At 31.1% G+C, this 144,179-nt stretch overlaps 16 protein-coding genes across 16 annotated transcripts; 9 read left to right on the top strand and 7 right to left on the bottom strand.

Annotated features, from left to right (window-relative positions):
* Nucleotides 1–6,050: 6,050 nt before the first annotated feature.
* LOC128200581 (uncharacterized) lies at nucleotides 6,051–10,167 on the bottom strand. Its single transcript, XM_052894441.1, has 6 exons — nucleotides 10,164–10,167; nucleotides 9,474–9,650; nucleotides 8,549–8,559; nucleotides 6,975–8,318; nucleotides 6,420–6,717; nucleotides 6,051–6,130 (listed from the first exon to the last, which is right to left on the bottom strand). Exons 1-6 carry the CDS (start codon nucleotides 10,165–10,167, stop codon nucleotides 6,051–6,053), a joined length of 1,914 nt encoding a protein of 637 aa, XP_052750401.1.
* A 21,437-nt stretch (nucleotides 10,168–31,604) lies between these two features.
* On the top strand, nucleotides 31,605–38,416 carry LOC113511882 (cuticle protein 19-like). The gene is made up of 4 exons (XM_026895607.3): nucleotides 31,605–31,721; nucleotides 34,943–35,065; nucleotides 37,428–37,524; nucleotides 37,964–38,416. The coding sequence occupies exons 1-4, from the start codon at nucleotides 31,707–31,709 to the stop codon at nucleotides 38,116–38,118; spliced, it is 390 nt and encodes a 129-aa protein (XP_026751408.1). The 5' UTR covers nucleotides 31,605–31,706; the 3' UTR covers nucleotides 38,119–38,416.
* A 4,467-nt stretch (nucleotides 38,417–42,883) lies between these two features.
* LOC113511881 (uncharacterized) lies at nucleotides 42,884–52,281 on the top strand. Its single transcript, XM_031913524.2, has 4 exons — nucleotides 42,884–43,054; nucleotides 44,137–44,223; nucleotides 50,391–50,487; nucleotides 51,030–52,281. The coding sequence occupies exons 1-4, from the start codon at nucleotides 43,031–43,033 to the stop codon at nucleotides 52,019–52,021; spliced, it is 1,200 nt and encodes a 399-aa protein (XP_031769384.2). The 5' UTR covers nucleotides 42,884–43,030; the 3' UTR covers nucleotides 52,022–52,281.
* Nucleotides 52,282–57,806: 5,525 nt separating this feature from the next.
* Nucleotides 57,807–61,974, top strand: LOC113511585 (cuticle protein 19-like). The gene is made up of 5 exons (XM_026895227.3): nucleotides 57,807–57,919; nucleotides 58,779–58,950; nucleotides 59,380–59,453; nucleotides 60,404–60,570; nucleotides 61,400–61,974. The coding sequence occupies exons 1-5, from the start codon at nucleotides 57,908–57,910 to the stop codon at nucleotides 61,500–61,502; spliced, it is 528 nt and encodes a 175-aa protein (XP_026751028.1). The 5' UTR covers nucleotides 57,807–57,907; the 3' UTR covers nucleotides 61,503–61,974.
* Nucleotides 61,975–62,599: 625 nt separating this feature from the next.
* LOC113511880 (cuticle protein 8-like) lies at nucleotides 62,600–65,930 on the top strand. Its single transcript, XM_026895605.3, has 4 exons — nucleotides 62,600–62,638; nucleotides 62,813–63,094; nucleotides 63,813–63,979; nucleotides 65,797–65,930. The coding sequence occupies exons 1-4, from the start codon at nucleotides 62,627–62,629 to the stop codon at nucleotides 65,858–65,860; spliced, it is 525 nt and encodes a 174-aa protein (XP_026751406.1). The 5' UTR covers nucleotides 62,600–62,626; the 3' UTR covers nucleotides 65,861–65,930.
* Nucleotides 65,931–67,536: 1,606 nt separating this feature from the next.
* Nucleotides 67,537–69,158, bottom strand: LOC116413588 (putative mediator of RNA polymerase II transcription subunit 12). Its single transcript, XM_031913610.2, has 4 exons — nucleotides 69,059–69,158; nucleotides 68,497–68,982; nucleotides 67,938–68,104; nucleotides 67,537–67,745 (listed from the first exon to the last, which is right to left on the bottom strand). The coding sequence occupies exons 1-4, from the start codon at nucleotides 69,116–69,118 to the stop codon at nucleotides 67,673–67,675; spliced, it is 786 nt and encodes a 261-aa protein (XP_031769470.2). The 5' UTR covers nucleotides 69,119–69,158; the 3' UTR covers nucleotides 67,537–67,672.
* A 192-nt stretch (nucleotides 69,159–69,350) lies between these two features.
* On the top strand, nucleotides 69,351–92,311 carry LOC113511879 (histidine-rich glycoprotein-like). Its single transcript, XM_052894440.1, has 9 exons — nucleotides 69,351–69,385; nucleotides 83,464–83,646; nucleotides 84,216–84,382; nucleotides 84,813–84,855; nucleotides 87,086–87,123; nucleotides 89,730–89,790; nucleotides 90,683–90,868; nucleotides 91,632–91,798; nucleotides 92,168–92,311. The coding sequence occupies exons 1-9, from the start codon at nucleotides 69,356–69,358 to the stop codon at nucleotides 92,232–92,234; spliced, it is 942 nt and encodes a 313-aa protein (XP_052750400.1). The 5' UTR covers nucleotides 69,351–69,355; the 3' UTR covers nucleotides 92,235–92,311.
* On the bottom strand, nucleotides 75,192–79,314 carry LOC116413587 (uncharacterized). Its single transcript, XM_052894418.1, has 4 exons — nucleotides 79,130–79,314; nucleotides 77,940–78,590; nucleotides 77,286–77,452; nucleotides 75,192–75,294 (listed from the first exon to the last, which is right to left on the bottom strand). The coding sequence occupies exons 1-4, from the start codon at nucleotides 79,139–79,141 to the stop codon at nucleotides 75,225–75,227; spliced, it is 900 nt and encodes a 299-aa protein (XP_052750378.1). The 5' UTR covers nucleotides 79,142–79,314; the 3' UTR covers nucleotides 75,192–75,224.
* A 4,908-nt stretch (nucleotides 92,312–97,219) lies between the features above and the next one.
* On the top strand, nucleotides 97,220–107,770 carry LOC113511584 (histidine-rich glycoprotein-like). The gene is made up of 7 exons (XM_026895226.3): nucleotides 97,220–97,448; nucleotides 97,966–98,142; nucleotides 98,550–98,716; nucleotides 98,996–99,032; nucleotides 106,190–106,366; nucleotides 106,971–107,137; nucleotides 107,662–107,770. The coding sequence occupies exons 1-7, from the start codon at nucleotides 97,437–97,439 to the stop codon at nucleotides 107,720–107,722; spliced, it is 798 nt and encodes a 265-aa protein (XP_026751027.1). The 5' UTR covers nucleotides 97,220–97,436; the 3' UTR covers nucleotides 107,723–107,770.
* A 4,306-nt stretch (nucleotides 107,771–112,076) lies between these two features.
* LOC113511590 (histidine-rich glycoprotein-like) lies at nucleotides 112,077–114,625 on the top strand. Its single transcript, XM_052894439.1, has 4 exons — nucleotides 112,077–112,122; nucleotides 112,435–112,550; nucleotides 113,610–113,776; nucleotides 114,556–114,625. The coding sequence occupies exons 1-4, from the start codon at nucleotides 112,077–112,079 to the stop codon at nucleotides 114,623–114,625; spliced, it is 399 nt and encodes a 132-aa protein (XP_052750399.1).
* A 641-nt stretch (nucleotides 114,626–115,266) lies between these two features.
* LOC113511878 (cuticle protein 8-like) lies at nucleotides 115,267–117,085 on the bottom strand. The gene is made up of 4 exons (XM_026895603.3): nucleotides 117,042–117,085; nucleotides 116,304–116,525; nucleotides 116,011–116,177; nucleotides 115,267–115,420 (listed from the first exon to the last, which is right to left on the bottom strand). Exons 1-4 carry the CDS (start codon nucleotides 117,051–117,053, stop codon nucleotides 115,354–115,356), a joined length of 468 nt encoding a protein of 155 aa, XP_026751404.2. The 5' UTR covers nucleotides 117,054–117,085; the 3' UTR covers nucleotides 115,267–115,353.
* Nucleotides 117,086–120,228: 3,143 nt separating this feature from the next.
* Nucleotides 120,229–126,937, bottom strand: LOC113511586 (histidine-rich glycoprotein-like). Its single transcript, XM_026895228.3, has 8 exons — nucleotides 126,875–126,937; nucleotides 126,162–126,392; nucleotides 125,695–125,861; nucleotides 124,771–124,832; nucleotides 121,936–121,976; nucleotides 121,109–121,336; nucleotides 120,828–120,994; nucleotides 120,229–120,317 (listed from the first exon to the last, which is right to left on the bottom strand). The coding sequence occupies exons 1-8, from the start codon at nucleotides 126,884–126,886 to the stop codon at nucleotides 120,248–120,250; spliced, it is 978 nt and encodes a 325-aa protein (XP_026751029.2). The 5' UTR covers nucleotides 126,887–126,937; the 3' UTR covers nucleotides 120,229–120,247.
* Nucleotides 126,938–129,087: 2,150 nt separating this feature from the next.
* Nucleotides 129,088–130,716, top strand: LOC113511588 (cuticle protein 8-like). Its single transcript, XM_026895229.3, has 4 exons — nucleotides 129,088–129,142; nucleotides 129,645–129,869; nucleotides 130,196–130,362; nucleotides 130,568–130,716. The coding sequence occupies exons 1-4, from the start codon at nucleotides 129,131–129,133 to the stop codon at nucleotides 130,635–130,637; spliced, it is 474 nt and encodes a 157-aa protein (XP_026751030.2). The 5' UTR covers nucleotides 129,088–129,130; the 3' UTR covers nucleotides 130,638–130,716.
* A 3,056-nt stretch (nucleotides 130,717–133,772) lies between these two features.
* Nucleotides 133,773–135,236, bottom strand: LOC113511876 (cuticle protein 8-like). Its single transcript, XM_031913526.2, has 4 exons — nucleotides 135,161–135,236; nucleotides 134,506–134,730; nucleotides 134,018–134,184; nucleotides 133,773–133,911 (listed from the first exon to the last, which is right to left on the bottom strand). The coding sequence occupies exons 1-4, from the start codon at nucleotides 135,167–135,169 to the stop codon at nucleotides 133,845–133,847; spliced, it is 468 nt and encodes a 155-aa protein (XP_031769386.2). The 5' UTR covers nucleotides 135,170–135,236; the 3' UTR covers nucleotides 133,773–133,844.
* A 1,312-nt stretch (nucleotides 135,237–136,548) lies between these two features.
* LOC128200578 (cuticle protein 19-like) lies at nucleotides 136,549–137,998 on the top strand. The gene is made up of 4 exons (XM_052894424.1): nucleotides 136,549–136,589; nucleotides 137,061–137,198; nucleotides 137,287–137,453; nucleotides 137,892–137,998. Exons 1-4 carry the CDS (start codon nucleotides 136,578–136,580, stop codon nucleotides 137,950–137,952), a joined length of 378 nt encoding a protein of 125 aa, XP_052750384.1. The 5' UTR covers nucleotides 136,549–136,577; the 3' UTR covers nucleotides 137,953–137,998.
* A 2,665-nt stretch (nucleotides 137,999–140,663) lies between these two features.
* Nucleotides 140,664–141,904, bottom strand: LOC113511873 (cuticle protein 7-like). The gene is made up of 4 exons (XM_026895599.3): nucleotides 141,854–141,904; nucleotides 141,630–141,767; nucleotides 141,386–141,552; nucleotides 140,664–140,795 (listed from the first exon to the last, which is right to left on the bottom strand). The coding sequence occupies exons 1-4, from the start codon at nucleotides 141,863–141,865 to the stop codon at nucleotides 140,741–140,743; spliced, it is 372 nt and encodes a 123-aa protein (XP_026751400.1). The 5' UTR covers nucleotides 141,866–141,904; the 3' UTR covers nucleotides 140,664–140,740.
* Nucleotides 141,905–144,179: the final 2,275 nt, after the last annotated feature.

Here is a 144,179-nt window from a genome sequence, read left to right as displayed (position 1 = left end):
GGAGTTACTGGTGATTTTTCATTAATTATTATTTAATTTGCCATTTTTTTTGGAGCCTTTACCAATTATGTGGGTCGAGCTATTGTTACTTTTGCAGTATTATTTATATATAAGATTCCGGCATAGAACGGGTCACCTCTTCTTTTTCCGTAGGGATCGTAATAGGCGACTAAGGGATTTTAATAGTTGAGAGATGAGATCCAAAACTAATGGTTGTCAATCCGCCTACCAAATATCTCCTAATGTACAAACAAGCAACCCCGCTTGCCATGCGTGGCAACTACTGGCAATACCCCATCTCCCTCTTATGGGGGAGGCCTATATGATAATTATAATATTATGAAATTTTTTTTTTAAATATAGATGCTATAAATGTTGCCAGTACTTGCGTCAGATACAATCATTCCTAATTAAAAATAAACATAAAATAATTATTGCATGTATAAAAAGCTACACTTAAATCACGATTCTTAATTGGCATTTAACCGTAAAAACTTATATAAATGTTTACTAATTAACATAACACCGTAGAGTCTTCAAATGTAGAACTAACAAACATATTTAAAATTAAAAATATTAACCATTTAAAGGGTGAATTAACATATTTATTACTTAATAGAAATTAGGTCGCTTACATCAGTGTTATGGTATAATTTGATAATAAAATAGATTGATAGCAAGCGATTTGCATGTGACCAACCGTGGCGTCAAAAAATGAAGGTGATCTGTTAGAACAAATTTATTGTTTAATAGGATTTCGTAAAAGGCTTACGCACGATTGCTAATTGGCAACTGTCCTATTTAATCTGTTACCAGTATGTCAGATATAAATGTGAGTATTTTATAGTGAAATCTGGAGTTCTTGAGAGCTCTATTCAGCAAAGTAATACTTGAACCCAGCACTAGAATACCTAAAAAAAAAGAAAAAATAACAACTATTCAAAAGAACTCGTAAATATATAGAAATACTAGCTGACTCGGCAAACGTTGTTTTACCATATATGTACATTATTTCTAGAATTATACATGAAAACTTATCGTACTACAATTATTATATTCGATTGTCATTTTGCAACCCTATTGCAGCATATAAAAATCGCAATTAAAAAACAGGAGTTGATCGTAAAACGGTGAAAATTTGAGGTTGTATGTATTTTTCAATGCTAAAGCATAATAAAATAAAAATGGAAAAGTTTGTCAAAAATATAAAAAAAAATTTTTTGGGGAGGGTCACCCTTATCATTGAGGGGTATGAAAAATAGATGTTGGCCGATTCTCAGACCTACCCAATATGCACACAAAATTTCATAAAAATCGGTAAAGCCGTTTCGGAGGAGTTTGGTAACAAACACCGTGACACGAGAATTTTATATATAAGACTAGTTATATATAAGATTGTTCCAATTCACCAGATAGTTTATGAAAAAAACTAACTCTCTGGTGATGGAAAATAGTTAACAAAACTAATCCAAGTAATGAATCAGTGTGCTCGCCTACTGGCATGTTATACTCTAATACGCCACCGTAAGCATATTTTTTTTTATAATTATGTGTAAATATATATTTTTTAATTACAAACATATGTATTTAGAGATTGCAATTCTAATTAGCAATGTGGTTCTCGTATAGAATGGCCCGCCCCTTCCTTTCCCGTAGGTGTCGTAAAAAGTGACGAATGGAATTTAATGATCGAGAGATGGGCAGCAGCGGTCCTCTTAAAACATCTCCAAAGCCTAAATGCGGTTGCCAGCCCGTTTGCCAAACGTGGCAACTACTGACAAACTTAATGGCTGATTTCATGATCATGATGACGATGAATTTTTGTGATTCTTACTAGGCGGGGTTTAATTTTACTGAAGTGGCATTGCTTTAGCTGAGCCGATTTATTTGTTTCTTTTTTGTACTCAGTAATCGCTACCTTACATACCATATTTATCTTTTTTCAAGACCATAATTAAATAATAATAAATTTACTGGTGACAAATGAAAACATTTTACACTATGTAACACTATGAAGTAAAATTACCGTAAATGTCAGTACACGAGCAGAATTATTATTCCATTTACTTCAATTAACCGTCATTAGGGTGTGACTTGCCTTCTTTATACAGTTGAAATGTTTATGCAGAAGGTTGTGTTATGTGGACGTCTTTGCCCGCGGCTACTGGAGGTTTAATCTCTTAGGTACGTCTATAAATCTTACGGTATTAGCCGACAGTCCGTAACTAATGTGAAAAATGTGTCGTTTTCTCAAACGACATGAAAAGAAGAACGAAGCTAATACTGTATTCCGTCCATTGAATAATAAATAAGATGAATATCTGTGACTACCTACAGAATATAAATCCATGTTCACACTGATTGTTAATACGAAAAGATACAATTATGTTGTCAACGAGAAATGAAGCACGCAAAAAAATTATACAGTATCCATGATCATGTTCATGTCATGCAACGACCTGGCCACTTTCCATTATTATGGGTTGACAGCTTTTTTACTGGTAGCACCTATATAAAAAAATTACCACTTCAAAAACTGGTATGTATACACTTCCTCAGATTTCATTCTCAAAATGTTTGTTTCACACGCAACTAATTTCGAAACATTATATCTGACTGTACTCAGGTGCAATCATAAGAAATATAAAATTGTAGGCAGATACTTCAGCAAATTGTAATATACAAACTAATGGAGAGAAAATACGAAAGAATGTAGGATACATTCTAAAAACTTTTACAATTCCTTGAGAATAAAATGCTAAACAGAAATAACATAAATTAATTAAATAATATTAATAGTACAATAAAGTGTAAAATAAATAAAATAATTGCAGATTATAATATTTTTATTAGATACCAATAAATTTTGTGTTAGAAATATTAAGAATTAATTTGTATTAATAAAATTTCATGTAAATTAACATTATAATAGTCAATATGCAAATTTTATTTATCCGTATAAATAATTTAGTATTTATAAAATTCGTATTGAATTCTCAAAATATCAGGTAAAATTTGAATATATATTGATTTTATAATTAATATAATTACATAAATTTGTAAATACTTAATAGTGGTTGGCAACCACAATTATGTTTTGAAAATGTGTTAAGAGGGACGCTATTGCCGATCTTTCGCTCTTTCTTTAGTTCCTTCCTTAGTCGTCTCTTACTACACCCACGGGAAAGAAAGGTGTGGCCTATTCCATTCCGGGACTACATGGCATTTCTTATCATTTAACTCCTATACTATTTATAATATGTAATGCAATATAATTCACATTTTAATAAACAAAAAATTCACATTTTTAAATTATGCAGTAATAAAACTTACGTGTTGACCAAGTGAATGAGTAAATGTAATTTTTATGTAACTGTTTATAATTATAAAATCTTACAAAAATCTACCACATATATTGCCCAATAGAATTGGGATGTCGGAATAAAATATAGGCATTAGCATTACTTAAATTAAGAGACAATTGAGAGTCTAATATATCTAAACACTCCTATACTCTGATATCCTTCCGATTGACGGTAATGTTATGGTTTTATAATAAAGAAAATTAAAGTATTTCCGTCTCTTAATTAGTATTAAGATAAAAAGTAAAAAATATACATATGACTATAATCCCTAATGGATTAATTAGAGGTCATTTGTCAAATGTTACTGTAATGAAAGTAACATTAGATATGATCATATTTTGCTGAGTATATTAGAATTTAATATGGCAAGGGCAAGCCCACCGCCAATACCGTCGCTCGGATTATTGTTTCTTATTTATCCTATTTTAGTGTAATACATTAATTATAATTTTATATATTTCATATTTTATAAATTCTGACAGTATTTTAATACTTATAATTTTCGGATATTTTAGAACTAGTTTTATCATAGTAATATTAAAATGAGTAATAATTCTTTTCTCTTAAGAAAAAAAAAATATTTTCCCTGTGTGCTTGGGACAGTATTTTAATTTGGGCATATTTTTTCAAAGTCTATAATATATTTTTTTTATACTACTTAGAATGGCAAACAAGATGACGGCCCACTTGATGGAAAATGGTAACCGTCGCCTATAGACATGAGAGGTATCATGGACATAACAGAGTATACTGTTTCGCCCATGATACCCCCCATGCGTTGCCATTCCTGAGGACTCAGGTGTTATTCCTCTGTACCCAGTAAATTCACGCCATATCCCACCCTTCAAACCGAAACACTGCCATGCAAACACAACTGCTTCACGGTTGAAAAACGAATGGGACGGAGGTACCCAAGCAATCGACTTTTGTACAAAGTCTGCCTCTCCCTATACAAACGTAGTCCGTTGTATTGCACGAATCCTTAAAACATGATTATTAATTTCCATAAGACAAAACATATGCACATATAAACATAATGCACGTCAGTTGTTTAAAAATATTCAAGAATTAAAACAAATCGTTATTACTAAAGAGATTTTTTTTTATTTGACCAGATTTTTAGTGGATCCCTAGAACGTGCAAATCAGTTATACTTACTAATATATAATTAGTGCCAATCAAAGGAGATGTAAACAGGATTGTAACTAAAATAGCAACCGAACTAATTATCTTCGGTTGATTTTATAGCGAAATAATTATTAAAGCGAACACTTCATGTTTCATTGAGACATTAAGTAAATTATATATTACTGAAAGCTAAGATACTGTGATATTAAGTAGTAGGTATTTAAAATAACTGGCCTTTTAATTATTTGTAGAAACTTTATTAAACGAAAACATATTAATTGTCATCTACAAAAATTACTATACCCTAGAAATAAGGTTCCTGTAATAATAAATAAATCTAGTTGCAAAGTAAAAAATATTAAAGTAATAAAAATACCGTCAGCTTATTTCTTGGTTCATCATCTTTCTCGTAAACACTTTATTATTCGTTTATCGTGAATTTGAGAAAATTTTTCTTAGTACATGAATCCTAACATTGTACACGTGAAAATGAGTTTGTTTCTTTATTTGTTACTTTATAACATCTTAACTATGAAATTTAGTATACACGTATTATATGGGATGGATAAGGATACGAGTATACCCCTTTATTTATTTATTCTTTATTGCACAATAAAATTTTGTACAAATGGCGAGCTTAATGCCATATGGCATTCTCTACCAGCTAACCATTGGGTAAAAACAGAAAGCGTATGAAGGGCAGATGTGGTGAAAAATATGTGACAATTATAGTAACACATTAAGGCAATACACAATATAAATATAATACACACATAAGAAATGCACATATAATACATAAACATTACTTTTATATAAACTAATACATATGAAATATATACATATATATATATATATATATATATATATATATATATATATATATATATATATATATATATATATATATATATATATATATATATATATATATATACATAAATTAAAACAACGATAAGCATTATGAGATATAATAACTATTGAGTGACCTGTAACTAGCGCTGGTTTTGTTGACTCAACAAATAATTAAAAAGTCTTCTTTTAAAAATATCTTTACTTGATGCTCTGCGTAGATCTACAGGGATTTTATTCCAAAGGCTGATAGCGGTGACAGTAAAAGAATTGGACATAAATCCGGAATGATGTGACGGGGTGATGAGGAGGAGATTATGAGATGACCGAAGATTAAGGGTATGGGAGTCTTTGAGATACTGAAATCTATCTTTCAAATAAGTAGGAGAGGAAGGATCATTGAGGATAGAGAACAGTGTGCAAAGTATACGTAAGTCTTTGCGGTTACGAATGGTCAACCATTTGAGTTGTGAGCGGAAATTAGAAACGTGGTCATACTTACGCAGCCCGAAGATAAAGCGAATGCAGTTGTTAAGCAAACGATCAAGTTTGTTCAACTGTTCTTGCGAGAGGTTAGTAAGACACACGTCGGCATAGTCGAAATGCGGAAATATTAGGGATTGGACAAGGAGTAATTTAGTGGACGGAGGAAGAAAAAATTTAAAACGATAAAGAGCACGTAAAATGCTTGTAATTTTACGACACATTTCAGCCATTTGGAAATGCCATTTCAGTGATGGGTCGATTAACAGACCCAGGCTTTGACTTTGGCACTGAATGGGATGACGCTGTTCTCAAAACGCAGAATCAAGTGAGACAAGTTTAATTTGGATAGAAGTTTAGAGCTACCAATAATAATTGCCTGGCATTTAATTGGATTAACTGAAATGCCAAAACGATAGGACCAGTGCGAAATATTTTCCAGATCGGTATTTAGTTTATCTACAGCTTCAAAGATGTTATGTGGATCAGCTTGAGCATAAAGCTGTAAATCGTCTGCATAAAGGTGGTAAAAGCATCTAAGGTGGGAAATAATCAAATTAATAAACAAAGAAAATAAAAGTGGGGAAAGAATACCGCCTTGCGGAACACCAGTTTCTAGTTCACACCAGTCAGAAAGAGTCTGCCCAGAACGTATGGCTTGTTGGCGTCCGCGAAGATACGAAGAGAACCAGCTCAGTACTAACGGAGAAAAATTAAGACGGCAGAGTAACGTTAACAATAAGTCATGGTCGACACAGTTAAAGGCGTTGGAGAAGTCAATTAAAACTAAAATAGTAACGCGTGTGTTCTCCATACCATCACGAAGGTCTTCCGTTACTTTTAATAAAGCTGTCGTAGTACTGTGTCCGGGACGGAAACCAGATTGAAGGGGCTAAGAAAGTTACATTTTGAAATATAGGTGAATAATTGTTTTTGAATTATATTCTCGAGAACTTTCGAGAGAAATGGCAATATGGAAATAGGTCTAAAATGACTAGAAAGAGTAGGATTAGCGTTTTTAGCAAGGGGAATAACAAATGCTTTTAGCCACAATTTTGGAAAACAGCCAGTAGACAGAGAAGAATTGACAATGTGGATCAGAATTGGGAGAATAATATCTAATAAAAGAAGGACCATCATTCTACTCACATCGTCATATCCTGTTGCATTTGATTTGATGGATAAAACAGCTTTTCGTACATCGTCATCAGTTACTAAAGAAAAAGTAAAAGAATCCGTGGTAAATGAAGGCATGGATTTAATTTCCTGTAAAGTGGAGGCTTTAACGGCATTATCAAGAGGAGGTATAGAAGAAAAGTACTTATTAAGGTTATTAGGGGAAATATTTGAATTGAAAATAGCTGGGGCTTTCCCAAAGCCCAGAGAGTTCAGGAATTTCCATACATTTGCCGAAGAAGAATTTAAAACATTTTTATGAATATAACGGCGTTTCGCTGCTCTTACCACCTGATTGCAACGATTTCTAGCTCGTTTGAAAAGTTGAAAGGTGATTGTACTTCTTGCTTTTTTATAATTTTTAAAAGCCCGATCACGCTTCGTCATTGCCTTGCGAACATCGTCTGTAATCCACGGTGCAGGAGGTCGACGCAACTTTACAGTACGGATTGGTGCGTGTTTGTCGAATAAGCTTAGAATCTGCGCATTAAAAAGAACAATTTTATCGTCAATGTTGCAAGAGTCTAACAATGGCTTCCAGTCAATAAGTGCAGCGTCTCGACATAATAAGTCGACATCTATTCTGTTAAAATTACGTACGCGCGCGATTGTCGGCTTGGGTTTTAGAGGTTTGATTGGTTTGATTTTGTAAGATAGAAGCAGTAGGTCGTGACGTGAAAATGCAGGTGCAGAGAATTGGTCGTATTCAATAACATGGTCGATTAAGGAAGTGCAAATAATATCTAACCAGGAGTCGTCAGTATCAGGGTTATAGTGAGTAGGTTTTAATGGTAAAATTGATATATCTGCAAAGTCTAAAATAGATCTAAGTTTGCGTGTTGACGTTGTGTCCTTTAGTAGATTGGTGTTAAAGTCACCCATGATGATAATATGATTATAAGAGCTATTTATAAAATCTATAGCAGTATCAAGATCTCCGAAGTAATCTGTTGAAGGTGGGCAGTAAACTACGCCTATAGCGACTTTTGTGCCCTTAAAATCAATTTCTATAAATAAAAACTCTGCAGTGCTTCTATAATCCGAAGGAGATGACAAAACAACTTTATAAGGTAAGGTGCTACGCAAGTAAATTGCAACTCCTCCTCCACTCTTACTCGTACGATCATTCCTGATCAAGACATAACCTGGAATAGAATATGTTATAGAAGATAATGCAGGTTTCAACCATGATTCAGAACTAAGTAAGGCATGAATATTAGGTTCAGAGAACGCGTCAATTAGGTCAGTATAATGCGCCGGAATACTTTGACAGTTTATATGACATACGTTAAAGAATTTAGAATCTTTTAATCTATTCTGCAGCAAACATCTGATATTATTGTCATTATAAATAGACGAGTTGGAAGATAAAAGTGATGAATTATTACATGTTGAGTGGAGTGACTCTTCGTTCGTTATCATTGAGTTATTCAATAGTTAAAATATGTAATTAATAAATTATAAAATATATAAAATAAATTAATATGAATTGTAAATAAAATTAATATATAAATATTTAACAATACGCTTCTGCAAGGTTTATTTACCTGCCGGCACACTGTAACAATATTAACAGAAACATATAAAAAATTAAAACAATTTGAACAACAAAAACAAACATGTAAAATGGAATGCACTTATATAAGTAACTTCTTTTTACAGATAGATAATAAAGTGTTCAATATCTGTGGTTTAGCTGGCTGTTAAATCTGGCAGACGTCAAATTACAAAATGAATGTAAACAGATAACGAAAAGCTAATTTTAAGAGGGTATTTTATTCATTCATTCATTCATTCAATTATTTATTGCTATTACATGTTGTAACAAAATTGGTCTTAATTTACTAAAAGTAGCAAACATGAACCCTGAAAGGGCACAGCAATCACATTAATAAATCTTATATAAACTACATAATTAAATTTTTACATTATATATATGTATCGTCGATTAGTATAAAAAATAAAAAAAAATAAATAAATAAATAAATAAAAAAAAAAAAAAAAAAAAAAAAAAAACAAAAAATCATCATTAAATTAAAACAAACAGGCACAAACACAACTAACTTTTTTCCTTGAAAAATTCCTGTAGCGCATAATAACTCTTTGCGATTAAATATTTTTTTAGAGCTATTTTAAACTTTTTAGAATCATCCTCACCTTTTAAGTTAATTGGTATTTTATTGTAAATTTTTATTGACATTGCGAAAGGGCCAGAATGGAATAACTGTAGCTTCGAGAATGGTCTTGCTAATCTACATTGCGGTCGCAATGCCTGAGGGCGGGTATATTGTGGAAATAGGTGCATATTACATTTAACAAAATGACACGCTTCTAATATGTACATTGACGGTAAAGTCAAAATTTTATATTTAATAAAGTATGGTTTGCAAGTTTCCCTGTTATCTATGTTAGCAATTATTCTGAGACATCGTTTTTGCAATTTAAAAAGATCAATCACGTTTGTACTATTACCCCACATCAATATGCCGTACTGGAGCAAAGAGTGGGCATATGCATAATAGGCGCACATGGCTGTCTTGGTATCAGAAGATATCTTTAGTTGGTGTAGTGCATAAGTGAATCTAGACAGCTTGGTAGCCACACTCTGCACATGCGCTTTCCAATTAATATTCGAATCTACATTTACACCTAATAGTGAATATTTCTCTACGCAATCTATTTTAATATTATTGAAAGAGTAGTTAATTTGCAGCGGGTTCTTTTGGAATGGACTGAAAACCATTAATTTAGTTTTATTAAAATTTACTTTTACATTATGTGAGTGTAACCAGCTCACTATTTTTAACATACTACCATCCAGTGTACTTTGTAGGTTTAGGTTATTTTTACAGGAGACAACAACAGAAACGTCATCTGCAAACAATGTGCAGGGGCTGTCCATCACTTCAGGCAAATCATTTATGAATATTAAAAATAATATACATCCGAGGACGCTTCCTTGAGGTATTGAATTTATTAATTTTGAATGTTGAGATCTTACTGTTTTTATTTTTCCAGTTTGATTATTTACATGGTCTATTTGTACATATTGGGATCGATTTGTGAGATAAGAGGTAAACCATTTATAAGCGGGACCTCTTACTCCTATGTTGTATAATTTTTTCAATAACGTTTTGTATTGGACGCAGTCATAAGCCTTACTCATATCGAGCAAAATGCCTACGGCATATTCTTTGTTGTTTATGATATTAATTATTTCGTTAATATACTTGAAGACTGCTAATGAAGTTGACCGATTTTTCCTAAAACCATACTGATGCTCGCTGAAGATATTGTATTTTTCGCAAAATGAATATAGACGGTCACACATTGCAGTTTCAAATATTTTTGAAAACGTTGGTAACAAAGAAATGGGACGATAATTATTTATATCTAATTTTTCACCTTTTTTATAAATTGGTTTGATTAGGGAGATTTTCAGAGGGTCTGGGACTATACCTTCTGTAAATGACTGGTTAATAAGTAAGGTTAAAATAGGCGTCAATTCTTCAGCACATTTTTTAATTAAGACAGGTGGAAACTCATCGTAGCCATAGCTACGATTATTTTGATAAAAGATTTACAAGTGCTAAGTGGGTATTGTAAATTTTACATTATGATATGAAATGTTATTACTAAAAATACGAAAATTGACAAAAATCTAACAATTTGATTATCGAATTCACCTTGAAACACACAAGTGGAGACACATACACATTATATGCAAGTCATTTCTTGGTTATTCTTGCGGTCCGCTGCTTGGGAGCCGCGGTGGTAGATCGGCCGACTGCGGCCACAACTTCAGAAACTGGCGTCGTTGGTGCATCGGCTGCTTTGTACTTGGCAGTCAGGTTTTCCAACTCTTCAATTGTGAAGATTTTGACACGTGATCCGTCTGGGAGCTTCACACTTATAACTCCATCTAACGTCCAAACCCTACGAATTCCGAAATATTTTCGTGCCTCGAGGAACAATGACTGCCGCATTCGTGTCAGATATTCAGATACCAAATAAGGACTGCCCTTAAAAAGAGTTTTCTTTGTCCATATAGTCTGGCGAAGGGACGGGTCTCTAAATTTTATCAGGATCGGACGAGGTCGTCCAGGAGTAGCTGAACCAAGACGATGACACATTTCGAATTTGTCATTTTTTTTTTTTTTTACAACACAGGGGGCAAACGAGCATGCGGCTCACCTGATGGTAAGTGACTACCGCCGCCCATGATCACCCACAACACCAGCGGCATTGTAGGTGTGCTGCCGGCCTTTTAAAAAGGAATATACTCTTTTCTTGAAGGTTATGTTGTCGTATCGGTTCGGAAATACTGCTGCTGGAAGTTGATTCCAAAGAATGGTTGTGCGTGGAAGAAAGTGCCTTGAAAAACGCACGGTGGAAGACCGCCACTCGTCCAGATGATTGGGATGAAACTTTAGTTTGTGGCGGGTTGTACGGTGGTGAAAATCAGCAGCAGGTATCAATCCGAACAATTCCTCAGAACACTCCCCATGATAAATTCGGTAGAAGATGCACAGAGACGCAACATCTCTGCGCAGTTTCAATGGGTCAAGTCGGACAGTAAGGCGTTGACTATCGATAATTCGAGCCGCCCGACTTTGAATGCGGTCTAACGGAAGGAGTTGGTACTGTGGCGCTCCTGCCCACAGGTGAGAACAGTATTCCATATGCGGCCTGACTTGGGCTTTATATAATTTCAGGCGGTGTTCTGGCATGAAATATCGTCTCACCCTATTGAGCACTCCTAACTTTTTAGAAGCTATCTTAGCCTTCTCCTCTAGATGACCGCAAAACTGGACGTCGCAAGATATATCAACGCCCAGAATTCCTAGACTTGACTTTTTATCAAGGGAAGTGCCCTGAAAGTGAGGAGATACGACAAACGGCGTCTTTTTTGCGGTAAACGCGCAGACTTGTGTCTTTTTGGGGTTAAATTGGACAAGATTTTGTTCACCCCAGATCGAAACTTGATGGAGTGAAGTTTCGATTTCAGACACAAGTCTATTCCGGCACTCATCGGTATGTGCCCGCGAGATCTTTGCATGACCGGTATATAATGTATCTCCTGTACTGTCGTCCGCATAGCAATGAATATTACTTATCTGTAACATATCATTGATATGCAGAAGAAACAGAGTCGGAGATAGTACACAGCCTTGCGGGACACCAGCATTCAAAGGTTTTAAATCAGAGCATGCTCCGTCGACTACGACCTTAATGCAACGTTCCTTGAGAAAACTGGCGACCCAAATGCACAGTCTCGCAGGCAACCCAAATGAAGGTAGCTTTGAAAGCAGCGCTCTATGCCACACCCGATCAAAGGCCTTCGCAATATCCAGACTAACTGCTAAGGCCTCTCCCTTACTCTCGATTGCCACTGCCCATCGGTGTGTTAAGTAAGCTAAAAGATCACCGGCCGAACGTCCCTGTCGAAAGCCGTACTGGCGATCACAGATCAGCCGGTGCTCTTCTAGGTACCGGAGCAGTTGACGGTTAATGATGGATTCCATAACCTTCGAGAATAAGGAAGTGATAGCTATGGGCCTATAGTTAGCTGGATCTGAGCGATCTCCCTTTTTAGGGATCGGATGCACCAGAGCAGTCTTCCAAAACTTTGGGACTATGCCCGATGAGTAGCTAAGCCGAAAAAGACGCGTAAGAACCGGAGCCAACTCTGGTGCGCACGTCCTAAGCACAATTGGAGGAATACCATCAGGCCCACTCGACTTATGGATTTCGAGGGAGAAAAGTGCTCTACGCACTGAGCTATGCGTGAATTTAATGTCAGGCATAGAGCTCCTACAACACGTGATGGTCGGTGGTGGTTTCTCCCCGTCATCCAATGTCGAGTTTGACGCAAAGATGGATCCAAGAAGATCGGCCTTTTCTTTAGCGTTCTGGGCCAACGAGTCATCCTCCCTGCGCAAAGGTGGAAAAGATGACTTACAGAAATTCCCTTGTGCAGCTTTGGCAAGAGACCAGAAAGCTCGAGTCCCAGAGGGCAAACTAGCCAATCTCTTGCCAATTCTACTAATATGCTCTGACTTCGCTGTGGCTATAACTCTTTTGAAGGACCTAGAGGCAGAGTTATACTTCTTTTTAAGAGCACTGGTGTTAGGATCTCGCGACGCCACACCTTTAGCCCAGGTTAGGAAGCACTCCTGTTTCAGACGAGATGCTGTTCTACAGGAGGCTCCATACCAGGGCTGGGATTTCCCGCCGACGGGCACCACAGAGTTAGGAATAAATAATTCCATTCCCTGAAGCACCACATCAGCAATGGAATCGGCAATGGCGTCGGGATCATCCAGTGTGAAGCAAACCCGCCCCCATGGGTAAGATGCGAAAAAAATCCGCATCTCATCCCAATCTGCCAACCTGTAGTGCCAAATGCGACGTCTACCCGTAGAACGAGGTGGAGTCGGACTCGTAAGAGGCACTTTGCTCCGCACCAAACAGTGATCCGACGATCCAAGCGGGGCTTCGACGGAGATCACATAGTTGTCTGGGTGGGTGGTCAGCAGAAGGTCCAGCAGTGAAGGTGAATGGTCCAACACATCAGGGATTCGCGTAGGCGAGGAAACAAGCTGTGTCAGACCATAAGCCAAAGCAAAGTCATGAACAGATCTTCCCGCATAGTCGGTTGTACGCGAACCAAGCCATTCGGCATGGTGGGCATTAAAGTCGCCAACAATCACGACTTCAGCGGAAAGAATCTGCTCAAGCAGGGAATCTGTAGCCATTTGGACGTGCTCAATTAGTTGGTCGGTTTCAGTGTTACCGCTGTGGGACCTGTATAGGCACGCATAGATGCGGGGATGGTCATTGCAATCTACGCGCAGCCATAGAATGGACAGGTCCGTACCTTCAAGAGTCCCAAGGCGTCGACAGCAGATATCCTCTCTGACATACGCACATACACCGGCACGCGAAACAAAACAATGTTCAAGCTTATACCCCGGGTAGGTCAGGTATGATGTTTCGTTAGGAGGGGATATCTGTGTCTCCGTGAGGAAGAGCAATGCCGGCCGCGCCGTTTCTAGGTGGTGGTGGACAGCGTTCAGGTTTGAATGAATTCCCCTAATATTACAGAGGCTCACATTGAGCAAAGGGGATGCCGCAGAAGTCTTGCTCTGTTTGCCCTTGGTCCCATAGAGCGGAATTTTGCCCCCCCCAGAATACGCAGGGCAGCCCGAGCGTGGTTGCTCGAGGGAGGATTCTCCAGCAACATGGCTGCTGGTACCTCCCTGGGGTACGTTATTTTTTTTAAATTCCACTGCCATGGTATTGAAAGATGGGGGGACGGAGTTGGGGGAGGATTTTAGGATAAGGAAGGGGATGGGTATAGGATGGGCCTCCGGACTCCCTCACTCACCATACGGAATGTGGTCGCACTAAAAGTGCAGCCACTTAGTGTCGGTATTCTGTGAGGGTGTGGTACTTCCCCGGTCGAGCCGGCCCATTCATGCTGCAATACCATATGGTATTACAGCGTGGCTCTACCACCTATGTCATATGTACAGTCCTGGACCCCTAAATGCTTTGTAATAACTGAGACTGTCACCTCACGAACGTCCTCATCAGCTCTCTCAGTGATTCCCCCCAGCAGTAAGAAATTCTTCCGATGACGGCTTTCTATTGCATCCATACCGACCACAAGATGATTTATCTGCTGCCGCAACAGAGTAAATGTGGAGAGAGTTTGATCACGGAAATACTGGAACTCACTACACAGTTGCTTCAAACTCATTTCTCCTGATGGCGAGGCTTTCAGTAGTGCCTCGAAGGCATTGATGCGCTCATTAAAGTTCTTCTCTATAGCAGCTTGTGCCTTGAGTACTTCCAAGATGGTTGCCATTGTATATGTGAATCAATAAAATAGAAAAGTAGTAATGGCTTCGACAGGTATTTAAATTATAAATATTATTTCATGGGTATGTATATACTAACTATTCACCGTGTATACTATATATTGTGAAGATTTACTATTTTTAAATAATTAAAATTGTAGAGCAACACAAACTCAGCTGTTACTTTTTTAACCGCCTACCCGCGAAAAAGTCCTTTAAGTCCTGGTAAGTAAACATATCCCAGTCACGTGGAGGAAGTCGCTAATTAAAAGCTACATAATAATAATTAAAAGTACATAATAAAAGGACATATATTAAAAAAAAAATCTGACAAATTCTAATAGAATTAGCTATGCATTCATACATCAGTCAATTATGACATTTTATATTAGTATTTAAATAGGTATAATATGAAAAATATATTTTTAACATTCCATTGGCACATCTCTTGTTAATTTCATACCGCCCGCTGTTTTTAATTGCATAATATATTTTAAGAGTTACAATTTAATTAACATAATAGCTTAGCGAATATAATGTGGATAAATTAATCTGTCTTCTAATCAACTACATCTAAAGCTTATTATAAATATGAATGTTTGTAATGTAGACTTTGTACAAAAGTCAAGTCAAAAGTACCTCTGTCGCAGTTTCATGACTGTGTTTCGGTTTAAAAGGATATGGCAGTTAAATTATAGGGCAAAGAGGTATAATACCTTAGTTCTCAAGAGAGAGTAACGCATGAGGGGAACTATGGGGTTCACAGTATACTCTGTGTTGTCCATGGTGCTGTTCATGTTTATAGGCAACGGTTAAAATTTTTGATCTGATAGTCTGCTTGTTTTGTATTCTATCTTATATCTTTATTTATAATAAATATTTATTACTACTCTAAATATTATAAAAACCATCTTTCATTACACTATTTATATGGCAGTTCAAATAAGATTACGAATCGCTTCATAGAGAGCTTGATAATCACCATCAATCATCTATAAGAATATTATAGTTCGAGAGCGCATTAAAACAGTAACTAGACAAAAAGACAGACAGAAAAAATTTTTAAAGGTCCATCTAATAATAATCTTTTAGACGTTTCTTATTAGATGGACCGTTGAATATGCAACCCTTAAATAAGGACAATTACAAATCACCAAATTGAATGTAGTATTGAAATTTCGTGTCAAATAATAACTTATTATAAATGTTTATTATAATTATTAGGTATTTGAGTAATGTATTTTATTACTTAAAGTTTTTGCTAAAATGCAGTCTTGATTATATTATTATGTACTTGCTTGATGATAACTGCTGAAAATATACCTCCCTCTTGGGGGGGTTTTGACAGTAGTTGCCACGCTTGGCAGGCTTTTGGTGATGTTTAAAGAAAAACGCTGCTGCTTATCCCTAGACCATTAAGCTTTTTAGTCGCCTCTTACGACACGTGTGGGAAAGGAAGGGTTGACTTATTCTAGACCAGAACCAAACGGCCGGTTTACTTCGTATGTACTTGCTCACTATACATGTAAATTACTCAAAATTTAAAGTGAAAAACAAATAGATTATTATTAAAAATTATATTATTTATTGCCTTTATTTTACCTATATAGTTACAATTTGTATTTCATTAAGTACAGTTTAAATATTAGATTATTAGAGATTAGTTTTTACGAGGCTCAAATACTCGTATAGTGATTCATCAGAAAAAAGTAACCTGTATCATCACTACACATATTTTATGGCATGAAATTGGATCATTAAAACGCCAGTCTGTAAACAAACAAAGTTACCTTCACATTTATAATATTAGTAAGGACAATGATGTTTCGTAACATTTAGCCGTAGCAAAGGGTTGAGTAAATTGAAACCATTCCTATATTAATTTATCGACAGTTCATACCTTCATTATTTACTGCAGACTGATTACTTTATATGATAAACTTAGTTTCTTCACACAGAAATCTAATAAATAATATTTCATTTATTATTTTAGTGATGCTAATATCAAGGTGGAAAACTTATAAACCTAGTTTCTTCACACGCCAGACTAATAAATAATATTTCGCTTATTATTTAGCAATGCTAAAATCTAGATGGAAAACTATATAGCCAGCTTCTCTAGACAGTTACGTTAACCTATTTTGCAATATCACAAATTAGATTCAATATTGCTGTGCTATTGATATTATTTCTTCTGAGATTAATAGCATTGAGGACTGCCATATACATTTATATATCGCTTTCGAATAGATTTTGTGTATGGTTTATAAGATAAGGAAATCAACGCGATCATCATTATATCAACCTTTAACTGTCCACTGCTGAACATAAGCCTTCTTGAGGAGGTTTTGCCAGTAGTTGCCACGCTTAGTAAGCGGTTTGGCAACCGCAGTCAGGATTTTATATATGTTTTAAGAGGAACGCTGCTGCCCATTCCTCGCCCTCCCTTAGCCGGCTCTTACAACACCCACGGGAAAGAAAGGGTTCGCCTATTCTATGCTGGAACCATACAACCAGCGCCGATTAACGCGATACTTTAGGTGGACTATGATAATTTCCATAGTTTATGATTTTTGTCCGTGTGGTTCTGATATAGAAAGGGCTACCCCTTTTTTCCCATGGATGTAGTAAGAGGCGAAGGGGATTGAAGATAATGATCAAGGAATGAACAGTAGCGTCCCTCTTAAAACATCACCAAAGGCTAATTGTGTTTGCCAACCCATCTCCATGGCAAATACTGACAAAATCCCCCTTTATGGGGTGAACTATATTTATCAATGGACAGTTAACGGCTGATAATGATAATTTAACTGAATTATCTCGACGTTTCGACCACTCCTCCGGTTGAAGTCACGAATACCAATGCCATATCTACATTTCCAAGATAGAAGCATTTTTTTCTATCCAGTCATTATCATAAGTGAAAAAAGAAGTTTATAAAGTAAATTATGCTTCGTAGAAAAAAAAATACAATTTAGATCAGGACAAAATTGATATTAAATAATACTCTCTTCATATTAGGCACTTCTAATTCTTCTATTATTATTTTAAAAAGGATAATACATCAACGGATGGATAACGAGATATTTCATCGTGAAGAGAATATCAGGTACTATCTACGAGTATGTTTTTAAATTTAGAATACGGTCAACGAACAAATTATGCTTCTCAAAGAAAAACTGCGTTTTTATTGGTATTAACATTAATATGGAACCAAACAAGTGTAAACTCTATCGAATGCAAACAAAATTCAAAATCTGTTTATAATTGCAGATGATAATTAATTATATAAGATATCATAAAATTACAGATGATTTGAAAACTTTATTCTTTGTAGGTCGCTTAAAAATGAAAACTTGTTTTCTCGAAATACTTATATTTGATGTCTAATTAGCTTGACGTATTTGAATAAATGTTTTTAGTATTCGTATGTACACTAGGACCTATAACGACAATTCTATTACCTATTAATATCATAAATGCGAAAAGTTTATCTTTGACACAAAGACTACTAAACAGGTTTGAATGAAATTTGGTTCATGAGTAGATTATATATCTATCTTAGCGCATAGGATACGTTAAATATTGATTCACGCGAATAAAAAGCATACACTCGTAGAATACTTTACGTTTTGTTTCATACGGATGAAGCCCCGGACTAAAGCTAGTTCTATACTAGATAGATATGACCACCGTAGACTATGAAAAATTTACAACATTCAATACATGGATTTATACAGGTTCATTTGTTAATTGTGTGTATTTTTATTTAACGGTACTTGTCTATGGGAATTGGTTTAGGTGCACTTGCTTATCCAATCGCCCAGTCTTGTACTTACAGACAGACATACCAACCCTTACAAATTGTAGGTACTATACCTACATATGTTTACAAAATAAATGTTAGTATTAAATAAAATGTTGATAATTATAATTAATGATAATAGTGTGTTTCCATTAAACAACATTTTTCTCTGTGAATGAGGAAATATGTTTTGCAGAAATAAATATATTGAGTACTGTAAATATTTTTAAGCCTCCTTTTAGTTCCCATAAATGCAAATTGAACGATACTGGGTGTGAGTGGCCTTGATGCAATGTGTTTTGAACATTGCATCATGTTCCTGTTTTTTTTAGGGAATGCCTTTTTCTAGACTTATGAAAGAATGCATTTATATGACACATTAAATAATAATTTACTGCGGCGACCTCAAATAATATGAAATATTATTGAAATATGGAAATCATTTTTGTAAATGAAATAAAATTCAATACTATTAAAAAAATACAGCATAAAAGTAACACCTCAATTATTATTATTGTTATTTAACTGCTTATTTATGGGATCCTATTTAATAAGAAAAAATATTTTAATAAATAAATTATTCTATTTTCACAAAATTAGAATGAAACTGTCCTGAAAGATTGTACTTTTTATAAAAAAGAATCATTGAAATTAATTTATAGTTGTCAAAAATATCGCATACTGTAAATATTTTTTTTTTATACAACTTAGAATGGCAAACAAACTGACGGCCCACCTGATGTAAAGTAGTAACCGTCGCCTATAGACATGAGCAGTACCATGGACATAACAGAGTATAATGTTTCGCCCATGATACCCCCCATGCGTTGCCATTCCTAAGGACTCAGGTATTATTCCTCTGTACCCAGTAAATTCACGCCATATCCCACCCTTCAAACCGAAACACATCCATGCAAATACAACTGCTTCACGGTTGAAACACGAATGGAACAGAGGTACCCAAGCAATCGACTTTTGTATATCGACATGTAAATACAGTAAATTAAGAAACTATTTGTTTTTGGAGTGCCTCGAAAATCACCAGAAAACCATAATGAGAGTCGAGCATGATATTGATTGATATTTGATTACTCACCATTAACATTAACACTGAAACAAATAAATAAATGTTAAGTAAAATAAACATAATATATCTAATCTAATATGACAATTAAAAGTTCAATTCTTCTTTTTCTTCAAAAAATATAGATAGAAAATAAAATTAACATGTTATAAAATTACCTCTGATGATCACATAAACCATTTTCTGATGAAAAAACCAATACTTTCGGGAATCAGCGTGCATGTGTAAAACGAGTTATGTAGGTGAATAAATCAAAAGATGTAATGCCTTAGGCAAAGTGTTCTTTCTAGACTATCCTCTAAGGAAATCAATGTCAAAATAAACAGATACTCATATGTAGGGTCAATTCGTTTATAATCTTTTTATTATATATATAAATATCCACAAAGGTTATCCTTCGTTCAAGGTTACTATTGACATAATGTATTCATCTAGTGATGTTACCTCATTTCTTTGCAAACTAGGTTAGTATTAAGTATTCAAATGAGAGTCCATTGACATTGCTATACTTGTACATTAGGGATTTACGTAATAATGTAAACATTAGATGTTAGTTTGTAGTTACATTATAGACCGGACATACTTGTACAATACGAGTATTACTGACTTTTAAACAAGAATGGCGTATGAAGGTCTTCTTTATTCCAAATTTGTAAATCGTTCATGACACTCCTGGTGTTACAGCCGTACTTATACTACAATTATCGTTTATCATCAAACAGGCTACAAGTATGCTGTTACTTTTTTGAATTAAAAAAAAATATTTAAATATTTGGGTTTTTGAATTTTCACAAGAGGTAGAAAAGACTACACAAAGAATTGATTCTTTTAGTGGTTTTCTTATTTAATTTCAGATTTCAATTTCATAATCATAATCACGTGCTTATTGCTATAATGCTCGTTTTGTCACTGCGTAATAATTGATTTCGCAGACCGATTTCTTGCTAACCGTTTTTTAATAGATATTCGAACAAAATATACATATAAAACAAATATCATGTGATCTCGCGGTTTGTATGAAAAGTTTTACAATTTATTTTGAAATTTCTAACAACATAGTAACAGACTGATGCGATTGTACAGTGTATAATAATATTATACATGCATACATATATAAAAAGTAATGTAATTAAAACACAGTTATCACTGGGTTGAAACAAATACACTAGCTGTGTCCTGCGGCGTTCCTCGCGTGCATCAATATATAATATAACCTAGGTATGTATTAACTTAGCCAATTTCATTCAAATCTATTTAGCCATCTATGTATTGTGAAGTATTATTAAAATTGAAATTACCAAATATCATATTGCATATAATATTTGGTAACTTTTTTCGTATGAGACAAAACAATGGATAGAGCTAAAGATGTGCGATAGTTTGCTCTATCACCACAAAGTAAAAAATATTTTATGTACTAATAATGCTATAATTAGAGCATCTGTTATTTGCATATATTATCTATACTTGCATATATATCTACATTATTTTATATCTCGTTTCGTTACAGATCATTGTAAAAAATAAACCCACCCTTTTTATTAATATCTAATGATACCGCTGAACATTTTTTTACAAATAAATAATATATAAAATAACTACGCAAATGTACAGAAGTATACATACAGTTTAGGTACTTGTATATTTACTTGGCTGCTTTCTACGATTCAAGATGCCAAACAACTTTATACAAGGATCATACTCGAAACATAACAATAAAATAATATCTAGGCATTTAAAATTTATGAAAAGAGTCGACAACGCGTACGTGACACCCCTAGTACTGTAAGCGTCTATAGGCTACAATAACCGTTTACCATCAGACTGGCTGTATGCTTGTTTGCCACCTTTGTGGTATAAAATCACACAGTTATATTCTGAACCTCATAAAAAACTCAGATCACACGGTTAGTTTTACACTAACTAGGTATATAACATACCTGTTAGTATAAAGAATACTATATGTATGTACTCATATTAATCATGAATAGGATCGTCTGTGGTGTGACAAATTTAATTAAACCTTAACAGATTAACAAATATCGTAACATCTAGGTCCTTAACAGTGAAAATACGTATTATGAACATCCTCATTCCTCATGTCCAGTTATACTAATATTTTTATACGCTATTGGCATCTGTTGGCGAGATTTCGAACTATTTTAAAATTCGCCCTTGCTTGTGTTCGCGCAGAAGCATAATGTAAGCTGATGGTCACATTTTGATTTCATTGTTATTACACGAAAGCTGTAACAGATGGCGCTATCGACTAATCTGAATACGTTTTTACATTAATTCTAAAATAGGTGCCTTAAATTTAGTACACTGCATATTTTATAATATGTAACAAGAAATTACTAAATTACACAATTGTTTATCCTCACGTAAAACTGGAATCATAAAGTTGCTGTGATAGTTCTTTTTAAACTCGCAAACGCGAGTTTAAGAAAAAACCTTTTATACATATTTATATTTATTTTTTAAATTTAACGCAACATGATTACAAGTAATGTCCACAAAAACAAAATTAGATATGCAGGTACTGTTTACCTTTAATTGCGTAGCAATAAGTTCTGAAAATGAATTGAATTATATCTATCTAATTCCCGCCAAGCTTTGCCCTCCTTACATATATTTCTTGTTTCCTTTACTTTTATAACTCGTCATATATATGCACGGTTCCAGAGACGCTTCACTCCTTTCTAAGATAATAAAAATAATAACACTATTTGTAAAAAATATATAAAGAGTTTAAAATAGGAGCAATAGAAGCCATAAGATAATTTTTTAAAAATTTATCGTTTTATCTATCTGTATGATTGTTCCGGAATCACGCGAGTATTACTGCACTAAATTGTATGCAATTTTCATAATTGTGTTTCTGAGGGTCTAACTTAAATGTTTGGTATATATTTTATCTTATTACGTCATCTAGAAGTGATTATATCATCAGTTTTCCTATTTCTGAAATCCACGTATACGGGAAGAAAATCTAATTTTCATATATCTATTTAGCTAATTGTAACATACCTATTTTATGCACCTATACACGAACACGTGTTCATTTATAAAGTAATTAAAACATTTGCTGTGCCATTGAGCTGAATAGCTTTTGTTCACATAAGCTGAATGTACATTATGTCCATGACTTCGTATTAGTTTTCAATTATCAAGAAGCAAGGTTACTTTTTGGTCCACTTGCCGTGTGAATATTATACTGGTAGTTAAGTTTTGCGCCCTACTTTCAATTGCAATGCTAATTACATAGTCATATTCAAATCATTCTGAGAGTATTGTTATACGTCTAACATTTATTAGAACCTACTTTATTAGATAACCGATAAATAAAATTACTTAAATAAACATAGTCTACTATTCTTCCAGCTTTATATAGAAATATAGTTGAGATCTTAAAGTATTTTTTGGAATTTTTATTCATTTTTAGGTTTCGATTTTGTTTTTCGAATCAAATTGTTCAGTTTTTTAGATACCTGCTATCACTGAAATTTACGATGATACGACATGTCTATAGATAACCAATTAGGCACGTATAAATTGAACAATATCATGGAAATTGCGTTGTCATTTCAGAGAACTGCGGGTCTACCATGAAATGAAATTCCGAAATTTCGGACTTAATTTCGTGTTTTTGTTTATACCAAAATCGGATCAATAAATGGAGTTTAACATTTCGTTCGTCATACATCATATCAAAAAAGTCCAAAGGAACAATATTTTAACATTTTTAATATTTCCAAACGGCATGTATTATGTAATTTTAACATCAAATTTGTGTTTCGTTTGGCTCCGAAATTTCGGAAAACATTTCATGGTAGGCCCTCTGAGCTCTTAACCTCCAGACTGTATAACATCTAATAACCATATCTAACCCTTCAAACCGAAACGATCATACAGCCATAGCCATAGTCCCTTAATGGCTGAGACATAATTATTGCATCGTCAATATCAGTAAGTACTATTACTTCATCTGTTATAGTACTTTACAAATCAGGCAGCAATCAATCACCTTGTTTACTGTACAAGTTTTTTTATTGACACAACCGAATGAAAACATAAAATTCGTAACACTACCCAATTGTTATATTAAAACGTATTTACTGTACCTTCTAATAAACATTACATAATGAGTTATCGGAAATAAATGAAAGAGTTTTTACAGACATGATGCAAAATGCGTCGTAAGTCATGGTACGAGAGTTGGCTAACCTTCAGTCTACGTGTTAGCTATTTTTCACGTTTCCTTGGCCGAATATCACGTCTAGATGTAATCTATACTTTTTTAATGGAATCTTGAATTTCACAATCGTTGTATTGATAATACTGTGGTTAATGAGGGGTAACGGTTTTATAGTACTATGAGACAATAACTTTGTGTGAAATTACTATTTACTAAAGGAGGACTTTGTAGAAAGTCGTCTGCTTTGCTACCTCTGTCCCATCCGTGTTTCTGCTGCGAAGTAGTTATTGTTGTGGCTATGCAAGCCATGTTTCAGTTTGAAAGGTGGTATATCGCAACAGAATTACAAGATACAGAAACATAACACTTTAGTCCTCAGAAATGGCAACGCATAAAGAGTATCATAGGCGATAGAGTATACTCTGTTATGTCCATAGTACTGTTCATATCTATAGGCAACGATTACTACTTTCCATCAGGTAGGCCGTTAGCCTGTTTGTTATTCTAAGTTGCATAAAAAATATATTTTCTTACCCAAAAAAGAGGCTTGTTTTTCGAATGTATAACGTGTGGCTTTTAGGCTATCCGTTGTACCATTTATGGTTGCATGTATCATATACTTAAATAAATAAAATATTATTGATTCGTCTTTTAGAACTGCAACTTACTACATAATGACATTATGAAATAAGTATATCGGTCAAAAACTTGTTCAAACTATTTTACTTTAGAAAAACAGTCTACTTTTTTCACTACAAATATTTTGTCACGTCCGCTTGTTTTTTACAAAAATATTTTTATTCCTAGTAACTTTTTGTTAACCTATGTATTCAACAAGTGACAATATATTTTTTCCTATTTTGGTTTCGTATATTTTTTAACAAACTGTAATCTTAATATGATCTTCTGATTCATCGACAAGACTATCAGCTAAAATAACGAAATGAAACGAGTTGAAACTTGAGTTGAAAATCTAACGAGTTGGAATTCGATGGGGCTGCATTTTTTTGTTGCAAAGTTCCTATAGTCTATTAATTACATGCTAACCTTCAACTTAATCGGATATAATAAACGCTTGAAACTGTTTAGAAATTTTGAAACAAATTTCAATAAGCAAACCTACATATGTATACGTAACAAAAAATAAATGCCCATAAAAATAAATGTCCCTGTTCAACAACTGTCATAATTATACACTTATTACTTATAGTATACTAACAATTATCAGTCTACTAAATAAACTAGTGCCTTAAGCGACTATTCCATCGTATTCAAACGATCGATTGCGGCGATGATAATCGATGGATCGATTAGTAATTGCAGGAGCTTTGTTCTTACCATCGGCTACATTAATGAGAGGTTTGGGCGATTGAAACGCGGCGTTACAGTAACGATTGCCTTGTCCTGGATACTCCTGATTCCGCAACCGGAATGTCTATGATTTTAGTTCGTTGTTTAGTAACTAATTAAGTTGATACTTATCATTAAATATTGATGTGTTCTAATATTACTGCTATTACATCCTTATCGTCATCTTCCTACCCTTATCCCAATTATTATTTGGGGTCGGCGTAATATGGTTTTATCTATATTACAAAAGGATTTAGCTTATAGTTTTACAACCGGCCGCCTGCCTGACGTCAATTTTTATTATGTATTTTATTATGTAACGGCTGTCAAATATATTACGTCGATCCCAAATAGTAATTGGGATAAGAGTAGGAAGATGATGATGATCAGCCATAAATTGCCCACAGCTGAACATAGGCCTTCCTCATAAGAAGAGTTTTGCGAGTACTTGCTATGCTTGGCAAGCGGATTGGCAGCCGCAATTAAGCTTTGGTGTTGTTTTAAAAGGGACGCTGCTGATTATCCTACGACTATTAAGATCCCTTAGTCACCTTTTATGACACTTACAGGAAAGGAAAGGGTAGCTCATTCTATGTCGGGAGCACACAGCGAATTAGAATATATTATTACTCTTTGTCATGTTGACAACCGAAAATTATGATTTTTTTATTCAATGTAGAATGGTAAACAAGCTGACTGCCCACCTGATGCAAAGTGATAACCCCTGTAGACATGAACAGTAGTACCATGGACATAAGACATAGAGATTTAGAATGGCTAAGAAAATTTACCATATCACAAAAGTCGTCTACATCTCTTATATTTGCAGCTGATTAGTGAAAACTGTGTCTCCACAATACTGTGTGAACAAACTATTTATTTAAGTAAAACAAACAAGCTACGAGTATATGTAGTTTCGCTTCTTTAAATTAATTAATATTTAATCATAGATATAAACAATTAATTTACAGTTAGAGATATCAGTATTGTACTTATAACTACATACCCAAATAGTCTGTGGGTACCATATTAAGTATTAGCTGAGTTGCTCTAAATATTTGTACAATTTTAACGAGTCGTAAATTTTATAGTGTTCCATAAAGCGTTCCTTGGAAACTAAGGTTGTGAGTGGAATAAAGAAATATTTATTTTACTAAAGAAACTTGAATTTTAAAAAAGTTTTCATGAAAAGTCATTAAAATATCACTACATATTATAAAAAAAAATCCCCACAGTTGATCTCGGAACTGAACGAATGTCATTGAAATCATGTGGTTTTAATTTATTAACAGAATGATTTCCGAGGAAAATATGAGTATAATATAATATATAAATAATAGTAATATAGTATAATGTATAATATAATATATTATATCGTTAATATTTTGTGTAAATTTGTTGAAATATGAAGATTATTGTGGAAGATGTCGACAAAAAAATGAAGCCGTTTGGGCTTTTTCATCGAAAAAGCTGCTTTATCTATTTAAGATATAACAAAATAATGTATGATGGGTTTATTTCTCTTTAGATCTATAGCACAACAAAAAATGGCATATGTGTTTCTTTTAAAGATAGCTTAACATACCCATCTAATTCATACATGATGCACCAAGCTGATACAAAAAATATATGTTCAACTATCCATGGGAAGCCGGAGCGTATCGTCAGTAGTAAAATAAGTCTTAGTTCTATAGAAGTTTGCTTGTATATCTTTTACATTTTAAATAAAAAAAAATTATTTATTTATTTATACTTTATTTTACACACTGATAATACATAAAAATATGACAGAAGTTAGTAAATATTCAAAGGCGAGCTCAATTCTAAAAGAGTTCTCTTCCAGCAAATTCAAAGTAGAATGGTATTAATAGGGAGGAGAGATTGTTAGTAATATGGACTACTATTACCAGCAACATACCCTGTCAGGTCGATCTCCACGTGGTCCCTCCTGGAAACCATCGTGCTGATTTCCAGGTGTATTCATCACGATGGCCTAACAGACCTGCCCTTTCAAACTCACCTATCATCCCTCTCTGGTGCCCCGCCAGTGTATACCGTTAGCACAGGCGAGGTTACTATTCCATTATCATCCATTAAAAAAAGAATGGTATTAATTAGTGTCCGATCGAAACAGGTTTTACAGCCGAAACCGAAACCGAAACTGAACTTTCGGCCTTGGTCTTAGTTTCGGCCGAAACTGAAACTTACTGAAACATATTTCAAATTTATCTTCTATACTGAAAAATCTAGTGTATTTTTTTACATAATTATTTACACAAACACACAGATAGTTAAAGGGTAATAATAAACACTAATTAAAGTATGTAACAAATATGTCATATATATTTATATGTAAAAACATGTTAAAATTATGACTTACTCTTGGAAGTAAACTTAAAAAAACAAATTTCAGTTAGACACATACACACCAAACAAACACACACACAAAGTTTCGGCGCGGCTGAAAGTTATGGCTAATTTGTGGTCGAAGCCGAAACTAAGGCCGAAAGTAGAATTTCTGGCTGAAACTAGCCGAAACCGAAACCGAAAGTTCAGTCGGACAGTAGTGTTAATATAATACCTAAATAGTGTTTAATTATACATCATCAATTATCGGTATGCTTTGCGTGTTTTAGTTATGTTATAGTGTTTGTAATAAATCATTATATGGAGTTCAATGAAAAATTTAATGAAGACAATGTAACACATATGAATGACAGCACTATTGTCTGATTTATACATTCAACTAACTCAGTATCCGGGATACAACAATGTAAAAGTTTAGCTGCACATGTTCCTATTCGAGCTCGTATTAATTGAATTTGTTATTTATAGCGCAATGAAAGTGTTTTTGATATTACACCGTTTCTGTTACAGTGTTACTTAAATTATAATTCTAATGTTTATTAGTGTTAATTAAAGTATAAAATTTCATTAAGAGCGTTCATAAATTTAGCTTAACAAAGTATGATAACATAGCATTCAATTGTCTTTTTTCTAAAAACAATTTAATAATTATGAATATTTCTAATTAATTATTTATAAAATTTGTCTTTGCTTATCTACGGATAAGCAAGCTGAAGTGGCAATGGGCTGGCCACATAGTTCGAACAACCGACAGTCGATGGAGAAGAAAGGTTCTTGAGTGGCCACAAGCCAACACAGTGTAGGACGATCCCTCCACTAGATTGAGTGACGACCTCAAATGCATTGCAGTGGATGCAGATGTCTCAGGGCCGTTCTTTATGGCAAAAGCAATCACTTTCTGGTAATATTTATATACAGGAGAAAAGAAGGAAAGCGATATTTAACGCAAGAAATGTATCCAATAAAAAATCGCTCATGTTAATAAAATATATACTAATAATTATTATACATATCACCCATTTTTCAGTACAACATGATTTTTACGATCTCTTGGAGTCTTAGTATTAAAACTCTAATCTATTATACGATAATATTCTCAATTTTTGCTTATTGTATTAATTTGAAAACAAATCTATTTCTTGCTTGTTGCAGTTTAGTGGTTCATCCAATTATGTCTGAGTATAATATACTACTGAGTATTAAATCTTGATGTATCTTCGTCTCTTAAATTTTAGTGATTTAACATCTCAATCAATTGTCATAAATTTTTTTACACCCATAGTAAATAATTCCAAATGGAATTATTTATGAAAAGAAAAGACATTGACTACTTTTTATTCCGGTCAATCAATGTGTCCCGGTTATACGGGCGAAGTTGCAGGCATAGCTAGTTATATATAATTTGCAACTGCACAATATTATAACGATCGCTATGTGGCTTATTTTCCACTCGTAGGCCTACTCAAATTAGTATGGTGTTCTTACGTCAAAAGCAATTTAGTTACGTTTCAGTATGACATCATATGTAGACATATTATAAAAAGTAATAAGACGAAACACTATAATCATTCTTATTAGTTCAACGGTGCACAATAAGTGCATTGTTGAATATAGGGCACCTTTATAGCCTGCATTCATTTACTGACGAAGCAAGCATCAATATTTTGTTGATTTTTAATATTCTTTTCCTAATTCAAAAATGCCTTTGATGATGAGTTTTCTGCAGAACATGGTTTCATAATAATTATATCAATATGAAAGTTTTTTGTTGTATAACAAAATCCTAAATATAAATCGATCGAATTGAATAAGTGAACAAACATCTTCATAATGATAGTAAGGTTATAATAGCACAATAGATTATCAAATATCTGTTTTGTTTCGCATTAATACATATACAAATATATTTATATAAACGAAAATAAAATGTCTATGAGAAATAAAGCAGTTAAAAGTAGCCAGTTCGATTATATATTTTTTTCTGTACAAAGATATGCAAAAATATACAAAAATAGTAACAGATATACAAAAATATACGATTAAATTTTAACAAAAATATGATATAAGTACTAAATAGCTAGTTAATAATATTAAGTATATTAAAGAAAAAAAACAATACAATTCTCGTCCTTTTTATTTTACGCCTATAAAAATAATAATTAATACATATCATGTCTTAGTGCCATATGAAAGATTAGTTTTTTTTTATATAACCATAAACTTACGAATGTAATTAACCTTGTGTAGTTGAAGGTTATTCAAAATAGTATTGAATGAAATAAGTGGCTAAACTTAACGACCTAAACTGGTGCAATGATCAATGACTTTTGTAAGTCATCAACTTTCAGTTAAATTAAAAAAAAACTGACGATATCGCAAGTCGTATATTATCTGCAACTGATTTCAAAAATGGAAGTTCTCAATTCGGTTGTATTCTTTATATTTGTTACCTCATAAGTTCATTAATTATAAATCGAATCGGATCTTTTTGTCTGAAAGAATATATACTCTTTAGTCCCATAGAAATTTTATTAAAATCGGTTCAGTAGTTATGTTTTTAAATCAAAATAACTGTTTTTGCCACAATCGAAGTTGATGTTTTTTTGTGGAACATAAATTGTGTCAAAACGAATCTTATTTTGACACAATATTTAGACCAATTACTAAATACAATAGTGAAGCACATCTATATTTGAAATATAGTTTTGTATCCATAAGTTCGATCCATGGACAGATCATAAGGAAAACTACAGATTTTTAATAAGTTTAATTTATTTTTTAGAAAATTGTATACAGGCTGCTAGAATTTTAGCCAGAGGACACTGAAACTCACTGTATCATGTACCATAATTGTAGTATAAAAATAGAAAACTGATACAAATTTTAAATTACTTTTTTTTATATGGTTATGTATATACAAAGTGTCATTAATATCATGAGTCTACCAAGTGAAAACATGTTTAGTTCACACGATACGAAAAAACTGGTAACTAACTGATAATTCTCTGAAACCTAAGCGTTAATTAAATTAGTTTAGCGTAACACATTTCTTTCATTTCATAGCGTAAAGTAAATAATGTTTTATATATATTTGTTAAGTAGGATTTATTATTAAGTAAAATATTTGAATTAATAATAAATTGAACATTTCTACGCCCATTTTGATGAATTTCTGTGCAATACTCTGTACAATATATAAGGTTTACACTATAATATCGTAAAAAATATCAGTTGACTAGTAATACTTCTCATTTTTAAAGTTATTAATTAATTCCCGATTACAAAGACTCCATTGTTACAATGTTTTCGTTGTTAGTTTTTCATAAAATTGAAAGCACTTTTGAATGTTTATGAATAATTTCATTTTCATTAAAATTTCATTTCATCCATTAATTACAACTTCTCTAATTTTCCAATATTACTACTAAAATAATTACAAGATAATAAGTTAAATCGAGGCTGGAATATCGTTAGACGACGTTTGTAGGGCAAGACATTGAATTTATACTACTAACTGTAACTTGCGATATTTCCCGCATGAGAGTGAAAATAGTAGGTTTTGTTTTAATCACAATTATATAAATTCTATAAAATTTTTGCATGTAATAAAATGACAATTATTTGTTTTTTTTTCTGATTTAACTTCAATCTTAACACAATTATATTACTTACTACATAATTATATTACCCTTAAAATAAGATAAAAGAATTTTGAAAAAGATTAAAAAAAAAACTTTTGAAAATTGGATCAAATATTTTAAAATGTATGCAAACAAATGCAGCTGCATTAATATCCTTCTGTTTTTCAAAGTTAGAAAAATAATAGTATAAAATATTACCTATTTGACAAATAGGTAACATATTTACGTTTACCATCGGTTGCTTATACGTGAATCGAGTCAGCAGCGCATGCGCCAAGAGTGGTGCAACTACCATCGTTATAAATACTGTGCAATGGGGCAGGTCTGCATCAGTGTCAGTTCTGATCCTGTCGGCACCGCTGAAGAGGACGAAAGTGACCTAGTGATAAACGAAGATGCGTGCGTACCAAGTAAGTGTGGTGGAACAGTGCGTGTCGGATTTATAGGTTCTACTCGTATGCACCAGAAACGTAACCAAGTTCAATGTTCAGTGATGATCCTATAGTTTTTTTTATTAAAGCATGTATTAAACACAGTCTTTGAGGTACTATAAAATAGATTTTTTTTCTTTTGAAATGCGGTGATTTTAGTTCTTTGTCACTGTATTCCAGTGCACTTCCAAGTGCTTAACTTTGATGGGCAGAACTTTATCTCAAGGACTGTGGTTCATATATTATATATGCAGTGGCGGTATCTATACACCAAATGAAACAATTTAGGTATAGGCTGCCTGAATTGATAATTTTCGGTTTTTATCAGTAGAGGAAGAAAATGATATATTTATATTGATTGTCTATACATACACATAGTGTAAATGAATAGAAAATAATGTTATATTAATTATTTTAGTAAAAAAATTAGGTTTTTCGGTTTATATAATGATATTGCTACTGTCGATGATATGATTAACTTCTAAATACAAAGACATTATATATTTATAAAAAGTGATATATATATATATATATATATATATATATATATATATATATATATATATATATATATATATATCGGCTGTTATCCTATTTGCCATTTCAAGTTAGATAAAAAAAATTGTCTGAGTAAAAAAGCTAATCAAAGTAAATCTAGAAATATGAAATTTTACACAGAGCTTTCTACATTATTTCCAAAGGTAACGAACATATAAATTTGCACAAACCAAAATTTGAGAAATAGTTTTATGTTATAATAAAACTTTTTTTTTATATATAATAATCTACAAGCTTACAGATGTAATATTAATTATAAATCAGTTACAAGTTACAACGAGAAATTATGCTTACTGTACTAGTTTGTCTCATAATAAAAATAACAGCTACGTTTTTTGTTCGTTCTTCTTAACTGAAATTGCATTCCAGACTGGGCGGTAGATTTATAAAAAATAACCACCTGTTTCTGTTCTTAAATCCAATGGCACAAAAAAAAAGTAGCTAAATACATCTATAATATTATATTAATACAGTATTTTGTAAGGTTTATATGATATCGTAAGTACTTGTATATTATATAAATCTTGCTGTGTCTAATTTCTATAATAAAACCATTAAAAGTGAAATGGTCCGATTTAATAAAGCACTCGCAATAACTGTATCGATCACACTGGTATTCTGTTTAATGGCCATCTAAATAACTCCAATGCATTGCTTCATATAGTCAAAATGCAAGTCATTTATCTCGAAGCACAAATTATTAGGTTCATTACATTCTTATATTATAAAGGTATACCAGAGATATATCAGAGAATATTAAATGAATGAAAATACATCATACTGTAGTAGACAGTTTTATTGAAACTTCTTTGTGGCCATGATGTAAATTTAAGTCTGGCCACATATATATGTTGATATTATTTTTCTACACGGTTTTTGTTTCTGTTCAAATGGTTGTCTCGTCTTGTATCTACACGTATTATATATATTGTTGTTCTAAAGAATATTCTTTTTCACTGTGACCCTCTACAAGTTTATCTATATAAAAATTATAATAGAGACCTGTTTTATCAAATACGTGATAATAACGTGTTTTAAAATTATTTTTGCCGATTTTTGAGAAATATAAGTATATGTAATATTGTTTTATACTCCCGAGAATGGTTTATAACCTAATAGTTTGTTCGACTTAAGTGACCACTGTTGTCTGTACCATACCATACTATTTCTTCTTATTTAAGAGTTTTCTCTTGTCTGGTCAACTAATTCATGCATTTTCTTATAACCAGCTCTATTTCAAGTCATCTTTAATCTCGTTATAGGACATGACACCTAGTTTCCCTTTTTTTCTTTTTCCTAGTTTTTCCTACCATACATACACTAAATTATAATATAAAAATATTTTTTTTAATTACAACGATATTATATAACTTATTACAAGAATACTTTCATGTATAGTATTATTGTAATAAGTATTATAGTTGTACTTATACAAAATGAAACTTAATTTTCTACATTAATATAATTGGAATCATGACCTTTCTACCCTACTTCTCTGCTTATTTAGAGTTGTCATAATATATTTTCTCTGTAATTTACAAGCTTCTATCCTCAAATTCGGCCAAATAACCGAAATATATACACTAACCAGGATAAAAAGTAGCCTATATTCTTCTCCATCTCATATAGTGTGTATCAAATTTCATAGTGTTTAATTAAGCCATTAAGACACTACATACAGGGTTATAAACAAACAATCTCACTTTTATATTTATAATATTAGTACGCATTCAAATTGAATTTCATCATTGAAATTGATTATATTAGATTTCAGTAATTACATTATTTATTTGCTTTTACATTCTTAATAATTTAGTTTTGTTCATACTTGAAACTTTAGACATTTTTAATCAATATTTTAAGTTATAGTTTCAGATTTAATTAATTATTGTAGTAAAGTATAAAAATTAAATACATAGTAAAAACACAATGACAATTTGTCAGAAATATTAAAGCAGGGGAGCACATACCTGGTGATGAAGACCTATTGTATGAGTATCATTGAAATACAACGTGTGATAAGTATGAATCATAGTAAGTAGTATTATATCATTGTTTATGTTTGATTGTCTATACAGTACCTACATACTTCGATGGGAGTAAATGGATAGTTTTTGCCTGTAAATACTATAGAATCTAATGAGGAATGTACTTGTCGGAATACGCAGAATGTTGTCGGTTTTGTTCCGGTTTATGTCATTCGAAATGTCACAAAACATGTCTCAAATAAGGCAAAGGAAATAAGCATTAAAATGAACTAAGAATAATTAGATAGATACTCCGCAAATAGTACTGCAGAGAAGTTTCGCTAAAATAGTTCATACTTCTTTTGTCAAGTGAGTGTATATCATTGACAAAATCCAGACCCCGATAGCAACAACGAAAACTTACGCGCTTTGTGTTTATTTAAATAACTACATGTCAAAAAGTAAACTTCTTAAAAACGTGAATATTAACTTAGATTAAAATAGATATACAATTCACACATACATTTAAAAAAATCATGGTGCTTATCCTCGGGAATCGTATCATATAAATGGTAGTCTGTTCGTGTCTACAGATTAGAATTACTACTTGCTAACATTTAGGTTATAGCTGAATTGCTATTTTAAGGTCTGTATAAAATAAATTTATGTTCTCAGGTTATTGTGTTAGCTGCCGTTTGCGCCGGAGTTAGTGCCGGATATATCGGTTACTCGGGCTACGGTGGGTATGCAGGCTACGATGGTGACAATGGAGGATATGACGGACACGCAGACTATTATGTTAGTATTTATTATTTTAATATATGTAAAAGGTTTTAATTATATCAGTTTGAATAGTGATAAAGTACTAGATGAGCTTATTAAATGTAAAATGGTGCAATAAAATAAGAAAAAATATTCAGAAATGGCTAAAGGTCGGTTGATTGCGTAAAATTAGTTATTAAATTATATTATTATTATTAAATAAAAAAAATAGATATGGGCATAAGCATATTGAGAGCAATTTATTGTACATTTTTTTATACTTTATTGTACACATTAATAATATATAAAAAATATCATAGAGATAAGCAAATACTTAACTCTATAAGAGTTCTCGTTCAGCAAACCTAAAGTGAAAAAAAAGCATCAATAACAGTGGATAGAGCGGTATACAATACTGTGACAACTTAATTTTTAATTCTAATTAAATTAGTATTAAACTAAATTCTGTTGATTGAAAAAAAAATATATATATCATAAGTAATCTTTAATTTTTAATGATACTGTGTTACAGATAAAAATAGATTTGAATTGAGAGCCTCCTTCATTTTGGTAATCATATATGAGTAATCCGTACTAAGATACGATAGTGATAGATATGATAGTGTATATATATACTATCATACCAGAGGGAGACTTTGTACAAAAGTCGTTTGCTTGGGTACCACTATCCCATTTGTGTTTCAACCGTAAAGCAGTTATGTTTGTATGGCTGTGTTTCGGTTTGAAGGGTGGCCTGAATTTACAGATTACAGAGGAACCCTGAGTTCTCAGCAATGGCAACGCATAGGGGGTATCATGGGCGAAACAGTATACTCTGGTTTGTCCATGGTACTGCTCATGTCTATAGGCGACGAAACAGTAACCCCACTAAGTTCGTTAATTTTCTCTAATAAATGTTTATAGACATCGTATTAAAACTAAACATAAATTTTAAAAATAAGAAAATAATCTGTATTAAATTTACAAAAAGGAAAGATTTAAATATTTCTTTGTAATGGATAAATTTAAAAACTACTTAGCTATATTGTCAGCAAGTAATATAGAATTTAAATGATGTTTGATAATTCAATCTACCCGTGAGAAACCGGGCTATAATCGCTAGTTAACAATAAAGTTCTCCATCTTTTTGAAGTCGCCTAAAGTAGATACACTCGTACACTACATATCTTGCTTATACCATAACTATTATAGTAAATTTTTATAATAAATTTTATTAATTTAAACTGTTCATATTCGACAGAGATAATAGTCTATGACCACTTATAGCTTCCGTTACGATATGGAGAGCTATTACATTATCGGAAAGTATAACTATAGTATACAGCAATCTATGTTTGTTCACCGTGACGTCCCGAGTTTGCGCAAGCCTCGTACGTACATTGTGGCATAGTAAAATCGTCCTCCAGATTTCGGATATTGTCAATCATAGTATTATGGGAAATAATACGACTGAAAGAACACAGTAACCGTTCCACTAACAGACAATACAACGGAAATTAGAGTTTATTATTCTGTTACGTGTAATCCTATGGCATTATTATGGTTGTTATTTGTTTATTGAATAAATATTTCTAAATTACATAATTTACATAAGTGGCTATAATAAAAGTTGCAAAATGCAAAAATATTTAAATTGATTATCATTTTCTATCCAAATAAATATGAAATACTCCTCGTTAATATTGATTGGAACAATTTCATTATGTTTTATATTAAATATTTTTTTGTAAAGATTTAATTAAGATTTTTAAGAAACAAAATAAAACTTGAATAGGGTGATGATCAGCCAGTTATAAATAAAAATATCTACAAATAACGTAACATGAATTAAAAAATTAAAAAAGAACAAATATTTTGTAAACACTGTATTATTATCAGTACATAATATTATTGAGAAGCAATCTGTTCAATAGATAATTCAATATATATATATAAATCAATTCAGTATCCAATAAACAAGTCGCCTGTAAGAATAGTTGTAGCAAAAACTTTTACGAGTATAAAATACTTAGTTGCGTTGATGTCTTTTATAAGCAGTGTTTCAGTTTTATATATTATATTATATATTTTATGTATTATATTTTATGTAATGGTAGTATGTAATATTTAGTAATAACTTATTACTAGATTATAATAGTGATTTATTATTATAAATCTATAGTAGCAATAGTAAATCAATATACTAAAATAAGATAACAATATATTTTTCAATACATTTCTATATAAAATTTTTATTACAAAAAGAATGAACATGGTTACAAATAAAATTAATATGTTAAATGAAGGACATTATGTAATAAAACATATTTATTAAAATAAGTGATGAAATAAAATATTTATAATAGCATAATGGAATAATAAAAATGTATCGTTTCAGTCACACCCAAAATACGCATTCGATTACTCAGTAAAGGATCCTCACACTGGTGACTTTAAAAGTCAATGGGAGACCAGAGACGGTGATGTTGTTAAGGGTAAGCTCAAAGAAATTAATAATATAAAATATGAAATAGAACCAATTGAAAAGTATACAGTTTTGTTTGTTCATTTTATGAAAGAATTGGTATGAAGATATATAAAGTTGACAATCAGTTGTACTTGAACAGTTGAAGGATGAGATATATCAATGAAATAATGGAGAACGGAGATATAACAATAATGGCAATATATAAAGGGTACCATAGGCATCAAAGTAAATTTTTATGTCTATGGTATACTTATGGTAATATTTGTTGAAATTTGGTAGGTAGTATTGTCTCTTTACAGCTTTAAAATATACAAAAATTTCAAGATGCACTTAAATACCAAATTATAAACTCTTTTTTAACAAGTCACGTTTATAGTTAAACATACCGAAATGTAAAAATAAAAAGAAATCTGCTTAGACACGGAATTAACATATCTTTATTTCAGGCTCGTACTCAGTTGCGGAACCAGATGGTACTACCCGCATCGTCGAGTACACCGCCGACAAGCACAACGGATTTAACGCAGTCGTAAAACGCATCGGTCACGCTCACCATCCGCAAATCTACAACAATTATAATAGTTATCAGGGTTATCACTAGATGTCGCTTATAAATTAACGATGTGATCAAAAAGTATGCCCTATAAGTCCACTAGGTGGCTCTGTACCTAAAGTAGTTTATGAACAATGTAGGTCTCACGGGTACCTGAGGTACCTATTTACCACAGAATCAGTGTTGAACTGTGATATTAATAAAACATTTAATATAATTATAAATAAATATTTATTATAATTATTTGTGAAAGTATGGCGATAATATTAATAGGGTAAGGATTTTGACGATACAATATTTCGTTTTTGTTTTTATACAAATCATAAATACGAGTAAATGAATGATACATTTTATAGAAATTGTTTTATTTCGTACACATCTTAAATACCTATATTAAATTTGTTTCATTTTATTTATTTATTTTTTTAATTATTTATTCTTTACTGTACACAATAAATTACAACATATAATATATATAAAATAAAGATTTACAACAGGCGAGATTAACTCTGTAAGAGTTCTCTTCCAGCAAACCCTGAATGGATTTGATTTTAATTTGATTCATGAAATAAATTAATAGTTACACTTAATTGCGAAATATTATTTTGTAGATTTTATTAATAATGCCTGCAAACTAAATTATAAAGAGGAAATATTTTAGTTTTTACAATGAATACAATGGATAAAGTCAGAAAATACTTAACTGATTTCAAAAGTCTTACATATATAAAAGCATTATATACGGGGTATACTTATAAACTAGTAACATAGGTTATATTTTATTACCAAAAAATTAAAAATCTAACTTGCAAATTGCTAGTATTACATAATACAGATTCATGTTTCGTAAAATAAAACAATTATAATTTTGCTTGTAGGGTAAAATTTTATTTACAATAATCTTAAATATAATTTTACAAATATATTTAAAAAAAAATTAAGAACGAGCAGTAGCAATTGCGAAATAAATAGGCCCATTTTAACAGCATTGATTTTATTTTAATTTGGGACAATACATACCAATAAGCTATTTGCTGCACAAATATTTGTAATTTATTACATCATTATAGCTAAAAAAGAAAGTTTGTATTTTTTTCCTATTAAAATTTATCATCATTCTTACACAAACAGCTCAAGCGTGGAACACCGCTGATCGTACCTATATAAAAAAGTACTGAGATATATTATTGAATAGTACCTGGTAAGTATCGGTGTATGTTTCGCTTCAATTGAATGACTAGTATGATTTAGAGGCTTTGATGACATGAAAAATGTTAATACTGTCTTTACTTTTAAGGGAATGTGGATGTTAAGGCAGGTATACATTCCATTACACATGCGAAAGTAAAACGCAATTATACAACTTAGAATGGCAAACAAGCTGACGGTCCACCTGATGGAAAGTGGTAACTGTCGCCTTTAGACATGATTAGCATGCACATAACAGAGTATACTGTTTCGCCCATGATACTCCTCATGCGTTGCCATTCCTGAGGACTCAGGTGTTATTCCTCTGTACCAGGTAAATTCACGCCATATCCCACCCTTCAAACCGAAACACAGCCATGCAAACACAGCTACTTCACGGTTGAAACACGAATGGGACAGAGGTACCCAAGCAATCGACTTTTGTACAAAGTCTCCATCTGGTAAAATGTTCTATTTTGTTAAGAATTTCTTTATCTAACATTTTCTATTATGTGATGAAACTTCTCTGACTTCAGTTATGGCAAAACCAGTTGTTTTGATTTAAAAATTAATAAAATTTAATTAAACCACCAAACCGATTTTGTTAGATTTTCTTTGGGGTTTATCTGTAAGTATATCTTTCGGATATTTTTTTTTTAAATTGGTTTATAACTGACCTACTTATGTGGTGACAGACATAGAAAAATATAACTGAATTGAGAACGTCCTTCTTTTTAAAGCAGGTTGAAAATAAAAATTCGGTTGCTTGCAAAGATTTCGGAATAGATTACTTGTGGTAGAGTATTTTATATATTTGACAGTAATAAAAATACAGTAAAAGCATTCTTATTACTGTCAATTATATAAAAATGTATAAAATTTTAAACTATATTCTACAAAGAGGCATTATGCGCAAATATCTAATAGAATATAATGTAAAAGTCAAGGCATCGTATAAAAATTAACCATTTAAATCATAGTTATAAAAAGTTTGTTTACTACCTCAGTGGTATAAAAAAAAAAGTATTCTAAATACAATTTTTTATTGTTTCTCAAATATCAAATGGAGAATAAATCTACAAATATTAAATTTCTCTAACAGAAAAAAAAATATTCAAAATATTAAATAATAATATGAAATATGGCGCTGCTAAATACAATTTTTTATTGTTTCTCAAATATCAAATGGAGAAAAAATCTACAAATATTAAATTTCTCTAACAGAAAAAAAAAAAATATTCAAAATATTAAATAATAATATAAAACATGGCAGCGCTATGCATACATTACTATATACATTAAAAATGTTATAGAAAATACATTTCTCCATTGCACTGAATTTGCAAATTTTGTATAGTTTTGACTTCATTGCGCATTTTATTAAATATATAGACTAATTTAGTAATACTCATAAACATAGACATCATTTGCGATAAATAAGAAATGTATCGTAAATTAATATATATTTTTATAAATTGAGAAAGAAAAATTAGGACTTGATAGAATACCTATAAATTATATGATATACAAGCAATTAGCAACAAAGTTATTACTACTAGTAATTTACTACTGTCACAGACTTCACATACTTTGTATAAGAAAGTACATTCTTGTATTTGCATAGATAAACCAGTCAGTTTTATGTATTGTTAATATTCAAACCAATTAACATACTAATCTTTATATAAAAATCTTTAAAAAAAAATTCCCAAATATAATTTTACCAAGTTTTCACCATAGATTTGGCGATGGTGGCCTATCTTTCGGTATTCATAAAACTATAAAGCTAAGAATACGTAATTTAACTGTTAGTGTTTTTATTATTTTTTACAAATTAGGCCAAAAAGGACAAAACTACGTGCTAAAATTAGTATATTAAAAAAAATATATTATAAAAATAATAATTATGAGGTATGTAAACTTTCTATTTACTATTATACTATTTATAACAATAAATATACAGGAAGCAGAAAAAAAGTAATATAATGTTGCAATACAAGTATCGTTAAAATAAAGGAATTAATGAGCTAATTATCATGGAATTATTATTATTGATTAATGACTATAATTATACAAAAGAAAGTAAAATAGGTACGAAGCTACTTACATTTTCCAACCTATCAATTAAAATAGACAAGTGTCTATCTAAGCACTATATCGTTAATAATACTATAAATGTAAAAATGAGTTTGTCTGTTTGTTATCTCTTGGTGCTGTAAATAATTATAATTAATTTATCGTTATTAAATTTGATATACATACACTATTTGGGATGTAGAAGGTTAAAGACTACTTTTTATTGTAGTCAGTAAGCATAATCCCGATATTTTATAATTTTTTTATTTACCAGAGGGAAACTTTGAACAAATGTCGTTTGCTTGGGCACTTCTGCCCCATTCTTGTTTCTATTGGAAAGCAGTTATATTTGCATGGATGTGTTTCGGTTTGAAAGGTGGGATATGGCAGTGAATTTACAAGGTACAGAGAAATAATACCTGAGTCCTCAGGAATGGAAACGCATGGGCGAAACAATATACTGTGTCATGTCCATGGTACTGATCATGTCTATGGCCATATATTTGCCATTCTAAGTTGCATAAAAAACATTCATAGTACCATTATCAACATAATTACAGAATCCTTTTTCCAATCTGTTAGGATAAATGAAACGTGGCGATATTTCTTACTTGAAAATTGGTATAAAAAAATATAAAGTATAGTGAGATTTTTCATTCAAAAATATCTTTTTGTAATTTAAAATTTAAAATTTGAAACTACTTATCAATAGTTCCAAATTTTGACTGAGAAATGTGGCTAATCTCTATTTTAAAGATAAATTGTGCTAAACTCTTGTGGTGACATAATGTGTAAGGTTGCCAGAATTGGTTCTAAGTTCAGATAGTAGATAATATAACTATTTCACGTTACTAACGCACATATACTCGTGCTATTTATGTTTTTTTAGAGCTATTCATCACCATTGCCTTGCCTTTCCAAATAAATGGATAATTTGGAATCGGCGCAATATGTCTTCTTCTTTATAGAGCTATTTTATCATTTTTTAACAAGTAGTATGGAAATAACATGAGAGTAAATTCTTTCGATTGTAAAATAATTATCCAAATTACGATTAACACTAAAGATATGGTCTGGACCCAAAAATAAAAAGCAAAAATTTTCCCATCTAGCATCAACATAAAGCAGTTTTTGTTTGTCAAGTGAACTCTACCAAGAATCTAACCTAGAAATTCATTTACGCGAAGCAACTTGCTTACCATTGTATCACGATGTGGTTGTAAAAAAGCAGGCGTATAATAAAGATATAAAACGCACTATGGTTTACGGTCATAATTTATGAGCACTTACATTGTCATTAGAAGGAAAAGGCATAGTTTCCTATCTTCCTCATATATAGATACATATTAATTGACCGGTTGCTTCATTCTTTCAAAGATCTTCCGTATTTTCTCCTACCGTACAATAGAAAAGATAATCTCCTTAATTTACAACGAAACGGTCAGTGGATCTTTGTTGAGCGATTGTCACTAACGATGTGTGAAAGAGAGAATGTACGGACAATACATAGGTGCTATTGTGTGTGTTTATAAATAGCTAAGTGGTGGCAACATGGCACGTCTTCTTCACCTAGACCTTGGAAATGGATACGTCTCTATTATTACATGAAATTTAAATATATTCATTGAGTTCAAAGTTTGGTGTTGGTGATAATTCATATGGTGGATTTGGAGAAGTACCCAGTTTTGAGAACACGATGGTGAAAGCATTTGCTTTATTTGTAAGTAAATTTACTATACCCATATTACATTTAAGAAGTGATATTTATTTTTACTGAATATTAAAATTGAGTCAATACTATAAGCATTCCTTATTGTGAAGAGCACTATAGGGGATGGTGGCTTAAATTTAAATAGAAAGAAATGTTTAGAATAATCATAAAAAATAGCTAGTTTAGTGACAATGTTTAGTTGTTATATATACATTGAATTTATATGCAAATAATTTGCTTAAAAAAAAAAACAAAAATTCAAAATTTTGTATTGAGCATTTAAGGTAAATTTTAAATTCCAAATTCAATAAAATATTTTCATCCAATTAATGACGTAATTAAAGGAATAATATAATTGTTATGGTATCGATGTATTCATTTATTTGATTTCAAAATAAAATATCTATAACCTTAAAGACTAATAATTGTCATCAGTAAATACGGTGCAAGTAATAACATCCCTCATGTTCCTCCATAGGTTGATTGTAAGAAATCCCTCTAATGGGTACCTCCGCCATTGTATATTAAATATTTTTAATGTGCCCAAGGTAAATTATGTCAATTCTCTGCCCATAAGAATTAATAACATAAATTGATGTCAATACTGTTCCATTAAAACTAAGTACAAGAAGGAATGCCCTGTGTTATAGATTTCTACATAATTATTTTCAATAATATAATTAGAAAGATATCCTAAAACTAGTCAATAATGCATAATGTGTTTTTTGATAATAATTTAGTAATAATAGTTTTTTGAAGATAATTTTTGTTTACCAATATTAATTACATAATAACATATCGTATCAATACCTAATCATCATCATCATCATCATATCAGTAGTTGACTGTCCTCGGTTGAAAATAGATACTTCCTATATGGGGAGTTTTGCCAATAGTTGCCATGTTTGATGGACGGGTTAGCAACCGCAATTAGGTTTTGGTGACAATTCAAAAAGGACGTTGCTGCCCCTTCTTCGACTACTAAGTTCCTTTAATCACTTCTTACAACAGCTACGGGAATGAAAGGGATATCAATTATTGAATAATATTGGATAATTAATAATTTAAAATAATTAAGTACTATATTCTAGGTTCTCTTGGCAAATCTGATGGTGTTGAATTGTCAAGAGGAAGTCATACAATTAGAACAAGAAATAAAACATGATTCTTCTAATACTGTGAGTATGCACAACTTTATATAATATTTATAGTCCCTTCCCTATGCTTCATTTTTTCTATTAATTTTTAAGTGTAGTAAAAACAGTTATATCTATATTTGATAATCAATAGTCATCATATTACTTTATGACTATTTATTTGTTTATGTTTGTTTCTACTACCATTAATATGTGTGCGATTACCAACACTCGAAAATGTTCTAGGTACTATTATTATTTCCAGAAGTTCTGCAACCTTCTATATTAGCCAACAATCTCCGACTGCCATTTCGTTCACGCACATTTTGTGACACGTGTTTCACTTCTAAACAAGGCATCTTGAGGTAAATTATTAGGTCGCTGCTCGGAGCCTAAAAAGCCTAAATCTAAACTTGTTTAGAGATGGAACACGTGTTGCAAATTGTGTGTAGAAAAAATGGTAGTCAGAGATTAATGACTAATATGGAATGTTATATAACTTCTGGAAATAGTGGTAGTCAATCTTCAAGTGCTGGCAGTTGCACACATACTAACGGTAGCAGAACTAAACAAAATAATTCTGATCAAATAACTAGTGATATGGACTTCCGTAAAATAACACCTAGTTCCGTAAAATATTACTTTATGCTGGCATCATTACCATAGCACACCGTGTGATGATTTAACCGAAACTTCATTTACAAAAATCTATTAAATTACTTTATCTACACGTGTCGGTAAAAACGCATTCATACAATACACGAAGAACACTACATAACGAGATTTTATCAAGCACTATCCTAGAAGATTTTTGACAAAAAATAGAAAGAAAGAAAATAAAACGAATATTTTATGCGAATTTCACTATTCAATAGACACGCAATGTGTCACAAATACGTCATTACGCAGTGGCGACACGATAATAATTACCCAGATCAGTGAATGCTTAATTTTCAATAATTACTTGCTGATTACTATATCTAATAATGACAGGTTTTCATTATGTGTAATTTAAAATTTTGCTCCACAAGAACAAATACAAAATTGGTGTGGGATCAACTTTTATGAGGAAAAAGAAATTTTTAAAGTCAGTTTAGAATTAGCGGAGATATTGTCTGTATTTATCACTAACCAAAATTTCAAAATAGCATCAAAGGCATTTACTTATATACATCTCTTGCTACATCCAATTTTTGACATATATTTCTTAAACACACCAATTCCGGAAAACATCTTCATATTGTATATCTATTTTACCAGTTATTTATCTGTAATTCTTTCCATATACTCGAATCAACAAAGTATACCTTGTTAATTTGGGTATAAAAAATATGATAAATATAGTATTTAAAATTTTGTTAACTAAATTAATAAAAAAAAAACAGCGAATTTACAAACAGGGAAATAAAATTACAAAAAGTTCGCACAACATTTAGATGCAAAAAATATATAAATAAACATATTAGCTTGATTAATAACTATTAATTTTCTAAGAATCTTTAATTACGTTAGAACAGTTCTATTGGCAGTGCTATGCAAGTTAAGCTAAATGTTGTTATTAAATTAATTTAGTTTTTTTCTCTTCCGTACATTAACCAATGTGTATATTACTTGCTAAATATTAACATTCACGTATTCCTAATATTTATTAACCTAACAGTAATTTATATAAATATAGATAAAAAATTATTATATTCAATTTAAATTATCCGTTTCTTAAAAAAAAAATAAACACATCCCTTTAATTTTTTTAATCGAAATCTTGATTTTTATTATATCGTCATAGTCGTAGAATACTGACGAATCTTTATATGTAATATTTGTCAGATCCGTCAGTATTCTACGACTATGACGATATGTGCCTAGAATATAACCTACCCGTGTTCCAAATTTTATTCATATCCGTTCAGCAGTTTTTGCGTGAAAAAGTAAGAGACATCTAACAATTTATTTATTCATCCATCCATCCTTCTTTACAAACTTTCGCATTATAATATTAATATAAAACTAATGCATTTCAAGGCCTCTTTTGATGAGATATTATTTATGTAATTTATGTTTATTATAAAGATGATATAATAAAGTAGTAAAAAGCATGATATAATATGCTGATTTTGAATCATTTTAAATTATTACAAACGTTTCCTGTTTATATTTGCAATATGACATAGTGACATGTGACATGTAAATAAGATGAATTTTAAAACGTCTAATTAGCAATATTTTATATATTGTGTAAAGAAACCTACATTAATTATGTAGATTTAGAACTCGTTAAAATGACTATACTAAGAGGTGTTTACCTCCAGCATAATTATTTCGATTACATGTAAAAAAATTGTGTCTCATAAATAACCATTGATTTATATCTACCAATAAATAAAAGAGACAGTTTAACATAAAATAAAAAGACAGTTATTTTTAAATACAAAACTTTATAATAAATGACATATTTTTTACGCAATGCTATATAATTTTACATATGATATTTTCATGTATGTTTATAATTAACAATAATATAAATAATCCAATCGTTATGTCGGTGAACGGTCTTATCCCAACCAGTCTGGAACAACATCTCAGACGGTTGGGATTCCGAGGCGGCTCACTCCCGGGAAAGATGCAGAAAGCGGTGCTCTTAGATTCTGCTCGCATTGTACGCCGGTTTCTCTCCCTGGGGCCCTGAACCCTGGCCGACTGTGCTTCTGCCGGGGGTTAGTTTGCCATCTCCTCTCCTTAAGAGGGGAGATGTGAATTTTGTAAAAAATTAAAAAATATAAATAAATAAATGGAAGTATTATATTACTTATTATTAATAATATTAATAAGTGCCACACTCACACCAATCGTCTGATACCCAAGCAAAAATAATCTGAGTTATGAGAAACTAAACAACGACATAATCTAGAATACTCAGACCCAAGCCAATTCAGAAAAGTTGGTTCCCTAAATTGTCCTAACAGAGAATCGAACCCGAGACCTCATTTAAGCAAACTAACAATAAAAATAGAATTACATATCAAGATACCGACTTAATTCTGCTCCGACTTGAATTGCATCCAAGATTTTCGTTTCATATGTATGTTTAAAGATATCTCATCTTTTACTGTTGTAATAATGTTACTTGGTTTGTTTACTAAACACATATGTTTTAATGGTTTAACTAGTTGTCATTTATTAATTGAACGTACATAATATTTGGCATAGGAAACAACGAATATAAATTATTTCTTATTTCCAACAATATTAATTTTGAAACATGTGAAGTCGCGAGCATAGCTAGGGTACTCGTAAGATATCTACTTAATGAAATAAAAACACTATTGAAAATAGTAGATAGAAATATTCAGTATTCTCTGCTTACTTTTTAATGAATCGCTGTTCTGATCCCCTAGACAAGTGGTAAACGAATCCATTGATGGAATTATCATCGCTGGCTAGTACATAAGATAGAATGTACGGACTTTAAACTTTGAATGTCTCATTGCATCTCGTGGACTTGCTTGCGATTAGGAATCCTTCAAAGGATTCATTTGTCACTTATTTAGGGGGTCTGTATAAAACTAAATGATTTTTTTATGATAATTACATTCATCCCTACATATCTCCATATTGAGAATAGTTTTGAATATTGTGCGAGAATTGAACGCACAACTGAATAATAAAACGTTGTGAACGGTAAACCTCTACAACATCAAGGTAGGCGCAGTAATGGCGTAATTAAAAAATAATTAGTTTTCAATTGATCAAAACTATATTTGCATAATGTAAGACTTTCGCAACCAACATATTATTGTTGAAAGTGGTCACTTTAATGTCGCAATGTTCTATATAGTGGGCGAGCGTTACCCGTTTATCTATGGCAACTGGACTTGTTTTGAAGTAATCATGCTCTAGATTTAAATAAGCGTATTTTTTTTTTATTAATATAAGTTTAGTGTCAGCCTAGCTGCTCTAAGTTCTTTACCTAACGTAGGTAACTAAGTACTTGAAAAAAATTTCATCTTTACTTGCAAGAACCGTGATACATACCCAAGGCAATAACAAATATATTTTTAAAGAAAGTCTATGTTGACATATTATGATAAGTATATTAGGTAATTCACAATTTGTTTACATTCCTTCAAACAATATTTTAATCTAATATGATAATGCAGTGACTTACTATTTTAACTTCAATCATAATCACGTCAAAGGCCTTTTAACTGACTTTAAAAAAGGTTCAATTTGTTTTGCTTATTACCTCAGAAATTCGTCATTTAGAAAGCAACTTAATTATATATATTATTTATTACACTTTTAAATTACACAGATAATACATTTATAAATATTTTAAGTAACGGTGGACTTATCTCTGATAGAAATTTTATCTAGCCAACCCAATATAGTAAAAAAGAATATCGTTAGCGAGCAGCTAAAATGCACGAGTGCTGCTTTTTATGTGAAATATAAAAAACTTTTAGATTAATTTCATAATTGGTTCAATAATTTAGTTTCTAAATCAAAATAACTAATTTTATCAAAAATGAAGTTGATGTTAAAATTATTTGTTTCATGACGAAACTTACCTCTCGAAATCAAAGGTACAGAAATACTGAAAGCAATCAGATTTAATTTCAATATCATAAAATAGTAAGTTGGAAATTAAATCGATTTTATTTCTCTAATAAGCCTACATCGGCCTACCCCTAGACATAGACCTCCTTTTTGTCTCACCACTTGTATCGATCCTGTGCTAACATCAATCACTGCTTCCCGCTATCTGCACTATGTCTTTCGACCATTATAAATAATGACATCTTTTTTTATTAACATAATTATTTCAATGACATATTACTGTATTTATATACAATATTATTGTCATTTGTATTCAAATTCGTAATATCTATGAACTTTTTCTACTACTCTACATAATACAAAAAAATATTTTTTGTCTATTTATGTACAACAAGTCAAAAATTAATAGCGATACAAACTAAATAAATATAGTACAATTTTATTTTTTAATTCACGCTTGTATGTCACAAGAGCAAAATCCAAGTACTTGACCCTAAGTAATTTCTAAAAAAAAACTGTTTATTAATATATTTTAATATATATCGCATTTATAACAATACAAAAAAAAAAAACAAACACACACACATTTTATGTATGTGTGTGTGTACACACATACATAAAATGTCTTACTATATCATCCGTGCAGATTTATAAATTACAACAACAACAGTTAGTCATCGCTGAAAGTGAAGGTAACGAATGAAAGCGAGTGTCTTTAGCGTCTTTGACATTGAATTAATGCGGTGCGATGCGCTCGCGCACGTGGCTCGCTCATCTTGAACTTGACAATACAGTTGCAAAATGTAAATAAATAAACATTATAATTTATGATTTATATACATTACATTATATATGATATTACGTTGATGTCATCTTACTAATATTATAAATGTTAAAGTTTAAATACGTTTAGATATCTAAATGTTTTTACTGACGATTGAGTAATAGCTGAACAGATTGCAATAAAATTTGGTCCGTAGGTGGACGAAAGCTTACATTAACATGTATACAGGATTCTTTTTGTATTGATAAGTGAGAACAAATCCATTAATTTAGCTAATATTTCATTATAAAGTATCACAACCTATTAAATTAAAGCCTGTTATATACCAAAACTTTTTTTAATAGAAAGATTCCTATCTTCAGTACGAATCACTAAATGTACAAGAACGACATGTACATTACTTGTTTATTTCTTTTATGTAATATATATCCCAATTTTGAGACTAATTAATGATTTTGGTGTATTGTAATGTTTTTAATAATACATTATTTTACATAATAATACCATTACATTTCATTAACTTATATAGATCCATTAATTTTAAAATATGTACATGCAATAACCGGTTACGTTCGATAATGATGAATATATACACGTTATTTAATTGATGAACACTTATTCACACATTCACTTTATAAAACTCTAATTACTCACATTCCAGTGTTATGGAAACGATTAATAGCTATTTTGTATTCAGAATATTAAATTCATATGCAGACATGCGATGGATTGTCATTACGTGTAATATACCGAATAAATTCACGCAAACTATCGCTTCGAACGCTGCATAAAGTGGTTCATATTATAGTAGTGTAATTATGAGCATGAATAATTGAAGTTAATTCACTCATATATATGGTTTTTACAGGAAAATCCAAGCTACTCATTTAGTTACGGCGTATCCGATTCGCGAACTGGAGACATAAAAGCAGTATGGGAGACCAAGGAAGGTGACACTGTGAAAGGTAATATTGTATAATTAAAGATTATGTCTCACAAAAAACCGACCTCAATTGTGACAATACCATTTATTATTTTGATTTAAAAACTAGACTACTGAATCAACTTTGATAAAAAATTTATAGGTCCAATCTGTAAGTATATTCTTTCAAATCAAAAAATAATTTTCCAAATTAGTTTAGACTTATGAGGTGGCAAACATAAAAATACAACTGAATTCAATTCGGAAAAAAAAACAAGAGGTTCTCAGAACTTCCTTCTTTTTGAAGTCGGTTAAAAATAAAAATCAAATGATAGTTAATTTTTTGCAATGTTGGATTTTAACTGGAATTAATTACAATAAATGATTTCTCATTCGACTGAATCTTCAGCGTATCGAAACGTTTTAACTAATCATTAGTGAAAAAAGGAAAAATGCAGTATTTAAAAAGATGTGCCTTATCTTTTACAAAGATTTTTGATACAATTTGACTGTTATTTATTAAAAAGAAATAGTAAATATACTAAGATAAAATAAAATATGTAAATAACTCAATTTTTTTCACAGGTCACTACAGTGTGGTAGAACCAGACGGTTCAATGAGAACTGTAGAATATTCAGCTGGTCCAAATAGTGGATTTCAAGCAGTAGTTAATAACCCAGGCGTACCACAAGCAAAGAGTAGTCAAAGTTTTATTGAGGAAAAAGCTTTAAAAGATTACGATCACGATTTCGATTTCTCAGAAGATGCAGACGAAGAAGATATTTACGAAAGTACTCATAGGAAACGAGGACCTTATCCTGTAAATAGATTTAGAGAAGTTCCTACGAAGAAAAGACCAAACTATATTCCTGATCAAGAACCTAGTGATTACACACATAGTTATTCCATTAAACATCCTTTTGATGAATCTACTTCAGCCAGTGAATCTCACTTTGGTTATAGCACTGACGCAAATTGCAAGACGAAAAAGAAAAACAAATACAACATGTACACCAGTGTCGCAGATTTAGAATTAACCAAACAAAAATATCCACCTTTCTCAGATTCATTTAAGGATGATTTCGGAAAACCAGATTCTATTTATGATTTTGAAAAATATTCTCCCTCTTATAAACTAGGACTTAAAGGTCCTAAATTTGATGACGATAAAATATCTCTATCATCTATGAAACACAATTATCCAACGTTACCAGAATTAAATTCCCAAGATAGTTATTACCCCGTAGAACCTCCTACTCGGCCTAAAAAGAAACATAAGCCTTACAAAAGCCCTGAATATTTTAGTGATAATCTTGATGATTATGTTTTGGTACCAAAAAAGAAACTTAAAAATCCAACAAAATTGAGCGAGCCAAATGAATTTTTGCCTGATATAGACGATGAATTTGCTCCTTCTCATTATTATCGTGATGATGACCGTGATAAATTCCGCCCGTCTCGTTTAAAAGTACGACCAGAACCATTCGCTGATCAGAGTGCTCCCAAGGAAATTATTCGTAAAATTGTAAAGAAGAAAAAACCCGTAGTTAATATTTTAGAAATGTTTGACATATAAATAAATTATAATACCGTGCATACAAATTAGTGTATTTTTCAAATCTTGGCTTGGCCAGAATTCTTAAATCAAATCGAAAATATTATATTAAGTATATTTTGACATAATCATAGAATGACAGAATCGTGTACATAATATATTTGTATACATATTTATGTAAAATTTTTCAAACCAAAGCAATGTTATTTTTTTTCTTAAATTAATGTAGATATAAGTAATTTAAGTAAATAATAATGAAATTAATAAACACTGTTAATAAATATGTTATCTTATTTATATTCTTATTACAGGATAAATTAAAAATAGGTAAGTAAGTAGAATATAAATTTAATGTGGTATGAAGTTTTTACTTTCCTTATTAAGTACAGACAGATTTTTTTTGTAATAAATATATGCAAAGATTTCTAGAGAGTACCCATAATATGATAAAAATATTTTTATAATTCACATAATTATACACGACCATGAAAACAAAACAATTCAGAAATTTACAAGGTGACTAATTGTTATATGGACGGCAGTTAGCGGACTATTGACAAATATGTAGTGTTATGACGCCGTAAGAATATTGCGAAACAATATTACAATAATAGTGAAAGTGTTAAGGCCCAGAAACTGGTGCAAGTGGGAGTGTCTGCGTATTACCACACAAGGACGTTTGAGCCATTTTTAGGTCTTATCGAATTGTTATTTAATTTTGGGAGATTTTTATAATTTTCTACATAGTTAATAAGCGAGATAAGTTACAAAAATGAAAGTGACAATGTCACGAAATAAATAATTCTAATTTAAAAAAATATCTGATAATTTCACAATTTTTTTTTCTAACTTGTTTTAATGAATCATGGACAGTTGTCCTTAAAACCATTTCCATAGCTATGTAGTCAGACGAAACTTAAGCCCAACAAAAATCTATAGATTCTGCCAAGATGAGACATAAACGCCACAAAACCTTAGGCTTCACAGTCTATTCTATAATGTCTATCATTGTAATCCTGTCTATAAATGACAATTACTATTAAATGGACTAACAGTATTCTGCTGTTTTAAGTAATATCATAGGTTTTCATATAATTGAAATTATTTATAAAATTATATAAAAATCCTCTACTGACCATATATTAATGCTGTGGACGCCCTACCGAAATATTTATAAGTTAGTAAAATTTGGGAACTAGATGATCACATTCGAAATAAAAAAAAATTAATCTGCAGTGTACCCACTAGGTTAATAAAAAATACTGCTTGGAAAATTAGTAAAAAAACCCTACACTGTAGCTTTTGGCCCATATAGTAGTATAATAGTATAATATAAGTCTGTTAAATATAACATCACTCTTCTTACAGAGACAGATCTTTGCCCAGTAATAATTGTATTACTGGGCATAGATCTGTCTCTATAAGTAATATATAATAATGTTTACTAAATTTCCAAGAACAAGGACATACAATCTCAAAAACTTACTTAAAAAACACAAAAATCTATACCTTCAATACTTGTCTATTATTCCAAATACAATTACTAATAAACGATCTATTATCCCCAAAAATCGTGTATGATATGTCCCTAAGTAATCTATCACTAAGAATGGTAACATGTTTAATTCATCAGAATGCATAGCAAGAACATTCACCAGTGGGTGCGGCCATGACACGGTCATATTGTCGCAACGGTAAAACGACACGCACTGTGCAAGCTCGATGCTAAACGACCAGATAGTTCCAGAAAGTGTAAAAAGCGACCACAAAAACAATTGATAAAATAATGTGAGTCTTTGTTTAGAGTAGAAAAATAAATTGGCACTCCTACGATATGCGTGTCAATGAACTGTTCACAGATGCATAACAGAAACAACTACGCGGTTGTAGTTATTTGTAACCAATTTCAAAATTACGCAAGATATATTATCCCAGTATCCGACATAAAATGAAGAAAATAATTAAAATGTGTTTTTTTCTTAAAAACAATTACTCTTTAATTTTCATAAATGATAACATTTTATTATCCTCCTTTTCTGATTATTTTGTTTCATTATTTTAAAACAAATTCAAATATTAATCTATTAATGGACTTCATTACATTACGCAACTATAATTAATTAAATTCAGTTTATGTACCAATTTTTTATTAATAAAATAAGTAAGAGGTAATAATAAAATTCACATAATACTCTTAAGTTCTCCGTTGCTCATAATTATAGGTTTCTAATTCAGGTGGAATGTTAATGAATAGCTCGTTAAACATTCTTACTAAATTCAATGGATCAAATAGTTCATCACACATTGTTTATATGATTACAACCCACAGTTTTGATTTATGGGGTCAATTGCAACATATAGATTCATAGATACAATTATTTCTCTAACACAGTGGTAATAAGTACATTACGCGCGCACGATTTTGGGTTTCGTTTAAAGTCTTCCCTCCATCTATCATCTATCACCTAAAATGTTTGTTTGTTTATTACTTCTTAGTGCTTTAGCGGCTTAACCAATCATTATAAGATTCGGTATACACGAACTATATGGGTTAAAGAAGAACACAGGTTACTTTTTAATTCGGTCAGTGAAAATATCCTGGTCACAGGTTATCTATCTACTGCTAAACATCAGCCTCCCCCATAGACTACCATAAGGAATGGTCCTGAGCCACCTGCATTCACTGACTCCCTACAATGTATTTGAGGTCGTCACTCCATCTAGTAGTGAGTCGTCCTTCACTCAATGTGTTTGTCTTTACAGAGTCGCCACTAAAAAATCTTTCTTCACCATCAGTACGAACTATATAACTTCGAGCTATGTAACCAACTCGTTTCCACTTCAGCTTGCTTATCCTTCGGGCTATATCGTTTATTTTGGTTCTTTTACAGATATAGTCATTTCGAATTTTGTCACGCAAAGAAACTTTGAACATAGCCCTCTCCATAGCTCGTTATACATATAATATGAGTTATCTGTACTAAAAAATGTTATTAACATTAATTAACATTAACCTTATCAATTATTAGTTATTGGTTACAAAATGTTGCAATATTTGCATTCGATATGTTTTATGACATCTAGAACATAAGATCTTATTTCCGATCTTACGATATTAATAATTAAAGTGATTAATTTACATATCTATTAAACCTGTTTTACCTTATAGAGACTACAGTTTGTATATAAATGAAGTTCAATGACCATTACCACTGAATTGATGAATCATAAAATAATTCCCCAGTAGTTGTTTGACGTCATGTTTGACGTTACAACGCCCTCTAGTTCCAATATTTTTATACCACTAAGGTGGCAAACAAGCATACGGCCGACCTGATGGTAAGTTTATATATATAGTACGGTTATATATTATATATCGAAAATACTCAACCATAGATACATTTCTGTACATGTATTTTATTATATTCTGTATATATATATATATATATATATAGCATCCTTTTATTTGAGTTTCAGATAAAATTGATACGCCTATTTATATCTAAAATAGCAAAAGGCTTATAATTTCGGAAAACTGTGATTATTAATTGTATTTACATTGTCGCCATTTAAAGCAAACTTTATAGAAATAATAGATTGTTTGACCTAATAAATTAAAAGAGATTGGACAATGCCATATTATGTTGATACATTTTTTATTTCACTACATAATGAATGTATGTGCTACGATTATTGATTTGATAATAATATAAGGTACCAAATGCGTTACAGCATCTGCGAGTAAATACAGCTATACATGTGACTTCGATCGAGGAAAAAAATTGCAAAAATAACAAATATATCTTACCACGATAATTGATTTGATAATAGTATAAGGTACCAAATGATTTATGGATATCTACGAGTAAGTACAGCTATGCATGTAACTTTGATTAAAGAAAAAATTGCCAGAATAAAAAATATATCTTAGCACGTTTATTGATTTGATAATAGTATAAGGTACCAAATGATTTATAGATATTTACGTGTAAGTACAGCTATGAATGTGACTTCGATTGAGGAAAAAAAATTCCAGAAAAAAAATATCTTACCACGATTATTGATTTGATAATAGTATAAAGTACCAAATAAGTTAAAGATACCTACGAGTAAGTACAGCTATGTATGTGATTTCGTTTGCAGTTAAAAATTGCCAGAATAAATAACTTTCTTACCAAATTTTACGACAATTACGTGACCTATTAATATGCCAAGAGATTAAAATATAAAATTCTCTAAATCGCTTATTTTATTTATTTATTACTATTTATTTCAAAATACCTTTATTTCTTTATACTTTATTGTACACACTAATAATACATAAAAATATATTAGTGAAAAGCAAATATACAAAAGCGATTTTAACTTTACAAGAGTTCTCTTCCAGCAAATCCAAGGTGGAAAGAAGCATCAATGTCAGCGGGTAGATTTTCTTTAAATACATAAACCCATTCTAATTTATTGAAATAATATAATTATATACAATTTTTCATAATTTTTTACCTAATTAATAAATTTAAATACTATTCAACTGGTTTTAAAATTTCTATCATCTGTGGAAAACTATATTATCAGCTAATAAACTGTACCTAAATTATTTTTTAAATTTCTGTCTACCTGACCTGATCGTTAATAATTAATATAGTCAATATATTTTATTTGCTAATTATGTTTTTTCTTATTAATTATCAGGAAATTTAAGGTTAAGCTAATGTTTTTGTCGATACATGTCTGTGCAAGGCCCTATTAGGTACTATTCCTGTAGTATAATCGAACATACATTAGCCTAATATGGACATGCCTTGTACAAGTTTTGTATATAAACAAATAGATTTGCTTATAACAGATTAATTAAGTAAGTAAGTAAAGCCTATATTAACAAATACGGAGTGGTACTTACATATTTTACAAAAGACACGACACAGGTTACTCTAATTTGTAAATTAGAGTAACCTGTATCTTGTAAGCGAGTTTCTTCCATTATACAAGAACTAGTACTATGTATAGATAGATTACGACTTCATATAATTTTTTAAAATTATTAATACACCTTTTTTATATGTAATAATGGAATGGTAACCCCGCCTACGATTTCTGTATACACTGGCGAGACACCAGTGAGTGATGATAGATGAAGATGAAGCAGGTCAGACAGCCAATCGTAACGAATTCAACAAGAATTAGCCACGATAGTGTCCAGGAGGAATCACGTCTAGGTCGACCTGATAGGGTATATTGTTAGCAATGGAGCTGTCAAACCTCATTACTAACAATCCTTTTCCTCCCATATTAGATAATATATCAGCCGTTAATTGTTCACTGCTGAACATAGGCCTCTCTCATATGTGGAGTTTTTTCAATAGCTACCATGCTTGGCAGGCGGGTTGGCAATACAGTTAGACTTTGATGATATTTTAAGAGGGACTCTATTGCCCATCTCTCGACCATTTAATTATATGCTAAATATTGAAATAAATAAAAACTATTTGTACAACATATTTTACTGGCAGCAATTTATTATATTGTGCTCTTTCTCTAACGTTATTTATTAACTTAAAAATACATTTAAAGTTAAGCAAGTTTAAGTTTTTATTTTTCAGCTTCTGCTGAAAAACTTATATCAATATTATAAAGTTTAAACTTTTCATTAAAAATAAATATTCCTTATACATAAATATTTCATGATGAAGGCTATATCCAAGTTATTCTAGCGATCTAGTTTATTCACGGGCTACGCCTAATAGATATATGTATAAATTTCCTGCGCATACGACGGCGGCCGGGACTCTATGCCTGTACCTATAGGGCATAATAACGTCGTATAAAAGCGCCAGATATTTAACGATTCGACAGACAAGTCCCAGTATTAGTAGTGAATACTGTGTTAAGCCTAGACACAATAGGAAAATGTTTGCCAAGGTAAAATAATATCTATGTGATGGAAATGTGAATTAAAGTGTCATCTTGTGATTTCGAATATATAAACGGGGAAAAATTACATGTGTACTATATTTTTATATATTTTTATTATATAATTTAATATAAATTATATAATATAAATATATAAAAATTTAATTTAATATAAATTCATCACTTTATAAATTTACGTGCTCTGTTAGATAAATAGTTTTTTTTTTTTATTAAATAATTCATTGGAACATTCTAATACTAATAATTATTGTAAATGTAAAGCTTTGAAAATATGTTTAGTTGTTTGTTACTCAACCATGCTTATATGGCTGAATGATAAATTTTTCATACAACTTAAAATGAAGAGCAGACAAGATGTCACTAACAGTGTAATAGGTATTACAAACTATGCTATAACGCTCTTGCTACTCCTCATGTATTATAATTTTAAAGAATTAAGATTACAATATTTGGACTATCATTTAATACTCTCTATATAAAAGTATATAAAAAGTTGCGTATTATTATTGTTAGTTAAATATTTATTATTTTCGCAAAGCATTCAGCGTGAGTATGCTTATCAGATATCTGGTACCGCTACAATACTGATACTATTACAAGCTCTGCTTAGTTTGGAACTAAATGGCGCTGTGTGATATGCCCAATGGTATTGATTTGACTATACTTTATTGTACGTAATAATAATGCATACAGAAATATGACGCTGGAAAACAAATATACAAAGGCGAACTTAACTTTTCTTTTCTCTTCTTCTAAAGTTCTCTTCCAGTAAATGCAAAATGTAAACGAGCAACAATGTATATTGGTTATATATTATATATTTACTTATATATTATTTCGTTTTTAGGTAATTCTTGCGTGCACATTGATAAGTATAGCGTGTGGTGGTCTTATTAGCCCGCATGGCGCTATCTCATCGCAGAGTATCGTTTTGGGTCCCTCCGCTTACGGGGCGCCTGCTTACGCCGCACCATATGCTGCATCTGCATACGCTGCGCCCGCGTTAGGGCTGGGATTAGGTAAATAAATTATTACGTTTATGTATTATATATTTTAAACCACTGATTACGTTTCAAAGAGTTTGCACTCACTGCAGTAATTTATAGTTAGTATAAATTTATATTGTCGTTGTATGTTTACAAATCAAATATTAATAAATAATATAATTATTTATAACAATATAAACCGGATTCAAGATGGATAAACTGATAGATATTCTTTGTTATTCCTTCCAAAAGACTACAGTAATAAACTTAGCAAAAGTAAAAATTATATAAAAATATTATAAACTTTTTACACAACAACGCAATAGAATATTCCATAATATAGCAGAAAAACTTTAATTATATTGACTACGTCCTAAAAATATCAACTTCATAATATCAATTACACCTACAATAATATTATATTAATTACTTATACATTTTCAAAATAAAGAATATGTACAGGTCGCAGCGCATTACTGGCGCACGCGCCCGTTCTGAGAGCACCCATTGCACACGCCGCCCCTGTTGAAGTTTATGTAAGTATTATTTATCATTTATCCATTAAAGATATTTCTCACAAATACAGATGCAATTTCTATAATTCAGTGTGTTATTTATCTACACTATCTACATCTACACTAATATTATAAAGAGGAAAGATTTGTATTTTTATGTGTATGTTTGTAATGAATAAACTCAAAAACTACTTTGCCGATTTAAAAAATTCTTTCATCAGTAGAAAGCTACATTCACCTTAAGTAATATAGGCTATATTTATTGCTAAAAAAGATTAGGGATCCTTACTAAAACTCAAGGTGTAAAAAATACTATAAAATATCTTTCGTCGTGTGCGTTGCGGAAACTATTGGTGATAGAACAAAAGTATGTTCTACAATATTGAAGAGAATATCAATAGCTATAAAAAAACTTTACGATACTGTATGTCCAACTATTATCGTTATGTCACAATAACCACTTTTTAAAATATTGTAAAAATATCCACCCGTGCGAAGCTGGGACGGGCCGCTAGTCGCATATAATTTCCTTATTATGTACATATTATAATAAAATTATAAGTTTAAAAATTGCTAAGGAGACTAGAAATATACAATATAATTCAAATTAAATACGTTACAAGGATAAAACAGCTAAAGAAATTTCTAAAGAATTTGCTAAAGAAGTATTAGTCAATGAATTACAGAATACGTTAAACAAGTAGAGAGTTAATGTTTTTCAGAATTGATCGATTGCTTCATATGTTAATTAATTACATAGTTGTATTTTTTATGTATCTTGGATTGGAATAGCAAACATGCTGATAGTCCATTTGATAAAAAGTAACAGATCAGGTAACAAAATCCCATAAATTATTATCATAAAAATAATCAGATGATTTTACAAATCACTTAAACTGCTAAATTGTATTTAAAATCGAACTAAGAGTCTAATATTACAAAACGATAACGCTATTGTTTTTATGTTACAGTCGTATCCTCGCTACACATTCAACTACGGTGTGACAGATGGCCATACTGGTGACCAGAAGAGTCAGTGGGAGTCCCGTGACGGTGACGTTGTAAAAGGACAATACTCGCTGGTCGAACCTGATGGCACCGTCCGCACAGTCGACTATTCCGCTGATGATCACAATGGGTAAATTTTATAAAACAATATATAATAGATTTAAATATATGTATAACCAGTCTAAGTCTCTATATTACTAGAGTTAATGTTTTTTGTACTATTAACTACGAAATAAAATTAAGAAGTATATTTTTATAATATCAGTGACAGCACATGGGTTTGAGCATAATAAATTTGAGACTACAAACAGTGTTGGGAATGAAGTTAATCCGAGGTGCAATTATTGCTAATTGATTATGCCTTACCAATAAAGCAAATAACAAAATTGACACTAACGCGTAATCTATTTCATGATATCTATGAGATTGTTCATCCATTACATTTTTGTTAGAATTACGAACCATCATTTCACTTCTAAACAAGAGTGTTTAGAAACCTTTCTCATTTTAAAGAGAATATCAGCCTATTATTACAACGATTGGGTCGGTCGCGCGTGATATCCCTGGTTTTACAGGCATCTGTAGTCTATGAATCATATGGGCTGTTTTATGCTTGTTTACTACCACAGCAAAAGAATATGGTCAAGTGACTGAGAATAGAGCTTTATTTCGTTACTCTTCTTAAACAATTATATTATCATGTGTTTTCTGAAATAAAAAGAAACTGTTTCATTAATATACTGTAATCTTTTTATCATGACAGAGGGATAAAATAGACGGTTGCCAATCTGTCTGCTAAGTGTGGTGACTATTGACAAACCCCTTCAATAAGGGAAGGCCTAGGTTCAGCAATGGGCAGTTTACAGCTGATATAATCACGATAGTGATGGAGATAGAATAACAAGAAACACATTTCTAGCACAACAAATAAATTACAACTAAGTCTCGTAAAATTTCAGATTCAATGCTGTAGTAAACAGACAAGGTCCAGCGGGTCATCCAGCTATCGCTGCTCCAGTAGTTGCCGCACCAGCCATTGGCCATGGACATATTTTAGGCTAACTACATACCTAATGAAAAATTCTAACACAATACGACGAAACCTATTTATTAAAATAAATAATATAAGTTAGGACAGAATATGACAACGAGTGATAGCAATTATTGTAATCAAGTCGGGCCTTTGTATGTTGCACCTTTGTGAAGATAAGAAAAACCGATAGTTCTATGAAATGATTTATTAGAGAAATAAAAATAGATATTTAGTACATTTCATAAAATAATTTCAACGTCTTCTAAATTAATTCACTTATAATTTTAAATACATATATTACTTGTAGCATCTTCATTGTATCGTAACTATTGTATTGTGTTTTTTTTCTAAATGTAAATATTTTCGTAACTGAACTTTGATACGTATTTTATGAAAAGTATTATAAAGAATGTAGCAACGTTGAATTGTTGGATCGTTTCAGTTTGTGACTGATTGTGTAAATAATAAAATGGCTTTTCATTTAATAAATTATTTTATTTTTATACACATTGTTATAGTAATAAATATTAATTACAATGTATACTTATACTTTGTTGTAGTTAAAACGGTTCATATTGTTGCTGAAAGTAGTTGTAGTATTAGTATGTACTCATATACTAAAAATAGAAATTTGACATGAAGTAGTACAGATATGTACATGAAATAACTTCATGAAGGAATTATATTACACCTCCGTATCTAACTAGGAAAGACATTAGCTAATTATGTGACAGCAACCTTACAAGTTGATAGCTTATATTTCAAGTGTCATATATACACACTAGCGATCAGACCCGGCTTCGCACGGTAGGTAGTATATATATATATATATATATATATATATATATATATATATATATATATATATATATATATATATATATCTATATATATATATATATATGTGTGTGTGTACAGAAAGTAACTAGTTACAATTTTACTAGAGGTATTGATTCATAATTGAGTGGAATGATTTATAATTTCTGAATGGTGTTCAGTTGACAAAATACAAAACCCGTTTGTCACCCCGTAGTAACCATGTAACTTACTTACCAAACAAGTACCGTAGTTCTGGTTTTAAGTATAAAAACTGCAATGATTTAAATTATAATATCATTCATTCAAAATTCATTAGAACAAACACAATATAAAAATGTTTAACAAAGTAGGTACTTGTAAAATATTAATAAAATATTAATTATTTTAATAAAAATAAAATCAAGTTTTTCATAATTAGACTTTTTTTTTCAATTTGTATATTAGTATTTGTTAAACTATAAGTATCAATATAAATAATAAATATATTTTTAATGTATACTATTTTCTTTCGTTTAAACAGGTTACAATCTTCATTGTTGCCATAGCTGCAGTGTCCGCTCAAGAGCAACACAGCCACTCTTACTCATCAAAGTCTGTAGTCCATCATGAAATCACCCACCCTCAGACTCATCACAAAAGTCAAAGCTCCCATACTCCTGTCGCCGTTCACCACGCAGCACCCATTGCAGTTCACCACGCAGCCCCCGCAGCGGTCCACCACGTTGCTCCAGTCCAAGTTCATCAAGCTCCTGTAGCTGTGCATCACGCTCCCGTCCACAAAGAAGAACACCATGACTATTATGTGAGTTTCCAAAACGATAAGTTCGTTATAATTATTCACGTGGTTTAACCATATTGTTATTTATTACGGCATTTGGTGATATTATATAAATTTGAAATATAAGTAACAAAAAACACTATTATTCTCCTTTCTTTGACAGTGAAGGACAAGGAAATTTAAAAATTAAATGTGTTTACTATCATCATATCAGCCTTTAACTGTCCACTGCTGAACATAAGCCTTCTTCTTGGAGACTTTTGCCAGTAGCTGCCACGCTTGGCAGGCAAATTGACAGTTAGGCATTTAGGCTTTGGAGATGTTTTAAGAGGGACTTTTTTACCCATCACTCGCTCTCCCTTAGCCGCCTCCTACGACACCTACGAGAAAGGAAGGGACAGCCGGTTATATGCCGAGACCACACGGCAGTATTTACCATATTTCTTTAATATTACATGTTACGTTATTTGTAGGAATATATGAGAAAATAATAGTAGAAATATAAAGAATGAAATGACCAAAATAGCGAAGAAACGCCATCAAAACTCATTAATATTAATATATTTAATATTTCTTCAAAATTTTTTTTATTTTAATTATAAACTTGATCATCATCATCATCATCTTCATACCGTTATCCCAATATAAACATAATGATAATTTAAAAAATATTGTTATATGCCTATGTTTAGTGGTTTGTAAATGAGACTGAAATATTTCTTGCTATGTTGTTTCTATCCAGGCATACCCAAAATACGTATTTGAATACAAAGTAGAGGACCCTCATACCGGTGACAACAAGTACCAGCATGAGTCGAGAGATGGTGATGTCGTCAAAGGTGTCTACAGTCTACATGACGCTGATGGATCAATCCGCACCGTCGAATACAATTCCGACAAGCACACAGGGTAATAATTCATTGTAATAAAATAATACTAATATCTCATTTCGGGAGAAGAAGGTGGGGAACTAGCAATTAATCGAGTTAACTTTTATGCGAACCTGCCTGGAAACCATCTTGGTTGCCTCCTGGTAAATTCATCACGATAGTCCAAATGATGCGACTCCATTCTCAACTATCCTTTTCATTCAATTAAAAATCATCTGATTCCTTAAACTTTAATATTTGATATTTCTATGATTAATAGTAGGTAAACTTAAAAAAGTTAGGTTTTTTTAATGGATGAAAATGGAATGTTAACCCCGCCTGCGCTACCAGTATACGCTGGCAGAGCACCAATGAGAATAGGTGAGGATGAAAGCAGATCAGTTAACCCATCGTGAAGAATTCCACGAAAATTAATCACGATGGTTTCCAGGGAAACCGCAAGGAGGTCAACTGGATAGGTGCATTGCTAGCAATGGGGCTGTTACACACCATTACTAACAATTTCCCCCCTCCCCCCCCCCATTCACAAAGATTAAATTAAAACATAAGAACTAATCAAAGTACTTATTCCTATTGGCAAACTTTCAAATATTTTTTTGCATTTATTAATAATATTAACGTGATGAAATACTAAATCTGATACTATTAATCATATTTTTATAATGAATGTAATTCATAATATTTACTAAATATTATAATTTATTCCGAAAAGAAGATATCCGCAAAAGAACCAACGTAATCGACATAGCCCGAAGGATAAGTAAGCTGAAGTGGCAATGGGCTGGTCACATAGCTTAAAGAACCGATAACTGATGGACAAGAAAGTTTCTTGAGTAACGATCCCGTACAGATAAACGCAGTATAGGACGACCTCCCACTAGATGGAGTGATGACCTGAAACGCATTGCAGGGAGTCAGTGAATGCAGGTGGCTCAGGACTGTTCTTTATGGCAGTTTAAGGGGGAGGCTTATGTCCAGCAGTGGACGAATAATAGCTGAAATGATGATATTGATGATAATGATTATAACTAATTGAATAACAATTTAGCAAGTTATTATAAAACATCACTAAATTTTATATCGATATAAACACTCGACTGTTATTTACTATGATCTTGCCCAGAATATTCAGAACTAAGAAAAAAATTTGTCCAAATCTTAATGGAATTCAAATTGAGTTGCAAATATATGTCCGGGTTAATAAATACGGTCCTAATTTTTGCAAAGCGACGTCCCACAGAGCTAGTTTACGGTAATCATAAACATTTTGTTACATCACACCTAATCATTATTCCTAAGCCAGATTCACTAGAGAAGATTTCTCTCACGTTTAGTTTCAAGTTAGATCGAAGATAGCCGTGCTAATACGGTTATAGAATTATTTATTATATCTACTATAAATAAAATAGTGAATAATAGATAAATTCTAATTCCTGTGTACAGAATATGAGTGGTGTTTTCAACAATTGAAGAAATTTAATCATAATTATATTCATTTATGTAAATTAACTAATTGGTCACTTTACATTGTTATCTAAATATGATTATAAACTCATGCTTTATTTCAGTATATTATACGAAAAACAAAATGTAGTGTTCATTCTAAAGTGTTTTTCCAAAATTCTGTAATTTTATAAATATGATTTTAAAAGTTATAGTTATTTTAAACATTAATCCACTGATATTAAAAAGAGTAAAAAATTATAGGCATATAAAAAATATTTTATACTAACTTTTGATAGGTAATTGATATCAGATTATGTATTTATCCATAAGTGTAGAAACTAGTTGTTTTCTGATACTCATGTTTCTTAATGTTAATGATCGTATTTTCAGGTTCAATGCCTTCGTGAAACATTCGGAGCCGACTAAACATGTTCAGCCAGTCCATCATCATTGAACGTTTTTCTTCTATACACCGAATATTATGTGTTACTGTCGTTTTAATTAAATAAATTGTTATGTTTTTATATCTTTTTTAAATTGAATCCGTGTTTGTAAATTATGCTTTCTTTGTTTTACTAATATTTGTATTGTTCTTCCTGGAGCAACTGCTTTACTTATTTATTAGATGTCTATTTTAAATGAATATAATAAGTTTTTTGTTAGAAAGTTAGTAAGACTCAAGAGATAAATGCCAAATATTACAAACTCATACTGAAATGCTTTTTGCAGTAGATCTCCTTTATGGTTTTGTTATGTTGTTTATACTAATATTTCTATCTTACAACTATATCTAACAAATGAATGTGGTTAATATATATTTTGTCAATTTCCACTCTACGAGTATACTAGCTGATCCTGTCAGAATTTTTTTTCTCAACTATCAAACTATTACGGCTCATAAAAAAATTAAATTTACTTGTATCAAATGATGCTCTTACCAGCAAACTGCGAATATTTTGTTTTAGCTTTTATCCACAACTGACCGGTGACAAGGATATATTTATTGGCCAGGTTAAAAAATAGCCTATGACCTTATCTATCTTACATAATATGTGACGTTATCACGTAAATTTTATGACAATTAGTTGAGCTGCTAAGCCACTAATATGTAACAAATAAAAAAAAATTAAATCACTTTCATATTTTTAATATTAATTATTATTATTAAATATTATAAAGAAGAAAGATTTGATTGTTTGTTAGTAATGGCTAAGCTCAAACACATTATAGTATTTTTTTAATAGAGATTTTAACTGAAACCAAAAATTTATCTATTAAAGGTAATGTAGAATACTAATTTAACTAATCCCATGCGAAGCCGGGGCGGAACATTAGTATTAAAAATTAGGAGGAAGGATTTTTATAGTTAGATAAAAAATAAGCAATTTTGCTCGCAACGTGTATCTATAGATTACGTTTGCGTGACAGCTCATCCACCGCAAAAACGACAATATATCATATTGCAATACACTTTCTCAAGTGCAACAACATTTGTGAAAGTAATATTGCAATTTCCAAAATTTCAATAGTATTCAATATAACAACCTAGATTATATCTGAGTGTGGCTGAGATCTAGGTCGTTAATATCCGTATTCGTTTTCTGATATAATACATTGCGAAACACTTACGGTCGCGACAGTAATGTCATATTCGTAATTTGAATTAAATCAGGGTTTTTTTAACAGGCCTATTTGCTTTGTAAATTTTGTAGTATCTTTTGCAATAATGTATACATAAATATTACAAAACTTACTACAAAATTATATTAATATTAAACATATATTTATAACTCGACACTATAATATTCCAATAGGTTTTGTAGCGAGCAATATTAAAACTTGTTCCGGCATATACGCTATGAGTTAAAGTCAGACTTTCTTCGATTTTTTTTTCCAATTGTAAATATAACAACAATGTGGTTATTATATTTTAAAATATTAGCTAAATTTACATTACCATATTATGCGCTACCTTCACAACAAGGAGTACATAGGCTTGAATGAACTTCGAGAAAATCATTCAATTGAATGTAACCTTTGTTAAGTGCATTATATTATATTATAATAATATTAATCAATTTATTAAAAGTCTACTCTGTGTCAATATTAAATTAGTAAATAATACAGTCGTTTAAATAATTAAATAAATTTTATTTACACATCTAGTAACGATAAAAATTAATATCATCTTAAATAACAGTAAAGTCCTATTATTAAGGCAAAGTCTCGTGTGAGTATAAATTAATATACAAAAATATCACAATTATTACTGGTGTTGACTACTTTGTTCTATGTGCACATGTTGACCAGGGGCAGTATGTTTGACAACCGCGTTAAATCTGGAAAAATTAAAAAATACATATATTTTTCGTCCAATGTCTATAAACAAAATAATGAACAATTTTTAATGAGATGAATTTCCACAAAATAATACTCATTTCTATTGAGAAACGTGTAAACTGTACTACTCATAGTTTATATAGATGATAGATATCCAGTTTATTTCACATGTTTTATCAAAAAGTTCTCACCCATTGTGTTTGTCTGAAGTGTACTCCACGATTCTAATGGAACCGTCCGCTTCATGGAAGGAATATACACCCTTCACGACATCACCATCACGAACCTCATGCTGGAACTTATTATCTCCCGTATGAGGGTCTTCAACTTTGTACTCGTACTGGTATTTAGGATGCGCCTGCAATCAATATTTACAGATTTGACCAACTTATTGATGTGAACAACTTATCAAACAAAGACTTGAAAAACGAAGTTTAAATAACTTAATTTCCTATTGCTATAATTAATAATTCAGCATGCTATAGAGTATGTTCTAAATATTCATTCGAATATATTTAAACTACTAATATGTTTAAAATTAGACACGTAATGCAAACATTACTAGTCTTACAGTATATATCTCCTAAAATAGGTATTAAAATGCAAAAACACTGACATATTATGCATTCTTATATCGCGATTAAATTGGATTAAGACGTTATGTGAATAAATGAATGGAAAGTTGTAATAAATTTGGACTCGGATGTTCTTACAAATTAGTGATTCATCATGCATAGGAAATAAACTCACGTAATAGTCTATGGGCTCATCATGAGAGTGGGACTTAGGATGGTAGATGGGAACGGGATGCAACTGAGCTTCCTGATGAGTCTTGGCATATGCTTGTGCTGCTGACTGAACTTCAACTCTATGTTCTGGGACTTGAACTGTTTGAGTTTGGTGTACGGGCACAAAGCGAATGGCTTGAACACTGTGCTGAGGTACCGCATGCGGCTGCAACGGAGCATACTCATAGGTTGGTGCAGCTTGTTCTGTGTTCTCCTGGGATTCTTGTTGTTCAACGGGTTGGTGCACTATACTTTGTGATGAGTATGCATGTTCTTGGCTATCAGGCGTAGCTTGGTATTGAACTTCCTTGAACGGAGCAGGTTCCTGTTGTTTCACCTGGACATACTGATGTTGGTAGCCTTGAGGCTGATGTTCATGCTGTACTTTTAACTGATAAACATGCTCCTGACACAGCGAAACTTCCACAGCCACAGCAAGAATAAGAATCTGTAAAAGCAAGATTATTAATTACATTTATTTTTCTTGGTTTAAGTGAAAATTTGCATACTTAGAACGGACGTACTCTAGCTAACATTTCGATCTTTCTCCTTTGACTTCCGCAGTGTAACTGATGAATTAGCATAGGTTATTACGCCAATATATAGTGGAGACGTTACGAGAGAGTATTGAATCGATTTGTTACCGCTTGGGGCGTCATGTTGGTAACCCATTGCGCGCAGCTTTGTGTGATGTAATTTACGTAATCAATGTGAAGGTTGGCGGGCCGTTGAAATAGATCAATTGTACTAGTACTTTGATCTACAGGTTGGAAGCTGTATCAAAATTTTAAATAAAAATATTCATCCATCAATATCCTCAAATGTGGTCACTTAAGAATAAGCGTGTTAGGGTAAGTATATTAAAGTACAAAAATATTCTAAACATTTATTAATCAAATATAGTTTACAGCATTTAATCAATCGTATACAATTAGATTGTTTGATAATACTAAATGTAGAAGATAAACATTTAATACACCATTTTCTAATAAATGAAATGTACCAATGAAAAATATTATTTTAAAATGTTCTAAATATTATATAATATTATCATATTAATTCTTATTTACTCCAGTGCTTCAATGACCCGAAGCGTATCTTAATTTTACCTACAACATGACATCATTTTAATATAATTTGTGCTATATATTAACATTGAGATCTCATAGGTTATATTAAGCAGATTTTTAAAACGATCCTTATAATACGGAACTAGCGTCTACTGTACTTGGCACATTCGATCTGCTCTCAGATTTCCAGGTTGGTCTTGGTATCCAGATTGCTACAAAAGAATCTCTTCATCTAGTAAAATCATATACAAGATTGTTATGACCAATACTTATGTAAGAATTCGAAACCAGAACTATAGTGGCGAAGAGGAAAACGATACGATAGATTCCTAGATATCAGTAGAGTTTAGCAATTAGGAATGAAGTAGAAGTAGCAGTTGCTTCATTCATTCGAATTGAGAATTCGAGAATTTAACATAATCTTTTTCTTAAGGTCTTAAACTGCTTGTCGATAGAGTGTATTGCAATTATGTTAAATATAAACAAAACAAAGTTTGGCCAATTCTACTGGCTTGATAAAATTTTGTAAAAGAAGTATTAAACCCAGCCATTACTATACCACTGCTGGAAACGAGTCTTTCCTTATAATAGATGGATATTAGCATTATTCTTACTCGGACTATTTTCAAACACCTAATAAAAAGGAAAAACATGATAGTGTATTATTTTAAATATAATTGCATAACGAGAATTTAAATTTAGCATTTTTGCTTTATTAGCAGGACTTTTGATCATTTTCACTCTAAATAAAACTTCCGGGTGAATATGAAACATTTGCCGGAAACGACAAAACTTACTATGTTCAGTAAATTACCATTGTCCACTTATGTATTATAAATGATTAAAAATTACGTAAATTTTAAAAATAATACTGTGTTTTTATTTTGTTACCATACAAACGTTGAGCGTAAAAATATATATATTAATTTGTCATAAACATGCATCCTCCCTTTTTTTTTACTTGCTTCCTTTGCCAACTCTCAACGTTCTCCTCCATTTTATTCAGTACTTTCCTCCATACTGTTAGCGGATACCACCAACAAATGCATTCCCGGGGGGGAAAGGGATTGTTAATAATAGAGACTGAGAATCCCATTGCTAGCAATATACCCAACCAGGTCGACCTCCACGCGGTTCCCCCTGGAAACTATCATGGTTAATTCCTGATGAATTCATCATGATGGGCTAACTGGCCTGTTTTCATTCTCATCTATCACCCTTCACTGGTGCAAGCGTATCCCGTTAGCGCAGGCGGGTTCACCATACCATTTTCATCCATCAAAAAAAAAATGCATGCCCAAAAAAAATTTCTGGCTAACAATTGGTCGTAAAATCAAAAGTCAAAACCTTACGTTCTGTAAATAAAATCACATGCCGACCTCATAATTTGGATTAGGGCAGAAAGATAATGTTGATGATGAAATATGTGCGAAGAGCAAAAATGTTTAATAAATGATGATAAGCATCAAACCATAGTTCCTATGGGCTTTATAGAATTTTTTATGCAACTTAGAATGGCAAACAAACTAACCGCCCACCTGATGGAAAGTAGAAACCGTCGGCTATAGACATAAGCAGTACCATGAATATAACAGAGTAGAGTCCCCCCCCCTCCATGCGTTGTCATTCCTGAGGATTCAGGTTGTTATTTCTCTGTACCCTATAAATTCACTGCCATATCCCACAATGCAAACACAACTGCTTCGCGGTTCTTCAGTTTCACAAAACACGAATCGGACATAGGTGACCAAGCAAACGACTATAGTACAAAATCTCCCTAAATATACAATATATTCTTTATTGTTGACCACACCATTTATGTTTACAAGCAAATTTGTATAAAAATAAAGCATCTTTTACGTAGATTTACTTTTCCATCTTAGGTCATTCAATTACATTTTTTATGTAATATTTACAGTTTAATCGTAATCTATCTTATCAAGCCATGATCGTAGAAAACAGCTTCATCAATGTCACAAACGCACTTTTTGTCAAAAAAAGCGTGCAGGCATAAACGTTCCTCGGAAACCATGAACCACATTTAGTTTTTTTGTTTCGCAACTTCCTCTGGACTTTAGTTTCGTAACAGTGACCTCGTGTCCTTGTAACCTACAACGGTTGGTGTTGTAGTAAATTAATTCTAAATTAAATAAAAAAAGAAGTATTTCTGTTGTGTGTCGGTATGGGCCGACTTAGACGGGCGTACATTGACTGAATAGATGACGTATTTGCTTTTTTTATAAAAGTTATATTACAACGTTTTAGCAATACTGTGATCCGAAATAATGGTTTTTAGCCAGTGATCCTTGGACTTCAAAATACTTTGCTAAATTTTGAAGTCCAAGGATCACTGGAAATTAAATTTAATGATCAATTAAAAATTGGAATTTGCGGAAGTGACCAACAAACCTAAATTAGTTTTGTTTTCTCATCACTTATTAGCATTACAAAATGTAATAAAACAACAAAATATAATTTATCTTCAAGTATTAGCCCACTGTTTAAACAAACTGACAGTGATATAATGACTTGCTGGCTTGTTTGATAATGACTCTACACTTCTATTGATATATTATTCTGCATTTTGCATTTTATTAAACGATACCATCTACAAAATGAAACGCTTGCTTATATAATATAAAAAACTATTTATACAGGTCAGAATTTTTTTATAGTCACTTTATTGCCAAATTCTTCTAAAGATCTTAGAGTAAAGTTAATAAAATTTGCTAATAAAGTGAATACTATGTATTACATACATATATAGTATTACAATTCCGTATGATCCCAGCATAGATTAGGCCACCCCTTCTTTTCCCATGGGTGTAGTAAGAGGCGACTATCTTAAAGATGGAGGGATGGCCAGCAGCAACACACTTAAAACATCAATGCGGTTGTCAATCCGTCTGTCAAGCGTGACAGTTACTGGCAAAACCCTCCCAATAGATGAAGACTTATATTCAACAGTGGATAGTTAACGGCTGATATCATCATCATCATTGTAGTATTATAATACATTTTCAATACTAGCTTTTTGCCCACTACTTCGTACGCATGAATTTCCGAAATAGGTAAACTAATGAAATAGACTTATTTATTTCTTATTGTATTCCATAATATAATTAGTAGATAACATACTTATAGATGGCGTATCGAGATAAAAACATATACTTGATGTTATGCCTCTATTCCCTGTAATTTTATTGTCATACCTCACCCTTCAAACCCAAACACAACCACACAAACACACATACAAACATCGTCCAGTTACAAAATATTGTGTTTTTACCAAAATTATTTAATTTGTATAATTTCACATGGTAACAAGTGCACTACTATTTTTCCATTATATTGTAATATTTCTATTTTGCATGTTCCTTTCTACATTTTTTTATGCAACTTAGAATGGCAAACAAGCTGACAGCCTATCTGATGGATAGTGGTAACCGTCGCCTACAGACATGAGCAGTACCATAGACAACAGAGTATACTGTTTCGCTTATGATACCACCCCCCCCCCCTCCCCAATGCGTTACCATTCCTGAGGACTCAGGTATTATTTCTCTATACCCTGTAAATTCACTGCCATATCCCACCCTTCAAACTGAAACACAGCTATGCAAACACAATTACAAAGTTTTATAAAAGTACCCTACTTTTAAAATACGCCTAAGAATGAAGTTTCTAAATCAGACGCATTAAAAATATGAGTATAAAACTCGTTTAATAAAAACGTTTTAATAAAGACAATAGAACGAAATACAAGTATTTTGAATAAAATTATATAATTTCTATATTTGAAAATACTTTAAAATGCGTAACCCTGCTTTTATTTTTAAATGTATGTAACTACTGACTGCAGGTATGGAATAACTGATGCGTTTATTATTCATTCAGTTTACTAATACGCTTTAAACATAAAGAGAAATATCTACTTCATGCTTAATTTTTTCAAATAAATCCTACAATATATATTAAATTTTATTTATATTTTTGAACGTAATAAATGTCTTTAGAGTTTTCTATGGGTTATTTATCCATCTAATCAGCCCAAATAAACTCACCGCTAACTATAAATTTTCATTTTGTGCCTTTTTCTCTTAAAGGTCCTGTGCTACGTGTTATAATAACCTAATAGAAATACCTATATTCATACGAAAAGAAAATTATTTTGTCAAGATATCTAGATTCTAACCTCTCAAAATTAAATAATAAAAAAGAAAAAAAGTTCAAATACTATATTTTATACTAGGACGTGATGTACATGTGGCATTTACAATATGACATCACTGTAAATTCTAGATCACGTCTCCTGTTTCTTAACATAAGTCTTGTACGAAGCGCAATTGTGACTTTACTATTGGGTCAGATTTGTCATTGAAGACAAATGTATTCTCTGCGTATTAGTAGCAGTACACACGTATTTAGAGCAGTAAACTTTCTAGCATAATTACGGAAATAGACTTCCTCGGACCATCTAAAATCGTGATTATAAAGAATCCACGAACGTACAATATTAGCTAATGTAGCATTATATAATATACCTTTACACCATTATTGTCTCTAATTATAACAATACAAGATGTCCATCTTACAATAATTGTTGTAAATTTCAATGTTTAATACATTTTAATAGCAGGTTATTTCTCAAAACCGGTCCTACATCTAGAACGCCTATTATTATTTAATAATGATAATAAGTTGTTTTAATTAAAAAAAAGTATATCGTACTTAGAAATACAGTAATTTTTATTGCCTTAAACTTAATAATCCTTTGACATCCAACTTTTGTAGATGGAATGATTAAAAAAAAGAAAATATATCATAATAATACCATGTTTGCCAAACGAGTCAGTATCATTTATCTATGACTACAATTTACTTACAACTTTGTCTGCGTGATCAGAATAAGTTAACAGGTCAAAATAAAAAGTAAGCTATGTTCTTCTTAATTCCATATAGTCCATACTACATATACTTAATTTCATAGCAATTGGTTAAGCCACTAAAAGGTATCAATTAAACAAACTTACTCTCACATTTATATTTATAGTAAGGTTTATAGCCCATAAGTTTTTTTTCTCTTGTGCTAATTTTTTCCCCCTTTTATTCCATTAATCGTCTCTTATGGGATACACACCGTTACTACATAAATAGTAAATTTTAATGTTAAAAGTATTTTTAAAACATATACTTTTCTTAGAAGTTAATTCCACATTCATATAATAAATCTTTTGTTTTATGTAACTTAGAATGGCAAACAAGCTGACAGCCCACCTGATAGAAAATGGTAACCGTTGTCTATAGACATGAACAGTACCATGGATAATCTATTATAATATTATTATAGATTTATTGAATATGTTTAGATCAGGACAAATAGTCGCTAATATAATACAAATTTACTTGGTGCAATAAAGTGTAAATAAATAAATAAATAAATAAAATAATTAAAATGAAAGTAAGTTACTGAAGTCAATATTATAATAGAGCTGCTGAAACTTATTCATATTTTATCTATTATTGTAAGACAAAAAGTAATAGACAAGAGCTGACAGCAAACAAGTTTTATTTAACATTTAATAACAGGTAACAAATTTATAAATAGGCGAAAGTAAATTCAATGGTGATTGTGATGCTCTGGTTCGAGGTGCCTCGTCACGCCGGAGTTCTGTACATAGGCGTTAAATCTATAACAAAGGAGAAAAATTTCTATATATTAACAGTTATAAGTAGATCAATTGCTTATCTTAATTTTATATTCTAAGATGTCTACCTAATTCGGGAGTAACTTAGCATGAAAATAAATGAACATATCTATCTTAAATTTATAATATAAATAGTTCTAAAAAAAAATCAATTTAATTTTTTTATATGAAACTAAAATTCTCATAAATTATGTATATAGGTATATTTCATTGAACCGTAATTAAAAACGTACTTTTAAACTTAAAACAAAATTATTTTATTATATAATTTTCAAGTCTTTTTTTTTAATATTAATACTAACAATCTCAATATTAATAATCACAAGTTATAGTCGGTAAAGAGCATTGCAAAATTTGCCCTTCTATGTTCTTAACGATGCATGTGAACAATTTAAATCTTTCAATTAAAACAACCAATTAGTTTTCAATCCTCCATCATAAAATTATTTTTGTTACTACAGATAAATTAAATAGCCAAGTCAAACACATTAAATTCATAACATTTACAGAGTGTACCTAAAACAAAAATTTTTCAATGAAATTTCAAATCTTCCAAAAATAGTGGATGAGTCTTGTAGTTATTTATTTTTATCAGATAAACTGTTGTTTTATTTATTTATATTATATTATCAGTCACCGTGTGGTCCAAGTAAAGAATAGGCCACCCCTTCCTTTCCAGTGGGCTTAAGGAAACTTAATGGCAGAGGGATAATAGCAGTGTCCCTCTTAAAACATCTCTAAGGGCTTAACTATGGTTGCCAATCTGCCTGCCAAACGTAGCAACTATTGGCAAAATTTCCCTTATAGAGAAGGCTAATGTTCAGCAGTGGACAGTTAACAGCTGATATGAGGCAAACTGCAATGCAGTTTAACGACACTAAAAATATGTAATACTTACGTACATGTTTAGCTAAAATAAATAAAAAAATATCAATTGAACAGTCTGACAAAACATTTGACTGAAAATTTTTGGGAACTTTTTAATATTTGACTGTCCATCTTAATAATATATTCATTTCAACAAAAAAAAAAAAAAAAAAAAAAAACTAAACCGAACCCTACTAATTTATCTTCAGTACTGTCTTGATGTTTCTCATTGCCATTCGATGTAGTCATGGGGTGACTGATATAACTATATATTTACAATGTATAAAATCGTGAAAGTGCAAATGCAAAATCTGTTCCGGATTCGAAGCAAATGTTTTTAGTAATAATTTCACACTTCATAAGTGAATTCGTAGTGACGAATAGTACAAATTAAAAAAATTGAATGTAATTTTACAGGTCATAACTCTTTGTTCGACCAAATTCAACATTACAGTTCAATTTTATAGGTATCGGTGTAGCGTAATATTAATAGACTACTATATAAAATGTCATATATTCTAAATTGCAAGTTTTATAAAATAAATCGGGTTATGATTCATGGAAAGTGACTATTTTAACCTGCAATAATCTATATTGAGCTTCAGAGAAGTCACTAATAGACCTTCAAACTAATTCAAAGCTTCAGAAGATTTGGTTCACTCCGTACAATTTCCGATGATGATAATGAAGATGGTCCACAGGATTTTATTATTATTTCTTTTATATGATCAACTATTTTATTAATAATAATAATATTTATTACCAAAAATAAAATAGATATGCTTTTGTTTTATCTTCTATACATTTAAGGACTTGGACTCAGAGTTTGCACACTACATGTATTATTTAGAGGCCATAACTCATGACCGTTTAATATTTTAATATATATATATATATATATATACATATATAGCATTATAGATATAGGGTAATAACATGACAACCAAAATCTAACATAAAAAAATACAGTTATTTTCTGAAAACTCTCAAGTCAAAAACTATGCAGTCTGATGTATCATGCTATGGATTACTGAAAGATCGCAAAAGCCATAGCAAATTTCAATATCTATTAATGGCTTAATAATAAATTAATTTTATATACATACCCAGTTTTCTTATCTGAGCCATATTCAACAGTGCGGATTGATCCATCAGCTTCATGCAGACTATACACGCCTTTGACAACGTCACCATCTCGCGACTCATGCTGGTACTTATTGTCACCGGTGTGAGGATCCTCTACTTTGTACTCGAATACATATTTAGGGTATGCCTAAAATATTTTAAATTATTTATCCACTGTTATTTATATAATAAACAGTACACCTATTAATGTATTAATGTAATTTATTTAAATGAGGGTAACATTATTTATTGTAACTTAGTGAAACGTTACTAGTCAATTATCTTATTTAGTGAAATCTCTTAAATGTATAATTAGAAATTATTTGTATCTATTTGCCTATTTTTTCTAATTCTATTTACGTTCATTTCGAATAAATTGCATCTAAACATTACAGTATGTAAAACATGTACAAGATTACTGTTCATCTGACAGATTGATCTTATGTTGCATTCATAGATAGAATTTTAATAGACCAACAAGATTCAATTGTAGAACTAAATAAAATGTTATTACGTATGAGTTTATGTAATCTAATATGCGTCATAATATGCGTAATAATAACTATTTTATATAATAAATAAACAATATAATGTGCGTTTCCATATAATTTAGAAAAAAATAACAAAAATCTTACATAGTAATCCTCATGATGATCAGATTCCCCCTCCTGGTGTTGTACAGCCCCTACTTGTTGAACTGAAACTTGTTGAACATGTTCAACAGGTGTGTGATGGACGGGTATATGTTCAACAGCGACAGATTGAATGGGAACGTGTTTAATTTGAATAGGTACTTGTGGAATCTGAACATGCTGAATGGGAACTTGTTGAACAGGGATAGACTGAACAGGGGTAAGTTGGACAGGGACTTGTTGAACAGAGATATGCTGAACAGGTACTTGTTGAATAGGCACGTGCTGAACAGCGATACCTTGGATAGAATTTCTTATAGGTACATGAAGAACTTTACGTTGAGGTTGAGGTTCAGATGAAGGTTCATAAACTGGAGCAGGTTCTCTATTGGGCGCCGGTATAAAGTACTGTTGAAGTGATTTCTGAGGTTGTTCGTTTACGTCTGGATTTTTACTTAAACTTTGATAAGGTACAGTATGAATGTTTTGAGAAACATCTTGAAGAGATAATGAAAGGGACGGAATTGAGGGAGATACCTGGTAGTGAGGTTGGACTTTTTTAGCTACTTCGTGTTTAATAACTATGCTATGGCTGTATGTGTGATGACCATCTTGACAGTAAGATATCGCTAAAATAGAGAAAATTACGTATACCTGCAATATAAAAAAAAAATAGTCTAACATTATGATTTATATTTTGCATAAACATTCATATTACCGTATTTTATTAAAATTGTTAATTTTATTTGGATCTTAATAGTTCCGTAGTATTATTTATAGAAACAACAACGTAAGGATACAATATAATAATATCACTATTCCTTTTTATCCAGGATGTACCTAATAAAAAGTAACTAAAAGCTCAGAATTAAACTCTATATTAAACAAACTACTCAATGAAAAACCTGCGATTAAAAGGTACATTCATCGAGTGTTAAAAAGGATGTTACCTACTAATAAGTTTTTTTTTACATTACAAGGGGCAAACAAGCATGCGGCTCACCTGATGGTAAGTGACTACCGCCACCCATGATCACCCACAACACCAACGGCATTGCAAGTGTGCTGCTGGCCTTTTAAAAAGGAATATGCTCTTTTCTTGATGGTTATGTTATCATTTGCAGTAGCTACGTATCATTCTGTTAAAATCCTTCATAATATTAAAATGAATATAAGGTGGAATACGTCCTTACCTTTACGAACATATTGCTCTTGTCGTATTGAAAGCACTCGCGAATATGATTATCAATGAAAGTTTACGAATTTATACTTCGATAAAATATAGACCCAAAACCGGTTTGTTACAATTTTGAGTGCACACGTTGTTGGTCTCTTTTTGCTGCACATGCCTACTTACACAAAAATCTGGTTCATGATTGTAACCTTATTGCAGAATAATCTGTGAGAGGTAAGATATTTTATGCAATAATGTATATATAGTTTTAATTCCTTATAATTTTATACTAAAGGAATTAGGATAATCATAACAGAAAAAAACTCGTTAATATAAAATAAAAAGATAAATAGAAGAATATCTATTGCACTTCACTATTTAAAATATGTAAATGATAAATATAAAGACAAGACAGGAGTTTTTATTTCCTTTAGTAGTAGTAGCTAATGTTTTATAATATTTTGGTATTTTTATACCAAGACATATGGATTATTCGCTGTGTGAGAACATAATAATCCAATTATTTTGTTACTCTGTCACGCAAAACTATTAATTTTAAAGAGACTTTGCAGTGTTGTAGTTTGTTATAGCTTATATATCACATGGACTATAATAAACAAAGATTTTTATATAAATTGACCGAAATATAACTGTGAAGTATCTAAGAGATATTTCGGCATGCTGCATAAATCGTTAGAGTTACACGAAAATAATGTATGGTTGGAATCCTTTGTGTGGAAGCCAGTATATATATAGTAACTGTGACATAACAAAACATTTGAATTAAATACTGTTTTTGTAATGTACATTTATCCTATTATGAAATAATCATTATTTGAATAAATATTTTATCACTTTTATTGTAAAGTAGATAATCTAACTATAAATATAATAAAGTAGATTATGTAAAGTAGATAATCTTTGCCTTTTACAGAAAGTAATTTGTATAATTAGTTTAAAAGTCATGACGATAAAAATATCAATAGTAGAACGTGTGTGAGTGAACGGCGTAGCGCGTGGCGTCGAATTAAATGTAATGCGTTCAAGAAACAAAGAAGTAATTAGTTAGGTTGCTATTTATTAAAATCTACGCAGACAAAGTTACGGGCATAAGCTTGTGAATAATAAAACAATGTAAGGAAAAATTTTCGCTAATAACTTAGAACATCGTAATGAAATAGATTATTTATAACTTTCGTGGAGACGTATTTATTTATGGACTTTTAGAACAAGGTATAAAAGGACCATAATAAATAATTGACGTCATTTCATTTAACAAAACTATTTAATTATATAATTCAGAATAAAAAAGTAAGAAATTAATTATCCAATCGATACTAGGTCACGAACTTTGTGAGTAAAATCAATTAGTCTTTTTGATCGACTACAAGTAATACAAATGAGGTTATTTATTATAGATACATATTATGCATTGATTGTTTAAATTTTAATGTCTTCGAGCTAAATCAAACAATTATATGATGATAAATAAATATAATTAAAAAACAATTTAAAATACGATATTAAATTTTTAAATAGTAAGGACTATATTAAATAAATCTATGATACGAACGAATTATTTGTACGGGCATATATACTACGGGCACATATAGCTTTTTATGACCTAAGTTAGATGTATCAGAACAGCAAAATAGTTAATTTTTAGACTAAATATCTAATTTAGTCTGAAAATTAACTATTTTGTTCCAATAAAATGTTAAATATTTTGTGCCAACTCAGAGAACACAAAGCTGCAGTTGGAAGGTCCTGAAATTGAATCTCAATTCGATATATTGAATATTCCAAAATCACATTTTGGTAGTAAAATGATTGTCACTTACTTCCTCCTTCAAAGAGCATGTAATACCGTCGTCGTCAAGCCATGCCAAGTGTCTTCTAAAAAGGGTGATTTGATAACTCTTAATAATAGAGGAAGCGGCATATCACTAGTAATAGTAGTGCAAAATCAATGCCGGTACTAATTTATACTATATTCGTTCTTATGAAAACATATTGCATTGCTTCTTTCAAATGTTGGATCTCATTTAAGATTTTTCTTTGCAAAAACATATAAGCAACGCATAGGCAGATGTGCAGTGCGCTGGAGTACAGAGTCTCATATGTCATGTAAACTAGTACTGTAGACTTCCAAAACTGTTGTAATAATGTAATTACAAAAAAAAAAAAAAAATATTAAAGTAAATTCACGCAGCTACTAATAGAATAGAGAATATTTATTGCCAGTAAAACATAATTACAGAAAATACAAAAATATTGTTTAAGAAGTGTCTCATATTACGCAAAAAGAACTGACTCAGCTGAAGCTGTAAGTGTCCCAGTGGATTGTGTACAGCTGCACAGCGCTGGTTTTCAGCCAGTCCCTCTCTTAACAGAATACAACAAAAATGCAAATAGGAACAGTTGCCTGTTACAAGAATTATTTCTTAGATAGTATACTAAATAAACTACTACTACTACTACCAGAGGGAGACTTTGTACAAAAGTCAAAGCTTGGGTACCTCTGTCCCATTCGTGTTTCAACTGTGAAGCAGTTGTGTTTGCATGGCTGTGTTTCGGTTTGAAGGGTGGGATATGGCGTGAATTTACAGGGTACAGGAAAGGCAACGCATGGGGGGTATCATTGGCGAAACAGTATACTCTGTTATGTCCATGGTACTGCTCATGTCTATAGGCGACGGTTACCACTTTCCATCAGGTGGACCGTCAGCTTGTTTGCCATTCTAAGTTGTATAAAAAAAATACTATTATTACTATGACTATAATTATTACTACTCCTAATACCATTATATTAGTAATAGTATTAGGAGTATAATTATTACTACTCCTAATACTATTACTAATATAAGATTATACTCTCTGTACCGCTACATTCGAAGACCACTCACGGATGTAATTTTAAAAGAGTATACATTATGCCTATCTATAAAGATAATCATATGTAGTTATAAACACTCACAACATCACGTTCTTAATGATGATTTTTTTTTTATAATTTATACTTTACCAAATAGTAATAAATATTTTTATAATGTTTTCAAAATATTCTGTACAAGTAGAATTAAAATAAAATATGGCATACACAACAAATTATCATTAACAAGCACAGTGCTATATAGACTACAAAAACGTTTTTTCAAGATATAATTAGCATAGGTGCAACATTAACATGCTAAAAATGCTTATACTATTTTACATTAGGAATAACAATTACCCTCATATTAAGTGGTCTACATAATTTTCTTTCTTCAAATATTTTACAAATGTAACATTGTTATAATCGTACTTTTGTTATATTTAATAATAAACATACAATATTTTATATTTAGTTATTAAATAAAACATTTTAAATTATTTTTATAAAAAAAAAGTTCTTACCTGCGTAATATTAGTGGCAGTTCTTGTCTGCTACTTTTTTCAGTTTCCATTGCTTTATGACTTAAGCTGTTTTTTACTCCTCTAGATTTGTGTCAATAATAAAGTACTAAAGTGAAACTTGCATAATTTAATGATAATAACTGTGGCAATGTCACACAGATAGTGTAGTAGGCATGTCTTTACGAAATTATTGCAAACACTGCATACTAAAAGTTCTTGAATAATTTTAAATGAATGCAGATATTTGACGCGAAATCTCTATTGCCTTGGCCACCCTAGCTCGCAATATAAAAGTGGTAGTTTTCAGTCAATACGTATCAGTTTGAAGTAGAACTTAGTGTTATTAGCATTACTTACTTAAATACTTAATAAAATGTACTCAAAGGTAAATGATACGCTAAATAACAAAATTTGAAAAGTGATGATATTAATTGGATAATTAAATCTAGTTATCTATTAATCTGTTTCAAAAGTTTACATTGTGGTATTAACTAGGGATATGTAATTCGTTACAATCAATAGTGATGATTAATCTATAATTAATAATGAGTGCCACATAAATACGCCAGTTATCGTCGATCAGGATTATCGGTGTTATAAAAAAAAAAATAAGCGGCAGACCTATCAACCTAAGTGAAATTTTGTAATCTGGATAATTTGAAAAAAAAAAAAACCTAATTTAGCGTGATTCTTGCAAAAACATTCATATCCCAAGATATCCCATATTTATGAAGCATCTTGCCTACTTTTGCATTACGTAGTAGTCATGTAAAGGAATTGTTGTCGATACTATGTATACGCAATTAGTAGTATTCGAAAATTCAGATTCCATTCAGTTTAGAAAAAGTTCTTTTCTAAATTTTATCAACAGAACATCGAACGTAAATTCTCATTAAGGCAAGTTACTATAGCTGCTACCACGTCCCAGGAGTATTTTCAAGTATATTTTAGTTACAGGTGCTGTGTATGGTTGCCCTAGTGGCTTCAGTGGCAGCTCAATATGGCCACGAGCATGGCCACGGTCACGCCTACTCATCCCAGCATATTTCGCGACATGATGGTCCTGCGCACGTTGTGCATGTGCAAGGTCACGGCGGACACGGCCATGGCCATGGTCATGAGGACCATATTGACTACTACGTAAGTACTCTTAATTAACAATGTTTTCGCCTATTTTAGACGTCATATTAACATCCAGCTAAAAACAGGTCACTTTTCATATGAGCTAGTGTTTTAACTGTACTACTCCTACAATTAAAACAGCATATAATTTACTGCACTATTATGTACTTTGTTCTACTCGTCTCTTACTATAAGAAATAAAGAAATATCAATAAAAATTTCACGTCAGATGTCTATTCTCTTTTTAGTAAGTGCAAATATTATTATATTAAATATTAAATAAATATTAAATAGTAAAATATTAACATATTAAATAAATGTAATTATTTAAAAACTCAGATAAAGAATAGATATATATATCTCACTCAGAGATATATCTCACTGACTTAAAGTGGGTAGTGGTAGAGAATCCAGGTTGCTGAGATTTATAAGCATCAAATTGTACACAGCAATTCTGTATTTTTTTAATTTATCTCCAAATACCCATATAAACTAACATCCCTAATTAGATAGATATATCAATGACAAATATTGTGAGCTATATATATAGCTACTATGTTAATTTAAATGTAATGTAACAATTTCAGGCCTACCCAAAATACGAATTTGAATACAAAGTAGAAGATCCCCATACTGGTGACAAGAAGAGTCAACACGAAGTCCGCGATGGAGATCATGTGAAGGGATTTTACTCTCTACACGAGCCTGATGGTTCTGTCCGACACGTAGAATACCATGGAGATAAGCACAGCGGGTAAGCATAAATAATTAAAATAATAAAAACACATACGGCCAGCCTAATAGTGCTCGATTATTGTAGAACACGACACTACGAGAACGGTGTTTTTTGTATGCACTGTGATCTCAAACAATTTTCCATAATTAAAGACTTACACTACATAATTAAATACTGATGTTGTAGTGTTATAACCTAAATAATAGATAAATTTAAATTTATTGACAATTGAAAAAGGAAATATAAAATAAAAATAATTTAAAGTAAATATAGAAAATTAATTACACGTATTGTATTTATTTTAAAGAGATAACTATCTAAAGTTAATTAAAGGATTTCTTTCAGAATGATATAATATACCAATAATGATAATATTGTTTTTGTTTTTAAAATTGTTTTGAATTTTGAATACTATTTCAAATATTATATATATGTTTTTTTATTTCAGTTTCCACGCCACCGTGAAACATAGCACCCACCACATAGTTCCTGTAAAACATCATCATTAAACTGTGATATTATTATTTAAAATAACTCTCTGTGATTTATTTATAATGTTATATGTTTACTTGTAATATGATTTGATACGTTTTGTACTGAATATATTGTTATTTTTTAATTCGTTTTATCATTGTTTAATTACCTGCTAGACAACCAAGCCAAACTTTCTATATTCTATAAGTAATTCTTAAAAATGAAGGTCACTTTCTTTCTCTTTGGTTTTATATTCTATATACTTATAGAACATTATATAAAAGACAATATCTATAAATAATATTTACAAGATATTTGCAAGAGTATCTTCTATATTTGGATAGTTCGCATTATTTTTCGTTATAGAAATATTATATTTGGAAGTATCCATTTATATTATTATTTAATCTACTTATTTTTGTTCTACTTGTTTTACTTGAATTCTTAGGTTAGTATAGATTGTTGTCATATTATGTATTGTAACGGAGCATACACATTATTCTCACTGATATTTAATGGAAGCATTCTTCTTCAAGTATGTTTCGCTGGAAGAGAACCGTTAATAAAATAGTTAATCTGTCATTTTGTACATAATTAAACGATGTGCTCTTTACGTAATTAATTGTTAGTTTTATTAAAATATTTAAAATAATTAGTAAATTATTTATGTTGTAAATATATATCATTATTATGAAAAACAGAGAAAGATAATGTGATCAAAATATGAGAGAAACTAGTACTTTTACTGTAAATTAGGAAGTCGCGGGCCTTTAATATATCTCCATTGAAACGACCCATATAATATCGATCCAACTTCACTGTTACATTTACATCGGCAAAGCATGCTTAATGCTCCTGGTATTACAAGCGTTTATAGGCTATAGTAAATGCTTAGCATCAGGTGGGCCATATGCTTGTTTTGCCTCCTCAGTGGTATAAAAAATAAACATTAGAATCATATTTAATTTTTCATATTCCTACAAGAAATGCTGCGAGATATTGCTCGCAACTTTTCTTGCATGAATTTGGATCAAAAGCAGCCAACATTATTTAAAATATGTTTATTGTCATATTATAATAATTGTCTTATTTACATTAACATATTTTCTAGCTATTACTATAATATTGTAATTTTACAGTAATATCTATATAATGTTTAAAGCATATTTAGGGGGTTATTTTTATCTACTGAACAACTTCGCCTCTTTATGATATTATCAACAGTACAGTATCTATATATTAATAAAACTATTTATTACACAGTAAATAATATAAATCGAGAACATTTTAAAAGTACGTGCTTTACAAAAGACGGCCTTATCTGTAAAAGTAATCTTTAATAGAGCATATTTTTTTATTTTACCATATTGTACTCTTTTACTGATATTAACAAATGATATTAATACAACGTATGCAATTATACACCGTGTAGTCCCGGCATAGAATACGCCACCGCTTTCTTTCCCGTGGGTGTCTTAAGTGATAACTAAGAGAACGGTCGAGATATTGGCGCTGCTGCCAATATCTCTTATAATATCACTAAAGCCTAGCTGCGGTTACAATCCCGCCTATCAAGCGTGACAACTACTGGCAAAACTCTCCAATAGGGGAAGAAAGTTCAGCACTGAACAGTAAACTGTTGATATGGTTTATAATTATATGAAGACGATTTTAATTTTTGTGATGACGTCGTGGAGGTCTAAGGCATAACTATATTTTGGATCTGCATGTAAAGATAAAAGCTTTGATGCAATTGCAGACACTTTGCGTTCCTATTATGCCACGCCGATAAATTGTACGATATCATGTCGTGATACTAAATAAATTATAAATATTAAATACATTAAAAAAGTGCCCATTAACAACTTTATTCTACGACATTTTGAATAATACATTGTTACATTTGACATAATAGATTTAAGTATGAGTTAAACTCACATGTCTAGTACTTTAAATAATCTGTAAATTGGTATTTATTTTCTTCAGATGAATTGTATTGAATATGTAGATATGAGAGAAAATTATTTTATAACAAATATATTTATTATATTTTTTTCTATCTTATGTGAATTAGATAATAATTCATTATTTTGGACCCCGACTGCGATTGAAAACGGTACTGTATGAAAGTTTATGAAGGATTTTTTTAATATTTTTTCAAAAACTGTGCTACCTATAAACACTTGTCTTTTTTTTCTTTTAATATTCGCATTATCTCTTTATATACTTACTTTGTAATAATTTTAGATTTTCGCTTCAGTTACTTTGGAGTTAAAGAAGGAGTGGTACTTATTGTCACATCTGTCATATTTCAATAGTAGATATATAGATACCTATATGTATAAAAGTAAATAAAAACAAATTTTAAAATGTACACATATTGTCTTTTCAAATGTTATCCCTAGTATTAGATTAGCAGCTCCTTTTGAAATTTTAAGCATTCCATTCAAACCAAAGCAAAAACAAACTTAATATATATTTTTTTAATATATCCATTACAATATATTAACAATGTATTTTTAACATATATAAAATCGATTGTGTAATTACGCAAATGTGAATTTATGGCTCAGCATAAATATAATTTGACTACGTATTGATTAAATCAAGCTGTATGTTTTCCTAAAAATAAATAAATAAATATAATTTCGACAGAAAACCATGACAATACAGTTGTTCGTTTGAAATTTAACAGTTATCATTTGCACTCATTACTTCATAAGATTGTAATTAGATCGGAAAGGTTGTTAATTCTATAGCCCTGACATAGGAGATAAAAACACATTAATGTCATTGTCAAACACCAAATAGATTTGTGAATTGGCAAACTCAAACAGTTCGCAACAGAGATTAAGTTACTAAATTAGAAATTAGGTTTACAATAATATAAATTCTCTAGTTACAAATCTTTTAATATTCCACTGTAGTGATGTATGTTATAAACGTGAAAGAATGTGAAGATTTTTGGATATTTATTATTCAATCTGTGTGGTCCCGGCATAAAATGGGCCACCCCTTTCTTTCCCGTAGGTGTCTTAAGAGGTAATCAAAGTAACTAAGCTGAGGAATGGGCAACAGCGTCGCTATTAAAACATTACCAAAAGCTAAAATATCCGCCCCCATACAGAAAAGACCTATATTCAGCAGTGGACAGTTAACGGCTAAAACGATGATGAGGATTATTCAATTACACTTTAATGGATGAAAAGGTTTAGTTAAAAATAAATAGAGTGTATATTTGAATAAAAATAGACACAAGTATTGCTTCATTAAATACGCTACTTCAATCATGGACACACATATCTGCTAATGGCACCATGTTTTGTTGATACCTTATAGTGTATTTGAATTTAAAGTACTTTTTTTTATACAACTTAGAATGGCAAACAAGCTGAGGGCCCACCTGATGGAAAGTTGCCTATAGACATAAGCAGTATCATGGACATAACAGAGTATACTGTTTCGCCCATGATACCCACCATGCGTTGCCATTCCTGAGGAGTCAGATGTTATTCCTCTGTACCCAGTAAATTCACGCCATATCCCACCCTTCAAACCGAAACACAGCCATGCAAACACAACTGCTTTACGGTTGAAACACGAATGGAACAGAGGTACCCAAGCTATCGACTTTTGTACAAAGTCTCCTTCTGGTATATATCATCTAGTGTATGTATATAATAATAATTTAGAATGTGAAATTGCATATTTTTATGCACATTTTCCTTTTTAACGATTTTAGTTTTTGAACAAGTTTGTAACTATAATCGTCACAGAACTTAAAAAGTCCCATGAAGGAGTACCATTGATTAAAAGAAAATTGAAATTAATACAATAAATGGGAAAGTTTGTAATTATGTATGGATGGAGGTTTATTACTCTTTCAAGACTACTAAACGGATTTGAATGAAATTTAGTACATGGGTAGGTTATATCCTAACTTAGCACATAAGATATATTATATACTGATTGTTAAATATGTTTAAATACGTGACACATTTTACTCGTAAATCTGCTGAGTACAAATTGTTGAATAAATTCGGTTGTTTACTAATAAGCTTATATTGTATTGTAATTACTTCTGTCGACTTTACTCACGCTTTAAATTTGAGACTGCCCGACAACCTGTTTCGAACTTAATAAGCTCTTATTCATAAACGCGGTTCACAGCTGTGTCGCGAATACCCCGAGTCTAATAGGAAGACGAATTTAACAAGTAACTAAAGACATTAATAATTACATTACAGTGTGATTCACGATAATTATTATTTAAGTTTATACTGATTTTCAGCTTTATATAAAGAAGATTTATATGAATACTGGTGTTTCACTAAACTTGACATTGCTAGATATTTAAATTTGATAATTATATTATTTCTCATGTAGAAAATTTAAAAAAATACGTTTAGTCTATTGTTCTAATCAGCATTATTTTATGAAATTTCTACCTATAAAATCTAATTAACATTATGATAATTGTTTACATTTCAACCTACATAAATATAGTTATGGTGTTGTTTTAGACAATTAAATCTAAATAAACAAAAATATATACCTATTATAAAATTCTACTCAACCTCTATAAACGATAAAAGGTTATTTGAACATTGGTTGCACCATATACTAATAACATTTTGATGGTATCTACATTGTATTCAAGCAATATATCACCAAATCAATACTAACAATTATACTCGAATGTAATTAAATGAAACAGTGTCCCCGAACAAGTGTAGATAGCATGTCCAACAAATGACTTTACGAAATTATTACAAACGCAGCATACTTGCGTACGAGAACAATCATAACTGCCCATTTGGTGAAATCAACATTGCCTTGGTTACCCTTATAGTAGATATAAAAGTCGTGACTTTTAACTAAAATGTATCAGTTCACCATTGGATTTGTTATTAGCACGCCAACTAAACAATAACAAAAAAATGTTCTCTAAGGTAAAACAATAATAAGTGATTTATAGTTGCAGTGTTAAGAGAATGAAATATGCAATGCGATCTGTGAAGTTTGTTTTCGATAATAAGTGCTTATGTGAAGAAGAAAACTAAAAATAACGTGATGTAAAGTGCTAGTCATATTAATATTGTGTTAAATCACTAGTGTTCAGTGTCAGAAAAACGTCTTAAAAATATTAATTATTTATAATATGCACACCCTTAGTGATCGTTAATTAATCAAACAATACTCTTATTAATAGCCAAAAACAATAACAATCGTTAAAAAATAATATAATACATTATAAAAAAATATACATAAAATTATACCTACCTTATTTATATCAATGCATTAATTATAGGCTTAACGTTAACATTTTTGCTAGTCCTTTTGTAATATATTATTAATTCTTATTAACGTTATCTATGATATATATTTATTATTTAAATTTAATGAATTTTGTTATTATTTCATATAATAATAATAATTAATTTGGAAACATTATGAACTTTCCAAAATTATATCTTATACGAGAAATACGAAATAACAGTGTTAGACAAATAAACCCTTCTCATAATTGCATTGCAATCGAACTTTTTGCTACAGCGCTGGTTTTCAGCGGAATACTTTTAAAAGCATACAATATTAAGTAAAATATGCATAATTGCTTTCACAAACAGTATTTGTTCACTCATTTTATTGTTTATATATAACCTATACAAGGTGAAGTTAATGCTTAAAGTATTCCATGCCAATCAACATTACAGATTTATAAAAAAACTGCAAGAACATACGTACTAAAATTGATATTGATGCTCATATTGAATTTAACAAAAAAATATTAAATAAAAAGACGATATATGTCAGAAACTACATAAAATTTTGATTTGATAGGTCCTGTGCCTTGTCGCCGTCGTCAGCGTAGTGGCCGCACAGTACGGCCACGGTCACGGTCACGGTCACGCGTACTCATCTCAACACATCTCGCGGCACGATGGGCCCGCACATGTTGTGCACGTCCACGGTCATGGTCATGACCATGGTCACGGTCACGGTCATCATGACCACGTCGATTACTACGTAAGATGATTATCGGACTCGTTACTAAATTATTGTTGTTACGTAATACAGATGTACCTTTCTTGATTTAGTAGAAATTAATAATTGTAATGTGTATATATCTACACGGCCTTTGTATGGGAACGAATAATATAATTTACGAAAGACAGACTTTGTACAAAAGTCGTTTGCTTGGGTACCTCTGTCCCATTCGTGTTTCTATCGTGAAGCACTTGTGTTTGCATGCTTGTGTTTTGGTTTGTTTACCATTCTAAGTTGCATAAAGAAAACATCCCCAGTTTATTGTAAGAGTAAAAAGGAATAAAGCATAATCCAAACCTCCAAAACACTGTAAATAAAACTCCATACCCATGCCCATAGAGCATGAATATAGGCTAATATACTTGCAGTAGATGTGAGAATGGGTTAATATTATAAAAAATCCGATACTAATAAAATATTATACCATGAAAATTTATAAATATATGTTCTGTTTATTGCATGATGTCGAATATATTTTTCAACTATGAATGTCAGTTTCACATTTCATAATGTATTCTTATATCTATATCATCTCTATCTAATATCCCGCCAACGTAAAACAATAGCGCAGATGGAGCTACTATTCCACTTTCTTTCACTAAAAAAAAAACACATAATTTAAAATGAATATAAGAAATGAATATATTTTTTGCAACTTAGAATTACCATTCTATTTATATATAATATTATTAACATGATATGATAAGAATAGGCAATATACTATCTCTCTATTTTTGTACAGGCTTACCCCAAATACGACTTCGAGTACAAAGTATCGGACCCTCACACCGGCGACCACAAGAGCCAGCACGAGTCCCGCGATGGTGACCACGTGACTGGTTACTACTCGCTCCACGAGCCCGATGGCTCTGAGAGAATCGTCCACTACCACGGTGATAAGCACAGCGGGTAAATTTCATTTTATTTACGAAATATTAATACTTTTTCCATGATGATAACTATATAATACAAATATTTATATATTTGAATATTGTTTGTATAATGTAAGAGTTTTAAACCGACTTCAAAATTGAGATTCTTAATTCACTTGTATTTTCTATTTACCTCATAACTCCATCAGTTTTAAATCGTTTTGAACATTTTTTTTTAATCTGAAAGAATATACTTACAGGTTGATTCCATTGAAATGTTATCAAAATCTGTTTAGTAGTTTCATTTTTTAAATAACTGGTATTGTCACAATTGAAGTCGGTTTGAACACACATAATCTTTGGTGTCGTTTATACAGAAATTGATATTATTATTTTATGTTTACAGTTTCCACGCGACCGTCAAACACGAAACTCATCACATTGTGCCCCATCATCATCACCATCATTACTAAGCCTGGAAATGGGTTTTAGACCTGAGCTTCACTGTGATCTTAATAATAATTTGTTGAATGATTTTTTAATCTATTTTGTACCTTAATAAACAATATTAAAGTTGTATTTTATATCTCTATTATTTGCCTTTGCCCGCAACTTCATATGCGTGGATTTAAAAAATGGGTAACCGCTTCTAGATAATGTATCGAGGTAAAAATACATCATATTTTATGTTAGACTTTCAAGAATACGACTGTATTCAGGAAGAAAACTGCATTAAATTTAGTGCAGTAATTTGTCCGTGATGCTGGAACAAACAAAGAGATAAAATTCTGAAAATTATTGGTTTCGCTTCTATTGCTTTTATTCAGTCCTTTCATATCCATTTTTTTTTAAATATGTCATAACTACAGATACCGTATAGTCATATTTTATTCTATAAGCGATTTCATATCCATCCGTTTATTATGTCAAATAACGATTTAAAAAACCGTATATTTTTATACAATAACGGCCTACCTGATAAAAATTGGTAATCATCATATATAGATAATTTTAACCCTTCGCGTTATTCACATATATTTTAAATAACGTCTGTAATAAAAATTAGGTATGCAGGTACTGTCTACCTGTAATCGTGTCGCGTATAGTCCCAATCGTAAATTTAAAACACCTGTGAACGGCACTATATCCATGATAACGCTCATGCATTGCCATTCTATTTATCTATCTCATTTAAGAGCTAATTCTTGTCGGTGGGGCTCTTGTCACTCACTACGATTTTCTGCGAGCCTCTTCACCTCTTGATACGACACGACACCAACTTTTTCCTTGATCTGCCTGATGTAACTATGCCTTGGTCTCCCTCTTCCCCTCCTTCCTTCTATCTTACCTTCTATTAAATGTTCATAAGTTCGTCGTGTCGTATCAAGTGTCCCAACATTTTTCCCTTCTGACTTCAATAATTTTTATAATCTGTCTCTTTTCCTTAACTTTAAGTAAGACCTTTGATATTCATGATGACTAAATTATTATGCTTCTGTGCCCTGTAATTGAACCCAGATTGTTTAGTTGAAAAGAATCAGTGATAATTGTTTCAAATATTTTACTTAAACACAGTAATATTATAAATTAAATGGACAAATAAATATGAATGTTTATAAAAATGATAGAATGTATGAATATTTGATACTCAATTACATTTAAACAACTAAATATCTGAAGGTAATTTAGTACATTACATATAGAGAATAGAGTACAATAGATTATGTCCCAGAATAATAAATATACACTATTTATTTCATTTCATGCAGGCGAAGTCACGTGATATAAAGTTAATTTAGTATCAAAAAGCTGAACTGAAGGCTAAAATGATATGAATAAAATTTGATATACAAGTAGATCATATTTTTATTTAACATTTAGTATACTTTATCTTGCCAACTAACAGATATATATTTCTCCTATTTTAAATATAATTATATAAAAAATTTACAACATTGATAACAAAGAGACTATACATGTTTACAAGGTAAAAGTGAGAGATGTTAAGTAAGGTGATGAAGGCTAGTTGGTTGACTTATTTTTCACGAATTCAACAGATTTAACCACGATGGCTATTAGAAGGGACCGTATGAGAAACAATCTGATAAGCCCATATTGTCTAAACGCTATTACTAACAAATAATGACTATTTGTTTATTATTCATGCTTAAAATAGACTTCATCTATCACTACAGTTAAATAAAATACTAATTTTTTTTCCTTATTTAGTTGGTATGAATGAATGCTGGCTCAGGTAAGCTTTTTAAAATATTTTGTTATTATATCTTAAAATAAAAAAAAAAACCTGTGAATGAAATTTGTTTTATTAACTTTCCCTCCAAGTCCTTCTTATCTTTTCCTATTGTCATTTATACAAAATTTAATGAAAATTACATTAAAATAAATAATCAAGACTTTCCGTGAAAAAATACACTAATTATTATTATAAATTTTTTTTAAATATTTTTTATTGATTGCAAAAAATCATTATAAAGGATTCAGTGTTTGAAAAAAATTGTATATATAGATCGTTGTATCGAAAAGTCTGCCATTGCTTGAAATAACGAAATGAAAAATATTTTTTTGTATAAGTCCATCAGATTTTTTATGAATCTAACAATATCTTGACTGAAAAAATTACGGTTATTACACCTATACTGTGATAGTTATTTCGAAGGGTGCAAATATATTCATGTTTCATGAATATATTTGCACTCTTACAACATATTATATGTTGTTTTCAAATATATATATATATATATATATATATATATATATATATATATATATATATATATATATATATATATATATATATATATTATTTACAAAAAATTATTTATTTTATTTTAGTAATGATCTGATCGATTTGAATTTGGATTTATTTATTTTATTTTATTTATTTTAAAATTATTTATAAATGAATATTTGTAAGTGACAATAAATAGAAGGTAATTGCTTGCTATTCACTCATTATAGAATTCCATTTACTGATCATTTAACTCGAAGAACCGATAACTGATAGGGAAGAAAAGTTCTTGTGACTTGTTTTCATTCTACCTGTCATATCTCACTGATGCCCCGCCAGCATACGAGGTTTGTCCGGAAAGTACGTATAAAAGTTTTTTAAAAATTTTATTTTACAATTATTCAGGTAAATCAATTTTATCCCCTTCAAAGTACTCCCCCTGTGACATAATGCACTTGTGCCAACGCCGTTTCCACTGTGAGAAGGCTCCTTGAAAGTCCTCTGGTTGTAGGTTTCTCAGCTGCCCCGTCGTAGCTTTTTTTATCTCATTTATGTCCCCCAAATGCCGCCCCCGAAGTACCAATTTGGTTTTTGGGAACAAGAAGAAGTCACACGGGGCCAAATCCGGCGAATAGGGGGGGGTGTTCGGTCACCGTAATGGAATTTTTACTCAAAAACTCACGGACAACAAGAGAGGTGTGGGCACATTGTCGTGGTGAAGAATCCAACGCCCCTAATTCTGGACGAACTCGTGCCACACGAGCTTTGAGGCGTCTGAGCACATCGACGTAGAATTTTCCATCAACTGTCTGGCCTGGAGGGACGAATTCTTGATGGACAATCCCCCGAACATCGAAAAAAACAATCAACATTGTCTTGACATTTGAGCGGGATTTTCTTGATTTTTTTGTTCGTGGTTCCCCGGATGTCTTCCACTCTTTGCTTTCACGGCCATTCTTGCCGAGTTTCGAGAGAAACTTGATTACGACGCGCTCTCTCTTCAACGGAAGCGGGCTCCATGCCGACGGGGTTTCGTTAAGAGGTAACTTCACAGATGGCGTGACAAGCCAGTACGGCGGTCAGACCAGAACTGAAGCATTGTTAGGGACATAAGGAAGGGGTCCTGCGCTTACCTGGCCTCCCCACTCCTCTTTCTCGCATTCCAGAACACTTTTATACGAACTTTCCGGACAGACCTCGTATACCGATAGCGCAGACGGAGTTACCAGTCCTTCGTCACCCATTAAAAAGGAAAACAATTAATATAACATATATGATACACATATAAATAAAATAAAATATTATATATATATATATATATATATATATATATATATATATATATATATATATATATATATATATATATAAAAAGAGAAAATAAAAACAAATAGATTTTATTTCATTATGCAAATGTGATAAGTCCGATCAAAACTGGAGAGATATGTATATTTAAGACAAAGATTGTTGGAATATGGTGAAACTTGAAATTCATCTTTGTAAATAAAAACATGTACTAATTCAATAGGTTTTAAAATGTGTTTAATACGTCTGCAACGTCGTCGTAAACAATATGTACAAGTGAAAGTAAAAAATAAAAATGTTTATTTGTTTAAAAACATTCAGCTTTACAATATAAAGCTAAAAGCACGTATTAGGTATGCCTGTATCACGTATTCTCGCTCTTCCACATTCAAATCCATGGCTTTGTTATCAATATATCACATAAGAAGTGACTATTACTTATAAAGATTACTAACGAATAGATTCTAATTAACGAATAACTGCATTTGAAACAGTTGATTTTTTTAATTTGAATCCTTATTAAGGCGCCACAATTAGTAAATAATCTGCACACTTATTAAACAGCGTATTAACAATCTTGAAATCGATCTATTCTTCCTCAATCAACATTATGACCTCGTTCTAACTGTAATAATATATGAGGAGTTCTGCTTAATTAACTTTGTAGGTATGAGTATCGTGACGTTAATTAGTTTATCGTCATCTTATAGAAGCATCTATACGTAATCCTATTAATATTATAAATGCGAAAGTATGTATTGTGTATAAATGAATGGATGGATATCATGTTTGTTACAGTTTCAGGCAAAAACTACTGAACAGGTTTGAATGAAATTTTGGTACACAATAGAATCCTAATCTTATCTCAGAACAGAATACTGTTTATACAGAATATAATTATTTACTGATTCACGCGAGTGATGCCCCAGGATACAGATAGTATATAAATATATGATACAGGACAGAAATATGAAGGTAAATATCAATTACAAGTATATTAAATAACATTATAATTATTTAAAATACTTGTACATTATTCCATTATCTTCATTACAACGTTTTAATTGTTTACACAAGCTACTTTCAAAAATTTATCTTCAGGCGTATTAATAAAAATTAAAACAAATTAAATAATATTATATATTTGATATAATATGGTTTCATCAAGAAGTCACAACACGAGAAATGATTTACATTAAAATGTACATAAAAAATCGCAAATTATAGACATCTGTAATATGGATATGATAGATCTATCGTAATATCCACGGAACAAGCCCCATAAGAATAACGGTATAGGATCACCTTTCTACTTTTATCTTTTATCTCATACCACATTACTTTTTATCTTTTTTTTTTTACCAAAAAGGTCGTTATCGCTATCGTTTTCTCTATAATTAGTATTAGCAATGTCATACCAGCACCATGTCGAGCAAAGTTTTACGAAATTATTACAAACACCGCATACCTACCAGCCGCGAATTATTCTTAATTGCCAATAATTTAGAGTGCATTATATTGCATTGGCTACCCTTGTTATCGATATATAAGTCGTGGTTTCCAATCAGCACGTATCAGTTGGCTACTAAGCTCAGATAACAGCACAAGAAACCACAAAAAAATGTTCAGCAAGGTATAATTACTTTTATTAATTACTAATTAATATGCATAAAATAAATCAGAATTTAAAAAATTTTATAAATTCAATGTGCTTCGACGGTGTAGATAATGTGAAGAGCTATATTACTATCTATATTGTCCTGTGAAATAATAATGAGTGCAAGGTCTTATTTTGATTTGAAGGGTAAAAGGATATTTGCCAGTGTTAACTCTTATACATCACAATGTACAACGCAATAATAGTAATAAATAAATAAATACTAAAATCCTAAGACTAGTAGACTATGTACTAGAGTTTTCAGATGCAGCAAAACTTGAAACTATTGCTACAACTGAAGACACTGGTATAGGCGGTACAATAACATTAATATTATTTGATATTACTGCATTCCATTATATCAGCAATCAACTTGTTTTCTATTCCAGGGCGCAAAGTAATATCGTGGTTTATCCCTCATAATTATAATTTTGTGAAGAAAAAAATTAATCATTCATTCATTCTTTAATATTATATTATCTAATTGTCTCAGGTGATCTGCTTCGCTCTCGTTGTTGCCGCCGTGGCAGCCCAGTACGGTGACCACGGGCATGGCCACGCATACTCATCTCAACACATCTCTCGTCACGATGGACCTGACCACGTTGTGTCTGTTCACGGACATGAGGGTGGTCACGGACATGATCATGGGCATCATGTTGACTATTATGTGAGTTTATTACCTCAAATAAAGTCATAACAGGTGCTTGTAGAAGGCAAATGACGCATCACACGCATCGTTAAACAATTAAGCAAAACAAATGACTGCTTTGGTCACGATAAAATATATATGAGATTAATACAAAAATAAATTATATTGATTACACTAAGAACAATCAATTCAAAATTGGCGAAGATATCATGACTGAAATCATTATAGAATTTTTTTTTATTTTTATTTTTTTATTTATATGATATTTAATGGCGTTTTTTGAACACAACATTAAAACGTACTACCTGAATGCTTGTTACAACAAGTCCCTGTGGTTCATATATTATTCAAAATAGTTACTTGTTTACTATATTGTTATATTATTGATAATATACAATTATTTAATAAATTTTAATTTCCCCCAGGCTCATCCAAAATACGAGTTCGAATACAAAGTGTCTGACCATCACACCGGCGACCACAAGAGCCAGCACGAGTCCCGCGATGGTGACCACGTAACTGGTTACTACTCGCTCCACGAGCCTGATGGCTCTGAGAGGATTGTTCACTACCACGGCGATAAGCACAGCGGGTTCGTTTTTTTTTTCTAATAAATCTTAATATTATATAACTATTCAATGTAGATATTTGTAAGACTGATCTATCAACTCACAGCAAAACTTTTTTAATTAATAGAAACAGTCAGAAAGATAAGTTTAGTATTATAACAGTTATTTTTATTATAGAATTATATAGTTGTTCCCCACAGCATATAACGTCGGTTATTTTACTTATAGTAACGTGATATCACAGCCACAGTCATAAATACTAAAGAAAAAGTTTTTATATTTTAATTTTCTTTCATTTTCAGTTTCCACGCTACCGTCAAGCACGAAACGCATCACATCGTACCTGTACATCATCATCATCATTAAATTGCAATACTCTATTGACTGATTGTAGCCTAAGCTAAACTATGTTATAGCTATTTTACTGTGATCTTATTTTATATGCACTAATAAACTCTATTCAGTAAAATATATTGTTTTCTTCAACCGATTTTAAAAAAGAGCAAATTTTCAATTTAATAGCAGCAGTATATTATCCGATATCATATTAAGATCTAAACCGATTTTTCTAATTCTTTTTTTATTGTAAGGATTTAACTTTATATTAGTTCTAAATAAATAAATTATTAACTTATATAATTTTATTATAAGTTAATAATTTAAATTTACATTAGAATAATAGAATAACAATAAAATTTTATTGCATATTAAAAATATTATCTACTCGTATATGAAATGACAAAATCCTGTTATAACATTACAGTCCATCTCTTACAGATATCTTGCAAAGATTTATGTAACACCATCATCAACATGAATATAACATCTTGTAATCCCTCTCATTAGATAAGAAATGTAATAATAAATTTATACAGTAAAACGTTGTATATAAAGTTTTATAGAAATATATTAACACTTTATATTGTTTGAGTATTACAACAGAAAATTATTAATTTATAATAAACTACATCATCATATATAAAAAAATAAAATAAATTTAATTTGTTAGATTATTAAAAAAGCTTCTACAAATAAGGCCTCTTCTAATGTAAAAGAGTTTCTGAGTGATAAAAACCTCTAGTCTAAAACCTCTAAAACCTTTTAGGCTTTGTATGAGAACAAAATATGTATCGTATTAATCCATATGACAGAAAAGTTAAAAAATAAATAAATTATTATCTTATCTCACTAATATGATAAAACTGTAACTAGACGATGTCTGTACATTTAAGATTAATTGATACAAATGATCTTAATAAGAGCAATAGAAACCAAAACAATAATTAAAGGAATTCTGTCTGTCTGTTTGTCTGTCTACCTGTATTAATGTTTGTTTTCATATCACGAAAATACTACCACACGAAATTAAATGCGTTTCTCGTAGTTGTACTCCTGAAAGTCTAACTTAACAACTGAAGTATGTTTTACCTTAATACACAATCTAGAAGTGACCTATTGGTTTTCGTACTTCTGAAATTCATACGTACGAAGTCATCTATAATATTATCCAATACCTGTATACTAAATATTAAACACAATTGTAATCAAAGAACATCGTCAAGACTCAAAAGCAGTCACTAATAAAGAACAATTTACTAAAAATCTAACTTCATAATTAAAAGGCATGCCCATGCAGTTATTATATTCTTTAATTAATTGCACGAAATACAACAAATCTTTAAATGAATTTTTAATAGCTTAAAAGCGGAAAACCTTTCAGAACGTTATTACCACAATTAATAGAAAAATATTATAATGAATAATATAAATATATATTTTAATCAGGTTATTTTTATAATAAATTTTAATACATAAAAATCTTGTATTACGATGTTCGTTCACTCTAACCTCCGAAACCGCAACATTTTTATTAAAATTTTATAAATGAATATGGAGCGCTCCAACTTCAAAGATATGGTATATTCTATCCTGATATAAGACGACATCTACATGGAAGATAGGGAATTAACCCTTTAAACTGATATACTAATATACTATATGTATATACTCATATACCTGTACATACCATAAATAAAATATTTTAGCAAATAAATTTTGACTAAGATTTTTTGTGTACTTATTGCTTACTTATGTAATCTTTATCTTTCTTTGAGAAGAACATTAATTTTCATCCATTTATTTATTTATTTATTCATTCAAAATGTTGAAACTTGAAAACCAAAATAATTAGGCACATAATTATCATAACAGAGAATAATATATTTTATCTGAATAAATTGGTTACTTTAACGTGAGTGATTAAAATTTTAAATTCATAATAGATTAGAGACAGATAAAATAATAAATACCTATGCTAAATATTTACCCTATATGTTATATATAGGTACATTTACAACCTTAAATAGGTTTTACATTAATCAAGATGAATTATGACTGCGATCAGGTTGGATTCAAATAATTGTACTCGATGAAACGTAGTCGTGTCGATGGTTTTATTATCCACAACAGTAATAAGTCAATAAATACTTATTATATATTTTGATTTGGCATATACATTTTATTTAAAATAAACTAGTAAAATAGTCAAAATAAAAGACAAAACACTTAAATTATTTATGTCTGTTTGAGCGTCCGTATTTTGTATGCTACATAGAATAGCAAACAAACTGACGGCCCACTTGATGAAAATTGGTAACCATCGCCTATAGACATGAACAGTGCCATGGGCATAATAGAGTATACTGACTCGCCCATGATACCCTTCACGTGTTGCCATTCCTGAGGATTAAGTGCATGCGTGTCGTCCGTTGCCGTGTGATCGCGGCATAGAATAAGCCATCCCTTTTTTTACTGTGGGTGTCGTAAGAGGCAACTAAGAGGACTGCGGTCACCAATCCGCCTGCCAAGCATGGCAAGTTTTGGCAAAATTCCCCCAATGGTAAATTGTCATAAGCAACGCTCCCGTTCTATATAGCATTCTATGGGGGAGGCCTATGTTCAGTATTGGATAATGGATAATGGCTGAAATGATAATTAATTATGAAGTACATCCATATGATATCAGAGAACTAGATGTAGATTAGATAGATATGGTATTACAGCGTGGCTCTACCACTTTTCAGGTGGTAGAGCCACGCTGTAATACCATATGATATTGCAGCATGAATGGGCCGGCTCGACCGGGGAAGTACCACACCCTCACAGAATACCGACGCTAAGTGGTTGCACTTTCAGTGCGATCACATTCCGTATGGTGAGTGAGGGAGTCCGGAGGCCCATCCCATACCCATCCCATACCCATCCCTTTCCTATTCCTAAAATCCTTTCCCCAACCCCGTCCCCCTATCTTACAACACGCAACCATGGCAGTGGAATTAAAAAAAAATAACATACCCCAGGGAGGTACCAGTAACCATGTTGCTGGAGAATCCTCTCTCGAGCAACCACGCTCGGGCTGCCCTGCGTATTCTGGGGGGGGCAAAATTCCGCTCTTTGGAACCAAGGGCAAACGGAGCAAGATTTCTACGGCATCCCCTTCGCTCAATGTGAGCTTCTGCAATATCAGGGGATTACATTCTAACCTAAACGCTGTCCACCACCACCTAGAAACGGCGCGGCCGGCATTGCTCTTTCTAACGGAGACACAGATATCCTCTCCAAACGAAACTTCATACCTGACGTACCCGGGCTATAAACTTGAACATTGTTTTGTTTCGCGTGCCGGTGTATGCGCGTATGTCAGAGAGGATATCTGCTGTCGCCGCCTTGGAACTCTTGAAGGTACGGACCTGTCTATTTTATGGCTGCGCGTAGACTGCAATGACCATCCTCGCGTCTATGCATGCCTATACAGGTCCTACAGCGGTAACATCGAAACCGACCAACTCATTGAGCACGTCCAAATGGCTACAGATTCCCTGCTCGAACAGATTCCTTCCGCTGAAGTCGTGATTCTTGGCGATTTTAATGCCCACCATACCGAATGGCTTGGTTCACGTACAACCGACTATGCGGGAAGATCTGTTCATGACTTTGCTTTGGCTTATGGTCTGACGCAGCTTGTTTCCTCGCCTACGCGAATACCTGATGTGTTGGACCATTCACCTTCACTGTTGGACCTTCTGCTGACCACCCACCCAGACAACTATGTGATTTCCGTCGAAGCTCCGCTTGGATCGTCGGATCACAGTCTGGTGCGGAGCGAGGTGCCTCTCATGAGTCCGATTCCACCACGTTCCACGGGTAGACGTCGTGTTTGGCACTACAGGTCAGCAGACTGGGATAAGATGCGGATTTTTTTCGCATCTTACCCATGGAGGCAGGTTTGCTTCACACTGGATGATCCCGACGCCATTGCCGATTCCATTGCTGATGTGGTGCTTCAGGGAATGGAATTATTTATTCCTAACTCTGTGGTGCCCGTCGGCGGGAAATCCCAGCCCTGGTATGGAGCCTCTTGTAGAACAGCATCTCGTCTGAAACAGGAGTGCTTCCTAACCTGGGCTAAAGGTGTGGCGTCGCGAGATCCTAACACCAGTGCTCTTAAAAAGAAGTATAACTCTGCCTCTAGGTCTTTCAAAAGAGTTATAGCCACAGCGAAGTCAGAGCATATTAGTAGAATTGGCAAGAGATTGGCTAGTTTGCCCTCTGGAACTCGAGCTTTCTGGTCTCTTGCCAAAGCTGCACAAGGGAATTTCTGTAAGTCATCTTTTCCACCATTGCGCAGGGAGGATGACTCGTTGGCCCAGAACGCTAAGGAAAAGGCCGATCTTCTTGGATCCATCTTTGCGTCAAACTCGACATTGGATGACGGGGAGAAATCACCACCGACCATCACGTGTTGTAGGAGCTCTATGCCTGACATTAAATTCACGCATAGCTCAGTGCGTAGAGCACTTTTCTCCCTCGAAATCCATAAGTCGAGTGGGCCCGATGGTATTCCTCCAATTGTGCTTAGGACGTGCGCACCAGAGTTGGCTCCGGTTCTTACGCGTCTTTTCCGGCTTAGCTACTCATCGGGCATAGTCCCAAAGTTTTGGAAGACTGCTCTGGTGCATCCGATCCCTAAAAAGGGAGATCGCTCAGATCCAGCTAACTATAGGCCCATAGCTATCACTTCCTTATTCTCGAAGGTTATGGAATCCATCATTAACCGTCAACTGCTCCGGTACCTAGAAGAGCACCAGCTGATCTGTGATCGCCAGTACGGCTTTCGACAGGGACGTTCGGCTGGTGATCTTTTAGCTTACTTAACACACCGATGGGCAGTGGCAATCGAGAGTAAGGGAGAGGCCTTAGCAGTTAGTCTGGATATCGCGAAGGCCTTTGATCGGGTGTGGCATAGAGCGCTGCTTTCAAAGCTACCTTCATTTGGGTTGCCTGCGAGACTGTGCATTTGGGTCGCCAGTTTTCTCAAGGAACGTAGCATTAAGGTCGTAGTCGACGGAGCATGCTCTGATTTAAAACCTTTGAATGCTGGTGTCCCGCAAGGCTGTGTACTATCTCCGACTCTGTTTCTTCTGCATATCAATGATATTACAGATAAGTAATATTCATTGCTATGCAGACGACAGTACAGGAGATACATTATATACCGGTCATGCAAAGATCTCGCGGGCACATACCGATGAGTGCCGGAATAGACTTGTGTCTGAAATCGAAACTTCACTCCATCAAGTTTCGATCTGGGGTGAACAAAATCTTGTCCAATTTAACCCCAAAAAGACACAAGTCTGCGCGTTTACCGCAAAAAAGACGCCGTTTGTCGTATCTCCTCACTTTCAGGGCACTTCCCTTGATAAAAAGTCGAGTCTAGGAATTCTGGGCGTTGATATATCTTGCGACGTCCAGTTTTGCGGTCATCTGGAGGAGAAGGCTAAGATAGCTTCCAAAAAGTTAGGAGTGCTCAATAGGGTGAGACGATATTTCATGCCAGAACACCGCCTGAAATTATATAAAGCCCAAGTCAGGCCGCATATGGAATACTGTTCTCACCTGTGGGCAGGAGCGCCACAGTACCAACTCCTTCCGTTAGACCGCATTCAGAGTCGGGCGGCTCGAATTATCGATAGTCAACGCCTTACTGTCCGGCTTGATCCACTGAAACTGCGCAGAGATGTTGCATCTCTGTGCATCTTCTACCGAATTTATCATGGGGAGTGTTCTGAGGAATTGTTCGGATTGATACCTGCTGCTGATTTTCACCACCGTACAACCCGCCACAAACTAAAGTTTCATCCCAATCATCTAGACGAGTGGCGGTCTTCCACCGTGCGTTTTTCAAGGCACTTTCTTCCACGCACAACCATTCTTTGGAATCAACTTCCAGCAGCAGTATTTCCGAACCGATACGACAACATAACCTTCAAGAAAAGAGTATATTCCTTTTTAAAAGGCCGGCAGCACACCTGCAATGCCGCTGGTGTTGTGGGTGATCATGGGCGGCGGTAGTCACTTACCATCAGGTGAGCCGCATGCTCGTTTGCCCCCTGTGTTGTAAAAAAAAAAAAAAAAACTAGCTTTATCTGCATGTTTATTAGCTGAGGTTCAAATTTACAGGTAGACTAATCAACCCGCAACTTCGCCGGCACGGCCTGAGTATATTGATTGACAGGGACAAAAGTCAGAAAAAATCCCAATATTTATGACAATTAATGTTTGAGCATTTTATGCACCAAGAGTAAGACTAATAAAATAAAACTCACTTTAGTTTAAATAAGACAGGTTAGTATATGTATAGAAGTATATAAGTACATTATAATAATATTAAAACATTACCCAAGCACGTACAAAGTTTGATTAGTTTTATAAGATATAATTGTGATCAGGATAAAACCAAGCTTGTGTTGTGAAAAGTAATTAACTGTTGCAATGTCACATGATAGAGACTATAGCATGTCGAGCCAACGTTTTTACGAAATTATTGCAAGCGCTGCATACTTAACGTGAATAATTTTTAATTGCTAATAATATAAATTGAACTACGTTGCGTTCACTACCCCTATTATTGATATATAAGCGGTGGTTTTTAACCAAAATGTATCAGTTGGTTGGCCCAAGTCGACATCTAAACAACGAAAATGTTCTCTAAGGTAAATACGTATTGTTATTACTCAGGGATACAAGGAATAAAAATCTGAAGTTTTTATATACTTACCGAGATATTAATAACATGTTTTTATTAAATTTAACAACCAAAATTCTTTTCAATATTCAAGATATTGTTTATTTGGTCAAATTTTATCACATTTCATAAATAAGAATTTGTGAATACACGTAACAGAATTATGAACAATTTTAAGGGGCTTTATTACCTATTTAAATTTTGTTATTAAAGACTTGTTTTAAAATATTACTAAAAAAACATCATAATCAGTTTAAATAATTATTGTTATTATTATTGCTTCTAATTATAGTGTCACTTTATTGATTTATGGGTATAATACGAAGCGACACTTCGACCATAACTTCACCATGGCATACCATGTGAATTTATAATGTTTTAAGTAATATATATCTAAGTAATTTTATTGTAGGTGTTGTGCCTCATCGCGATGGTAGCTGTTACAGCTGCTCAATACGACCACGAACACGGTCACCACGCTTACTCATCTCAGCATATTTCGCGACATGACGGTCATGCTCAACCAGTGACTATCCACGGACATCATGAACATGGGCATGACCATGGACATCATCACGTTGACTACTATGTACGTATTCTATTTCGCTTTTATGCAATTTGAAAGGGCAGATAAGCTGACGATCTGATGAAAAGTGGTAGCGATCCCCTATGGTCCCAAATAGTACCATGGATATCATATAATACATAGTGTTATCCACGGTGTCTTTTATGCCATTTCTAACGTGTAAACTAAGCACGATAATTCTCCAAACCAAAATACGACCATGCAAACACCATACTTGGTGTCGGAAATATGCTCTGGCATTCTAGTGCAGCTGTTTTTCGTTGGCATTCGTGTGGTCCTGGCATAGAATAGGCCACTCCTCTCTTTTCCGCGGGTGTCGTAAGAGGCGACTAAGGAAGGGCGAGGGATAGACAGCAGCGTCCTTCTTAAAACGTCTCTAAAGCCTAACTGCGGTTTCCAATCCAACTGCCAAGCTTGGCAACTAGAAAAAACACCCAAGAGAGGCTTATGATAGTTGTTTTCACTGAATAAAGTGCTGACGAATATTATACAAAGTTTTACTCTGGTCTCTTCACAGTTCAGAGGATCTTCGATCAAATTTATATTATCCTATATTATATATATAGTCCTATTTTAATTGTAAGTGATCAAAGAAATTTCCTTCCAGGCTCATCCTAAATACGAATTTGAGTACAAAGTGTCTGATCCTCATACTGGTGACCACAAGAGCCAGCACGAGTCACGAGATGGTGACCACGTGACTGGCTACTACGCTCTACATGAGCCTGATGGCTCAGAGAGACACGTTGACTACCACAGCGACAAGCACAGCGGGTGAGTTAATGACCTTATCGCTAAACATATCGGATATTCAGAATCTCCATCGCCATCCAGAATATCCATCTTACCAGAGGAAGACTTTGTACAAAAGTCGATTGCTTGGGTACCTCTGTCCCATTCGTGTTTCAACCGTGAAACAGCTGTGTTTGCATGGCTGTGTTTCGGTTTGAAGGGTGGGATATGGCGTAAATTTACTGGGTACAGAGGAATAACACTTGAGTCCTCAGGAATGGCAACGCATGGGAGATGTCAGGGGCGAAACAGTATACTCTGTTATGTCCATGGTACTGCTCATGTTTACAGGCGACGGTTACCACTTTCCATCAGGTGGACCGTTAGCATGTTTGCCATTCTAAGTTGTATAAAATATATATACAGGTCTATGGGGGAGACCTATGTTCAACAGTGGGCACATAATGACTAATATGATGATGATGATTATTTAATCACGCTTAAACAAATGAACAGATTTAGTTGAATACGTATAACCTATTGCATAATATATTACTTTGTTTCAGATTCCACGCTACCGTGAAACACAGCACTCATCATATTGTCCCTCATCATCACCATCATTAATTTTGTTAATTAATCTAAGACCTATTAGCTATAAATACTAATTCTTTTATATGATCTGTGATTGTAGTAATGTATCTAATCTATTAAATTTCATTGCTGTTTATATTTGTTGGTTTTTTTTTTTTTACATTTATGACCCATCTGAAGAAAGGAGAATAATGTTTTTTTTTAATATAGGTATATGTGTGAACTGTTGGACGTATTTTCACAAATAGTGCTAAATTATATAAGTATGATATTATATAAATGACGGTTTGAAACAAAAATGGCGACCATAAACTGACAAAATCTTATTTTCTTCGGAGTCCTTTTTTATTAATGTTTATTTTTTATAAATAAGTATATATTATTTATATAAGTAACTATATATTATTTATTCGAACATTACATTGATTATTTTGTTAAAAGTCTTCAATCTAATAAATAACATAAAAATAGGTCAACGCAAAATAGAAAACCGAGACACAACTATATTATAATATATACATTGTGTTAGTACACTTAGCACTATATCTTTATGTTATAATATTAATATTTTACATCGTAAACTTTTATACGTATAGATACCATACATAATATCGAATCACAGTAAGTATGTATGTATATCAATATATGTACGAAAAACTAATTGAAGAAAAAGTAAAAGTACTGTAATAACAGAACAACTGATGTACCTATCTACTTCGAATTAGAATAAAACATAAAATCAAAATAATATAAAAATTCATAAGGTTTTCATAAATTATACAGAGTTTGGAATGATATCCTAGCTTTATTCCATCAAAATAAAAAAAAATTAACTTATGTGAAATTAGGTTTCTACTTATTCAAATTTAAAGAAAGTTCATAATAAAATTTTTATTTTCTGTTATTTATACCAGTGAGAATTTTAAAATAGCTTGTAGTAATTTTAATTAAGGTCAATGAAAAAGAAATCAAAATTACTCAATTAACTACAAATGTCCATTTTAAAAACTCACTAGACTTATAATTATCTAGTGTAAATCGAAAAAAATGATAATATAGTCTTAGAAAAATTAATGTTAGGAAAATATATTGTCAGGCGCTATAATTAATTCAATACTCTTATAAGCTATATTTATTTGTTCCTATTTCTCTAAAATTTATTAGCTGAATGCACATTTCTATTATAGACGGTTATATATCAAAAATTTTAAAAAGAATAAGTATACCATAAAAGCCTAGAACATAAAGGGCATTCATTAAATACTCCATACTAGTACTCCATAAATGGTAATGCATTTTCGTGGCAGATATTTTTTTTTATGCAACTTACAATACCAAACAAGCTGGCAGCCCACCTGATAGAAAGTGGTAAACGTCACCTATAGACGTGAACACTACCATGGACACCACAGAACAAACTGTTTCGCCCATCATACCCCCCATGCGTTGCCGTTCCTGAGGACTCAGGTGTTATTGATCTGTACCCTGTAAATACACTACCATATCCCACCCTTCAAATTGAAACACAGCCATGCAAACACAACTACTTCATGGTAGAAACGCGAATGGGACAGAGGTGCCCAAGCAAACGACTTTTATACAAAGTCTCCCTCTGGTAAGTTTACCAAAGTTATAAATTATTTTTGTATCATGACTAGCCATATCTAACGGCGTTGCTCGTGATCGTATCGTAACATTAAATAGCCTATAATCTTCTTCAAAAAATGGTCTATCATTTACAAAAAGAATTTTTGTTTTTCGACTGATAGTTCCAGTGATTACCGCTTTTAAACACATAAACTCTTCCACTATACTATACTCATATATTAGTATAGATACATAGTTTTTACTGAATACCAAATTACTAAATAATACCAGAAGGAAACTATAGAATGGTTGTCGGAATGGGTACACGAATAGTCCTCTGGTCTATTCATAATGCTGCCGTGAAACAACTGTGATACGTAAATTATTTTTTAAAGTTTATAAGTGAAATATAACAATAAATTTAAGGGGTTATTATATCAGCCGTTAACTGTCCACTGCTGAACATAGCCAAACAGGTTCCATAACGGGGATTTTACCAGTAGTTAGTTAATAGTAAACTTTCGCGTTGTTTATACATATTTTAAATATTATTTTCTAGGCTACGGTAACCGCTTACGAATTCGATAGGCCGAATGCTTGTTTACCATCTCAGTGGTATAAAAAAGATATTTAAATACATAATCGGGACTTAACGCGATGAAAATTCTTTGCAAATAAATACGAGTAGTACCTACATACGTACATATGAAACATCGCCAATAATACTTTTTTAATGTTATTATTAATACTATTTAACTGTAAAGATTTTTTCATCACATTAATACTCGATTGTGTATTTAAAATATTTTGCCAGTAGTTGCCAATCTTGGCAGGCGGATTTGTAACCGCAGTTTAAATTTTGGTGATGTTTTAAGAGGAAGACTGCTATCCATCCCTCCTCCACAAGCTCCCTTAGTCACCTCTTACGATACTCACGGGAAAGAAAGAAGTGACCTATTCTATGCCGAAACCTGCACAATATACAATTGTTTTTGCAATACCTATTTTAGCAACTTTGCTTTAGTCAAGATTCGGGACTCAAAACCGTGATATTATCTATGTCTGCGATAGTAAGTAGTAAAAAACAATATAAAAGAGAACTAGTAACCAAAAAAGTACTTACATGGACAGGAACATGAATAAACATTTGTAAAACTAGTTAACTTTGCTTTTAATTTAAGTGAGAAACTTCTTTTTAAACGCTACATTACTGTTTAAGTTCCTATGATTTTTTTCGAATAGAATGAATTATACTTGCATAGAAAATTTCAGAGGCACAGTCGCAATCCATAACAATACGTTTGTTCTCAGGAATGGTAATGTATGAGGAGTATCATATGCCTATAGATATAGATGATGACCTATTTTGTGGTGTCCATAGTGCTGTTCATATCTACGTTTGCTTCTTTATCATTCTACTTGCCTAAAAAACAACGTTAATACTATAACTTTTTTACTACATAGGAGACAAATAAGCATGGCTCACCTGATGATAAATTATTATTACCGCTCATGGGCACCCGCAATATCAGAGATATTGCGAGTGTGTTGCCGGCCTTTTAAAAAGGATTATGTTCTTTACTTGAAGTCTTCAATATCATATCTGTCTGGAAATAACCGGAATCTCTTTATTTGCATTTGTTATTTCTTTTCTTTTATATTCTATTTAATTTAAATAAATAAAAAGAATACATTTATAAATAAGACAACTTTAATTTTAAATCTAATTAATTTAATTTAAGCTAGTATAATCATAATAGTTTCTAATTATACTTTTAAAATGTATTAGTAAAAAGTTTATTTCTTTAATTCAAAACTTACCTTGAAATCATAACCGAATCACACAATTATAAATATACGCATAACGAACAAATTGTTTTACGAAATTGTTGTAAATTGCTTAGGTACACTTATTTTTTAACTACCAATAGGTATAATATAAAGTGAAATCAATCATAATTTTCCTTGTCACTATAAAAATCGAACATATTAATAGATTTGTATCAGTATTGTTTCAAACTGTGTACCATTTACTGCCTTGATATCCATATTTTAATAATAATAAAAAATTCACTCCTAAAATGAACTTTAAGGTAAATATGTATATTATAAACTAAGAGGTTCTGTTAGCTAAATAGAATAATAGTTTCTAAAGACCTTATATTTTTATCTATAATTTCGCCAGTTCTTATTAAAAAATGAAGATGGAAAAAAAGGACGAAACGCCCCAAAAGCTATAATTATTTTTACACAAATATATAAATAATATATTTAAATTATTAAAGACTTCATAATGTTAAATTTTAAAATTTTATCACACTAATTATTGTGCTACAAATATTAATTATTTATTTTATTAGTTATCGCACGAAATGCGTTATAAAATACATCCGAAAATGAGTTTAGCCAGATCTCATTAGAAATAAATTTGCTACTACTCAAATCGGTACATACTTTATAATAATGCTAAAAGTACCACTTGTTGATTGAACACCTACTTGAAATGAGAACGCCCACGACCTGGACAGCTGAGTATAAAGTAATAATAGAGAATGCTATCTAATCGAGTTATCCGAAAGAAGATTTACTTACTAATTTAGATACTTTAAAGCAGGCTTATGTTAATTTTTTTTTCAAATTAACGAGTTATTGTTTTAATATTAATAAGGTAACAGTTAACAAGATTCCATATCTGTAAATATTATATTGTCGAATTGATAAGTTTTTTGATTACAAAATGAATGTACTATACTTACTATTACTATACTTACTGTAGTGTTAAATTTCTTTTCTTTTCTAGATGTTATATTTTACTACTCTAGTAGCTGCAGCTGCCGCTCAATTTGGCTTTGGAAACGGATTTGACAATGGACATGGTCACCATCATGGTCATCATGAACATGCGTACTCATCTCAACACATCTCACATCACGGCGGACATCATCATGGTATGAATAGTCAGGATGGAGAACATGGTAAGTATGCAAGGTATTAAAAACGTTTTTAAAAGGTGTTCTCCAATAAAACTGTTCATCTTTTTCATAGATTAAAAATGTCGGAAAAAAGTCTAATAATATAAAAAAAATTGCAATTTCTTGTCCCAAATTGGATATATCCAGGGCTATTTATTATTTTACTACTATTTGTTATAATAGGAGAGCATCACCACGGGCATGGACACGCATACTCATCTCAGCATATATCACACCATACCGGACACCATCATGACACAGAGCAGCACGGTCACCATGAACATGAACACCATGACTACCATGTAAGTGCTGTTTTAAGTGTGATGATTAATTTGTAACTTACATTAAAAAAATATACCAAGAAAAAGTAACCAGAAGTTCGACTGTAATTTAAAGTAAAATATGTTTTGAGACGTATTTGGTATGACTTGGGTTTTTTAGTCGTCTGGAGCTATATACATTTATATAAGTAGTTTTTACCCCTGACTTAGTCCACACGACCGGGATATATTTACTGACCGAGATAAAAAATAACCCATATCTTTTTCATCTCATATAGTATATGCATACCGAATTTCATAGGAATTGATTAAGCCCCATAAGGTAACAAACAAAAAAAGCTTATTTTCATATTTATTATATTAGTAGGGATTCTGCGACTATAGTTGTAATAAAACAAAAAAAATCTTGATATTTAAATTCAGGATCGAGACTTAACGTGACAATAAATAGTACCCACATACCTGATTATAGTGCCGACGTTTCAATATATATGTTGTATTTAAATATGTATAAATAATGTAAAAGTTTAAAATAAAAAAATAATCAATTCATAAAATCAAACGATGTGAAAAAGCTATCAAAAAAGTAATTTATTACTTGTAATAAATTATTAATACCTACCTAAATATACACCTACTCACTAATATAAAAATAAAATTAAAAACAATAACTAACTTTTAGGTATGGTTTTCAACAATAATTATTAATTCTATATTACATATTAATATTAGATATATGTATGTGTCTAGTATCGACATATAAAAGTAATCATACAGTTTAAAGAACTTTCCTACCAGTTGCCCAATAATCACAGTTGGACAGAATAATGTGACATATTTTGTTATTTAATCGTTTGGGTCATGCCAAAAATCATGTGTTTTTTGTACAACTTAGAATGGCAAACAAGCTGACGGCCCACCTGATGAAAAGTGGTAACCGTCGATTGTAGACATGGCATCTCCCATGCGTTGCCATTCCTGAAGACTGTTATTCCTCTGTACCTTGCAAATTCTAAGTATTACTGTTATCAGAGCAAAAATCTTTTTTTTTAATTTACACACATCATTATATTTTCTCAGGCACATCCTAAATACGAGTTTGAATACAAAGTATCGGATCCTCACACCGGTGACCACAAAAGCCAGCACGAGACCCGTGATGGTGACCACGTAACCGGTTCCTATTCATTGAAGCAACCTGATGGCTCCGAAATGACTGTTCATTACCATGGTGATCATCATAGTGGGTAAGTAATTCATAAGTATTGCTTTAAAAAATTTATTGCAAACGATCTTACGGCCTATCTTATAGAAAGTATCTCTAAAGCATTGCTATTCCTGGGGATAAAGGTATTATGCCCCTATATTCTATAAATGAATAGTTATGCACCGCCTTTCAAACTGAAATGTACTCGTACATGCTACATGATGGCGGAAACATTAGTAGGACAGAGGTACTAATACCGATAACTTATGTACAAAGTCTATCAAATGTAAAATGTTATTAATACTGGTATTATTAATAGTGAGAAAATTTGTAACGATAGATGGATATTTTTTACTCTTTCATGCAAAAATTACTGAACAGATTTGAATAAAATTTAGCACACGTACATTCAGTAGAGATAAGACCGCCTTTTATACTCCATAAGTGTAATATATATTTACGTTTGCATTATTGTTTAAATAATGCAATAAAGAATAAATAAATAATACACATGTATAATTAAGATATATTATCTTAATTTAGTTCATTGGATAGTTTATGTACTTTTTTTTCGTGGAACATAACTAGCATAAAATATGATTTATTGTAGTTATTAAGATATTTATTACTAGTGATCCCTCCTGGCTTCGCAAGGGTGAACTTTTCGAAGTAGAGTAGTTTTTTTTAATTTATCCGTTACAAATAATTAAACAAATCTTTCATATTTATAATATTAGTATGGATAATGTTACCAATATTAGTAAAAAAATATTATATTATTATTTTATAAAAAAAAAAATATTATGTCTTAATTTTCAGATTCCATGCTACCATCAAGCATGGCACACATCATTTAGTGCCGCATCATAAACATCATCATCATCATTAGACTGAATTATTATTTTATTGTATTTCTTTTTTTTTTTATTAATATTGTTGTATTTTTCTACGCCATTCTGTCTTAATGTATTATTATTATTTAAACGTAGTATTATGATTATATCACTTTCCTTTAAACAGTTTCTATTATTTCTTTATTCAGTTCTAGTACTTACATTGATATTATCTAAAATTAAAAGTCTTAACAGAACCTAACTAAATTCTGTTTAGATTTTTAATTTTAGTTAATTCTTTACTAGACGATCTCTGCATACATATGCAGCGAACGTCCAGTGATGAAAGGTATAAACTGAGTTATGAGTATTTCTCTTTCAAACAATCAAGTAAGTAATTCACTCGATTTTCTTAAAGAAATATTTAAGAATAATTACTAATTATTCTACTAATAATTAATAAAATAACACAATAAATAAAGTTTTTACAACCATCAATAAAAATGCTTATAACTCGATTTGTATTTTCATTATATGGACATTTTTTGCATCATCATCAACTACAATTTAGAAAATTATAATTTCGAATAATTTTATTGTAATTAACTAAAGATCAAAATATTTACACGAACGTTCATTATTACAATAGTAGTGGGAACTTTAAATAAATAAGCATATTTAATTACTTATTATTGCGTTTTAATGATTTTATCTACGTATATTTACAACATTAAACATAACAGAGTTTAAATTAACAATTGTTTTTCTATACTAAAGATCAAATTTAAATGTGATGTTGTTCAGGAATGATGTGTTTGGCATGACCTTCTCGTTTCACGACTGCGTTAAAACTGTAACAAAATATATTAATATTAATTAACTCATATAATAATTATTATTTCTAAGTTGTAAAGAGCCTATTACATGATTTCTAAAAGATTTATCCTGACTTAGTATTTCGAGCAAATTTATTATTTCCAAATGTGATTGCCGTATCAGTTATCTTTTTTTCGTAAAGTGTTTTTACTGTAAACCCTTAGCAGAGATTTTTCTAATAGTAAAAATAACAATATATTTTCGCCTTCAAGTTTATAATATTGTAAATTGACAGAGTTGACTGTTAAGCTCATCTGTGAACATTAATATTTTATTTCAGAAATTGCACTGCTGTTTTAATAGTATAGATAAATAATTATATTGTAACAAAAATCATGAAAGTCCATATATAATACTGTGTTATTTTGCAAAAAATATGAATATTAGAGATATATACAATAACTTTAATTTGATTTGTTAAATTTGTACGTGTTATAATTAAACTTAAAAAATAGTGGCTCAGGAGAAAAATGTCTACTTGATAAGAATATAATTAAAAATGAGACTGTTAAAAAAATTCGAAATAAGTGTAAAAGTATCTTAAAAAGTATATGTAAATATATACCCGTTATGCTTGTCAGCGTGGTACTCCACGATCCTGACAGTACCGTCGGGCTCGTGCAGACTGTACACGCCCTTCACGACGTCGCCGTCGCGCGTCTCGTGCTGATACTTGTTGTCGCCCGTGTGCGGGTCCTCGATCTTGTACTCGTATGCGTATTTAGGGATGGCCTGTAGTAAACAATTGACATATAATATAAGCAAATATTTTTTTATTGTACCCATTGTGGTGTTTATCTAAAAGCCCCTTACCAACATTCGTAACAATTATTTTACTCAGAAATTATGAATACTTACATAGTAATCTACATGATTTTCCTCATGTTTGGGAGCTTCCTGATGGTGAACGGGCTGATGAACAAGCACAACAGGTTTGACTTCATGGTGTACGGGTACATGCTGAATTTCATGACCGCTTTGATGCAACACGATGCTTTGTGATGAATAGGCATGACCATGACCATGGCCGTCTTGTGGTCGTGCGGTGACGACAGCAAAAGCAACAGCAATAATTACGATCTATATTTCGGAAATAAAATGTATTCTAAATTCGTAATTATAAATGTGCTTATTATAAATGCATTGTGAGGCTGCTCAATATTGAAACTAATTCTCTTAATTGACGAAGGCTGTTTGAAAATCTTAATATAATTTTGATAATTAATATATAACAATACAAAAAGAAACTTTTCTTAAACATTTTGTACTTTGCTAAACGAGTGAATTCAATGTTTTATGTTAGACAGACCTTGTATGACGGGTAATGTTTTTATTAAAAAAAAAAAACTTTATGTTATTATGTAAAATTAATAGAAATATTTTAATAGGCTATTAAATTTATTAATTTTATTATTATTTTCAAATAATAAGCTTCGGTAATCAAAAGTTCAATATAATTATTTAACAAAACCACTAAACTAATACTTTTTAAAACTATATATTTAATGCTTTTTAAAATTTTCAGTATCTATAAAACTTTTTTTATTATTCTTTTAGATATAAATATTTATTTAAAACAATTCCAATAAATAGTACCTTAGCTTGCATATTGAATTGTTGTATTCACTTGGAATAGTAAATGGTAACTGATAACATAGACTTGTTTGGTGTTCTTTTTATACAACCTAAGTGATAAAATAAATAGTTACATTTAATTTAATTGCTTTAAAAAAAGCCTAACCAGTTCTCAAAAATTGGGTGACATGAAAGTGTATGCGACCTTGACTAAGTTCGTTATTGCATTCCATTATAGTCACGCCCACCTTTCTTCTTGAAAGTAATAACTTGATATGCGTTTTGTTAACACGTAAGCTTATCTTAAAAAAGATCGACATCAAAGTGATAAATCTTTCTGATGAATGCATGTTTCATAAATATATTTTAAATTGAAAATATTAGAATCAAGTAAATAGATATAAATAGACTGCTTCGAAAAAACAATATTTTGAACCGCACACAAAAATAGCTCTTTCGTTCAGCAAAAGTATAGGCCTAACATGAATCTGAAGGAACATACCTATTATATATTTTTTATGCCTAATTATGGTGAAATCTGTAGACCTATTGGTAACATTTATTTTTTATTTTTTATTTATTTATTTGTATATTTACCATTTTTCTTGTAAATGAACATTTATTCATTATCATATCATAAGAAATCTGTTCTTATTTCAAAGTCACTTAAAAATTATCAAATGTTATTTAAAACAATTCATTTCCACTTATAAGATCTCGTTACATTATCAGTGAAATCATATCTGGATTGATTAAAAATGAATTCACTTTTATTTTAACAAAACTAATTGTACTTTAGTTTAGACTTATTATTTACTAGCTGTTTCTAGCGGCTTTACCCGCGTGCATCGGTATAATATAGAGTATCCTATGTGTTAAGCTTGTATACTACTTTAATTGAGTTATAGACATATAAACATCCTTACAAACTGTTACATTTATAATATTAGTGGGATAAATACGACACAACTAAAACAAACTTCAACCAATTTAGTACAACGAAAGTATAAAATAAATGTCAGATATAAATAATAATATTGTATTAAGATATTAATAATTATTTTGTATTAAAATAATATTTTAATACAAAAAAATACATTGGAGATCTATCACAAGTATTTTACTGAACTTGACTGCGAAAAGTTATTCCAACTTTTCTAACCCATTCTACAGTATGTAATATACAAAATAATGTAGGTATGGTTTGTAGTAATCTGCTATATAAGCACGATAACGAAATGTATTATATTGACTCTCCTCTTGTGTATATTAAATTGGACAGTTAAATTTTTTAAGCAAAAAGTTATCTAACTACCGTTTTTAAAATTCATTAAACATGCAATAAAATTTTAAAGTTTAAAATGTTGTTTTTTTATTTTTTTTTTTTATAGTGGCCAATCTATATAGGTCATATTTAATCATTTAAGAGGACAGATCCTTTATCTATGAATCAGTTTTAAAGAAAAATCTTAGTGTTTTTTACATTTCTAAAACTCCAATCTTAGTCATTTTTATAGTTTCAATAATTAAGATCAATGTAAAAAATAGAATCGATTTATAATCGATCCTGCCTTTATATAAAAGCTCTGAATAAATTTCTTAAAATGCTATGGACTATCTCTAAATAGACGCAAACAAAGTACCTATATGTTTACTTACATTTATATACGTACACTTTGCCTAATCTCTTCTTAAAAATGCTTCTATTAGAAATAATCATCATTATCGTATCAGCCTTTAATTATCCACTACTGAATATAAGCCTTCCCCTTAGGAGGTTTTACCTGTAGTTACCACATTTGGCAGGCAAATTGGATACCGCAGTTAGGCTTTAGAGATATTTTAAGAGTGACGCTGCTACCCATTCTTCGCCCTGTCTTAATCGCTTCTTATGACCCCAGGAAAGGGATAGTAGAAACACTATTAGTATTAGGTATATTTCATCTTACAAAGATTCATACATGAAATTTTCAAAAATTTATTCATTAAAAAACATTTCACTTTCATATTATATCTTTGTTCAGATTTATTGTTACACCTATGATTTTCTTTTTATTTTTTATTTTAACGTAATATACATTTGCGAACAATGCATATTATGCGTACTGTTTGCATCAAGTGTTGTTAACTCTGCCCTTGAGGAGTATGTGAGGAAAAAACAGCAAAAGGAATGGAGGACTTTGAAAGGTCTTAAACATTCTAAAAAGTTCTTAAATGACAATGTTGAAGAATGGGATAAACTTTTCTACAGCGGTGGCAGACAACAGGTAAGACTCATTATGGGTGCCTTAACTGGACATATGCCAATAAGGCATATACTACACAAGATGGGTATATCTTCGGACACACTGTGCAGACTGTGCGGGGAAAAATCGGAATCCATGGAACACTTGATGTGCAACTGTGATTCGTTAGCGAGCATGCGCATGAGGCTACTGGGAACGGCTTATCCAAAGCCAGGGGACTACAGATATCTTAAACCGCGGGTTATCGTTAAGGTAATATAAAGGATCTATGAAATGATGGTATAAAGCAGGGAGAAACACAAAAGATCCCGATGGGTCGACGTGCAACAGCTTAGCTGATCCCATATGCGAATATAAGATAAGATGCGTACTGTTCCTAAATGTATTGTATATATACATGTAACGAACATCTAAATCAGATGAATCAGATCACAATCTATTTTGAAAAAAAAGGATTGATACTCAACCTGCGCATCAAATTTCTTCAAAATATCCTCTAAGTGGACATTTTTTATCCTATGATTATTTACAAAAAAAATAGCAAATATCAATTTTAATATATTTATTGATCAAATTCTGCTATTTTTTTTTTTACAAGAATTACAATAAAAAGTATCCTAATTTAGTTCAGTAGCAATGAAGATCAGAATAATTTTTACTGTAATAAATATATTTCAAATAGAACTTATACCAGTATTTTATCTATGTGAGTTCATTTAAATAATTTCAGTTATATATGTACATATGTAGTTTAGTAACATTTAATCAAACTCAGGCACATTTCTACTATAGAAATAGCATAGTATTTCTACGTGCTCTATCATTTTATGATATAATTCATACAAATTCTTATATTTTGTATTAAAGTTAATAAAATATTGAATTCTGAATAACATATTTATTTAACATATAAATAAATTTACAATAACAAAAAAACAAGTAATAATAACATTATCCTAAATGTCTATTAGTATCGCAGTTTTATTGGTGGTGATGATGTACGGGTATAATATGTTGGGCATGACCTTCTCGCTTTACAACGGCGTTGAATCTGAAAAGACAGTAAAAAAGTATGTAATTAATATTATACAATAATAAATTAAACTAATTAATTTAAAATCATTTTAATTGATTTTATTTTATTAATCTATTATGTTCCCATGAATATTATTATTAAATAAGTTATCAATATTTAATTGATATTGTGTTACTCCCAAAGTTTAAAAACGAAAGTGCGTGTTGCCAGAGATGACTTATGGAACCGAAACATGGCCCTACATGGTTGCCCATATGCAAAAGCTTCTAATTACTCAGCGAGCTATAAATAGGGCTATCTTTGCACGAATTTCTTTGAGTGACAGAATCCCAAACAAGGATATCCGCATAAAAACTAAAGTAACCGACATTACCTAAAGAATAAACAAGCTGAAGTGGCAATGGACTGGTCATATAAGTAGAGTGAATGCAGTGGATGCAGGTGGCTCAGAACCGTTCCTTATGGCAGTCTATGGGGGAGGCCTATGTTCAACAGTGGACAGATAATGGCTGAGATGATGTTTACCCGCTGTGCTTGTCAGCTGTGTACTCGACGATCCTGATAGTTCCGTCCGCTTCATGCAGACTGTACACGCCCTTGACGACGTCGCCGTCGCGCGTCTCGTGCTGGTACTTGTTGTCGCCCGTATGCGGGTCCTCGATCTTGTACTCGTATGCGTATTTAGGGATGGCCTGTAGATACATTAGTAATAAAATTAGCCATCTATACATTATCTTATATAAATAGCAATGTTACGTTGTTATAAAATAAACAGTACAATTATTATAAAACTAATTTATTCTTACATAATAGTCAACATGATGTTCCTCATGTTTGGGAGCTTCGTGATGGTGAACGGGCTGATGAACAAGCACGACGGGCTTCACTTCGTGGTGAACTGGCACGCTGTGGTGTGAATCATGACCTTGGGCCTGGTGCAGTACGATACTCTGCGACGAGTATGCGTGACCATGACCGTGCTCATGTTGAGGTCTTGCTATAGCAGAACCAATTATAGCAGCAACTAGCAAAACCTGAAATTATTAACCAGTTTTTGTATTGTGGTATGTGAAAGTCTCTGGAACTTAGATATTTGTCTAAATCATGTTTATATAACTAAATAAGTTTAAATAAAATTTTAAACTCTAATAAATCATAAAATATATTTCCAAAAAGATACTTTATATACCAATACAATTAAACTATATTTTAGAACTACAATAAATAATAACAAAGTTTTTTTTATGCAATCTAGAATGGCAAACAAGCTGACAACCCATCTGATGGAAAGTGGTAACCGTAGCTTAAGACATGAGTATTACCATAGACATAACAAAGTATACCGTTTCGCCCCTGACATCCCCCATCCGTTGCCATTCCTGAGAACTAAGGTATTATGCCTCTATATCCTGTAAATTTACTGCCATACGCCTACTCTTTAAACTGAAACACAACCATGCAAACACAACCGTTTCAGGGTTGAACCACGAATAGGACAGAGGTACCCAAGCAAACAACTTTTATACAAAGTCTCCTTCTGGTAAAGTAAATAAATAAATTAAGTAAGTAAATAAAATATAGCGAAATTAGTATCTGTGGAATTTCTTACACATTAAAATAAACGTATTACTACCTTAGAATACATTTTTAATTTTATTAATATATGTATTTTCACTACAAAGAATAAACAGTAACTGATATTTTAATTGTATGCAAGTACCCTTTTATACACAAAATAAAAAGAAATAATTTAATATGACACCAAAACCAAACTAGTTCATTCACACATGAATTCAATACAGTTACGTAATGTAACGTATAACCTTGGTGCACTGAAGTCTTATGAACTTTTTACGAGAAGAATGTACCTAAATAAAAATTTCTCTCCTTACAGTTTCTTTCCAATTTTTATAAAATAAGAAGTTAAAATATCCAAAAATAAGTTTTTCATAATTTTAATCCAGGAGTCTAAATACTAAATGTCGAATTATGTACTTCTCATGAAAACAGTCAGCCTAAATTTCAATTTTTACAAATTAATTGATTTCTTATATATACTTAACACCTTTTGTAATTTTCTAAAATTGTTTTTTATTTTCATTTCCTACGTACAAACAATTTACTACACAAGTATAGTCATTATTTCAGCTTAATAATGATAAAGCAAATGATAAGTTCTGACTGACTAGCTTTTATGTTAAAACTTCATATTTGAATCTGCTGTTTTAGAGTTCGAGTACCCGAGTGAACCCGAGACGAGCCACTAATCTGTATATAATATACGCGTATAATATGAATTATATTATCATAAATCTACAGTTTCCATCTACCAACCCCATATAAGATCTAATTGAAGTGAAAACATTTTAAGTGGCATTTAAATGTATTGCTTATAGTAATTATGTACTCGATCAAACAACTCAAAAAATCTTTATACGACAATATTCATGAATATTAATTATAGTAAGAAGTAACAACTTAATTTTAGATCTTTTAAACGTCCATTATAGTATAGTAAATTATTCTATTATAGTATCGATCCTCATTGATAGCAATCTATACCTATTATATATTATAATTAAGATTGTTTGACAAAAAAAAAAAATAACAACTTCAATTGGAGAAAAAATATTTATTTAGTCTTTCAGATAAAAGAGAATTTTCCAAATAAATTTACAACTAACAAAGTTTTAAGGTAACAAACAAAACAATACAGGCGAATTGTGAATCTCCTTCTTTTTAAAGTCAGTTGATAGAGACAAAATATATGATTTTTGGATGTTTGTTTCTTTTTTTTGTAATGGATAAATAATACTTAATAAATATTCAACCGATTTTAAAAATTCTTTCACCTATAGATAGCTATTTTATCAGTTAGTAACATAGACTATATTTATTTATTGTTTACTCTCCAATTAAAATTTTACAAATAGTAGTCTAATAAAAGTATTTAGTATTAATATAAAACTACGTGGTTTCTGAATGATAATGTAACAGAGGTAGACTTTGTACAGAAATCGATTGCTTGGTTACCTCTGTCCCATTCGTGTTTCAACCGTAAAGCAATTAAGTTTGCATGGTTGTGTTTCGGTTTGAAGGGTGGGATATGGCGTGAATTTACTTGGTACAGAGGAATAACACCTGAGTCCTCAGGAATGGCAACGCATGGGGGGTATCAATTATTAAAACTAAAACAAAATACTAATTTAACTTTCTGTCTATCTACCTGTGTGAATTCAGAGCAGATTGCTAGTCATGAATAAGTTTAAAAAGCATTCTGTTTTAGTAGAGTGTGAAAAGGGAACTATGATTTAATGGATTGCTCTCTCATCAGTGTACCAAAATATCCTCTTAAACGTAATATTTATTGACTTAAGATAGATCTATTATGGTAACCCTTTCTAGTTTTATCAAAATAACTTATTTAGATAATTTTAGGTTAGATAAAGACAATGAGGCCGTTTCTGAAGCGCCATTTTTCATTCCCGTTTTGTGGTCTATCATGAACTAAATTTATAATAATTTTAACTTATTAGAAATTTTATTAATATCGGTCCTCATAATACAGATATCACTATGATATTAAATTGAAATTTTTATTTTATAAATTAATTATAAATATAATTATAAAATAAATTAGCCTACTATATAGATTGATACCATTATGGTCAACTAAATCTACATAGAGGTGAAGAAAGAGTAGTATTACGAATAAGTTCCTCACATCAAATTACTCTATCACATAATTACTTCAACCCATATATCAGCCACCATTAGGATCCCTAAATTTCTTCTCAAAGTATTCCCTATAACATTTCTGAGACCATCATTCCGTCTTTTTACACTGTACTTACTTTGTACCAGCATAAAATTACCATCGTAGGTTTCTGGAATTATGTGGCTATTATTTGCATACAGAAAAACATTTTTGAAGCTCCTATATTATCTTAGCAGGCCATCCTATCAAGGCTTATAATTTTTTGTCATTCTTAAATGGTCTTTTGGGCAAAATTTTCAATATAGGTGGTTGGATAATAATTTTTAATTTATTGTATTGTACTGTATATTTATAATCGACTACTATTTCATTTTCATATGAAAGTTCGGTAACTAACTTTTTGTAACTAATTTACAGTAACAATAGAAAAAATAAGTATATAAAACTGACTCGCAGTTAGTTTTATATAATGTTTCTATTGTCTTTGAGAAAATGCAACCTCTGTTTTATAGCAATTGGTTATTACTACTACTAAAAGAAGTGTGGACATATCCTGTTATAGAATTCTTCTAATCATGTTATACTTGTAAATGTTGAAAATCTGACTTATTTCTGAGGTTTTACGGAGATAGAAGTTACAATTTGAAAATATATTTTTATTCTATAATTAACAATATGTACAATTCTTAACAATCAATAACAATTAATTATCATAAAAGCGTAACGATGACAAATATTATGTACATTTCTAGTGATGATGTTCCGGCACGATGTGTTTGGCATGACCTTCTCGTCTTACGATGGCATTGAATCTGAAAAAGAAGTAATATTTTTATAGCATGTATATAAAATGGCCTAATAATAAGGGTGGCCCCTTGCTTTTTCGTGGGTGTCGTAAGGAGCGACTAAGAGAGAGCGAGAAATGGGCAGCAGGGTTTTAAAACATCTCCAAAGCCTAACTGTGGTTACCAATCCACCTGTCAAACGTGGCAACTACTGGTAAACTCCCCTAAAGAGAAGGCTTATGTTTAGCAGTGGGCAATTAAAAGCTGATATGATGATGATATAAAAAGAAAAAATGTTTAAACTTTATTAACCGATTTAAAAAAAGGAGACAGTTCTTAATGTTACTGAATTTAACAATATTTTAAGACAATGATTTGGCATACAAACAAGCATGCAGTCCGTGTAATAGTAACAAGTTTTGTCGTCTGTATATAACAACTAGTTGTACCATGTGCACGTTGTTGCTCTTTAAGAAATTTGTCTACACCTCCTTTGATGAACCATATTATATAATCCCCTAGCCCCGACATAAAATACGCTACCCCTTTTTCCCGTGGGTGTCATAAAAAGCGACTAAAGGAACTTAATGGTAGAAGCATGAGCATCCCTATTAAAACATCTCTAAAAGCCTAACTACGGTTGCCAACCTGCCACCCAAGCGTGGAAACTTTTAGAAAAACTCCCCTTATGAAGAAGACTTATGTCCAGCAGTGGACGGTTAACGACTAAAATGATTATATAGTCTAGGTAATACCGTTTTTTATGATTCTTTGCGATATGAATGAATATGCTCCCGTATTAGACCCAGACTAATTTAGTCGTGATAAAAATCGCTGCTTTTTTGCTCAGCTACATCTACTTGTCTTATTTTATTGACTACAGATATACCCATTATGCTTGTCAGCGGTGTACTCGACGATCCTGATGGTGCCGTCCGCCTCGTGCAGACTGTACACGCCCTTGACGACGTCGCCGTCGCGCGTCTCGTGCTGGTACTTGTTGTCGCCCGTGTGCGGGTCCTCGATTTTATACTCGTACGTGTATTTGGGGATAGCCTAGTAAAATGTAATAATACTAAATTACAAATATATATAGACATAATACATTTCATCTATTTGAATAATTACTCATTACTTTTTCACTCACTCTCTCTCCTTAATTCGATACGTAGTTAATCCTTACTTATGTATTAATTTACATGAAAATGTAAAAGTCTATTTGTTACAGCTTAACACTTTAACTGCTCAATCAATTTGACGATTTGACGTAAAAAGATTACACCTTTTAACCAGAAATTTCATACGTATTAATTAATTTAAATTACTAAACGTATTTATAAATAAAATCTTACGTACATAATAATCTACGTGGTGTTCCTCGTGTTTAGGAGTTTCGTGATGCTGTACAGGCTGGTGGACGAGCACAACAGGCTTCACTTCATGGTGTATAGGTACGTGCTGTGATTCGTGACCGTGGCTCTGATGCAGCACGATACTCTGCGACGAGTAAGCGTGCCCGTGACCGTGGCCGTGACTTTCTTGCGGCCGTGCCGTCGCGGCCACGAGTAGAGCAGCAACCACAAAAATCTGAATAAAATAAGTTTCACTAATTATTGCACTTTATACAAACAATTTTAAATATTTCATTTTCAACTAAATTCAAATAGCAGGAGGAGGAGAGGTTTGCATTTTGATTGTAATTTTTGTTTATATGTTCTGAATTTTAGATTAATTTTATCGAGATTGATGTTGATTTTTATGTTATTAAATTTATTGATTATTAAAATTATGGATTAAAAAATTAAATCAGAATAATGAATATTTAAACAATGTAATAATCTTAAACTTAATCTTATTGGCATTTTAAGCTTAAAAGTTTGTAAAAATACTAGTTAATTTGTTACTTCATCAAATCTAAACGACTCAAAGGATTTCAGTAAAAGTTAATGCACAGATGAACAGTATCTTTTAATATCCGTTTTCTATTTTATTTCATACGAGAAAAGCCCACAGTTTCTTTTTTTATATTTAATGAAATGGCTATATAATCTTATTTTCCAATAACTTACTTTAGAATACATTTTATTTGTGTAGTTTACTTCTTGAATGACAAATAGTAACTAGTAATTAAGTACTGTACCTTTTATCTTTTTATACTGACGTAGTTAAACTTATAGCCAGATCGTTTTTCGTAATAAAATTGAAACCAGTCGGTATACACATACATACCAATATAATATGAAACTGGTATTTTATTTAATGCAAGTTCAACCTTGACATGTAGTTAAGTCGTGCAAGTTATAATTAGATATTTTTCCTAAATACGAGTACATTGTTTGATATAGAAAGTTCAATTTCAAGTTATTGAAACTTTTTTGTTTTTCTAAATTATATCTACTGTTTGGTTTCAAATAAGTCATAACACATGTATCGCTGAACGAATAAGCATATAAAAATTATTTTAAGCAACTCGTAGAAGAGGTTATCTATTTATCTGATATTCTTTAATACCGTATTAATTTTGCGTTAGTTAAAGTTGTAAAAGAAGAGCTTGTTATTAAGCAAACTGCAATGACGAAGAAAAGTTTTTGAGTGGAGACCGCGTACAGGCACACGTAGTGAAGGACGAAACCACTAGATGAAATGACGAGTATAAAGAACAAACAACGGCTGATATGATGATGATGGTGACAGTTCGTAAACATATTATTATATATATTATCTAGTACTATTGCTATTTACATGAAAATATCGCCCTCTACTGTCAAGTGTTTCTCGACTGTTTCTATCGTATACAAAAGGTTCTGTCGTGGCTTACTAACTAATGTATTAGGATTAATATAACTTTAATTACGTTTAATTTCATACAGATAACAGACAACTTGGTAACTATTTTGTTTTGGTACCCAATAACGTATATTGAGAATGCGGAAGTAACCACTTCGAAACATTATATATTATAATTACATTACATTATATATTATAAAAACATTTTAAATAAATACAGTAAAAATAAAAAATAAAGTAATAAACATAATAAATAAAAGGTAAATTTGCGATAAAATTCTGTAAAATTTAAAATAATATCAATTACACACCATCAGTACATGTAATATATTTGTACTTTATACTTGTACTTGTAATTTTTGTTAATATTTTTTTTATTTTCTATTATCTTTATATTACTAACTGTCTTAGTTGATTGTGCTTCTGTATAGAACTATAATTGCTCGTAGTAAATGTCAATCGGTATTCTATAATACAATAAACAATATGGTCGTCCCCAACAATATTTTTAATGATAAATATAACTAACCTTCCCCTATAAGAATTACAAGAAATGCCCTCCTCGTACATACATGCATATCAACAAAATATATAAAACTGTGATAAATAAGAATACAGGTATATTTTAAATCTGTGATATACGTATACTAAATATTATTCTACAAAATTAAATATTTGCTATTTTTATAGACCAAGTAGAGATTTTAAATAAATTAACACTAACAAAAGCCTCGCTTTGCATTACAAAATAGTAATAATAATCTGGTCTAGTCTGGAATTTCAAATATATGTAATATATTTTTGTTTTTAAATATCCATATTATATTTACGTATCTATTTTTATATATTATTACGTATGTATAGTAATAATATATAAAAATATACGTAGCACAGCCAAATATCAGCGCTAGAATCCATAATTTCAATATTATGATTGACTCTCATTGTTAATATTATTTTTCCTTACATAAATTTAATTTTACTCCTCTTCTATTTAGTTTTAAAGATAAAAGTTAAAAAAAAAATACACTATTTATTCTACTAGAGAAAAAACACGTAGATAATAAATATGGAGGTTATCATTCAAACATTTGAATTGAATGTATCTGGCCTAATCATCAAATCAAAAGTGATGGTTGTTTTGTAATCACAATACAACTGTCCGTAACGTCATAACTTATTAAAGTATTTCCTATCTCTAATCGTTGATTACTATTCCATTTAAAAATTATGTCGAATGTTATATAACTGTATAGATTACAATTACATTATTACAATCATATTATTATTATGATTGTCTCCATTATGCGAGAAAGGTGTTCGTTAAATACAACTGTCTTACATATCCAAGGTTGCACTTACTAAACTATGGCTTCCAGACGGTGCATATGCAACGAACTGGTTTTATACTTATACCTTTTTTTAATTTACATGCTTGCGAAAATTGTATTCTCCTTACCTTTATAAAAGACAAGTTAAAACTGTAACAATTATCAGTTTTAGGACTACAGTCAAAGTACTAACAACTCTTAGCAAAAATGATCTCAAAGGTATAAAATTATAATGAAACATAACATTTCTAGTATTTGAAAATAGTATAGGTCCTTGATATAGTTACCTAAACAAAATATTTTAATGCTAAAAAATGCATTATTTTCTGTAACATAAAGTAAAAAATGACTTAAAAAGACTGTTTGTATAATATATTTTAACAAAATAATCTTTACATTAGTGGACACATATCCTTACAGGTCAATCCATGTAAAGCGGTAATAGAAATATTCCATATTGATAATAGTTCTTGCAATAGATACACTATATCATAGACTTCGATATGGAATCGCATAAGTAGATTCACTATTCATTGTCATATAAGGAATTAAAGTTGTCATATTAAGGACTTAAAACTACGTATACTTTAAATTTTCTTAAAATTAAAATAAAAAATGCTCGCATTTTTTATCAAAAATTGATTAGACAGTGGTTATTATCAGACATCACAGAATCAGACAAAACTGTAACTATATTTAATAATAAAATTATTTTTTATAGATCTTGTTCGTTGCTGCCGTCGCTGCTATAGCTTCAGCTAGACCCCAAGATGGACATGGTCACGGACATGCGTACTCATCTCAAAGTATAGTCCTACACCAGAGTCATGGTCATGAACCACAGCATCATATACCGGTCCATCATGAAGTAAAGCCCATCGTACTCGTTCAACAACCCACTCATCACGAAACTCCAAAACATGAAGAGCACCATATAGATTATTATGTAAGGCTTTTGTCTGCATTATTTTAAATATTATATGTATATGTCTATGTAAACTTCTGTAACCAATGGCTAGAAAATCTATGGATAGATACATTTTCAATAACTTTCATATGAGAAAACACGAAATACCAAATGTCGCTGCCTCATTCTATCTTATGTACGTGATAGTAATAACGTATCTGTCGATAAAATATATGTATTAATAAATTTGTTTACTACTTCTTTAAACTGAGTTAAGTGATATTCAATTTCTTTCTGCCTATCTTATAACGAAAATAATTTTAAAATAGATTAAATTTCTAATTAAATATATTATGTATCTACAGGCCATCCCTAAATACGCATACGAGTACAAGATCGAGGACCCGCACACGGGCGACAACAAGTACCAGCATGAGACGCGCGACGGTGATGTCGTCAAGGGCGTGTACAGTCTGCACGAAGCGGACGGAACTATCAGGATCGTTGAGTACACCGCTGACAAACACAACGGGTAATTATCATATTAGCTCATTTTTAACAAAAGCTAAAAAATAATATCTAAATCAAATTAATTAGTATATTTTCTTAAAAGTAGATCACATATTATCAAAAGAGCTTAAAATACTATTATCATAAGAATTCTGTTATGTTACAAGCATTTGTAAGTTACGATAACCAATTAACACTATTGTATTCTCATGATTTCCTTATTTCAGATTCAACGCTGTGGTGAAACGTCAAGGTCATGCACAACATATCATTCCCGAACATCATCATCATCAATAAAATTGTTTACGACTGTTATAAAAATTAAGAATGTTATTTGTTACAAGCACTGATAAAATAAATTAAGTTATTCTTTTTATATTATCTCTGTATTTTAATTCAGTTTCTTAATAATAAGAGAGAAATTTCGCGGGATATCGTTAAGATAACGCATAGGATCTATAAAATGATGGTATAAGGCAGGGAGGAAACACAAAAGATCCATATGGGTCGACGTGCAACGGCTTAGCTGACCTCATATGCGAAAATAAGATAAGGGAGAAATTTAAATTTTAAAGATTTTAAATTATACTTACCAAATTTTCTTATTCATCTTGATGCTTCGCCAAGTAGAAAAATAACAACGTGAAAAAAATTACAAAAATCGCTCCATCTAATATAAAGTGATCACCTACAGGTAGTAGTTAAATCCCTATGAAAAATCAAATTAATCAATCTACAAACATCACACACAATAACCTATCTTACCCTCAATATATCATTACATTAATAGAGTTATATAAGAGATATGATTTAGAGATATTAGGAAATAGGTAAGTCTCTACTGTCAGTCAAATATGACAAATGTTGTTATCTTTGAATACCGTGAATACTAAATTCTGAATTTGTAATAAATAGTTTTATTTGCATTTTTTCATACCACTGAGATAGCAAATAAGCATACGGTCCACCTGATAGTAAGCGATTACCGTAGCCTATGAACACCAGCAATACCAGGGGTATTATGCGCGTGTTGCCGACTCTAAAGAAACCTCTTTACCCCCCTTTTGAAGAACGCCATGCTGTAGTCTCTTTGAAAAACCTTAGCACCTTTTACCTTAACCTAAACCTTAGCTCCTTCCATAACCTGAGTGTTCACATTTATTATATACAAGGAATACTTTGTACAAAAGTCGTCAGCTTGGATATTTCTGTCCTATTCGTGTGTCTGTCTTGAAGCAGCTGTATTTGTATGCCTTTTTAAATTTGAAGCGTAGTCAATGAAGATATAATACAATATACAGAATACGAAATAAAGTATAACACCATATTTTTTAGGAATGGCGACGTATTGGAGATACTCTGGGGGTTACATTATTATCTAAGTAAACGTCATCCAACACAGAATAGCGAGTTACATAAAAAATATTTTTATTATGAAAAAGAGGTAATTGTGACCAAGTCATTCACTCTCTTATTTGTGTCTCTATCTTGAGTGTTGCATACACTATTTACATGTAGATTTCAATTGTTTTAAAATATATTTATATTACTTGCTAGTATTAATAATTTTGATTGTTAGAACTTAATAGAATTTGGAATATAATCATTATAAAAACTCTATTTATTCAAAATTTGCGAAAGCTTCTACTGCACAGGTTTCATTGCCCATGATAACATTCAAAATATTTGTCGCAAATTGTACTTCAAACTTGGACTTTGGTTACCTATTAACCTTATAGTGTTTCCACAATAAAAAATAATCTAAAACCATCCTATTTATTAAAATCCCACACATTACACCTTAGACACATTACTGTGAAAAAAGTATTTGGCAAGCAGGTAAAAAATATTAGCATCTCATAATTGTTACCCGCTATTAACCGTGTCTTCCAACCTGACAATTGTAAATAATCTCCGTATTTTATCGTGGAAGCTATTTAAAAAAGAAAAAGAAGAAAAATCTAATTTATGCAAAGTGCAATGATAATACCATTCCAGGTGACCTTGGAATCAAATATGCTTGATATATATGAGTGAGCAATTCCAATATTACTTATTCTCATTACAATAGTAACTGAAGATAAAATGTATTTTGGTGTAGCTGATAGAAACGTCTTTTGTAAAATGTATAATAGAAAAAAGTAGAAACAAACATTTTTTTCTCACTGATATGTCTACAATGTAACTATACAAGAAATACTATCATTTAAGTAACAAATCTGAGTGCATATACCTAACTAAAACCTAATAAAGATGATGAGAAATTTTATTACATATTTCTAAAGCTGTAGCAGTCCTACACTATTTAGTTATTCTTACCTAATAATTAATTTATTTATATTAAGTTAAACGTACTAAACTACTATGACAGTGCTGATTCCGTTTATCCGTCTCATATCTTAAATTAAAATGTTCGTTAAATATGAACTTGATGTATAGGTACAATTTTAATCGAAATTTATGCACTGCGTGTACGGGTTAGCTGTTTCGTATTTGATTGTCACTACATCATAGAGACATCTTCGATATAATGTAACCAGAGGGCCTACCATGAAATGTTTTCCGAAATTTCGGAGCCAAACGAAACACAAATTTGATGTTAAAATTACATAATACATGCCGTTTGGAAATATTAAAAATGTTAAAATATTGTTCCTTTTGTTGTGGACTTTTATGATAGGATGTATGACAAAGCAAATGTTAAACTCCACTTATTGATCCGATTTTGGTATAAACAAAAACACGAAATTGAGTCCGAAATTTCGAAATTTCATATCATGGTAGACCCGCAGTTTACTTGAAATTGTATTTGAAATTCTATAAAAACCTGGTTTTTTAATTCTTACATCCTGTTTTATGTCTGAATAGAGTCGATAGACTTTCGTAATCAATAAAGGCTCTATCACTCAAGTCTACGTACTATTCTATTTATTAAGCCTATGTATTTAAATCCATTGTATCCAGTATCATATTCACTTCGAGATCATGTCTGTCATTGAGATTAGAACACGCTAAGATTTATTTACTCGGGGATCGACATGGAATGAATCGGCATAGCATGAACATTTTAGTACTTTTGAGGTAATAAGGTAACTATATATACTAACATGTATAACTATATATCATATAGTTATACATGTCATAGTTATATATGCTTTTTTTCATGAACTCAACTGATCTCCCAAAAAAAATGTTCTAAGTTCGTCTATATATTACATAGTACTTTGTTTAAGAAAAATCGATGTAATATGGTTTTATAAGGTTTTAAAATAAAATATTAAATTGAAATACAATAATTTTACTAATCATAACTAAAACAAAAATATCACAACAATATAACATATAATTTGAAGTCTATCTATAAATTACTATAACTAAGAAACTTTTTAAATTATATTAAAAACAATCTAATTTTGAATATAATATATCCATCTGATATGTTTCAAAAATCTCTCAGTACAGTAATTTATCAGACAGATTTTAATAAACAGTCAGTTCTATAATTTATTGATGGTGATGTTGCGGAATGATGTGCTGGGCATGTCCTTCGCGCTTCACGACAGCGTTGAAACTAAAAAAAGAAATTATAAATGTTATAGTATTATACAAACACTAACATGATCAAATAAAATTAAAAAATATAAAAATATCCTCTAGAGAAAATATTTTTTATATACCCGTTATGCTTGTCAGCGGTGTACTCAACGATCCTGATGGTGCCGTCCGCCTCGTGCAGACTGTACACGCCCTTGACGACATCGCCGTCGCGCGTCTCGTGCTGGTACTTGTTGTCGCCTGTATGCGGGTCCTCGATCTTGTACTCGTATGTGTATTTGGGGATGGCCTATAAAAATAACGAAACCTATTATGTGTGTGTATTTTGACTGTTTAGTTTAGCTGCTACTAAACAGGATGAGGTATGGTAATAAAATTAATGGATTCGGACGTAAAATTTAGATTATAGTCCTCAAGAATAACAATGCGTAACCGTCACAGTGTAATCTGTAATATCTTTACTTCTGTTCATGTATGCAAAGGTTGTGTTAGCCGTCCGTCCTCTCCATTATTGCTATCATGTGTGTCGTCAACTTCTTTGCCATTTCACGTACTGAAAAACAAGTCTCTCAAATTTTTTCAACAATAATACAAAATAAAACTATCTTACATAATAATCAACATGATGTTCCTCATGTTTGGGGGCTTCGTGATGGTGAACGGGCTGATGGACAAGAACGACGGGCTTCACTTCATGATGAACTGGTATGCTGTGGTGTGAATCATGACCTTGGGCCTGATGCAGAACGATACTCTGCGATGAGTATGCGTGACCATGACCGTGGCCACCTTGTGGTCTCGCACTGACTACAGCAAGGAAGGCAAGACAGATGACCTACATGAACAAAATAATATATAATTGAGACAAATACGATATTACACATTTACTTAACAATAATATTGATACACATAAACAGTAATATTTGGAGTTTTAGATTTTTACTTAAAATAATTCCTACGTATATTTACGATATTTTAGTAAATTTATTTTCTCAAAAGCATCGGTTTTATATTCTATAGATTAATTTGATTCTATTTTAATTATTTATTTATATTGTAAATTAAATAATTTATTAAAATATTGTCACTGTAAATAAATTATTTTATCCTTTAATTTTTAATAAGATTTAAATATTTCAGTTATTAATTCTGTGTTAAAATGTAAATGATTACAAACTATTTTCAAAGCAAGAAAATCTCAAAAAAATAAAGACAATATTTTTATATTTAACCATATAAAGATAATCATTCATTTTATTTCTTACCTTGTACATATTTAGTAATGTAAATTTCTAATATATTAATACAATAATTAAAACAGTATTGAGTTGTGGTTACCACCTGTCTGTTTAATTTACAACTTGAAATATCTTTTATACTAAAGAGACCGATGTTTACGCAAGTATTGAACTTGATCTAGAACAAGTTACGGTGAATGAATGAAATATAAGTGAACCTGTATATACCTATATTATAAACTTCGATGTTTTTTTTTAAGGATTTGATCGTTTGTTTCTTTGTTTATAATAGATAGACACAAAAACAGCTCAACTGATTTCAAAAATATTTTTACCTGTAGCAAGCTTCATTATTAAAGAGTGACATAGGCTATTGTATCTATTGAATTAGATTTATTGTATGTATAAAAATATCTATTAATTATTAAATATCAGATAATTCTATTTATGATTTTTTTTTGTTATAATAACACAGATACGAATAATATTAGTTAAATTTGTTAGAGTAGAAGAGCAGTAAATGACGCGATAAAATAAAAATACATAGCATAGAAAAATTGTAATTCTTAATTCAAACTTCTGTCTACAAACACAATACTATGGTTGCATCAAATCAACAATGAAAAATACAATATTTGGTTAACTTTTTGTAAAAATCGATTATAAATTATAAATATTTGCATTCTCAGTCACAATTTCATATTAATAACCCTAGAACTTTTTCTAGTAGTCTACATTATTTCCGAACCTAAACGGTTTCGTTTTAACGTACTATAGAAACGTTCTACCCGTATACATTCCTATTACAAAATAATAATCCGCTGTTCGTTAAACAAATTTACACACAATAGGTGTGCAAATAATTTTCTATACCAAAGCTGCTTAGACGCCGAAAAATCTATCGCCTACATAATCCTAAAAAATATGGCCGTAATCTCAAAGTGCCTGCTCAAATTCTCGAAATATGTCAGTCCGCGAATCATACGAAACCAGAATAGTTATGATAGTTGGCGAATATACCAAATAAGAATCTATTTGAGAACATTGGAATTTTATTATACAATATATGTCTCTAGAGGTGAACTTAAAGAAGAACTTCTTACTACTTGCTTGATGCAATAAGAAACGGCATTTTTTGAAGACATGTATATTACTTCACCTCTACATTGATGAGTTTCATTGACTTTAGGAGCATGAAAAGTGCCTTTTTTTAAATTAATAATTGTACTTATTAACAAACAAAACAGTAAAAGAAATTGCCTTAGGTGAAAGTTACCAACCTTCACCTTGTATTTCGGATTAAAATTTACTCAAAAATAAAAGTATTCGATAATGCAATAATCACGGACTACATTATTATAACTTGTATAAATTCGACCAATCAATGAGATATTAAATCAGTTCAGTAAGTCACTTGAAACAACGAAGTAAAAAATATTTCAAAATGTTCACTAAAGTAAGAGTTCCTAATATCTCTAAGAATAAATAATAAGAATTTCACTAAAAGTAATAATAATAATTATTATATATATTTAGTTGCTTAAATTTCGAGATATATGATATGTTTTTAGGACTAATATTCTATTTAAAGATAATTTAATTTTAACTGATTTATAGAACATCAATTTATTTGAAAAAAGTAATATTAAATATATATATATATATATATATATATATAATATTAAAATGTAAATTAGGTTACAGATAATAAGTAGCAAAAAATAATAGTTCAAAGTATCCTAAACTGATAAAAAAAAAACAAGTACAAAAAACTTAAATAGACACTTATGCATCTAAAGTGCCTTCTACGAGTATGAACTTCCATGGATAAATATATTTTTTATTTGATTTAAAATTTACCAATAGAATCGTTTTCTGTTATAACATATGTTATAAAATATTTAACGTTTTTCTTCTTCTATTTTAGATCGCTTGTGTGATGGCTCTAGCGATTGTTTGTGAGGTGGCAACTCAACATCATGACCATAAGCCAGCTATATCGTCACAGTCCATCGAACGTCATGACATACCGGCTCATCCTCCTAAGGGTTTCCTCGAAAACCATGTAAGATTAATATGTCCAGATATCATTTATACTTTTTTTTTCGGTAGTCAATATATGTACTTACTATTATTCTCGTTTCTCTCGTCAGGGTCCAGCCAAATACGAGTTCGAGTACAAGGTGCACGACCCGCATACCGGTGACGACAAGTTCCAACACGAGACCCGCGACGGTCACCACGTGAAGGGAGTCTACAGTCTGCACGAGGCTGATGGGTCCATCAGAACTGTACACTACTCAGCCGACAAGAAACAGGGGTAAGAAATATTCAATGGCATAAGTGACGTTAATTACCTAATTGAAATATATTTTTATGGTAATTTCTCGATTTTATCGAAATCAAAATGAATTGCCAAATACGATTCAAGATATACATATTAAAATGCCCCCAAATTGAAATGTTCCCATTTTTAAGTCGAAAATAACTTATTTTTTAATAGCGCAATAAATTACTGATTACCCTATTCTCAAATACTATGCTAAAAAAATTAGACGACCACAAGAAACCACAAAGAGTTTTCTGCAATATATTAAAGGTCGTACATACGGCCAACCGTGTAGAATCGATTCGGTAGATTTGATTCCGTAGACCATCACTGTCTTCAAACTCTGAGGTATTTTGGATAAGAAGAAAAAGAAGTGGCATACCCGTATTCGTTTAATATACAATTAATTAATAGAACCCTTATTTGCAGCTTCCAAGCCGACATTAAACACACAACGAAGCATATAGAAGATCACAAGCATCATAACTAGATCAAACCTCTGCCTCACTAACTCATAATTGTTAATTATACCTACTTCAGTAAAATATTAAGTTTGGAAATAAATGTTAACTATTAAAATTTCTTTCAATTTATGTACCTTTTCTTGTCTATATAGATTTAAGGTCAACCTCATTAACATAATATAAGACATCAAAAAAAATTTTCATTGCATCGACATACAATGAGAAATTTAACTAAAGATTAAGATATTTTTAATGAAACAAAAATTTTGTAAATATTAGGACTTTTTTACATTTAAATACATTTTGGAATTAGTTTTTATAAGTAAGAACGCTTACCCTAGTACATATTTTAAAACCAAGAGCTTCCCTTGATGTGGAGGAACTGATCGACTCATATTACGTGTATAGTTAAATAAAAACCTGTAAAAATAGTAACCATTAGTAAAAATAGAAACCATTATTTATTATAATAATTATAACATTATAATAATAAAAACCAAATCAATGTTATAAACCTAATGTGCTTACATAAAAAAATATATATAAGATATTTAACACTCCAGATATTAGCCATTTCTATTCCCAAAGAGGGTTGACGTCAGGCAGGTGGCCGGTCGTAAAACTAAAAAACCAAATCTTTTTGTAATATGGATAAAATCATATTACGCCGACCCCAAATGATTGCGACAAGGGTAGGAAGATGATGATATTAGCCATTTCTAATATTTTTTATAATATGTGCTTCTGTACATACAATAAAAATACTAAACTAAGATATAAAAATCCCTAGATACAATCCGTTTTTATAAGTTAAGAGTAACAATGATAAGTATATATTATATACGAATATATACTATCAGGGAGAACTTATCAGAAGAGGTAAACTTACCCTCGAATGAGAGATTATGCGACGAATACTACTCAGTCTAGTCAGCGTTTGAAAAACGATTCTTGCATTTTCACATCTAAAATAAATTGACAATTAACTGGTTATATATAGCCTAGTACAAATAAATACCATATTGGATAAACCCTCGCTAGATAGAGCGATGACCTTAAATGTATCTTAAGGAGTCAATAGACACAAGTACCTTTGTTTACACACCTTTGATATACTCTAGATTGTATCAAATTATAACTACCATATGAAAAGAGCGGTATTAATATAGAATGGCTTATATTAATACTAGCTTAAATGACCTGTTAAAGATGATTGAAAGGTATTATAGTATACTTTAGCTTTCCAAAATGTCAATTTATAAAACAAAATTGTTAATTTTTAATGGCTTTGATTTATTTATTAAAAAAATCTCTATTAGCAAATATATTCCGCTAATCTATTGCCCGATTCTGGACAACTTGAATATAAAATCTTAATGTTTTGTACAAACCATTTTTGAGTCCAAAGTTGATATTCTAAGTCCAATATACTTGATCCTTTCTGAGAGTTTTAAAATTTTATAATTTTCAACAAATAATATTAAGAAAATTAACTACCTCCATTAAACTGACCTTCAAATAAAAAATTGTCAATCGATCAATTTAAATGGATGCCACGATAGTACAAATTGGCATAAATACATAAAAATGCCAATTCACATTCCAAACATTCAAGTACAAGAATCGATTCACACGATGTAGAATTTTTGATGGAATGTCTATGTGAAAAAAATGTCACACAGCGCTATACAATATTTATATTATAACCTTTTTCTAATACACTACAGTTAAAATAATCAAATAAATATATGTACATTTTAAATAAAACACTAAGAATTTTTTTATTCAAAATTATTATAAAATTAAAAAGTTTATTTAGGAGATTATCATCATATTATTATGAATAACCCTGCAGACGCTAATAAAAATTATTAAGCTCCTTAATACGGATTTCGACAACTTAATAAGATATTTAATGTCAATGCAAATATAATTTGTCCCACAAAGATGTCGAGTATATTATTAAATATTAAATCAGCTGCTTTATTATGACAAGCGATTATTGCACTTAAGTGTAATAATTTTAATTAAAATTATGACTAAAAATTCCACTGTATCTGAATTAACTATAAAATTGCTAAAAAGAAAACTCAAAAGAAAACCCTACACTAAGCCACTTGCTCAACTTATTAATAATAGCCATACCCCTTTCTTATGATTATGGTTGGCCAAGAAATGCAATTTTTGTTTTCATTTTAAATTTAGGAAACTTTGAAGTCTATTGTGAAAACATTTTAAGTCTCTCAAATTACATATCAGATTATATCTGTAACGATATCTATAGAGGAATTTTCTTTAACGTATTTTCTTTCGGATTTCTATTTATTGTAGAATGGCAACATGCACCTGATTCGCACGGTGATTTTAAAATAAAATGCAACCCGTGTTACTCGTTAATAATATATCTTTTTATATATAAAAGAAATTTTAAAATCGGTTATGTATTTTTCTTGTACGGTATACTTCGTCTACGATGTGCTGTGTGTTTATGTGCTGTAAGTTATACAAATAAATGATATATCTATCTATCTATCTACGGTATTTTTTAAGTTTATTTATTACGAATATCTCTACCCAAAGGTTGTCTGGAAGAGATTGCTTAGCGATAAGGCCGCCTTTTGTATCATTTCTTATTACAGTTAAATGTGTTTACTATTTTATAAATGGTTCAATAAAGTGTACATAAATAAATATATTTAAATTCAATATAATTTTAACTTGAATAAATTAAACAAAATTTATGTATATTTTTAAACATATATTCAACAATCAGTCAACTATTAAACATATTTAACAATAGGTATGCTGAGATCATTAGTGATGTTTGGGTTCCACGTGCTTTGTTGAATGCTTGATGTCTGCTTGGAATCTGTAAATGAATATACTCGTATTTTTACTTATAAATAAAATATCATGTAATAATCAAAGTATCATAGCCTAGTTACTTATAAATTTCAAAAGGCGTAAATTCATAGCTGGCACTACATTGACTTATTTTAAATTTTTAACTATCTCTTCGATAACGGTAAATATCAACAACCAGTCACTTTAACGCGAGTGACGGCGGTAGGCTCACCTCCTGCTACGTTAGATTCCAATGTGCTAGGGAAAATTCGGGCCAGTCGAATATAATTTTTACCACAACAGCAATAGTTGCCAATTCCTCTGACTACCCTGCTAAGGATTATGTTTATCTATTCAAAGAATAATGTATATTAATTCTTTTTTTTTTAATTTAAGAAAATTATTCCATTCTAAATCCTATTAATATAATAAATGCGAAATTTTGTAACGATGGTTTAACGATGGTAGGTTCTTTCATGCAAAATCTACTAAACGAATATAAATGAACTTTGATACATGGATAGATTATATCCTAACTTAGCATACAAGATACTTTACATACTGATTCACGCAGACGGATCCGCAGGATACAACTAGTGCATAATAATTTTTTACCCCTGTTTCTTGTCGGCTGTATAGTGTACGGTTCTGATGGACCCATCAGCCTCGTGCAGACTGTAGACTCCCTTCACGTGATGACCGTCGCGGGTCTCGTGCTGGAACTTGTCGTCACCGGTATGCGGGTCGTGCACCTTGTACTCGAACTCGTACTTGGCTGGACCCTAATACAGAAATAGAACTCGTTAGTGATATTATTATTTGTAGGTAATATTTGACAAATTTAAAGTTTTATTCTTACATGATGTTCAAGGAAATCCTTAGGAGGGTGAGCAGGAATATCATGTCGCTCGATATGCTGGGAGGAAATAGCCGGTTTATGATGATGGTGCTGAGCTGATATTCCGCAAACGATAACGAGGACCACAACACAAGCGAACTGAAAATAATATATAATTGATAAATATGAATATGTTCCTAAAAAATAAGCTTATTTCAATTTCACATATAATAAAATTAAATTACTTTCAAAGACATTTTTAAAGAGAACTTGTTACTGTTTATTGATCTGAATAACTTAATACACTGATTGAATATTATAATAAATCAGCATATTTATACTTTTACTGAACACTATAAACGGGCTTATTACATTGTCACTATATACTTAATAATAAGTATATAGTGTGAAAGGTCGCAACAATACTTTCACCTATAGCACTTTTACAAAGGCATTTTTTGAGAAAATTTTATTATGATTAACATTTTTATAACTCAGCAAAAACAATACCATAAGCATCATGGAATTCACTGTGAGGACAACAATTTTCTTTGCCATCTGAAAACTAAGATATTATGCCTATCAGTATTCATGTATACTACTAATGAAGCACAAATAAATGCTATTAATAATTTAAGTGTAAATTTCTGGCCAGTCGTTTACAATTATTTTGATTAATTCAATAAAAAAATCTAACAACTAACCAATGATATGGACTTCCGCAAAATAATGCCTAGTTCAGTAAAATATTTAGTGTAATATTTGTAAGAATGTAAGAATGATGATAAAAATTAAATAGGATAAGACAATATACGACCAAGATGAGAATAAAGTCTATCGATTGTAAAAATTATTGTAAAAATAGATTTAGAAATAAGAAAAATATAGCTTAACACATATACAAGATACACAATATACATATAGAAAGCAAGTCCTTTAAAAAATTCATCCTGTGACTTGCCTTAAAAAAAATCTATTAGTATTATATTATTACTAGTATTGAGAGCTAACATCTATATTGGCATCTATTGACGTTGGACTATTGTAATAGAATGAATTGTAACAGTTGACGAATTATTATTACTTAATGTCGATAAACGTTATCGTTTTTTGGGAGAATTATTTACAGAATGACATAATTTGTACTCTATTATTAATTAGCACTTATATGTATGTATTAAATGTGATGTATCTTGTACCCAATAATAATTTTGCATGCTTTAGAATATAAGGCGAACATTTGTACTTTAGCTAATAGATCAATATCTGTAAAAAAACAATGTTCTCGCAAATAAAGAAATCTAATCTAATCTAACATTCCATAGCATTTTTTTTTTAAACTTCTCTCATTTGAGTAGTCGCCCCTAGTTGTAGTCATTGAAATGTATGAATTTTAATGCCACTATTTTTATGTAAGTATTACGCATAAGGCGTGCGTCACTCTTTTTATTTATATCGTGGCACGGGTTTTTATTGCCAAAATTATAACTGTTCAAATTAAGGTATACTTATAAAGAATATTAAGTTGGGTTGTTTTTGATGAAACCTTTGTTAAGAGACACTTCATCTTGATGTTTATAATCTAAGAGAAAAAAATATTAATTATAATATTCTATTAGATTTTACTCTCTACTTCGCCTTATTGACCGGGATAAAATAGCCTATCTTCTTCTTCATCTCAAATAATAAGTGTGCCGCAAATTTCGTCACAACGACTCTAGTCGTTTAAGCGACAAAAGGTAATAAACACACCCTCTTTCACATTTAAAATATTAGTAAAGATTAATATTGTTGACAATGATTGATAATATTTTGAATAGGAATTGAGTTAGTTTATAAATAATGACAAAATGTAAACATACAAATTACAATGACTGAATAAGCTGGTCCGAATCTCGTATTTTAATTACCAACTTATTTTAAATAGCAATTAAATCATGGTTATAACGTTAAATTCTTATTTATGTTGTTACATAAATCAAGTTTCATAATTTAACTGATTAAAATACACGCATAGTATGTAAATAAATATTCAAATAATTTATTTTCTTAGTAGTTTTCGAATTTGTCCGCGTGACCAAGATATGTTAATTAACAAAGATAAAAGTGGCCTATGTCCTTCTTCATTTTAAATTCTAAATGCAGGTATACCAAATTTCATTATGATTAAGGTATTAAAAGAAAACTAACAAACTAACTTTCATATTTATAATCTTAGAAAGGATATCTAAAAAATATGCAAGGTAGTTAGACAAATATAGCCGGGTAACAAATGTCCATATGGTTCCATATTTTGTTTGCACATTTTATAACTTATACATACTCCATTCTGATATCTGAGACTCTTTACTACCTCATTAAAATTATAATACATGATTTATTCAATCATGATAGGTCAATACATATACTAAACTAATTATAAATAATTAGATAATTTTAATTTTTCTTTATATTTAATATTGACAAAAAATTCATATCATATTGAATAGACGATTAGAAAAAAATGTTTGTTGCGTAGTAACACGGCTAAACCAGTTTTGTGCTTAGGCTTAAGTCCCTAATAAGATATAA

Source organism: Galleria mellonella, unplaced genomic scaffold, assembly GCF_026898425.1.
Source record: "Galleria mellonella isolate WM207_F2 unplaced genomic scaffold, CSIRO_AGI_GalMel_v1 utg213, whole genome shotgun sequence".
NCBI lineage: Eukaryota > Metazoa > Arthropoda > Insecta > Lepidoptera > Pyralidae > Galleria > Galleria mellonella.
Note: the sequence above shows the minus strand (reverse complement) of the source record. Positions and strands in the feature narration are given on the sequence as shown.

Bases quoted from the DNA above. Each gene is read 5' to 3' on its own strand.
- LOC128200581 (XM_052894441.1), bottom strand. The intron at 6,718-6,974 runs GTGAGTAGAATG...TAACTTTCTTAG, and splicing joins ATGCAACAGGATATGACGAT to CCCCTTCAATCTGGTTTCCG. The intron at 6,131-6,419 runs GTATTCTTTCCC...TTTTGAGAACAG, and splicing joins AACTGGTGTTCCGCAAGGCG to CGTCATCCCATTCAGTGCCA.
- LOC113511882 (XM_026895607.3), top strand. The intron at 35,066-37,427 runs GTTAGTATTTAT...GTATCGTTTCAG, and splicing joins ACGGACACGCAGACTATTAT to TCACACCCAAAATACGCATT. The intron at 37,525-37,963 runs GTAAGCTCAAAG...TCTTTATTTCAG, and splicing joins AGACGGTGATGTTGTTAAGG to GCTCGTACTCAGTTGCGGAA.
- LOC113511881 (XM_031913524.2), top strand. From the start codon at position 43,031: ATGGTGAAAGCATTTGCTTTATTT. The intron at 43,055-44,136 runs GTAAGTAAATTT...ACTATATTCTAG, and splicing joins TGAAAGCATTTGCTTTATTT to GTTCTCTTGGCAAATCTGAT. The intron at 50,488-51,029 runs GTAATATTGTAT...TTTTTTTCACAG, and splicing joins GGAAGGTGACACTGTGAAAG to GTCACTACAGTGTGGTAGAA.
- LOC113511585 (XM_026895227.3), top strand. The intron at 58,951-59,379 runs GTAAATAAATTA...GAATATGTACAG, and splicing joins CGCGTTAGGGCTGGGATTAG to GTCGCAGCGCATTACTGGCG. The intron at 60,571-61,399 runs GTAAATTTTATA...GTAAAATTTCAG, and splicing joins TCCGCTGATGATCACAATGG to ATTCAATGCTGTAGTAAACA.
- LOC113511880 (XM_026895605.3), top strand. The intron at 63,095-63,812 runs GTGAGTTTCCAA...GTTTCTATCCAG, and splicing joins AAGAACACCATGACTATTAT to GCATACCCAAAATACGTATT. The intron at 63,980-65,796 runs GTAATAATTCAT...TCGTATTTTCAG, and splicing joins AATTCCGACAAGCACACAGG to GTTCAATGCCTTCGTGAAAC.
- LOC116413588 (XM_031913610.2), bottom strand. From the start codon at position 69,118: ATGCTAATTCATCAGTTACACTGCGGAAGTCAAAGGAGAAAGATCGAA. The intron at 68,983-69,058 runs GTACGTCCGTTC...TTGCTTTTACAG, and splicing joins AGATCGAAATGTTAGCTAGA to ATTCTTATTCTTGCTGTGGC. The intron at 68,105-68,496 runs GTGAGTTTATTT...TATTGATTGCAG, and splicing joins ATGAGCCCATAGACTATTAC to GCGCATCCTAAATACCAGTA.
- LOC113511879 (XM_052894440.1), top strand. From the start codon at position 69,356: ATGTGGTCACTTAAGAATAAGCGTGTTAGG. The intron at 83,647-84,215 runs GTAAGTACTCTT...TAACAATTTCAG, and splicing joins AGGACCATATTGACTACTAC to GCCTACCCAAAATACGAATT. The intron at 91,799-92,167 runs GTAAATTTCATT...TTATGTTTACAG, and splicing joins CACGGTGATAAGCACAGCGG to TTTCCACGCGACCGTCAAAC.
- LOC116413587 (XM_052894418.1), bottom strand. The intron at 77,453-77,939 runs GTAAGATTTTTG...AAAATATTTTAG, and splicing joins ATCATCATGAGGATTACTAT to GCATACCCTAAATATGTATT. The intron at 75,295-77,285 runs GTATGTATATAA...CCTTTGTTATAG, and splicing joins GGCTCAGATAAGAAAACTGG to ATTTAACGCCTATGTACAGA.
- LOC113511584 (XM_026895226.3), top strand. The intron at 98,717-98,995 runs GTTCGTTTTTTT...TTTCATTTTCAG, and splicing joins CACGGCGATAAGCACAGCGG to TTTCCACGCTACCGTCAAGC. The intron at 106,367-106,970 runs GTACGTATTCTA...ATTTCCTTCCAG, and splicing joins ATCATCACGTTGACTACTAT to GCTCATCCTAAATACGAATT.
- LOC113511590 (XM_052894439.1), top strand. From the start codon at position 112,077: ATGTTATATTTTACTACTCTAGTAGCTGCAGCTGCCGCTCAATTTG. The intron at 112,123-112,434 runs GCTTTGGAAACG...TTATAATAGGAG, and splicing joins TGCAGCTGCCGCTCAATTTG to AGCATCACCACGGGCATGGA. The intron at 112,551-113,609 runs GTAAGTGCTGTT...ATATTTTCTCAG, and splicing joins ATGAACACCATGACTACCAT to GCACATCCTAAATACGAGTT.
- LOC113511878 (XM_026895603.3), bottom strand. The intron at 116,178-116,303 runs GTAAGTATTCAT...TGTTTACTACAG, and splicing joins AAAATCATGTAGATTACTAT to GCCATCCCTAAATACGCATA. The intron at 115,421-116,010 runs GTATATATTTAC...ATTTTGTTACAG, and splicing joins CACGCTGACAAGCATAACGG to TTTTAACGCAGTCGTGAAAC.
- LOC113511586 (XM_026895228.3), bottom strand. The intron at 124,833-125,694 runs GTATATCTGTAG...CTTCTTTTTCAG, and splicing joins ACCGCTGACAAGCATAATGG to ATTCAATGCCATCGTAAGAC. The intron at 120,318-120,827 runs GTAAACATCATC...CTGTCTTTTCAG, and splicing joins ACAGCTGACAAGCACAGCGG to ATTCAACGCCGTTGTAAAGC.
- LOC113511588 (XM_026895229.3), top strand. The intron at 129,870-130,195 runs GTAAGGCTTTTG...ATGTATCTACAG, and splicing joins AGCACCATATAGATTATTAT to GCCATCCCTAAATACGCATA. The intron at 130,363-130,567 runs GTAATTATCATA...TCCTTATTTCAG, and splicing joins ACCGCTGACAAACACAACGG to ATTCAACGCTGTGGTGAAAC.
- LOC113511876 (XM_031913526.2), bottom strand. The intron at 134,185-134,505 runs GTAAGATAGTTT...TTATTTTTATAG, and splicing joins AACATCATGTTGATTATTAT to GCCATCCCCAAATACACATA. The intron at 133,912-134,017 runs GTATATAAAAAA...TTCTTTTTTTAG, and splicing joins ACCGCTGACAAGCATAACGG to TTTCAACGCTGTCGTGAAGC.
- LOC128200578 (XM_052894424.1), top strand. The intron at 137,199-137,286 runs GTAAGATTAATA...TTCTCTCGTCAG, and splicing joins AGGGTTTCCTCGAAAACCAT to GGTCCAGCCAAATACGAGTT. The intron at 137,454-137,891 runs GTAAGAAATATT...CCTTATTTGCAG, and splicing joins TCAGCCGACAAGAAACAGGG to CTTCCAAGCCGACATTAAAC.
- LOC113511873 (XM_026895599.3), bottom strand. The intron at 141,553-141,629 runs GTAAGAATAAAA...TTTCTGTATTAG, and splicing joins AGGATTTCCTTGAACATCAT to GGTCCAGCCAAGTACGAGTT. The intron at 140,796-141,385 runs GTAAAAAATTAT...ATTCATTTACAG, and splicing joins ACAGCCGACAAGAAACAGGG to ATTCCAAGCAGACATCAAGC.